This window comes from Myotis myotis, unplaced genomic scaffold (assembly GCF_014108235.1).
Source record: "Myotis myotis isolate mMyoMyo1 unplaced genomic scaffold, mMyoMyo1.p scaffold_m19_p_28, whole genome shotgun sequence".
Taxonomy (NCBI): domain Eukaryota; kingdom Metazoa; phylum Chordata; class Mammalia; order Chiroptera; family Vespertilionidae; genus Myotis; species Myotis myotis.
The window spans coordinates 3,248,078-3,369,033 of NW_023416333.1; the positions used below are offsets into that span (position 1 = coordinate 3,248,078).

The 120,956-nt window shown below is 53.0% G+C and overlaps 8 protein-coding genes, 2 long non-coding RNA genes, 7 other non-coding genes and 1 pseudogene across 21 annotated transcripts; 14 read left to right on the forward strand and 4 right to left on the reverse strand.

Annotated features, from left to right (window-relative positions):
- Positions 1–14,058: 14,058 nt before the first annotated feature.
- LOC118649271 lies at positions 14,059–17,221 on the reverse strand. Its single transcript, XR_004965586.1, has 3 exons — positions 16,400–17,221; positions 14,763–14,877; positions 14,059–14,625 (listed from the first exon to the last, which is right to left on the reverse strand). It is a non-coding gene; the product is annotated as an uncharacterized LOC118649271 (long non-coding RNA).
- A 2,013-nt stretch (positions 17,222–19,234) lies between these two features.
- On the forward strand, positions 19,235–26,981 carry KLK15 (kallikrein related peptidase 15). Its single transcript, XM_036296163.1, has 6 exons — positions 19,235–19,274; positions 20,827–20,897; positions 25,041–25,194; positions 25,529–25,812; positions 25,911–26,047; positions 26,658–26,981. The coding sequence occupies exons 2-6, from the start codon at positions 20,858–20,860 to the stop codon at positions 26,808–26,810; spliced, it is 768 nt and encodes a 255-aa protein (XP_036152056.1). The 5' UTR covers positions 19,235–19,274; positions 20,827–20,857; the 3' UTR covers positions 26,811–26,981.
- Positions 26,982–29,862: 2,881 nt separating this feature from the next.
- Positions 29,863–34,151, forward strand: KLK1 (kallikrein 1). Its single transcript, XM_036296156.1, has 5 exons — positions 29,863–29,993; positions 31,657–31,813; positions 32,868–33,154; positions 33,291–33,427; positions 33,949–34,151. Exons 1-5 carry the CDS (start codon positions 29,948–29,950, stop codon positions 34,102–34,104), a joined length of 783 nt encoding a protein of 260 aa, XP_036152049.1. The 5' UTR covers positions 29,863–29,947; the 3' UTR covers positions 34,105–34,151.
- Positions 34,152–34,458: 307 nt separating this feature from the next.
- LOC118649266 lies at positions 34,459–74,339 on the reverse strand. Its single transcript, XM_036296162.1, has 10 exons — positions 74,233–74,339; positions 48,589–48,640; positions 45,334–45,546; positions 43,730–45,100; positions 42,912–43,031; positions 40,788–40,988; positions 38,402–38,443; positions 35,849–35,995; positions 35,452–35,580; positions 34,459–35,261 (listed from the first exon to the last, which is right to left on the reverse strand). The coding sequence occupies exons 5-10, from the start codon at positions 42,937–42,939 to the stop codon at positions 35,077–35,079; spliced, it is 732 nt and encodes a 243-aa protein (XP_036152055.1). The 5' UTR covers positions 42,940–43,031; positions 43,730–45,100; positions 45,334–45,546; positions 48,589–48,640; positions 74,233–74,339; the 3' UTR covers positions 34,459–35,076.
- LOC118649264 (Friend virus susceptibility protein 1-like) lies at positions 50,924–58,055 on the forward strand. 5 transcript variants are annotated; one of them, XM_036296159.1, is made up of 3 exons: positions 50,924–51,014; positions 56,254–56,291; positions 57,331–58,055. In XM_036296159.1, exon 3 carries the CDS (start codon positions 57,344–57,346, stop codon positions 57,902–57,904), a length of 561 nt encoding a protein of 186 aa, XP_036152052.1. In that variant the 5' UTR covers positions 50,924–51,014; positions 56,254–56,291; positions 57,331–57,343; the 3' UTR covers positions 57,905–58,055. The 5 variants fall into 5 exon arrangements, with proteins under 5 accessions (XP_036152052.1, XP_036152054.1, XP_036152051.1 ...); XM_036296161.1 differs by having other exon boundaries at positions 50,929–51,014; positions 57,336–58,055; XM_036296158.1 differs by lacking the exon at positions 50,924–51,014 and adding an exon at positions 52,344–52,870 and having other exon boundaries at positions 57,336–58,055.
- On the forward strand, positions 52,687–52,777 carry LOC118649320. Its single transcript, XR_004965601.1, has one exon. It is a non-coding gene; the product is annotated as a small nucleolar RNA SNORD88 (small nucleolar RNA).
- Positions 56,094–56,171, forward strand: LOC118649319. The gene has a single exon (XR_004965600.1). It is a non-coding gene; the product is annotated as a small nucleolar RNA SNORD88 (small nucleolar RNA).
- LOC118649314 lies at positions 57,128–57,218 on the forward strand. The gene has a single exon (XR_004965595.1). It is a non-coding gene; the product is annotated as a small nucleolar RNA SNORD88 (small nucleolar RNA).
- On the reverse strand, positions 60,443–70,526 carry LOC118649261. The gene is made up of 6 exons (XM_036296153.1): positions 70,309–70,526; positions 69,491–69,610; positions 67,364–67,564; positions 62,498–62,644; positions 61,067–61,348; positions 60,443–60,839 (listed from the first exon to the last, which is right to left on the reverse strand). Exons 1-6 carry the CDS (start codon positions 70,416–70,418, stop codon positions 60,614–60,616), a joined length of 1,086 nt encoding a protein of 361 aa, XP_036152046.1. The 5' UTR covers positions 70,419–70,526; the 3' UTR covers positions 60,443–60,613.
- LOC118649269 (outer dense fiber protein 4-like) lies at positions 70,648–75,093 on the forward strand. The gene is made up of 5 exons (XM_036296164.1): positions 70,648–70,995; positions 71,421–71,704; positions 71,959–72,105; positions 74,269–74,400; positions 74,902–75,093. The coding sequence occupies exons 1-5, from the start codon at positions 70,679–70,681 to the stop codon at positions 74,967–74,969; spliced, it is 948 nt and encodes a 315-aa protein (XP_036152057.1). The 5' UTR covers positions 70,648–70,678; the 3' UTR covers positions 74,970–75,093.
- A 1,953-nt stretch (positions 75,094–77,046) lies between these two features.
- LOC118649270 lies at positions 77,047–78,429 on the forward strand. The gene is made up of 2 exons (XR_004965585.1): positions 77,047–77,361; positions 78,191–78,429. It is a non-coding gene; the product is annotated as an uncharacterized LOC118649270 (long non-coding RNA).
- Positions 78,430–80,989: 2,560 nt separating this feature from the next.
- On the forward strand, positions 80,990–85,397 carry LOC118649161. The gene is given in 4 exon segments (XM_036295959.1): positions 80,990–81,056; positions 81,108–83,250; positions 83,252–84,920; positions 85,268–85,397. Coding segments are annotated over 4 exon segments (3,894 nt in total). The 3' UTR covers positions 85,283–85,397.
- A 6,003-nt stretch (positions 85,398–91,400) lies between these two features.
- LOC118649321 lies at positions 91,401–91,485 on the forward strand. Its single transcript, XR_004965602.1, has one exon. It is a non-coding gene; the product is annotated as a small nucleolar RNA SNORD88 (small nucleolar RNA).
- Positions 91,486–95,762: 4,277 nt separating this feature from the next.
- On the forward strand, positions 95,763–95,853 carry LOC118649316. The gene has a single exon (XR_004965597.1). It is a non-coding gene; the product is annotated as a small nucleolar RNA SNORD88 (small nucleolar RNA).
- Positions 95,854–98,226: 2,373 nt separating this feature from the next.
- Positions 98,227–98,317, forward strand: LOC118649313. Its single transcript, XR_004965594.1, has one exon. It is a non-coding gene; the product is annotated as a small nucleolar RNA SNORD88 (small nucleolar RNA).
- Positions 98,318–104,840: 6,523 nt separating this feature from the next.
- On the forward strand, positions 104,841–106,802 carry LOC118649265 (annotated as a pseudogene).
- On the forward strand, positions 105,169–105,258 carry LOC118649318. The gene has a single exon (XR_004965599.1). It is a non-coding gene; the product is annotated as a small nucleolar RNA SNORD88 (small nucleolar RNA).
- Positions 106,803–108,296: 1,494 nt separating the features above from the next.
- ACP4 (acid phosphatase 4) lies at positions 108,297–113,134 on the reverse strand. Its single transcript, XM_036296155.1, has 11 exons — positions 113,030–113,134; positions 112,846–112,950; positions 112,686–112,772; positions 111,737–111,883; positions 111,383–111,481; positions 111,212–111,307; positions 110,143–110,275; positions 109,988–110,070; positions 108,981–109,114; positions 108,590–108,768; positions 108,297–108,515 (listed from the first exon to the last, which is right to left on the reverse strand). Exons 1-11 carry the CDS (start codon positions 113,132–113,134, stop codon positions 108,400–108,402), a joined length of 1,284 nt encoding a protein of 427 aa, XP_036152048.1. The 3' UTR covers positions 108,297–108,399.
- Between the last annotated feature and the right edge of the window lie 7,822 nt (positions 113,135–120,956).

Sequence of the window (120,956 nt, forward strand, 5' to 3'; positions counted from 1 at the left end):
AAAAAGACGGTACCCTTTTATGTAATGATGTTTACTTTGAATTTATATTAGTTCACACAAACACTCCATCCATGCTTTTGTTCCGGCCCTCCGGTTCAGTTTAAGAACCCATTGTGGCCCTCGAGTCAAAAAGTTTGCCCATCCCTGGGTTAGAGCATCCGCCCATGCCCTGAAGGGTCTCTAATTGGATTCCCGGTCAAGGGCATGTACCTGGGTTGCAGGTTCCATCCCAAACCCCAGTCAGGGCACATGCTCCCTTCTCTCTCTCTCTCTCTCTCTCTCTCTCTCTCTCTCTCTCTCTCCCTCTCTCTCCATTCCTCCCTCCCTCCCTTCCATTCTCTCTAAAAATCAATGGGAAAAAATATCCTCAGGTGAGGATTAACAACAACAACAGAAAGGAATCCTATATAATAAAAGTCTAATATGCTAAGTGTCTGGTCGTCCGGTCGGCCGTTCGACCAATCAAAGTGTAATACGCTAGTGATATGCGAAGGCCACTCAACCACTCGCTATGATGTACACTGACCACCAGGTGGCAGACATTCTGATTCATACGTCAGCTTGCTGCTGGGGTCTGGCTGATCGGGACTGACTGAGATGGGCCAGACACGGCCTGGAGCCCTCCCTCGGTCTCTCCCCGCTGGCCAACCTCCCGCATCCCTCCCCAGCACCAGTCATGCACCAGTGGGGTCCCCCGGCCTGGTCTGCGCCCTCTCGCAATCCGGGACCCCTCGGGGGATGGTGGAGAGCCGGTTTCAGCCCCATCCTGCAGGCCAGGCCGAGGGACCCCACCGGTGCACGAATTCGTGCACTGGGCCTCTAGTGTTTAAGGATGTTTATGTGCTGCCCAGATGAGTGTGCTGCCTCCAGTTCCGAGGAAGGATCTGGCACTATTTCATCAACTTAAATGATGACTCACACCCTGTGACTCAGTCTCTCTCCTGGCTCTACATCCCAAGGAGCCTCTGCCACACCCACAAGGAAACGTGTTGGGGGATGTGCCTGGCCTGTGCTTTGTGGAGGCTGGGAGCTGCCAGCCCTCCCGCTCGGTCCCCGTGGGGCTTGCTGGGTAAGCGTGTGGGCGTCACCGTGGGGTTCGGTGCAGTGGGGCAGGTCCATGATCATAGCAACATGGATGGGTCTTAAACACACGGCACTGTGTGCAAAGAGACTTAGCCCTGGCCGGTTTGGCTCAGTGGATAGAGCATCGGCCTTCAGACTGAAGGGTCCTGGGTTCGATTCCGGCCAAGGGCACATGCTCTTGTTGCAGGCTTGGCCCCCAGTAGGGGGCGTGCAGGAGGCAGCCGAGCAATGAGGCTTCTCTCTCTCTCTCCCTCTTCCTTCTCTCTGAAATCAATAAAAATATATTTTAAAAAATGTTGCTACTGGAAAACTTAAAATTGCAGGCATGCCTCACACTATTATATTCCTATGGGCAGTGCTGGAGCATCCTCCGTGCCCCAGGAGGTCGTGGGTTCAATTCCTGGTCAGAGCACATAGCTGGGTTTCAGCTCTATCCCTAGTCGGTGCATGCAGGAGGCAACCAATCGATGTATCTCTCACATCTGTTTCTCTCTCTCTCTCTCTCTCTCTCTCTCTCTCTCTCTCTTTCTCTCTCTCTCTCTCTCCTTCTCTAAAATCAATTTTAAAAAAAGAAAAAAAGCCATAAGATTGTAAAATTGTCAAGCCACACTTTGCAAGGACTGTGGGCCCCCATGCAGGGTTAGGGAAGCTGTGTGTGTGTGTGTGTGTGTGTGTGTGTGTGTGTGTGTGTGTGTGTGTGTGCTGTGCCTTGCCGGTCCCTGTGGCCACCTTCTGACACTGTTTTATGTCCCTGACTTATTCAATGAACACTTACTCCAACCCAGCGTTGGTGGATTCTCACTTGATTTCGAACCCCGCTCCCCAGCCCCCTGACCCCCTGCCCTGAAATGCACAGAATTGGCTCTGAGATCTGAGAGAGGCCACGGCTGAGGGTGGTAAATGTCACGCCTGGGGTGTGACTCAGAAAACTGGGTGTCCTCCACCCCGTGTCCTGGCTGTTGGGGTGGTTGGTCCCAGCCAGAAACCCGGGTCAGGGAGTGGCCCGGTTTTGTGCGTGGGCGTATTGCCCACATGCATTCCACACGCCAGATAAGCATCTAATTGTTGGCTGCAGGGCGGCCGGCTCTGGGTCCCCTTGTATTAGCAATCGGGACAATAAGGAGGACGGCTACCGAGACTGAGGGCCAGACACCTCCCGCAGCCAGCTCCCAGGCCCCCCGACTCAACCAGCAGGCTCTCGGCCAGTGGGGAGGCGGGGGGCAGCGAGGTCGGGTGGATTTGACTCCATTTCTGCAGGAAAGCTGGCACAGGGCAGAGCCAGGATGTGAATCCAGAGAGCAGATGTCCTGCCCAGCCGGGGTGCTCAGTGGTTAAGTGTCAACCTGTGAACCAGGAGGTCACAGTTCAATTCCCGGTCAGGGCACAGGCCCAGGTTGTGGGCTCGACCCTCAGTGGGGGGCGTGCAGGAGGCAGCCCATCAATGATTCTCCCTCATCATTAATGTCTCTCTCTCTCTCTCTCTCTCTCTCTCTCTCTCTCTCTCTCTCCCTCTCTGAAATAAATAAAAATATTTTTTTTAAAGAGAGAGAGTAGGAGTCCTGCCCGGCCAGTATTGCTCAGTGGTTGAGCGTGGTTCCATGCACCAATAGGTCACGGGTTTGATTCCCGGTCAGGGCACATGCCCAGGTTGTGGGATCGATCCCCTACGGGGGCTGAGCAGGAGGCAGCTGATCAACGATTCTCTCTCATTGATGGTTCTATTTCTCTCCCTCCCTTCCTTTCTCGAAAAAAAAATCAATAAAAACATATATTTTTTAAACATGAGTAGGAGTCCTGAGCCGGTGCCGGATACCACAATGCACTGGGGCCAACAGAAGCGCATGAGGACCCAGGGCGAAGGGAGAGAGGGCGGTGGCAGTTGGAGGGAGAGAGGGAGGACAGGGAGGGGGACAGGGACGGGGGCTGGAGGAGGGAAGAGAGAGACAGAGCATTACAGGAAGAGAGACTAGGAGTGGTTTGAAGGCAGACTCCGATTTAAAAGGAGGGAGGCAGAGAGAGAACTTGCACTTTGGGGAGCTTTAAAAAGAGTGAGTGAGCGAGTCCGGCCGCCTGGCTCTGTGGTTGAGCATCAACCTATGAACCAGGAGGTCACGGTTTGATTCCTGGTCAGGACACACGCCCGGGGTTCTGGGCTGGATCCCCAGTGGTGGGCGTGCAGGAGGCAGCCCATTGGTGATTCTCTCTCATGATTGATGTTTCTCTCCCTCTTCCCTTCTCTCTGAAATCAATTTAAAAAGTATATTTTTTAAAATATATTTTATTGATTTTTTTACAGAGAGGAAGGGAGAGGAATAGAGAGTTAGAAACATCGATGAGAGAGAAACCTCGATCAGCTGCCTCCTGCACACTCCCCACTGGGGATGTGCCCGCAACCAAGGTACATGCCCTTGACCGGAATCGAACCTGGGACCCTTCAGTCCGCCGGCCGACACTCTATCCACTGAGCCAAACCGGTCACGGCAAGATACTTATTTTTTAAAAAAAGATAAAAAGAGTGAGATACTGAAACAGAACCATAGAAAAAGGTTCTGAAGAAGGACTTGGGAAGATGGAGAGGAAGAGGGAGAGAGAGAGGGAGAGGTAGGGGGAGGGGGAGGGAGAGAGAGAGAGAGAGAGAGAGAGAGAGAGAGAGAGAGAGAGAGAGAGAGATCCTGTGGTGACAGATGTAAGGGGGGCAGTCCAGGATGAAGAAGGGTTCTTAACCTCACCCTTCCCACACTTCCAGAGTCTCGCTTCTCCCCAGCCCCCCACCCCCAGGCCCTAGCCCGGGGCCCCTCTGGGAACTTGTTAAAAGCGAACATTTTCGGCTCCTCCTCAAACCCACTGAGTCAGGAGTTGCATTTTAACAAGAGACGCCTGTGGTTTGTGTGCACTTTCAGTGTGTGTGTGTGTGTGTGTGATCGTGTGTGCACTTTCTTTTTTTCTTTTTTTTTTTTAAATATATTTCTTTATTGGTTTCAGAGAGGAAGGGAGAAGGAGAGACAGATAGAAACTTCAACGATGAGAGAGAATCATTGATCGGTTGCCTCCGCAACTCAGGCATGTGCCCTTGGCCGGAATCGAACCCGGGACCCTTCAGTCCGCAGGCCGACGCTCTATCCACTGAGCCAAACCAGCCAGGGCCGTGTGTGTGCACTTGCAACGTTGCGAGGCGCCCCCCTGCAGAGGGCAACGTTGAAAGCCAGGCGCTGAAATCCAGCCTTTGCTCTCGGGCGCCCCCGTGAGGCCCGGGGGAGAACTGCCCTGGGAAAGCCGTGGGCGGGGCGAGCCGCGCGGAGTGGCCGCCGGTTCCCAGGCTCCCTTTGGGCGCGTTTCCTGGCCTCTCTGCCCGTGGAAATGGCAATTCCCCCTCGTGCACGGCACCTGCCCCGGGGGTGGTGCTGAGAGACGTCCTACCGCCTTCAGGAGGAGCCTGGGCATAATGTAGGGGGCGGGCTGTGTCCCCCAAAAAGGGATGTTGAGGTCCAAACCCCACCACCCCGACCTCAGAATGTGACCTTATTTGGAAATAGAGTCCTTGCAGATGGAATTAGGTGCAAAGAGGTCGCCCTGGAGTAGGGTGGGCCCTGAATCTAGTATGCCTGGTGATTTGTAAGAAGAGGGAAGAGCATTGGCTGGTTTGGCTCAGTGGATAGAGCATCAGCCTGCGGACTGAAGGGTCCCAGGTTCGATTCCGGTCAAGGGCATGTACCTTGGTTGCGGGCACATCCCCAGTAGGGGGCGTGCAGGAGGCAGCTGATGGATGTTTCTCTCTCATCATGTTTCTCTCTATCCCTCTCCCTTCCTCTCTGTAAAAAATCAATAAAATATATTTTTAAAAATAAAATCTCAGTTCCCAAGCTCCGAAAGGCAGCAGGGGTGTAGAGCCCCCAGCGTTCCCACACGGTGCCGGCGGGAGCACCGCATGGCATAGCCACTTCGGGAAACGGTCGCTTGGAACACTGAACAGAATCCGTGCCCGGCAGCCCCGCCTGTAGGTGTTTCTCCGAGAGACATGGACAGACCTTCACACAGATGTCCGTAGCAGCTTCACCTGCAGCCGCCCCGGCATCCACCGACAGGAGACAGGATACACAGAAGGTGCTGTATCCAAATGAGGCCGAGTCCTCGGCAGTTAAAAGGAACAAACTGTGCCCTGGCCAGTGTGGCTCAGTCGGTTGTGCGTCGTCCTGTACACACACGCACACACACACACACACACACACACACACACACACAAGTTGTGGGTTCAATTCCCGGTCAGGGCACGTGCCCAGAGATGCGGAGTCCATAGGCAGGAGACAGTGGTCGATATTTCTCTCTCTCTCTCTCTCTTCCTCTCTCTCTCTCTGAAAATATATTCTTGGGTGAGGAATAAATACTAATAATAAGATGGATGGAAGGAAGGATAAAGCAAGTATCTATCATAACAAACGCGTAATGTGCTAATTAGACCGGTCAGCCAAATGACCTTCCGAACGTCATTCTGGACGTCCTTGTAGACGGAGCCGTGGCAGCAGGGGCCAAGGCAGAGTGGTTAGGGGCAATCAGGCAGGTGAGTGGTTAGGAGCCAGCGTCCCGGATTGCGAGAGGGATGTCCGACTGCCGGTTTAGGCCCGTCCCGAAGTCAGACATCCCCCAAGGGGTCCCGGATTGAGAGAGGGTGCAGGCTGGGCTGAGGGACCACCCCTCGCCCCCATGCATGAATTTCGTGCACCGGGCCTCTAGCAGAAAAATATTAATGGTGGAATCTAAGCAGTGGCTATCTGGGTGCTCACTCTGTATGTCTTTGGAGTAGACCAGGTGTTTGCAAATGTTCATGGTAAAGGGAGGGAAGTCAGACCTGTGACTGGTTGAGTCCCAATGGCCAAGTTCCTCATCTTTATTGCCACCAGCTTAGCCCAAGCTGCTCTCCTCTTTCCCCTGGATGTTGGTTCATTCATTCATTCATTCATTCATTCAACAACTACTGAGTTAGCCCTTACGATGAGCCACATTCCGAATGAGGTTCCCAGCATTGAACAAGTCACAGGACGTCTGTTCTCATGCGGCCATTTCCCTTCCTAGAGGAGGGAGACAACAAACACACCTAATGCACGTTGAATAATCTTACAGGGCGGCTGCATGATCTTGTGATGAAGGGGAAGAGGACAGGGAGTGCTGGGGAGCGGTTTTCTTTTCCATTGGCCTCTCTGGGGCGGTAACTCAGGTCACAGACCTGAAACGGCAGCGGCGGAGAGGGAGAGAGTCAGGGAGGTGATGGCGAGAAGAAAGAGCATCCAGGATGCCACAGGCACGCTGGACCCCTGCAAACGCTCTCTGCTGTCCACCGGTTCCCCTGCTCTGCCCTCACTTCTCTGCCCTGCGAACAGGAGGGCGAGCACGGGGTGGGGGGTGGGGGGGGCGGGGGGGCGGGGGGAGGGCTGGAAGGGGGGGAATGCCTGCATTCTGAGGATCACAGCAGAGGAAGTTGGGCTGAGAAGGGCTCGCTGTGGGGTTTGGAGGTGAGGACGGAAAATGGGAAGAAACCCAGGACCTTGGACCCCTCACCTTCCTCATTAAAACGCCTTCGTGCCCGGCCGGTGTGGTTCAGTGGTTGAGCATCAACCTGTGAACCAGGAGGTCACGGTCCGATTCCTGGTCAGGGCACATGCCTGGGGGGTGGGCTCGATCCCCAGCAGGGGGTGTGCAGGGGGCAGCCCATCAATGATTCCTTCTCATCATGGATGTTTCTCTCTCCCTCTCCCTTCCTCTATGAAATCAATAAAAATATATATATTTTTTAAATGCCTTCATGAATTCTTGTTGGGACCTTTACACCTGGCAACTGTGGGGATCCCAGTAAAGGGAGGACTGAGGGGGGTGGGGGCGCGGAGGGACAGGGTGGTGGGTAGAGGTGAGCGGGGCCTGAGTCCCCAACCGCAGGGGAGGAGGGTGTGGGGCAATGCCTCTCGGGCCCTTCCCTCTGCCCTGAGTCTGTGCAATCAGGGTGGGGCGCATTATTCTCAGAAATGCTTTCATGACGTTTAAGTCCACTAGTCAGTTTAGAGGAGGGAGTGGTGGGGCGGCTACTTGCTGGACGGGAGGCCGCTCGCTTGCTGTCCAGGCTAGAATTTGGTCTCTGACTATCTGGCTGAAGCTGGCTTGTTTTGGTTTTTTTAAAAAATATATTTCTATTGATTTCAGAGAGGAAAGGAGAGGGAGAGAGAGATAGAAACATTAATGATGAGAGAGAATCATTGATCGGCTGCCTCCTGCACACCCCCTATTGGGGATTGAGCCTGCAACCTGGGCATGTGCCTTGACAGGAATGGAACCTGGGACCCTACAGTCTGCAGGCCGATGCTCTCTCTATCCACTGAGCCAAACCAGCCAGGGCGAAGGTGGGTTTTTCAATGCATGTTCACACACTCACACACAGACACATGCTCAAACATGGACCATAAGACTCACATACACACTCTAACAACATGCACACACACACACACACACACAGACTCACGTATGTCCTCACACTCCCGCAGGTCTCGTACATCCCCAGATCACACACTAACCCGGCTGGGGTGAGGAGGACAGGGGGGTTAAGGGCGCTGAGGCTGGGACCCTGCGTATCGCCTAAGTCAGGAAGGAAGAGCGGAGAGACAACATCGGATGGCATTTGGCGCCAGCGGCGTTGTCCAAAAAGTTGGTGCCATCTTCAACCGGTGGGTACTGGCAATATGGGGTGCAGGGGAGGGGGGAACACTGGGTAAAGTATATGATTGCCTGACCACTATACTGTACACCTGATTTAATATCCTATATAATAAAAGCCTAATATGCAAATTGTCCCCTTGAATGGGGGAATTCGACCACTCACTATGATGTGCGCTGACCACCAGGGGGCGGCGTGGAACATGGCCGCGTCAGCGATGCGGTGCTGGCAGCAGGCGGCAGTGGAGGCACTGCCGGCCCTGATGGGCCCCCAATGAGAGCGGGACCACGGTGGGAAGGTGGAGCAGGTGAGTGGGCGGCACCAGGCCAAGGTGGGGGCAGGCAGGTGCAGGCCAGGCTGAGGGATGCCCCCCCCCCCAGTGCACGAATGTCGTGCACCGGGCCTCTAGTGACATATAGTATCCAACAGAGCTCTGTGTTTGGACTTGGGTTTCAGAAAACCACTCTCCCCAAACACCAGTCCGGGGCAGGCGGCGAAGGAGAGTGTGAAACTGCGTGACTTCACAAGGAGACTTTTGTGCCGAGTGTATGTAGCGTTTTAAAACAATGCACCTTGAGACATCGGCCAGAGAAAGCTTCGGGGCTGTGCCGTGTCTCGTCTCTGTCTCTGCGGATAACAATTAGGCGAGTCATCGGTTAGTTTTCACACTTAGTCATTGTCCCATGACTTTCGCAATTGACTGAAGGCTGTTTCACACGCTGGGTGAACAACTCGAGCATCAGGGAGCCTTTTTCTTAGCATTTTACTTTTTAATTGTGGTAAATATAGATATATACATATCCTATATAATAAAAGCATAGTATGCAAATTGTCCCCTCGACTGGGAGTTCATCCGGGAGTTCAACCAGGGGTGGGGCCGGCCAGGGGAAGGGAGGGAGGCCCCAGCCAGCAGCCAGCAGCTGCTAGAGACCCTGCCAGTGCACGAATTTTGTGCACTGGGCCTCTAGTATATATATATATTATAAACATTACCTTCTATCCATTTGGAAATGTGCAGTTCCGGGGTGTTAAGTACGTTTACATTGTTGTGCAACAGAATCCCAGAACTTTCTCATCTTGTAAAACTAAACCTTGTTCTTGTGAAATATTAAATCCCCATTCCCCTTCCCCCAGCCCCGGGCAACCATCATTCTAACTTTCCGTCCCTATGAATTTCACTATGTTTTTGTTTTGTTTTGTTGATTTAATAGAGAGAAAGGAGGAGAGAGAGGGAGAGAGAGAGAGAGAGAGAGAGAGAGAGAGAGAGAGAGAGATTAAAATAAGATCATCTGAGTTCTCAGCATTGTAACGACATCAGTTTTCTAGTTTTGACCATGCACTGGGGCTGTGAAAGATGTTATCACTGGAGGAACTGTATGAGCAACTTTTTGTGAGTCTGGAACTATTTCAAAATAAAAAGTTATAATAAATTTTTTTTAAAAAACGTGCCCTGGCTGGTTTGGCTCAGTGGGTAGAGCGCCAGCCCACTGACCCAAGGGTCCCCAGTTCGATTCCGGTCAAGGGCACATGCCTCGCTTGCAGGCCCCTTCCCTGGCCCTGGTTGGGGTGCGTGCGAGAGGCATGATGTTTCTCTCTCTGCCTCTCCCCCTCCCTTCCACGCTCTCTGAAAATCAACGGGAAAATATTCTCAGTGAGAATTAACAGCAACAAAAACAAAAAATGTGCCTGGCCCATTTTTCATTCCATCTTACTTGCTCAATTTTCAGTGTTCTTTTTCTGGCCAGCTCTAATCCCCTCAAAACGCGTAACAAGTCTCCTTTCGGGGTGTGGGGGGCAGGGGGGGGGAGCTTCCCACTGAGTTCTCGGGGAGTGAAAGACTTCCCAGACGCAAGCTCTGCGGCTGCAAACATCCTTATGAATCACCTGTCATTTTCACGCCAACCATTGTCTTACGCCGTGTGTCATTATCTACGCGCTGTTTCCCAAACCTGGAAACGCGCCAGCATGGCAGGCCTCTGATGCTGAAAAGAGGGAAAAGGATTTTAGAGAATTAACCAAGTCTTCTGAACCCCAGCGGACGCGTTGCTTTGCGAGGAGCCCAGCCTGGCGGCTGGTGGGGGGAGAAAGATAAGACTGCCTCTTCGCAGCTGCTTTTTATGTGCAACAAAACCCTTGGGGATGACCAAGACGCATGGTCTAGTTTTATGGGGGTTTTTTTTATAATTTTTTATATATATATTTTATTGATTTTTCACAGAGAGGAAGGGAGGGGGATAGAGAGTTAGAAACATCGACGAGAGAGAAACATCGATCAGCTGCCTCCTGCACATCTCCTACTGGGGATGTGCCCGCAACCCAGGTACATGCCCTTGGCCAGAACCGAACCCGGGACCCTTCAGTCCGCAGGCCGACGCTCTATCCACTGAGCCAAACCGCTTTCGGCATAGTTGTTATGTTTTTAAGAGATGACGGCAGTGGGTTGCAGGTTCAATCCCCAGTGGGGGGCGTGCAGGAGGCAGCCAATAATGATTCTCTCTCATCATTGATGTTTCTATCTCTCTCTCTCTCCCTCTCCCTTCCTCTTTAAAATCAATGAAAATTTTTTTTTTATTAAAAAAAAGAGGGAGATGATGGCAGGATAAACGAGGCTACAATGGAGTCTTATCACACTATACCGTTTTTTAAAATAAACATGTTCTGTTTGTGTGTGTGTGTTAATCCTCACTCAAGGATATCTTTTCCCGTCGATGTTTCAGAGAGTGGGAGAGAGAGACACATGGATTGGTTGCCTCCCACATGCACCCCAACCTGGGGATCCATCCCGGGGGTGGCCTACAACCCAGGTACGTGCCCTTGACCTGGAATCGATCCCGCGACCCTACAGTGCGCAGGCCGACGCTCTAACCGCTGAGCCCCGCCGGCCAAGGTCACGTGCCCTACTTTTTGTACCATGTGGAAATCATACCCATTCACAACATTAACGAGAGGCCCTGGCCAGGTAGCTTAGCTGGTTAGAGCATTGTCCTGATACGCCAAGGTGATGGGTTCGACCCCCAGGCAGGGCACATGCAAGGAGCACCCAATGAATGCATAACTACATGGAACAACAAATCGATGTTTCTCCCTCTCTCAAATCAATAAATAAAAGCTCTAAAGTTTTTTTAATTAACTAGGAATACACACAGACGCTCGTGCAAGTCTCGCTGGGTTCACACTTGGCCCCTTCTTGCTGTGTGGCCTTGGGAACCGCCCGTAGCCTCTCTGTGCCTCATGTTTTCCTCTGTAACGTGGGAGTGACGGTAGTTTCGGTTTCATCAGCTCTCAAGGAGGTTAAGTAAGTTGACATTCGTGAGGAACATGGACTAGCTCCCGAAGCAAAATAATTACTCTGTGTGATGATGGCGGTCCCCCATGTGGCTGTGACTGTGGTTGTTATGTGTGACTTGCTTGCCCTCGGATCTCTTCGTGGCCATGTCATGGTGTCCACATCTCCCCTTTTTCTCTCCACCGGGGTCGGGAACTCTTCTGCCTCCTGGGCCAGGCAGGCCGCGTAAAGCAGGAGAGCAGACTGGACATGGGCCCCAGAACGTCACGGAACGGTCCCAGGGCAGTGGCCATCCGGAGCTTGCTGGTGGTGGACTGTGGCCACGTGGGAATACATGTATGAGGTCGCCGGATGTCTGATGTCACCGCCTTTTCCAGGGAAGCCTGAACTCTCCTGACCTTTCAGTGCTGGTGGCTGCGTTTTCTAAATGCCTAGGACAGAGAGCCCAAGAGTAAACACGTGCAGATAAGGTCAGCTGGTCATGAACAAGGGCCCCAAGAATACCCAGCAGCGGGGGTGTTTGGGGAGGGAGAGGATGGTTTCTTTAGCAAATTGTATGGGGAAAACTGGACATTTGGATGTTTGAATGAAACTGGACATTTATCTTACACAGAAAAATCAACTCAAAATAGATTGAAGACTTGTACAGAAGACCTGAAATAGTGAAATTCCTAGAAGAAAACATGGAGGGGAAGTTTTGTGACATGGGTCTTGGCATATGCCCGGGTTAAGGGCTCAGTCCCCAGTTGGAGGGGGGCATGCAGGAGGCAGCCGGTCAATAGTTCTCTCTCATCATTGATGTTTCTATCTCTCTCTCCCTCTCCCTTTCTCTCAGAAATCAATAAAAATATTTTTTTTAAAAAAAGAATGACAACAAAAGCAAACACTGTGCTCCAGCAACAGCTTCCACTGCTTTATCCTATATAATAAAAGCCTAATATACAAATCGACCAAACAGCAGAACGACCGGTCGCTATGGCATGCACTGACCACCAGGGGGCAGACAACGCAGGAGCTGCCCCCAGCCCAAAGGCCCCAGGCCAGCCAAGGCGGGTACCAGTGCCCCCCCTCCAACCCCTATCGCCCTGCCGGTTGTCCCACTGATCAGCCCTGATCGTTGGCCAGGCCTAGGGACCCTACCCATGCATGAATTTCGTGCACCAGGCCTCTAGTATGTAATAACTCCTTCCATTTTTCCAACATTGTAGGAGAAAAGTGCTCTAATTATTCCTGTTTCACTGATGAGACACTGAGGCACAGAGAGTCTTGGTAATTTGCCCAAGATCCCCCAGTTAGCACGTGACAGAGCAAGGATTTAAACTCTTAATAGCCTGGGTTCCAGAGTCTGTCTCTTAATTCGTGTCAAATGCAACTGGCAGTTTCACAACTGTTTGTCATGGTAAATGGATGGTTAGTAAGGGCATTCATTCTTCCCTCCTTGGGGGCATTGGTCCATTCAGTGAATATTAACTAATCACCTACTATGTGCTAGGCATGGTTGACCTTGATATGGATGCTTTGTGCTCACTGAGGAGCATGTATTCCAGTCGAGGAGACAGACAGAACGAACAAGCAAAGCATTACATGTGTCCTGCGATTTTGTGGTGGATAAAGGTGTGCCCACCAGCAAAGGTGTCCTGTGAATCTCTGATCTTCCTTGGAGACTTTGAAGATGTGATTAAATAAAAGATTTTTAGGTCCTGCGTCGGAAGCTACCCATTGTCTTCACTATCAGAAAAGCGTAAATGAGGAGCCCGGAATGCTGGTGAACCTTGAGCTCTGGCAAGGGCCAAAGCTATGCACCAATTGTTTAGTCGAGACAATGGTGGCTCAATCAATTTCCTGACCGAATAGTCTCAAAGTAAATCTTCACTAATATTTACTGACCTTTAAGATAGTCTGTCTGTTACCGGAATTGCCTGCCTGACTAAGGGCAATATGTGTATCCAAAACCAAATAAAAGGTTGGCAAGGCCTGGGCGCCAGTGAAGTCCTTTCCCCTGCGTTGGACTCTCCGCCTGGCCCCCAATTTCTAAATTATTATTTCTCGTCCTGTCTCGTCATTTGCCCACAGCCCTTCTCCAGATCCCGAACCCTAAGCCACGCGGGATGTGGCTTCTGGATTATCTCAGTGGCCCCATAAAACCACGAGGGTCCTTGGAAGAGAGAGGCAAGAGCATCCGAGTTAGACGGGGCCATAGGACCGTGGGAGCAGAGGGTGGGGCGATGCCACTGCTGGCTGTGATGCTGGAGGAAGGGACCACCCTCCGGCCAAGACGGCAAGGAATGGGTTCTCCCTGAGAGCTTCCCGGATGGACTGAGCCCCCTGAGGCTAACTTTTTTTTAATAGCAAGGTGTTGGGACCTGCTCCATCAGGTAACCAAAATCTATTTTATTGATTTTCTTCTAATATATTTATTTATTTATTTTTTGTAGAGAGAGAGGGAGAGGGAGAGAGAGAGAGAAACATCAATGAGAGAGAAACATCAGCATCGATCTCTGTTACTTCCTGTACACCTCCCCTCCGGAGGCCGCACCGAGGACTGAGCCTGCAACCCAGGCTTGTGCCCTGACGGGGAATCAAACCCGTGACCTCTTGGTTCATGGATTGACACTCAACCACTGAGCCACACTGCCTCGGCCCAGTGAGACTAACTTTATGTGTGTTTTTTTGTTTGTTTTTGAGACTAACTTTTGACTTTGACTTCCAGAAGAGAATAGCTATATGTTGTTTTAAGCTAGTAAATTTGTGGTCATTTCACAAAGCAGCAATAGGAAATGAATACAGATGTTTATACTGGTAAATTTTACACTGAGGAGAGTATATGTGAGGTTATATAGCTTACCTATGTAATAAATATATAAGGGTACATATAATCAGAGTGCATATACTGATAATAAGGGTAAAGAAAGCCACCGTACGTAAATGGGGAGGAGGGAGCCAGGGAAAGCTACTCTGAGGGGGGGGGGGGGACACTTTATTTCATTTATCCTTTTTTATTTTTATTTTTTTCAATTACAATTGCCATTCAATAGTATTTGTAATACATTTCTTTCAGGTGTACAGCATAGTGTTAGATGATTACATAATTTACGAAGTGATCCCTGGAGATGACACATTTTATTTTATTTTTATTTTTTGAGAGGGAGGGAAGAAGAGAGACAGAAACATCCATGTGAGAGAGAAACTCGATTGGTTGCCTCCCATACACCCGCAATCCAGGCATGTGTCCTGACCAGGAATCAAACCCATGACCTTCCGGTGCCCTGGCCAACGAACGCTCCAACCGACTGAGCCACACCGGCTAGGCAAAGAGCATTCTGGGTAGGAGAAACAGCCAGTGCAAATGTCCTGAGGTGGACTGCGCTTCACAAGTCTTAAGCAGCAGCACTGGGCAGGTGGGGCAGGTGCGAGAGACGGGGAGAGGCTGTGAGATGAGGTCCAAGCAGGGACACATGAAGATCCTAACTTCTACTCCGGTGTCGTCAAAGTCTTCCAGGTCAGGCCTGTAGGTCTATCCCGTGGCTGCGGGCTATGGCACAGCAGCCCGGACGAAGGCCTGCTATTGAGAGCAAGGTTACAGATGAGAGACATTCCTGGCACCACGTCAGCAGGAAAAAGAAAGAACTCCCACCGGCCCCCTGCCACCACCCGTTTACAACATGCTTCCGGCCGTCTCCCCTTAAGACCACTCAATACCCCGTAAGCGTCTTCTGTTTTGTTCATCTTTGATTCCTAATTCCTCCAAAGCCACGCTGTCCAATCAAAATACAGTGGGAGCCGCCTATGTCATTTTACATTTCCCAGTAGCCACCTTAAAAGAATGAGAAAGACGTAAGTGAAATTTCTGTTTTAATTTCGGTAGAATCTGTTATTTAAGCCAGGATAGCCAAATGAGGGCCATTGCCACAGGGAGTCAATATAACGTTTTTAATAAGAGAGTTTACTTCTGTTTTTTTTTAATCCTCACCGAGGATACACTCTTGTTATTTTTTCACTCTTTATTGTGGGTTTTTTGTTTTAATCCTCACCCAAGAATATGTTTTTCATTAATTTTTAGAGAGAGAGAGATGAAAAAAAACATTGACCAGTTGCCTTCAGCATGCAACCTGGGTATGTGCTCTGATGGGGAAATCAAACCTGGGGCCCTATGGTGCACAGGACGACACTCTAACCAACTGAGCCACATCGGCTGGGGCTCAAGGGGCTGTTTGAAGTTCAATCTGGAGGCTCCTCATGACAAATTCCAGCAAAGAAGCTTTAATACTGAATGCAGCCCCAGCCAGTTTGGCTCAGTGGATAGAGTATTGGTCTGCGGACCAAAGGGTCCCGGGTTTGATTCCAGTCGAGTGCATGTACCTCGGTTGCAGGCTGCTCCCCGGGCCCGGGCCCTGGCCAGGGCTCCTGCAGGAGGCAACCAATCAATGTGTTTCTCTCACATCAAAGTTTCTCTCTCGTCTTTCCCTCTCTCTTCCACTCTCTCTGAAAATCAATGGGAAAATATCCTCGGGTGAGGATTGACAACAACAAATAAATGAATAAAGGTGATTAAATGTGAAGAAGAAGGAGGTGGAGGTGGAGGTGGAGGAGAGGAAGAAGAGGGAGGCTACCATGAGAGTTTGCTAGGAGCAAAGCTTAACCTGGGGCTGGAGCAGGGGATGGAGGGGACCCCAGTGGGAGTCAGGGCACAGGAGGCACCAGGTGTGGGAAGGGTTGATGAGGGAGAGTAGAGGGAAGCTAAGTGTCTGGAGGACTGGGGACCCCGGGGGTGGAAGAGGAGCAGGTCAGTGAACACCCTGGGCTCAAGTGGCCTTGGTGGGGATGGAGCGGGGGCACCCCTGTGCGTGGGTGGGGTAGGGCTGGGTAGAGTATAGCTGCACAGCTACTCAGGTCAAAACAGGATCACCCTTGACTCCTCGCTGCTTCTCACGCCCGCCTGTGCTCCGTCAGCAAGTCCTGCCGGCTTATTTAAAGCAGCGGTTCTCAACCTGTGGGTCGCGACCCCTTTGGGGGTCAAACGACCCTTTCACAGGGGTCGCCTAAGGCCATCGGAAAACACATATATAATTACATATGGTTTTCGTGATGAATCACTATGCTTTCATTATGTTCCATTTGTCACAATGAAAAGACACCCTGCATATCAGATATTTACATGACGATTCGTAACAGTAGCAACATGACAGTGATGAAGTAGCAACGAACACAATTTTATGGCTGGGGGTCCCCACCACATGAGGAGCTGTATGAAAGGGTCGCGGCATTGGGAAGGTTGAGAACCGCTGCTCTAAAGGAATGAGAAGGAGACCCCCTTTTCCCTGCCCTCTGCCACCAACCTGGTTACTGTAACCTCGCCTCTGCAGTCTGCCGCACGGACGCCAGAGGGAGCCGGTGAGCAGACCAGCCAGACCCTGTCCTGCTTCTGCCCAGCACTGCCCGGGCTCCCAGGCCCCTCAGGACCCCGCCAGCAAAGAGCATGCCGTCTTTGCTCTTTAATCACTCGGTTCCGACACACACGACGTTGGGCAGGAGTCCCAGGTCCACGCACCAGAGGCAGTCGGATACCAGACCCGCCTGGAAACCGGGCAGGAGAGGTTCCTCACGGCTCCTCCCGCTGACCCCGGAGTCTGGGGCCCCCAGTCCCCCTGCAGGAACTCTCTCCCTGGGGGGGGGGGGGGGGCGGGTTTTACGATAAGACTTGTCCTGGCAGGCGGATCTCAAAGGACCTCCAGCGCAGGCTGACGGTGGGGACCTGTCCAAGGGCAGCGAGGAGCTGGAGGGGCTGTGAGCAGGGAGGGGCAGGGCGGGTCTGAGCATAGACAGCCCTCGGAGGCCACCTGGTGATGGACGGAGGGAATGAACTGGCCGGTGGGAGGTCGGGGAGGAGGCTGGGGTGAGGGGCCAGGGGCAGAGGAGGACACCTGAGCTGCAGCCAGGCCCAGGGCACAGAGAGGAGAGAACGAGGCAGAGAGAGGCAGGGACAGGAAGGAGCCAGACCGGGGACCTTGGGGCTGTAAGGGACAGGAGCAGAGGTCGCCACATGGCGAGGTGGACGGTGGGGCTGTCCCTCAGATGGGAAACATGGGAGGAGGCCAGTTTGGGGAAAAAGAGAGAGAGATGAGTCAGGACACACGGAGTGAGAGGGGCCTCCCAGGACCAGGTGGCCGCCCTAGGCAGGAGCTCAGGGTCAAATGGAGGAGATCTACGTGGTTGGTGGTTGAACCACGAGAGTTGATGAAAGACTCCAGGGAGGAGGAGGAGGAGGAGGAGGAGCAGGGTACAGGGCGGGACTCGGGCTGTGGTTAAGGTGAAGGACGTGTGGGGAGATGCCCAGGAAGGCACCCATCACCCAGGTCTGACTTGCCAGGATGGGAGGGAGGGGGACGCAGATGTCACCGTGCTGGGAGCAGGGCAGGTTGCCCACCCGGTGAGCCCGCCCTCGGACTCTGCTTATGGGGGGTTAGATGCCACCCTTCTCCCATATTATCTGTGGGGAAATCAACATTGGCCACTGGTCTTCTACACACCCAGCCCCCATATTGGCTCCCCTTCCCATAAAGGGGCTGGCTTTCCAGACTTGGGGAGGGGCCATGCTTATCATTTCAGCGCGTGATCTGAGGCCAGTCCTCCGGCTCTGTCTGCCTCCTCCTTAGTCAAACCAGCCAGGAGAGACTCAGCAATTGCCCAGGGCCCTCTCGCGTTCTGAGGCGTTGTAAGACAGCTTCAAATTCCCAGAGCTTTGGGTCATCTTAGTGATGATCACCAAGCCTCCAGAAAGCAGAATCCAGACTTCAAGCCTCAAAACCAGAATCAAGACTGTAGAATCCAGAGTAAAGGCTCCAGGCACTAAATTTATACTCCAGAGTCAAGATTCTAGGAGTCTAGTAATCATGGCAACCAGGTCCATGTCCGGATTCTTTTTTTTTCGGCCTCTTAAATATACCATGCAGATTTGAAACTCCAGACCATGCTCCAAAGTCAGCCCAGGAAATCTCAGAATCTAGAAGACCTAGACTCTAGAACAGCCGTGGGCAAACTATGGCCCGCGGACCGGATCCGGCCCGTTTGAAATGAATAAAACTAAAAAAAAAAAAGACCGTACCCTTTTATGTAATGATGTTTACTTTGAATTTATATTCGTTCACACAAACACTCCATCCATGCTTTTGTTCCGGCCCTCCGATCCAGTTTAAGAACCCAGTGTGGCCCTCGAGTCAAAAAGTTTGCCCACCCCTGCTCTAGAATCCAGGCTCCAACATTCAAAATCTACCATTCATACTCCAGGTTCCAGCTGTGTGACGATTTCTGACCTCAAGTCTTAGGTTGCAAATACTAGATTCCAAACTCACAGATTGGATGCTGGGTTCAAAGGCCCAGGATCTAGAATCCAACTCTGAGATGTCGCTCAAAGATCAGACCCAAATTCCAGAATGGAGACTCCGACAAAAGTCACACTCTAGAATTCAGGCCATGAATCCCCAGCTCTAGACCCCCAAATCCAGAATCCAGAACTGGAGAGCCAGAATCAGAGATCCACAACCAGAGATCTGGATCCAGAATCCAGGACCAGAGGTCCAGAATCCAAGATTCCGAACCCAGAATTGAGATGTCTAGACTTCAAGATCTAGAATCGGGTGTCTGGATCCAAAACCCAAGGTCCAGCATTGGAGATACTAGATACGGAACCCGACATCAGAAAAAGCAAAGACCCAGAGTCCAGAATCGGGGGGTCCAGAATTCAGAATCAGAGACCCAGAGTTGGGACTCTAGACCCAAGTCCAGAATTCAAGATCCAGAACCCTACTCCAGGCACAGGAAGCGTGGCTCTAGAACCCAGTTTCTACGCCCCAGACCCCACTTCCAGGTCACGGGCTCCAGAATCCAGGCTCTGTATTGCGACCCCCAGTTTTCAACTCTGGCCATCCTGCCTCTCCCCCGCCCTCCCCGCCTTGAGGAACGGCCCCCCGGAGGGGAAATTCCTCATTGTCGACTCAGACAAAAGTTTCAGCCCAATAAATGTTTACGAGGCCTCATCTCCCACCCCACCAGCCACCTAGGCGTCCAGCTTGTAAAGCCGCCTCCCACCCCACCCTACCCAACCTCCCCAGGCCCGGGTGGGGCGGCTAGCTTATAAATTCAAGCATTCCAGTGCCCTCTCCCCTTCTCCTGGCATCCAAGCTGCCCCAGATGCTGCTGGAGAATCTGAAGGGGGTAAGATGGTTGGGACAGGAGTAGGGGAGATGGGGGGGACGGTCTGCCCTTAGAGAGACACGTACACCACCCTGTGGAAGCCGAGAGTCCAGGTCACCCGGGTAGGCCCATGTGCCCTTTGCTGGTGGTCTACGCTGAACTTGAACCAAGAAAATGTCCTGGAGAGAAACAAGAAGGAGCTGTGTGTGTGGGGGGGTGGGGGAGGGGGGGGGATAGAGATGGGGATGCAGGGAGGGGGCTGGAGTGACTCTGGAGGATGTCCCTGAAATCACTTGTACCAAAGCCAAGAACAGGGTCAGGAGTTGTCACGGGTTCAAGCCAGCGCAGCCCAACTCCCTGAGGTGCGTCCCGTGCCAGGCCCCAGGCTGGGCAGGGCAGGGGACACGGAGAGAACCCAACCTGAGCACCCCTGGGGATCTGTGCTGTGACGGAGGCAGAACAGACACCGTGGGACCCAGGAGAGATACCTGTTAGGAATCAAGGCCTCCCAGACGTGGGGGCGGAGCCTCAGGGAGAAATATAAGTTTGGAGGAGGAGTTGGGGAGGCTGCCGGGCAGTGCTGGGGACCCCCCCAGCCCCAGGGAGTTCTGTCTGGCGGGGGAGGCAGACACCATGGCCTGGGAGAGCTCAGAAAAGGCCTCCAGGAGGCAGCGGACCTTGAAGGGAACGGCATAGCCGGAAGGAGGAACAGCCCAAGCAGAGGCGTGGAGGCATGAAATTGCAGGAGGGAAAGCGGAAGAATCCACTGTGTCTAGAAGGTTATGTCATGGGAGACCCAGCCAGCAAGGCCAGAAGGGGAGAAGCCATCCGGTCCTCGAAAGTGAGGCCGGGGGGGCTGGGACTTTCCCCTGGGGGCAGTGAGATTCATTCGAGCTGTGAGCACCAATCGGACGTGATCAACTCCAGGTGTAGAAAGACCCTGTGGGAACTTGAGTGGAAGAACCGACTCAGGGAGGGTGCGGAAGACCCAAGAGGCGGGATAGGAACCTGGCATAGGGTCTGGGGAGAGAATGTTTCCTGAGCCAGGACCTTGGAGATGGAGTGAGGTCGAACCTTCTGAGCTCGGCGTGTCAGCATTTTGAAAAACCCTAACTTAACTCTGGTGCCGTGTCACATATAGAAATGTTTTTGATCTTTGCAACCATAGTAAAAAAAGACTTATATTTTTGATATTTATTTTATATATTTAAATGCCATTTAACAAAGAAAAATCAACCAAAGAAATGAGTTCGCGTGTCCCCTCTGACACGCGTGTCATAGGCTCGCCATCACTGGTCTGGGGGCAGGTAGAACGGTGCTGGGCTCTGCCAGGCCGTGCGGGCACCTGGGAGTCTACTCCAGTGCCTGGAGGAATGGCAGACCCATCGCAGACGGGATTCCCGGGAGGAAGAGCAGGCTGCGGCTGGGGCTGGGGAACGAGGACGGTGAGAAGAAGTGTCTGAAGCAGCAGGCAGGATATGTCTGTGTCCTGAGGATACGTTTGTGTCCCGAGGGGTCCCGATGGGGGCAGGAGGAGCCAGCCTCACCCCGTTCACTCTCTCCTCTCCCCCAGACATCAGCAGAGCCCCAGTCCCTCCTCTACGATGTGGCTTCTCGTCTTTTCCTTCCTGCTGATTTCTGCAGGTGAGGGGGGCCCGGGCCAGGTGGGGACCCGTCTGTGGGAGTGGGGTGCTCCCTACACTCCCCCATCCTGAGCATATCCAGGTCCTGCAATCTGCCAGCCCCTCCTTTTCCCAGAAACCAACTGACGATTGGCTTCCTCCCTCACCCCTGCCCCACCTCGGCCACCTGCCGATATCTTTTGAGTCCTCACTCCATCATAACAGCTGTCAGGCGCACGGGGGGGGGGGGGGGGGGGGGGGGGGACCGCTGTGCAGTCCCCATGCCACGTGAGGCCCATGACAACAGACACAGCCACCCTGGGGTGGCACAGACCCGGGTTTCAGTTCTGGGGGCTGCTCCTCTCTTGACCCTGCCCCTTTCTGGTCAGGTTCCCCCACTGGCCCCTGGAGAGAGCAACAGATGTGGGAGGCACCAGGAAGGCCCTGTAAGAATGCGCTGGCCTTGCTGAGCGCTCAGTACCTGCCAGGCGCCGAGCTCGGCGCTAGGGAGGGTCACCTGATCCAAGCAGCATCCCCGTGGGGTGGGCCACGGGCCTCCTTTGGCAGAAGAGGGGCCTGTGACTCAGAGAGGGGAGGCCACCAGGTCAAGGTGACCCCAGGTGGCAGGAGCACTCCTGCCCACACTCACCTACCACCCGTGAAGAAGTTAACTGTAACCTGATGCCTCTACCCTGGGGGAGTCGAGGGGGGACTTTCATGAACTCCCTCACACACATGACCCTCTCCGCCCCAGGGGGAGCCTCCAACCTCCCCTCCTTCCCCTTCCCCCATCCGCTGCCAGCATCCCCTTGGGCTCTGTCCGTGCTCTCTCCTCCCCGCCTCCCAGCCTGCCTGCTGCGCCCTGCTGCCCCCCACCCCCCACCCTCCTCCGGCTGGGACTGGCCAGGTGCGGCCTCGGTGCCCAGCTGTTCAGCCAGCACCCTCTGCCCTTCTCCGAAGGACGAGCCACCCTTCCCTTGTTAAGTCCCTTGTCCACCTCATCCCAGTTCTCCCTGCCTTTGCCAGGGCTCTTGGCCCAGCTCCCAACCCTAGAGGGCCAAGAGCATGGGCATTTGATCTTGGCGGTGAAATCCTGCCCCAGGGTGGGTGGCATTGTGTGCCTGGCTGTGACCTTGAGGGGACATATGCATGTCGCCCAGTGTAGGGAGTCACGGTCCTATGACCTTGAAACATCCCCGTGGGTGTCCTTGTGTGTGGTGCTGTTGGAGGGAGGGGGAGTGCAGGTCCTGCTCATATATGTGTGAGCCAGGTACCCACATATGTGATGAGTGACGCTCTCCCCCAGCCCCCAGCCCCCAACCCCAGCCCCCAGCCCCCCCACGGCTCCTTCTTGTACATCCAGGACTTTTTCTTGGTTCAGGTTCAACTTGAACACCAAGCAACTGGCTTGGAGGCTGATCTAGAGATGGATAAATATGTCTCCAGCGAAACATATGTCCTTGACCTTGGAGGGCCAGACCCTGCATCCAGATATGGCCCTTTGAGTCCCCACAGAGTGGCTTGGGCCTGAGTCACAGTTTTGACCTGGACTATCTTGATCTGGGCCTGGTCATACATCTGACTGACTTTGGCTTAAATTTCTGTCCACAGCCTGGACATCCACACGTTCTCTCTGCATCAATAAATCCATGAGTCCTTTGTTTAAAATAACTAACACTTATTAAGCTGTCACCGTATGTCAGGCATCGCACACACACACCTCTCCCATCCTTACCACAATCCCATCTTACCGATGAGGAGACAGAGACACAGAGAGGTCAAATAATTTGCTCAGAGACTCACAGATAACATGTTTGGAGGCGGGGCAGGGGTTGAGGGGGTATAACTCTATCCCTCCAAATTTAACCACCATACTACAGAGCCATGCCTGTGCACAAGTTCTGGGGGGTCAGTGTCTCTCCACATGTACCTTTTAAAATATATATATTTTTTTTTGATTTTTTAAAAATATATATTTTATTGATTTTTTTTTTATTTTTTTTTACAGAGAGAAAGGGAGAGAGATAGAGAGTTAGAAACATCGATGAGAGAGAAACATCGATCAGCTGCCTCCTGCACATCTCCCACTGGGAAGTGCCCGAAACCCAGGTACATGCCCTTGACCAGAATCGAACCTGGGACCCTTGAGTCCGCAGGCCAACGCTCTATCCACTGAGCCAAACCGGTTAGGGCTCCACATGTACCTTTATTAAAGACCCCACCTTATCTGTCCACACCCCCATGTGCAAGTGTGAGCACCTGTGACCTGATGTGTGCGGACCCACGCTGTGTCTTCTGTTTGCAAGCTTGTCTGTGAGAGTGTGTGTGTGTGTGTGTGTGTGTGTGTGTGAGTGTGTGTGTGCATGCTGGCACACACGCCCATATCTTAACTGTCTACATTCCTACACACATATGAACCCCTGTGCTGTGAATATTTTTTTAAGATTTATTTATTATTATTTTGTTGTGGTTGTTAATCCTCACCCAAGGACATTTTTCCATTGATTTTTTTAAAATACATTTTTATTGATTTCAGAGAGGAAGGGAGAGGGAGAGACAGATAGAAACATCCATGATGAGAGAGAATCACCAATCAGCCGCCTCCCACATGGCTCCCCCGCCCCCCCACTGGGGATCAAGCCCACAATCCAGGCCCCTGCCCTTGGCCAGAACCGAACCCGGGACCCTTCAGTCCACAGTCCAACGCTCTATCCACTGAGCCAAACCAGCCAGGGCTCCATTGACTTTTCGAGTCTGCAACCGAGGTACGTGCCCTTGACCAGAATGAAACCCAGACACCTTTAGTCTGACAACCGATGCTCTATCCACTGAGCTAAACCGCGGGGCCCTGTAAGGTCTATGCTGTGATTCCTTTTTTTTTTTTTAATATATTTTATTGATTTTTTACAGAGAGGAAGGGAGAGAGATAGAGAGTTAGAAACATCGATGAGAGAGAAACATCGATCAGCTGCCTCCTGCACATCTCCCACTGGGGATGTGCCCGCAACCAAGGTACATGCCCTTGACGGGAATCGAACCTGGGACCCTTCAGTCCGCAGGCCGACGCTCTATCCACTGAGCCAAACCGGTTTCGGCTATGCTGTGATTCCTGAAGCTGCAACTCATGTAGGTGCAAGTGAGTTTCAGCTTCAAGCACTGCCCATATCAGTTCCCGCGTGTGGAAGACCCGTGGCGCCCGCCCCCTTGCCCATGACCTTGTGTGGTCTTGCCTGTGTCCTTGTACGTATGACACACTGCATTTGGCCGGGGTGCCCAGGCTCCGGAGCCAAGACTGTGTGTCATCCGTATTGAGTGGCCACATCCAGTTGATGCCTGTGACAGCTCAGTGACCTTGAACGGCTGGCTCCAAGTGGCCATCTGCCTGCGCGATACCCATTGTCCTTGTCTCTGCTCCCAATGACGGAACACTTCTCCTCCTCTGGCCCCTTCCCTGTCCCCTCCCTCCCAGAGCCCTTTGGCAAATGGCTGGGGGCCAGGGACAGGGGCACCGTTGTTGGGAAAATAAGCAGGAGTTGTAAAAGCTGGAGAGAGGGCGGTGCCTAAAAATCAAGACAATGTTTGGGGCAAGAACAGGTGAAAAATACATAGTGAGGGCAGGGTGCAAGGAAAAGAACCCTGACACAGCCCGGCCAGCCTGGCTCAGTGGGTGAGCATCGACCTATGAACCAGGAGGCCAGGGTTCAATTCCTGGAGGGGGCACATGCCCAGGTTGCAGGCTTCATCCTCAGTGTGGGACATGCAGGAGGCAGCCCATCAATGATTCTCTCTCATCTTTGATGTTTCTCTCTCTCTCCCTCTCTCTCTCTTCCTCTCTGAGATCAATAAAAAATATATTTTAAGAAAGAAAGAAGCCCTAACCGATTTGGCTCAGTGGACAGAGTGTCAGCCTGCGGACTGAAGGGTCCCAGGTTCGATTCCGGTCAAGGGCATGTACCTGGGTTTCGGGCACATCCCCAGTGGGAGGTGTGCAGGAGGCGGCTGGTCGATGTTTCTCTCTCATCAATGTTTCTAACTCTCTATCCCTCTCCCTTCCTCTCTGTAAAAAAATCAATAAAATATATTTTTAAAAAAGAAAGAAAAAAAGAAAAAGACTCTGACACCCCACCCCCCCACCCCCCACCCCTACCCCCCGCCCGCCCAGCAGCCCAGGACAACAGCGGCAAGGTGATGAAGGGCGAGGTGTGCGTGCCCCACTCCCAGCCTTGGCAAGTGGCCCTCTTCGATCGCAGCCGCTTTAACTGCGGGGCTTCCCTCGTCTCCCCATACTGGGTGCTGTCTGCAGCTCACTGCCAAACCCGGTAGGAAGGCGGGGCTCAGGGTCCTGAGGACCTTGGCGGGGAGGGTCTAGGGGTCTGAGAACCTTGACTCTGCAGAAGAGCCAGCTGGAGCCTGAGGACTGAGTTCCAGGCGTGCGCATGCCTGTGGGCGCTTTGGTCCCTGGGGGTGGGAAGGGGGTGTGTGTGGGGGGGGGAGGGCAGGGGCTGGACCGATCGGCTTTGGGGCTTTGCGGGGAGGGCAATAGGATGTCTAGATTCCAAAGGGGTCGGGGCGCCCCAGGTTGCCCGCTCTTTTATGTTTCTGTCTACTCCTCCCCTGCCCCCGCGGGTAATCGCTCGCCCGCCGCCTGCACAGCCACATGAGAGTCCGCCTGGGCGAGCACAACCTGCGCAAGCACGACGGCACCGAACAGCTGCGGGCTGTGAGCCGCATCATCCCGCACCCCGGCTACGTGGCGCGCACCCACCGCGACGACCTCATGCTGGTGCGCCTAGCCCGGCCCGCGCGCCTCTCCCCGCAAGTGCGCCCCGTGTCACTGCCCACGCGTTGCCCCCAAGCCGGCGAGCCCTGCGTGGTGTCCGGCTGGGGCCTGGTGTCCGCCTACGAGACTGAGACCACGGGGAGCCAAAAGTCACCAGGTGCGTGGGGACCCTGTCCCCCGGGGAGGGCTCTTGGGCGGGAGAGAACACGGGCCCGAAAAATGGATGGAGTCACTCAAGGCTCGCTGTCCTCCCAGTGGATCTCCCAGACACCTTGCACTGTGCCAACATCAGCATCATCTCCGACTCGTCCTGTAGCAAGGACTACCCAGGGCACCTGATGAGCACCATGGTGTGTGCAGGGGTGGAAGGCGGAGGCACCGACTCCTGTGAGGTCAGAGCCAAGGGGGGGGCACGCCCCGAGGAGAGGAAGGGACCCGAGTTTGGGAGTAGGGGCGGGGGGCGGGAGTGGGGGTCGGATTTTGCTTGCTTGGGGCCAGAGAAGGTACTAGGGGTGGGTTCGGGGATGGAGAAGGAAGGGCAGTTAGAATGCGGGTGAGGTTGGAGTTAGAGACCGTGGTGGGTTTGGGGTGGCGGATGTGGTGGTGGGTTTGGGGTGGCGGATGTGGTGGTGGGTTTGGGGTTGCGGATGTGGTGGTGGGTTTGGGGTGGCGGATGTGGTGGTGGGTTTGGGGTGGCGGATGTGGTGGTGGGTTTGGGGTGGCATGGGCTGGAGTTAGGATGCCAGTGACAGGGCCATGGGTGTGGATCTGTTTCCGTTTTGAATGGGAACGGTGTCGGGGTTGGGGTGGGCGGGCGTGGGGCTGGACATGGGTTGGCTGAGTGGGGTTGGGTCGGGGTCTGGTTGGTTGGGTTCACCTGGGTTGTCTTGGGTTAAGATGGGGTGGGGTTGGATGTGGATTGAGATTGTGAATGGTGGTTCGGAGGAGGCTGGGAACACAAGACCCGAAGCTTCTCACTCCAGCTTCCCCTTCTCCCCGCAGGGTGACTCCGGGGGACCCCTGGTCTGTGGGGGCATCCTGCAGGGCATTGTCTCCTGGGGGGACGTCCCCTGCGACACCACCACCAAGCCTGGGGTCTACACCAAAGTGTGCAAATACTTGGACTGGATCCGGGACACCATGAGGAGGAACTGACTGTTTTGGACCTACCCACCCACCCCGACCCCCACCCCTCGTGTCTCTGACTGAGCACACACTCCCATGGCCGCTCATCCTGACCTGGGACAGAATCAGCCACCACCCGCCCCCCCCACCCCCTCCAAAAAACCCCATTTGTCCAAGGCCCCGTGTTAGCCAAGGGCTTGTCCGGTCTAATGTTGGTGCTCACAGTCACCTGTTTAACACCAAGATAACAGCACGGGTGCAAGTTTCTCTGCAAACGTTTCTGTGACTTTCTTCTGGGGATGAGGGGACATGGGAACCAGAGACCGGGCGGGGAACCCAGACCCGATGTACGTGGTTCCTTTCCACCCACTGTCCTGACCCCTAGGTGAGGAGAAATGGCCTGAAAGCAGGGGCTCTGTTCCCTCCACGCATGCGATCGGCTGTGTGACCCTGAGAAAGAGGCTCAACCTCAGTTTCCACGGCTGTGAAGCAAGGGCCCTCATATGGCTTCACTCATAGGGTTAAGGGAGGAAATTCATATGAACGGACTCAAACAGGACCTGGCACGGGGGGGGAGTGCGCTGTATCTCCGCACACGTGACTACATGGTCAAGAATGAGTACATTTTTCTTTTCAAGGTTTGGTTCCCGGCTTCCTGGTAGCCATGGCAAAAAGGCAAATACTCTCCTGTCCTGGCCTAAAGCAGAGACTGGGACCCGGTGAGCTGTCTCGATTTTACCAAAGAGCCAGGAGAGCCCCAACCGGTGTGGCTCAGTGGATAGAGCGTCGGCCTGCGGACTAAAGGGTCCCAGGTTCGATTCCGGTCAAGGGCATGTACCTTGGTTGCGGGCACATCCCCAGTAAGGGGTGTGCAAGAGGCAGCTGATCGATGTTTCTAACTCTCCCTTCCTCTCTGTAAAAAATCAATAAAATATATTTTAAACAAACAAGCAAAAACAAAGAGCCAGGAGAACAGGGTGTACCATGGAGGCTGCAGGAATCTAGTCTTTTATTCTCATCAGAGATAAGAAAATAAAAATAAAGTGATTTTCAAGGTCACTGGATGTTGAGGTACATAAATCTGGCCCCTGAGGACTCTCTATTCCAGCGGCTCTCAACCTGTGGGTCGAGACCCCTTTGGGGGTCGAACGATCCTTTCACAGGGGTCGCCAAAGACCATCGGAAAACACAGAGATAATTACATATTGTTTTTGTGATGAATCACTCTGCTTTCATTATGTTCAATTTGTAACAATAAAGTTGGGGGTCCCCACAACATGAGGAACTGTATGAAAGGGTCGCGGCATTAGGAAGGCTGGGAACCACTGCTCTATTCTATTGGGAGAGGAGAGACTGCAATTGGAGGAGGTGATGCTCTTGACCTTGGAAGGCAATGGATTCCTGAGACTTGAGGACATGACCTTGAGCATCGAGATCTGGGGAACCAGGAGGTGGGGAGGGGAAGGGGATCCCAACACTGCTTGGGGGAACAATGGTTTTTGAAACTCCAGGGAACATATGCAGGGGGACCACTGAAACTTTCTATTTCTGGATCTGGGGAGGGGCCTAGAATTGAAATGGGCACCCCAAGATTTTATTATGAGAGGAACAATAGATTCGAGGACCTAGGCGATCGGAAAGCCAAAGCTTCTACTTCAGGGGCATCGAGAAGCCGAGAAGTTGGCATCTCGGCTCCGAGCAGTGCAGGGAGCAGGGAATTGGAGCCCCACTGTCGGTATTTGAGGGGACACGGGGGCTTCCTTGGGGTTCAGGAATTTGGAGCTTTGTATTCAGGGGGAGCCTGTGATTCCTCCACCTCCTGTTTCTGTTCCCACTCACTCCCCCACCTACCCTTGTTCCCTGCAAGACGACGAGACCTCGGTGCTCATCTTGAAGGAATGATTTCAGTCAAGAGACGAAGTGCAGCCCTAACCGGGTTGGCTCAGTGGATAGAGCGTCGGCCTGTGGACTCAAGGGTCCCAGGTTCGATTCCGGTCAAGGGCGTGTACCTTGGCTTCGGGCACATCCCCAGTGGGGGGTGTGTAGGGGGCAGCTGATTGATGTTCCTCTCTCATCGATGTTTCTAACTCTCTGTCCCTCTCCCTTCCTCTCTGTAAAAAAATCAATAAAATATATTTTTTTAAAAAAGAGAGAAAGAGAGAGATGAAGTGCAGCAAAGCAAGCAGGAATGTCTTGGCCGCAGCAAATGCCCTTCGTGAAACAAGGAAGGGCTTAGCATAGAAGCAGCAACCCAGGTGGGGCCGCTCTGGCTCACTAAGAAGTCAGACAGAAGGGGGCCTCGTAGACGGGCTCAGGGGTGAGCCCAGGACGAGGTGCCGCTGCCCACTGCTCCCCTGGTTGCAAGTTCCATGGGGTCCCTTAGAGGTTAGGAGATGCCTGCCTGGGGGGGAGGGGGGAGGGGAGGCAGGGAAAGGCGCAGGGGTGCGCCCCAGAGGGCGAGCATGAGCTGGGCCCTCTGTCTTAAGGGCTTTTCTTTCTCTCCTGCAGGTGAGCAATCTCAGGGGAGGCCTCAGGGAAGGGTTTCGGCAGCGCATGCGTCCGTTTCCCAGGTGTGCCCTTTCAGGGTCCCGGTCTCCACTGCTTGGCTGGCCCCGGGGTCAGGGGTCCTTAGTTATTGCAGCTGGTCCTGACGGGCAGCCATGGCCTCACTTCTCTGGTGCTGCTGCTTTGCTGGGCCCGGAGCTGAAACACGGCTGAGGCCTCGGTGTGGGGGTCGAAACAGCAGGACCAGGGAGCGATGCGATAGGGGAGGAAAGTTTACCGGGGAAGGGGGGGTGAGGGGGAGAGGTAGGCACCCGGGCTTTCCGCCCTGTGACCTGCTGTACCTGGCCCATCGTCCTTGCTCTGCTCGGATTTGTCTAACTGCCAATGACATCCTCACTGGCTCTGTCCCCAGGATCAACACCCCAGGAGCTCAGGGCCCTGCCCCGGCTGCCCCCCTCCACCCCCCCACCCCCCACCCCCACGCTTCCAGGCCCTTCAGAGCAGCAGCTGCTGGTTCTCCCGTCCCTTCACAGGCCGGGTGGGGGGAGGTGTCCAGGATCGGAGTGCCAGCAGGGCAGGGGCGGGGCCCTAGGGGCTTTTAAAGGCTCCTCAGGGTGGCCCTCCTGGTTCACCACCTGCCTGCCCCCGACACCTCTGCCACCATGTGGTTCCTGGGCCTGGGCCTTGCTCTGTCCCTGGCCAGTACCGGTAAGCCAGCGGGGGAAGATGTGGGAGGGGAGCCGGCCCTGCCTCTCACGCCGCCTTCCTTCCCTCCCAATATAATATAAGTCCTTTCCCTCCCCACCCAGCTCCCCAGCCTGCACCCCTCCAGCCCACAGTCCTTCCCCCACCAGGGCCCAGGCTCTTTCCTCTCTCTCCCAGCCTCTCCTCCTTCTTACCTTTTCCACAGTCCTCACTCCCAGGAACCCCCAGAACTTTCTACTCTTCCCCCCTCAGATCCCGCCCCAGCCCCTCTATGAAGGGGGCATCCTGGGCCACCTCAGGCTCGCTCTTTGGGGGACTCCAACTCTTCCGAGGACCCCTCCCAATCCCAACAGACCCTAGGACCCTGATCACCCCCTCTCACCCCTCCAGATCTCTACGGCCCAACGATCTGGCTCCCGAGTCCCCCAATCCTACCACTCCAGCTGTCAGCTCTCACACAGGTCCTCCAGTCCCTGGCATCCGGTCCCCCAACCCTCCCAGGACCCCCCAAATGCCATGAGACACCTCCGACGGGGGTTCTGTGACCGTCTCTTTCTTCCCTCACGCTTTGCCCCGAGACCCGCATCCAGCACCCCGGCCTTGTCCTCCAGGAGAAACATCGCACCCCCAACCACCTGCTCCTTCCCTGTGGACTCTGCATCCTTCCTCCAGCTGAGCCTTCTCCCCCTGCACCCCCTGCACAGCTCTGGTTTTCTGGGACAACCCCCGCTCCCCAGGATCCCATATGCCTTCCCGGCCCAGCTGTCCTGCCCCTCCCGCCCCAAAGTACCCAACATCACGTGGGTCCTCCCTGCATTCCCACAGCTGCTTGGCCCCTGGTATGCCTCTGTCTCCATTCCTGTCCTAACATCACTCCCAAGGGACCCCCCTTTCTTTCCGGCCCGCCCCCCTCGACTGTGACCCAGCTCCATAGACTCCCCACCATCCCAGAATGACTATCACCGGCTCTCCCGCCTTTCGAGCCCAGTCTTGACCCCAGCCCTGTCCCGGGGCTCCCACCCCCCTTGGAATGCCATGGCCTGGTCACAGGACCCCAAACCCTACAGGAGCCCTCTCCCAGCCAGACCCTGTTGGCCACTCTTTGGCCTGGAACCCCGAATTCTCTCAACCAGGAGCCCCAGTCATCCCACATTCCCCAGGTGCTTCTTCTTGACCTGATTCCCCAAATCCATACCCTTTCCAGAAGCCCCGAAAACCCAACCTCCCCCCGCCAAAAAAAAGGTCCCTAATCATTTCATCAGCCTGGAAACCCCTTAACCCTCCAAATCCTCTCACCCAGCCTCTGAGCCTCTCTCTTGAGGCCTTTAACCTTGGTCTCCCCTCTCAGAACCCACAGCCTCTTGTCCTACAGGCCAAGACCCCCCCCATCACCCCACAAAGCCCACCCCGTACCTGATGGGGTCAGCTCTGCTCTCAGCAAAACATCCTCCCACCCAGGTCCAGCCACCACCCCCTTCCCCCTCCACCCCCAAAGTCTCAGAGCCTTCAGATTCCTGAGCCCTTCCCATCACTCCTGCCGATGTCCTCAGATCTGGGCCCTCTACCCCTGCGTCCCTGCGTGTCCATAGCCCGGCCCCATGTCCCAGTCCAGTCCCCTGGCCCCGCGGCCACCTCCACCCGCCCTGACTCAGCACCCCCTCTGCAGGCGCCGTGCCCCCCATCCAGTCCCGGATCGTCGGAGGCTGGGAGTGCAAGAAACCCCAGCCCTGGCAGGCGGCCCTGTACCATTACAACCGCTTCGAGTGCGGGGGCGTCCTGGTGGACCCCCAGTGGGTGCTCACCGCTGCCCACTGCATCAGCGAGTGAGTAAGGGGGAGGGATCGGGGCGGGGTTGGGGGTATCTGTGCTACCACAGGACTGGGCAGCCAGCACTGACCCTTCAGATGACCTCAGGGGACGCAGAAAGGACAGGTCGTGGTCTGGGGTCACAAGGAGAGAGACAGGGCTGGAACTGGTTGACCAGAAAGCCCTCCCACAGCCGCCTCAGTCTGCCTCTGTCCCTCCCCTAGATCTCTCTCCTCTCTCTCTCTCTCTCTCTCTCTCTCTCTGAGTTTCTGCCTCACTCCCTCTCCCCATCACTACTGTGCGCACACCCCCAGCATGGGACTGAAGGGGACTCCCAGAAAAAAAGGGAGGGTCGCCCCCAACATTTTGGGGGAGGGAGCTTCTCACACCGCCCAGCCCCGCCCTCCAGGAGCCCCACGGGGAAGGGCTGGTCTCCGGTGGGGCTGCGTGAGGGCCTTGAGGGCCACGGGGGAAGGAGAAGGAATGAGAAGGGAAGGTGCTGGGGAGGGAAGGAGGACGCTGACCTTGGGCTCAGGGCCAGGCCACCCGCCTGCTGGGGAACCAGCCCCGAAGGCCCAGCTGCTGCTGCCCTGGGCGCAGGCCCCTCCTCCCATCTGCTCCCCCAACTCCTGCCCTCCCCCCCTGGTCTCTCACTCCCTGTCACTCCCTGGCCTCCTCGGCTCCCACCTCTCTCTCTCTCTGCTTCTCCCTCTGCTCCCTCATTCTGTTCTTTCCTGCTGCTTCCTTCTGTCTGTCTCTCACCTTCTCCTGCTCTTCCTCATCCCGCCCCCTTTCTGCTCCCACCTACTCTGTTCTCCCTCCCGCTCTCCCATTCCCCCGCATCTGCTTCAAGCCCTTTTCCTCACTCCCCTTGTCCCCGGATCAGCCTTGAATCATAGTCTCCACCAGTTTGGAATCTTTCATGCTCTCTCCCTTTTCCTCCTTCTCTCTCTCTCTCTCTCTCTCTCTCTCTCTCTCTCTTGACCCAGCCCCATGCTGCCCTGCCCCTTCCCCCCCCCCTTCTCTCCCCCTCCTCCCTCCTCATGCCCTGCGTTCCCCGTCTCCCCCCAGCAATTACCAGCTCTGGCTGGGTCGCCACAACCTGTTTGAAGAGGAAGACGGGGCGCAGTACGTCCAGGTCAGTAAGAGCTTCCCGCACCCTCAGTTCAACCTGAGCCTCCTGAAGAACCACACCACCCACCCCGGGGAGGACTACAGCTACGACCTCATGCTGCTCCGCCTGGCCGAGCCCGTGCAGCTCACGGACTCCGTGAAGACCCTGGCCCTGCCCACCCAAGCCCCCAAGCTGGGGAGCACCTGCTACGCCTCTGGCTGGGGCAGCACCAACCCATACCCATGTAGGTCAGCCTGGAACCCAGGCACCGGGGGTCGGGAGGGGGTGGGGGACTGGGGACCTGGACTCCGGGGTCTGAGGGAGGAGGGCCGAGGAGCCAGGAGGGGCCGGCCACAGCCATGCTTCCCCCTGGCCCGCAGTCCAGTACCCAGATGAGCTGCAGTGCGTGGACCTCACACTCCTGCCCAACAAGGTGTGTGCCAACGCCCACCCCGAGAAGGTGACGGACGTCATGATGTGTGTTGGACACCTGGAGGGTGGCAAGGACACCTGTGCGGTGAGCTGACCTGCTCCCCCCTGGGCCTCAGCATGCTGGGGGGCAGGGGGGGGGGGGCAAGGGGCAGGGGACTCAGGTTCTGGCCTGGGGCTGAGAGCTATCCAGGCATCTGTCTCCAAGGCTGCCCAGATACTGCCCCCCTCCCCAGTGCTCCAGCTCCCTCCTCTGCCCCTTTCCTCCTCACACCCCCAATCAGGTGGCCCATGCGTCGTCCTCCTCCCTCTAACGCGCCCGGGGCAGAGAGAGCTAGCTGGGAGAGGTGACATCTGAGATGAGCCCTGAGGTGGGAGGGTCCTGTGGATGGATGCCCCCTCCTCCTCCCCCCTGCAGGGACTGTCCTCCAGGGCCCTGTGTGCCCACCCCCATTGGCTAGAACTCCACGCGCTGTCCCCCTATTGGAACCCTGCCACCTCCTTCTGGGAGTGGACCCCGGAGACAAGTGTGTCCCTCCCCACAGCTGGACTCGGGTCTGCAGGCAGAGCCCCCAGCCTCACTGACCTCACTCTCTCCCCCTCCTGTAGGGTGACTCCGGGGGCCCGCTGATCTGCAACGGGGTCCTTCAAGGAATCACATCCTGGGGCCAAACCCCCTGCGCCCGACCCAACACGCCCGGGGTCTTCACCAGAATTCTGCCCCTCGTGGGTTGGATCAAGAAGACCATGGCAGCCAATGCCTGAATGCCTCTGCCCTATCCCTGACCCCCGCACCGTCCCTCCCCCCCAATTAAAACCAAATATGCATCCAATTTGCATGGAGTTCTGGTGTCATCTGGCCTCCCAGACACCCCTTCCCCCACACACACCCCCTCCCGCCCCATCTCCAGGGCCAGGGCCGGAGTCTCCGGCCCTCCCTGTGTTGGGGCGGGAGGCATGCAGCAATGGACAGGGGAAAGGACGGGGCAGAGGCAGGTGTAGACAAACAGGCAGAGAAGGAGGCCGGGACTCCAGGCCGGTTCTCGCACACGCCGGCCCGACCCTGCCCCGAGGGAGAGGGCGCAATGGAGGATCGGACTCTGAGAGCGGGGTGGTGCCCACATTTTATTGTGGCGCAGAAGCCAGGAAGGTGGGCAAGGGACGCTGTGGCAAGCCATGCCTTCCTGGGGAGGGGCGACAGCAAAAGCTGGGTGGGTGTTGTGTCCGCCCAGGGGCAAGATGAGGCATCCAGGGGCGGGGCTGGCCCTCGGAGAGGGAGGAGTTCCGAGGATGAAGGGTGGCTTTGGGGTGTGGCCTATCTCAATGGGGGCGGGGCCTAGCTAGGATGGGGGCGTGGCCTATCTGGGATTGAAGCGGGCCTAGCTAGGATAGGGCGTGGCCTGGCTAGGATTGGGGGGGGCCTAGGTAGGATCTGGGCGTGGCCTATCTGGGATTGGGGCGGGGCCACGCTAGGATGGGAACAGATCCACACCCACTGGCCCCTTGGCGGGAGCTGCGTGCAGAGCGGAAGGGGGCGGTGTCTGACTTCTGGGATGGGGACCAGGGGAGGACTCTGGACGGGAACAGAGCAGCAAAGGGTGGGCCCAAGCTGGAGGGTCCCGGCGTTGTCAGCAGCCCTCGGAGGGCGAGGCATGTTCTTAGGGAGGCGGGCCTCAGTGGAGGTCTGATCCCCGCCCCCGGGCCCAGGTACCCGTCCGTGTCCTGAGCAACCATGGCTTAGGGAGGCTTGGCGGGGATCCCCTGGCCTGGGAGCGAACTGGACTTGCGGTCTGAGCCTGACTGTCTGGACATGTGCCTCATAGGACTGAGCCGCGAGGCCCACCGCCAGTAGCTCACCCGCCGATCCCAGGTGAACGAGGCCTGGCTCCACATGCCCGCGTAGTTTAAGTAGCTCAGGACTCCTGGGCAGGAGGAGCTGGGTGGGCGGCTGGAAGCCCAGTTCCGCAGAGGCCCCGCCCCCTTTCCCTAGGCCCCGCCTCCTTGGGTTCACCACCATCTGGGCCCCAGGCCCAGCACAGGTTTCTCCCCGAGGCCCCGCCCCTTCTCCCCGAGGCCCCGCCCCTTCTTCCCGAGGCGCCGGCCCGCTCTCACCTGTCCACAGTATCAAGGCGCCGCTGCCCCAGCATAGGTAGGAGGTAAACAGGTACGAAATACGAGGCTTTGGTCTCAGGGACTGGCAGTTGGCTACAAAGAGCGTCATGCTGAGGATAACCAGGAACCCTGCGCTTGGGTGGGGCCAGAGATGGACACTAGGCTAAGCAGGTAGCCCGGAACCTCCAGACACACGGACACACACAGACGCTCTCGACAGTCAGAGACGCCCCCCACACTACTCACCCCAACTGAGAAAGACAGAGGAAGGAGAACTGTGAGAGAAAGTGTCAAAGACGGACCCAGGTGACCCTGGGACAGAAAAGTCTGAGATCCGCCTCCCAGGGCACAGATGCTGGGGTTGGGAGGGCACCCCATCCCCCAGGCCCACACTTACCAATGCTGAAGCTGAGTAAACTGAAGATAAGGTCGGTCTTGTTCAGGCGGCGGAAGACCGGCCAGAAGGAGAGGACCATGGTGGTGACAAGGATGAGGCAAATGGCCAAGGCCAGCATCATGAAGCCCATGCTCATGTGGATGAGAACTGGGGGGAATGGGGGAAGTGGGGGGAGGGAGGATTGTCCCAGAGTCACCCCCAGATGCTCTCCAAGGTCAACCTCTAAGCTCATGTCAATGACACCCCTGAGCAGTACCCCCAAAGGCCCCCCAGAGTTTGACTACAGACGTCCTCAAAGTCACTCCCATTCCCATCACCAAAGTCACCTCCTAGAAACCCCAAAATATGACTCTGACAAAATCACCCCCCGGGGAACCTGTAAACTGCAAGTCATCCCCACTCACACCCTCAGAGTTCTCCCAAATCAACCCCCATTCGCCCTAAACATAAGCCCCAGACACCCTCCTAATCAACTACGCATACCAGGGTCACCCCACAGATGACCCCTGAGTCACCCCCACTCACATTCTTGAGGTCACGCCACAGAATCATCTCAATCATTTCTAGAGTCACCCCCACAGTTACTCCCAAAGTCGCCCCACTCACACTCCCAAAAGATGTCCCACAGCAACTCACAGTATCCTCACTATCACTCCCAGACATGCCCAAACACACGTGCATAGTTATCCAAGACACTGAAGTCTCTTCAGTGATGAAGAGGGGTTCCGGGGTGTGGAAGCCAGGAAGGTGGGTGTCTCTCTACTCCTCTCCCCTCACACTCCTAGGTCCCCTAGTGACCCCTTTCACACCCCAAAACCTCTTCCAATGTCACCTCCATTCACACCATAGAACGCCCCCCAACACAGACATTCTCCACATCCCCCATACATCTCCCAGAGCACACACACAGATGTACACATGCAAAAAAACAACAAACAAAAACAAAAAAACTTACAAATATCTAAAATCAGGGTACCTAAAAGATGTCATTGCATTCACTATCCTATATAATAAAAGGGTAATATGCAAATTGACCCTAATGGTGGAACAACTGGCCACTATGATGCGCACTGACCACCAGAGAGCAGATGCTCAATGCAGGAGCTGCCCCCTGCTGGTCAGTACGCTCACACAGGGGAAGCTCCACTCAGCCACAAGCTGGGCTGATGGCTGCAAGCGCAGCAGGGATGGCGGGAGCCTCTCCCACCTCTTCAGCAGTGCTAAGGATGTCTGAATGCGGCTTAGGTCTGCTCCCTGAGGGGCCTAAGCTGCAGTCGGACATCCCCTGAGGGCTCCTGGGCTGCCAGAGGGATGTCTGACTACCAGCTTAGGCCCAATCCCCCACAGAGCAGGCCTAAGCCAGAGGTGGACATCCCCCAAGGGCTCCCAAACTGCGAGAGGGTGCAGGCCAGGCTGAGGGACCCCCAACCCCTGAGTGCACAACACTCAGGACATCCGGGCCTCTAGTAGAACTGATATTTATCCAGTTTACACTGCAGTGTGACAAGACTTGCAGCTCCTTCGAAGAACAAGCCCCTTCCTACTTTGCCTGCTTTTGAACAGTTTCAGCCAAATGAGCTAAGACTTCATCTGCTATGCTTCTGGCAAACTGCACACCTCTAACACCTAACCAGCAAGCAAAAGGTTCATCCTATATACACAATAGCAATGGCGCTCTCTGGTGATTACAAAACCCTGATGGAAGGCTTCTCCAGGCACATCTTTATGCTCTGGGGCCACAGAGATACACATGTGACTCTGGTTGAGCCAATCACGGTGTCCCATGCCCCAGACCATGGTGATGGGCCATAAGGTGGGCACATGATCAAAGCCTTCAGTTAGACTTTTTCTAACTGAAGTTTTTGGGACAGCTGTCCCTCCTCTGGTCCATAAGACCAGGAGCCTGGAGCTGCCTGAGCCTTGCTCCCAGCCTCCTGGGGGCTGGGAGACCTGAGGGAGTAAAACTAAAAAAGGAAAGCAGACAAGAGAAGGAGAGTTGAGGCGACACTGGCTGTTGGGCTGTTGTCATCCCAGAGACCAGCCCATCCTGTGGCTTGGTCAGAAAAGAGTGGATGTTTACAGGCTTACCTCCACACCATGCATGTCACCCTCCTACCTGTTCCCCACTCTCAGCCCCAGTTATAAGCCAATCAGTGCATTGCATTGCTCTGGCCACCAGGCTTGGTTGGCGGTACTGATGTGACCCAGCCAGGGCTTTGACGGGAACGTTCGGGGAGGGGGGGCAGCATGCAGAAGGCAACCAATCAATGATTCTCTCTCATCATTGATGTTTCTATCTCTCTCCCTATCCTCTCTTATACATATAATATATAATTATATTATATATATAATTTTTAAAAGGGCATGGCTCCTCCTCTGCCCAGGCCCTGGTCCGGGCGCATGCAGGAGGCAACCAATCAATGTGTTTCTCTCACATTGATATTTTTCTGTCTTTCCCTCTCTCTTCCACTCTCTCTACAAATCAATGGAAAAGTATCTTCAGGTGAGGATTTAAAATAATAATAATTTTTAAAATAAAATAAAGGTAGTTACCCTGGCCAGTGTGGCTCAGTCGGTTGGGCGTTGTCCTGTGCACTGAAAGAAAGGTCATGGTTCTATTCTAGGTCAGAGCACATGCCCAGGTTTCAGGCTCAATTCCCAGTAGGGGGCGTGCAGGAGGCAGTCGATCAATATTTTGCTCTCACAAATAAGTTTCTCTCTCTCTCAAAATCAATAAAAATATATTTTAAAAATACAAATAATAAAATGATGGTAGGTGCAGCAGCTGGTAAAAGAAAAGTGTTTTTATAAAGCTTATTAGAGGCCCGATGCACGAAATTCGTGCAAGAGTAGGCCTTCCTTCCCCTGGCTGCCAGCACCAGCTTCCTTCTGGCACCAGGGACCCAGGCTTCCCTTGCAGCCCTGGCTTCTTCATCTGGAAGGTCATCCGGTAGGACATCCGGTAGGACATCCGGGAGGACATCTGGTCTAATTAGCATATTCTGCTTTTATTATTATAGACTAGAGGCCCAGTGCATGAAAATTCATGCACTGGAGGGGAGGTCCCTCAGCCTGGTCTGCTCACAGTCCAGGTGCCCTCAGGGGCATGAGGCAACCCGGCCACCATGGGAAGGTGACGCCCCCATCACACCTCTGCTGCTGCCACTGCCGGCAGCGCAAGCCTCGGCCGGCCCTGGTTACCTGAGCCTTGGGTGACCCTGGGCAGCTGGGCAGCCAACATCTGAGGCTTGCCTGCACCTTGGGCCATCCCTGGGCAGCTGGGGGCCTGAGGGCGGATCCGGCCTCACTGCGAGCCTGCCACCCCCGGTGGGTTTGAAAGGACTGGGGCCTCCGGGGAGGCTGAGGGAACTAGGCGTCGCCATCTTGTGACTATGGGCGCCGCCATCTTTGTAACGGTGGGACAGTGAATTTGCATATTCCGTCTTTATTAGATAGGATAGCTAAACTTGGTGTAGCACTTAATATGTGCCAGGCAGTGTTCTCATTCCTTTATGTGTTTTAGCTCACACATTAACAGCTCACAAATTGGTACTGCTATTACTGCCATTTTTAGAAATGTGGAAACTGAGGCACAGAGAGGTGAAAAAATGTATCCAAGATCACCCAGCTACCAAGTGGTTGGACTAGGATTCGAACTAGGCACTCTGGCGCCAGGCTCCGGGCTGTCTCCTGTTGCAATGCTCAAAAGCAATGAAGAGCCCTAGCCAGCTTGGCTCAGTGGATAGAGCCTGCAGACTGAAGGGTCCCAGGTTTGATTCCAGTCAAGGGCACATGCCTGGGCTGTGAGCTCGATCCCCAGTGGGGGGCGTGCAGGAGGCAGTCGATCAAGGATTCTCTCTCATCATTGATGTTTCTCTCCCTTCCTCTCCCTCTCTGAAATCAGTAATAATGTATTTTAAAATATATTTTTGAAAAAGCAATGAAGAGACCAACAAGGAGGCAAAATGTTCCTGCTGAAACCTCTTGTCATCTTTTTTGGAAAAACAAAATGTTAAGTGAGAGAGAGAGAGAAAGTGATGGTGTTTTCAGCCACCTAGTGATGAGGCAGGCGGGCTTTCGGTCAAGTATAGTGCTCACTTTCCAAAGCATATGTCAGTCCCATTTCCTTATGAGCCAGAAAGAACTCCAGGAGCCCTGGCCGGTGTGGCTCGGTTGGCTGAGCGTTGTCCCAGGCACCAAAAGGTCACAGGTTGCACCAAAAGGTCACAGGTTGCACCAAAAGGTCACAGGTTGGAGTCCCGATCAGGGCACATGACCAGGTTGCTGGTTTGCTCTCCAGTGAGGGCCGTGCAGGGGGCAGCCAATTGGTGGTTCTCTCTCATCGATGTTTCTCTCTCTCTCTCTCTCTCTCAAATCAATTTAAAAAAAAAAACATATTTAAGCCTAACGGGTTTTGCTCAGTGGTTAGAGCATCAGCCTGCAGACTGAAAGGTCCCAGGTTCGATTCCAGTCAAGGGCATGTGCCTTGGTTGCAGTCACATCCCCAAGACGGGGGCGTGCAGGAGGCAGCTGATCGATGTGTCTCTCTCATCGATGTTTCTAACTCTCTATCCCTCTCCCTTCCTCTCTGTAAAAAATCAATAAAATATATATTTAAAAAACATATTTTAAAAGAAAAAATACTTTTTAAAAAAATATCAGTTCTCTTCTCACTTCAGTGGTGATTTTGTTTTCTTTCTTCGGTGGTGTTTTTTAAAAAAAAAAAAAAAAAAGAAAAAAGAAAGAAAGAAAGAAAGAAAGAAAGAAAGAAAAGTACCCCAGAAGACCCCCTCACAAGGCCTTCAGAGAATCTCCAGAAACCCTTTCTCAAAGGCTCTGAAAAGATTTCCCCCCAAGGACACCTAAAGATCCCTGCCCCTGATCAGCTCCAAGGATCCCCCTGCACAGTGCCCCAGAGCCCGTCCATGGCCCCACTGACCAGTGACTTGGCCCACGTCGGAGCATTTGTACTTCTTGCAGTTGATCCAGAAGCCCATGTAGCCAGAGTAGGAGCCCTCCAGGTAGACCATCCGCCCGTCCACCGCGCTGAGCACCATCAGGGTCGTGAGGGTGCTGAAGACCAGGGCCCAGCCCCGCAGGATGTACTTTCTGTCCTCCTCCCAGGAGTAGTTTGGGTCCGCTGGGAAAGAATCGAGGACTGGGGGGTCAGGATGGGCCTGCATCCTCCTGCGGTCCGTCCCTGAGCACAGCCGTGTCTCCGTCCCCACCCGAGCCTCCCCTTCCACCCCGTTCTCAATCCCCTTCCACCCCAACCCCGATGCCAACCTCATCCCCATCTCCGTTCCTGTCTCATCCCCCGTTTTAACTTTGTCTCCAGCACCATTCACAGCCCCACGCCACCCACAATAGTCTCGGTCCTCAACCCCAAACACATCCCCCTGCCCATCTCCAACCCTCATGCCCAACTCATCCCCCATCCTCAACCCTATTCCAAGCTCAAGCCCATCCTCCTGTCCCCATTCCCCAAGCCCTCGCTAGAACCAGCCCCTCTCTGGACCTCATCCCCTTATCTCCTTCGACGTCACAAATCCCAACCCAGGACGCGCACAACAACGACACAGATTCCAGAGGGTGCTCACGAGGCCATGACCCATGGTGTCAAAAGAGTAAATGCAGGGGATACACCCAATATTCACCAAGCCCCTGTGGTCCCGCCAACCTTCCCAGCTGGCAAGGGCCCCCCGGGTCCCACTGTTCACTAACTAGACTTCACAGGGTCTTTCCCACCTGGTTACCTCCACGCAGTCCCGCCTACTCCTCCAACCTGGGCACTCCGCTTCCACCTTTGCCCAGACTGCCTTAATCACCCTCACCGCTAATGTCACTTCTTCCGCATCTCCTTTCTGACACCCCCACCCCCGGCAACTGACCCCCACAGCCTCAGTTCTTAGTCAGGTTGCTCATTAAATGCTCCTAGAGTACAATGTGCAATTCCTCACGGACTTGTCAGTCGTTATTCCACTGACTTTTTTTTTTTTTTTTTAAATCTTGACCCAGGGATAGTTTTCTATTGATTTTTTAGGGAGAGTGGGAGAGAGAGGGAAAGAGAGAGAGAAATATCGATGTGAGAGAAGCACGTCGATTGGTTGCCTTCTTCAGGAGCCCAGACCAGGGCCCAGGTGGGGGAGGAGCCTGCAACCAAGGTACCTGCCCTTGACTGGAATCGAACCCGGGATCCTTCAGTCTGCAGGCCAACGTTCTATCCACTGAGCCAAATCAGCTAAGGCTTCACTGATTTTTTTTTTCCTTAACCAGTTTTCCAGGACAGACCCCCATTAGGATAGAGGACAAATCTGCACCCCTATCGCCTGCTGCACCCCTATTGCCTGGCACACAGCCTTTGCTATCCTATATAATAAAACCCTAAAATGCCAACAGCAGAATGACCGGTCACTATGACGTACACTGACCACCAGGAGGCAGAAGCTCAATGCAGGAGCTGCCCCCTGGTGGTCATTGCGGAGCTCCCACAGGGGAAGCACAGCAGGAGCCTCTCCCACCTCCACTGCAGGCAGGCGGTAAGGAGCAAAGGGTCCTGGACGGCGAGAACCCCAGACTGCAAGAGGGATGTCTGACCGCTGGCTTAGGCCCAATCCCAAGCCAGGAGGTGGACATCCCCCAAAGGCTCCCAGACTGCAAGAGAGTGCAGGCTGGGCTGAGGGACAACCCCCCTCCAGTGCACAAATTTGTGCACTGAGCCTCTAGTAATAAATAAAGGGGTGAAATGGATTCAGAGAGGGCCATGGAAGGGGTGTGGAGTGAGGCAGGTAGGAAGAGGGAATTATAACTTCAGGACCTCCGGAAACTGTAAGAACTAATCTCAGAGACACTGGTGACTCAACCCTACCTAGTCCTGACCCCGCTCTGGCCCCTCTCTAACCCTGTCTCCACTCTGAGATTGCTCCCTACCCCCCAATCCACCCCTTGCCCTGTCCTGACACCTCTCTGACCCAGCTATGACCTCTTCTTGTCCCAATCCCGACCCTGCCCAGACCCCACACTGAATGCACCCAGACCCAGTCCCAACCCCCATGTCACTCACACAGGTCCACTGTGCAGGATGCGTCCATGGCCAACGTCCCAACTTCCTGGAACCTCTCCAACTGTCACGGAATCTCCCCGCAGCCCGAACTTCAGGCCAGCCTGGAGCCCTGAGGCCTGCCTGAGGACAGTAGGAGAGACCAAGAAACACTGAAGAAAGGACAAAGAGGTCAAAAGGCCAAGGGACAGAGCCTGAACCCCGGAGAGAGACCAGCAGACTTCCAGTGGCCACTGAGGTGCCGGGAAAGAAGGTCTGAGGCAGTTGGCAGACTGTTGAGTGCACCCAGGGACTGGCTTGGCCCTCTACCGCCACATGTCCCGCAAGTCCCCATCTGGCCAACAGAGCAACCAGGCAGATGTCCTTACAGAAGATCCCGAAAGTGACACCCAAGATGAGACTTCAGACCCTTTGCCCAACACCTCCAGGCTAAGTGCCCAGGACCCTCCACCCATTCTCCACTCTAGCCGTGTCAGCACCCAAGAACCGCCACCCGTGACCCACTCTCGCCGGGTCAGCATCCAAGAGCCGCCACCCGTGACCCACTCTCGCCGGGTCAGCATCCAAGAGCCGCCACCCATTCTCCACACTCGCCGGGTCAGCATCCAAGAACACCCACCCACTGTCCACACTCGCCGGGTCAGCATCCAAGAACCACCACCCATTCTCCACACGCGCCGGGTCAGCATCCAAGAACATCCACCCACGGTCCACACTCGCCGGGTTAGCATCCAGGAACACCCATCTGTCATCCAAGAGACACTGCCCGTCACCCACACTCGCCGGGTCAGCATCCAAGAACCTTCACCCATCTTGCGCACCCGCCGGGCCAGCGTCCAAGAACCTCCGTCCATCTTGCGCACTCGCCGGGCCAGCATCCAAGAGCCTTCGTCCATCTTGCGCACTCGCCAGGCCAGCGTCCAAGAGCCATCGCCCATTGACGAGAGTCTCCGGGGCAGTATCAGAGAGGCACCATCCCTGGGTAACATTAGCCAAAAGAGTATCCAAGAGACACCATCCACTGTTAACATTAGCCAAACGAGTATCCAAGAGACACCCTCCGTGAGCAGCGTTCACCAAGCCGGCCCCCAAGACACAGCGCCAGTGACCCCTCTCAACACCCTGACCGTTCCGCCAAGTGGCCAAACGAGTTTCCAAATTCGTAGGTTCAGTATCCCCAGGCCTTCGCCGATGCCCCACATCCCCCTGGCCTGCGTAGAATCAGTTGCCTACACCAATCAAACCAGTTTGGGAGACAACTTGACAAGCACCCAGAGTCAAAGTTTAAGGGTTCCAGGCGTCAAGTTCCCAAACCGGGCCAGTGTGGACGTCCCCCCTTCAATTACCGAGAGCCCTGAGGCCAGCATGGAAAGCATGGAACAAATTCTCTGGACCTCCCAGGAGGACTTCAAAGAATCTTTGTACAACCTCCAATTAAGCAAAAATACTCCAGATAGCGATGTCCAAAGCATCCCGCTACACAGCTCCACGGACACCAGCTCTTCCAGGTGAGAGGCAGAGGTCCAGGCAAAAAGGCCAGGTTCTGGGTGAGAATTGGGGGGGTAGGGGATGGGGGTGGAGGGAGACAGCAGTCAAAGGACAGGGACCAGAACATGCCTGGCATAGCAGAGATTAGAGGTTGGACCTAGGTGTGGCAGGTCTTGGAAGCTGGTCCTGCAGGCTGGCCATGGGTAGGACATAACACAGAATCTGGAGAGGGGATTTTAGGATGGCAGGGCCTGGAAGCTAGATCTGGAGGCAAGGGGACCTGGAGGGCAGGACCTGGGGGAGACAGGGTATAGAGGATGGACATAGAGAAGATAAGAGTCTGAAGGGTAGACTGGGTGGGACCGGGTCTGGCAGCCGGACCTGGGATGGTTGGGCTGGGGAGCTGGACGCGGCGCTGACACTGGCGGTGGGCTCTCTGCAGCAGGTTTTCGGTCAGGGCTAAACGCAGACATTCACAGCTGCCCGTGGGCACGCGGCTGCTGCACCAGGCCAAGAAGCTCAGCCGCCAGCTGAGCCTGGTGCTGAGCCTGGTGGGCGTGGTGATCATCGGTCTCATCACTCTGGGCCAGCCCTGGGTCCACTTCCAGGTGCCACTGACACTCCCTGGGGGTCCTGCTGACCCCCCGCCCCAAACCATCCCCATCAACACCATCTTCGTTGTGCGGTGTTCTGACGTCTCCTGCCTGCATGAGCAAGACCACAATGCTTGTAAGGCCTGCCCTAGACTCCCCATTCCCACGGTGCGTTTCTCCTCTGTCCTAAGGACCCCTTTCTGCCTTCCCTGGGATGACCCCACTGCCCCGGGTGTGTCCCCTCTTCTCTGCAACGGTCCTCACTACCTCCGGACCAACCTCCCTTCCCCAGGGTGGGGCTCCCTGCTGCAAGACCACCCTCGCTGCCGAGTGTTCGTCCTCACCTACATGACCCTGATCCTGGTGTTCCTGGTTCTCTTCCTTCCCTAGACTTGCTGGACTCTGCCTGGGCCTTCTTCTTCATTTCCGCCTTCACCAGCTTCTGCCTCTGCCTCATACTCATAGACATCACCTTCTTCACCAAGTCCAACGTGCCCGTGCTGGACTTCTCCAACATCGTCCTCAGCAACCTGGCAGGCATGGCGCTGAGATCCTTCCTTTAGGGACACCAAGGCGAGGCGAACCTTGCCGGGTGCCTACCATGACACCCAACCCGCTCCCTCCAAACTCCAACCGCATCCCCTTCCCATCCTCACCTTCTGTCCCAATTCAAATCCTATCTCTTAACCCAGTGGTCGGCAAACTGCGGCTCGCGAGCCACATGCGGCTCTTTGGCCCCTTGAGTGTGGCTCTTCCACAAAATACCATGTGCGGGCACGCATGTAGTGTGCGATTGAAACTTTGTGGCCCGTGCGCAGAAGTCGGTATTTTGTAGAAGGGCCACACTCAAGGGGCCAAAGAGCCGCATGTGGCTCGCGAGCCGCAGTTTGCCGACCACTGTCTTAACCCATCCCAATAATATATATATATATATATATATATATATATATATATATATATATAAAAAATATATAAATTTTCAACCTAACCCCATCTCCAGCCCCAATACCAGCCCCCACTTCACTTCCCAGCTCCATCACCAACACATCTCAAACGCATCCCCCGCCCCTTCCACGCTGTCCAGGCCCATCCCCACCCCCATGCCAATTCAATCTTCTCTCCAGAATCCAAGCCATCCCCCACCCCTTTACCAACGTCAGCACCCAATTGCAACCCCATCGCCCTATCGCCTGTGAACCTCACTCTGAAACTCAACCTAACTCATTCCCAGCTCCATCCTCTTATCCATCTCCAGTCCATCCTTTCCCCCAACCACGACCCAACACCAACCTCCACCTCCACCTCCACCTCCACCTCCACCTCCTCCATCCTTATCTCTCAAACTTCAACCTCTACCAAGATCCCATCTCTATTTCCAGTTCCAGCCCCACCCCCAACCCCTGCCTCCTCGCCACCACCAGTGATTTTGTTCAAGCTACTTCATCTTTCTGAGCCAACTTCCTACCACGTGGAGATGTCGTGAGGACTGAACTGGGAAATGTCATCACCCGGTGTAGATATTGTACATGTCCTTATCTCCATACTCCCACCCAAGTAACTCAACATTTATATTCCGATGAGAATAGTTTAGTTCCATTTGGATGTCAAATCACACTTTTTAGAAAAAGGGGCCGTGGGGAGCACTTTAATTTGGAAATGAAGGATATTGTCTTCTCTTGGGGTAATTGACCACAACTTTCAGTTGCATCAAGAGAGCATTTTTGGAGAGTGACGGTGACATTTCCGTGTTAGCAAATGTTATGTGTCCAGTCTGTCTGTTAGCTCTCCTTGATTGTTTAACTCTAAGGGATATGGGGTGGAAAACGCCTCACTTTTATGTCCTCTAAACTAGGACGTTTTCCTATAAGAAAATAATTTCTGCCCAGTCTCCCTTTTAATCAAAGGGAAAACACTTCCTATACTATGAACATAAAGAAAAAATTACCCTACCCAGGCCCTAGCTGGGTAGCTCAGTTGGTTAGAGCTTCGTCCCGATACACCAAGGTTGTGAGTTTTATCCTCAATCAGTGCACATACATGAATCAACCAATGAATGTATAAATAAGAGGAACAACAAATCGATGTTTCTCTCTCTCAAAAATGTATAAATAAAAATTACCCAGTACTCCATTCACTACCTGAAAAAACAAAAACTTTTCCTTTTCACAAATCATCTTTAATTCATGTCATTCAAAAATACAGCTAAAATATCCAGAATGACAGAGTTCCTTATCCACTACCTCAGAAACCCCAAAGTAAAGACCCAGTACAGTGATGGTAATCTGGCTTGATTCTTGAGGGCTCCCTGTGTGCCAGGAAATGGGCCAACCTCAATAACTCTTCGCCTGACAACCAAGGAGATGGTGTCTGCAATTATGCCCACTTTACAGATGGGGGAAATGAGGCTCAGAGAGATGGAGTGTGTCCCGACGGTGGGAGGCCGAGGCCAGACAAGCGTTCCAGTCAGTTGGCCCCAAAGCCTGTGGTTTTAGACACCCCCGTGGCCCACAGAAAGACCAAGACTTGCACTTCCAATGCCCTCTGCTATGACATTGTCAGGAGCCTCTTATCCTGCTTGTGAGCAGAGAGACAGGGGGGCAAAGGAATTGGGGAAATAATGGGCAAGAGTCACGCAGTTACACAGCCAGGGCCACGGGTCTTCACACACCTGCTGTCCAGCCTCCTAACACCTGTACTCCTGCAGGGACCAGCATGGTATTGGGTATCCTGTTCTACCTGCTGCAGGCCCATGAGTTCCTGCAGGAAGGCATGACGTACAGTCTGGGGCGTAGCTTCTACCTGGCGTGGACTGGCATCTTCTGCTTCCTGGCGATTGGTCTGAGCTGGGATGGGGTTGGGTTTGGACAGGGTTCAGTGATACCGATGGGGGACAGCCCGGGAAAGAGTTGGGGATGAGGATGGTGTTGGGTTTGGGTTAGGAAATGGATTATTGGGGGCAGGGTAGGGGATGGGTTAGGTTTGGGTTTGAAGGTGGAGGGTTGAGGAAAATGCAGGTGAAGGGGTTGGGGACAGGGTAGGGGATGAGATGGAACTGGGGACGGGGTTGAATTTGGAAATGGACTCGGACAGTGCAGGGAATGGGGTTGAGGTTGGGTGTAGGGATGTATATGGGGACAGGGTAGGGGATGAGATGGAACTGGGGACGGGATTGAATATGGAAATGGATTCGGACAGTGCAGGGAATGGGGTTGAGGTTGGGTGTAAGGATGTGTATGGGGACAGGGTAGGGGGTATCATTGGGCATGGGGAGAGGACTGGGGTCCAGGTGGGGCTGGTGAACTCTACACCTCACCCCCTCTGCTTTCTTCCTCCCTCAGGTTTCATTTCCTACATGAACTACGTGAATTTCTGGTTCATCCTGGCACCCCAGGCCATCTGGACTTAGGACATGGGAATGGCCCTCCTTCCTTCCTGCTCCCACAGCTCCCTGCCACGGGGCTGACGACCCTGCTCTCCGGCCCTCACAACCACCACGACTCTTGTCCCTTTTCAGTCCCCTCTGAGTCTCCCCCACTCAAATTACTAATCAGTATTTTTAAATCTGTGCTTTTGCCCAGAATATGCTTTTGGCTTAGTACCTTGTCAGTGTTCTGTGGAACTGTCATCCCTCCTGAGGTCGTCCCTTGGGCCCTGTGGGGTAGAAGGATGGGACTTAAGGGTAGAAGTGAGGGGAGGGAATCATGACAAAGACACTTGAGGCACAAGGCCAACCAAGAATTAGGCCAACAAGGATATTTTTTCCATTACTTTTCAGAGAGAGAAAGTGGAAGGGAGGTGAAGGAGAGAGAGAGAGAGAAAGAGAGAGGGGGGGGGGGGATTTGTTGTTCCACTTATTTTTTTTTTAAATATATTTTATTTATTTTTTACAGAGAGGAAGGGAGAGAGATAGAGAGTTAGAAACGTCGATGAGAGAGAAACATCGATCAGCTGCCTCCTGCACATCTCCTACTGGGGATGTGCCCGCAACCCAGGTACATGCCCTTGACCGGAATCGAACCTGGGACCCTTCAGTCCACAAGCCAATGCTCTATCCACTGAGCCAAACCGGTTTTGGCTTGTTCCACTTATTTATGCATTCATTGGTTGCTGCTTGTATGTGCCCTGACCAGGGATTGAACCTGCAACCTTTCGGTGTACAGGACAATGCTCCAATCAACTGAGCTACCCGGCCAGCTGTTTTTGTTTTTAACGCAGGCTGATTTGTAACTATGTGCCAGACACCGGATCTATAGCGGGGATCACATTGGACACAAATCCTTGTCTTTACGGAACTGACATTTCATCTGGGAGGCAAAATAATAGGACCACTAACGAAGAGTTGGGTGTGTTAGGGGGTCCGTGCTATGAAGAGAAACAAAGGAGTGCAAGGGAGACCGGTCTGTTCTGTAAAGAGAAGGGGGGTTGGGGGGGCCTCTCTGCTAAAGTGACACCTGAGCGGAATCATGGCTCAAGAGAGGAAGAGAGCAAATGGAGTCAGATTGCGGGAAAGAGTTCCAGGCAGAGGGAACAGCAAATGCAAAGGTCCTGGGGCGCAACTGTGTGCTTGGCAGGTCCTAAGAAGGCCCGGGAATCAGCGTGCCCGTGGGGCCCCGGCAAGGGAGGGGAGGGAGGAGGATTAGGGGACCGCGGCACCTCACTCCCAGCCTCGGGGGCACGCCACTCCCAGCCTCGGGGCCACAGCGAAGCCCTGGCTTCACTCGGGGGTGGCGTGTGGTCCGGGTAGGAAACGCCTCGTTTTTCCTAAGAGAGGAGTTCGCATCTCTTCCATTCATTTCGGACTACAGACTTCACGAGAGGAATCTCCCAGCCAGAAGGAAGGAAAAAACCCCAGAAAACGAGGGGAACCAGCTAAACAACGTGTGTTCTGCTCACGTGTGTGTGTGTGCGCGCGCGCACGTATGTGTATGTGTGTGCATGTGTGGTGTGTGTGCCTATGCGCGCGCTCACGTGTGTGTATGTGTATGCATGTGTGGTGTGTGTGCGTGCGTGTGTGTGTGTGTGTGTGTGTGTGTCATAAAGAGTCCGCACCAAACTGTTGACCACGGCGACCTCCGGTGTGTGGGTTGACATAGAAAAGTTTCCTTTTTCATCTTTGAAAAAAAAAAACATACCTGGGTTGCGGGCACATCCGCAGTAGGGGGTGTGCAGGAGGCAGCTGATTGATGTTTCTCTCTCATCCATGTTTCTAACTCTCTATTCCTCTCCCTTCCTCTCTGTAAAAAATCAATAAAATATAAGAAGAAAAAAAAACCGTTTTACCATCACGTCTGTTGAAACACACGCCTTAGGTCGCCAACTTACCATGAAACCCAGCCCCCAGGTCTTTGGCGATCTAAAAGCCGGGGAACGAGCACCAAACGCGGTCCTGCCTCAGCTCGAGTCCTGTCCCCGTCCTCCTCCCTCGGACCCGGGAGTCCAGGACCCCAGCCCGCCCCCCTCTCCCCGCCTCCCGCCCCCCGCACCTCCCCGCCCCGAACCAGAGTCCAGGCTAAGCCTCTACTCCTCGGCACCTGAGCGCCCTCCCAGAACTCCCCCTGTCAATCTCAGCTCTGGCCCCGCCTCCCACTCTGCCTCTGGGATTACGTCGGGGGTCGGCCCCGCCTCTTCCGCCAGGGCTGTGGCGCGGACACCGCCAGTTTTCCCTTTCCGGCCTTGCCCCCACTCGGGGTCCTTCCTTTTCCGGATCCTCCTTTGGGGCCGTCCACCGAAGTGCCTGACGAACCTGACAGGACAAAAGGCGGCGATATTTCCTCGATTTGTGTTCTCCACCTACGGGGGCAACGTATTATGTCCCGACGTTCAGGAGGATACTAACGGGGACAGACACTGTCCTTCCTCAAGCACGGAAGCGGGGGGCTCTGACACCGGCGCCGACAATAGACACCTCGGGGCGGAGCCCAGACTAGCCGGGGGGGGGGGGGAGGGCCCTGCGAGCGGCGCGCTCTATAAAGTGGGACGCGAGAGCGAGCCCTACCCTGTTCATTGAGGAGAAAGTCGGACTCTGGTGAGTGTTTCCTTCGTCTTCGGTTTCTTTCCGTCTGCGCGGCAGGGCTTGGGGATCTGGGCCGCGCGTGCAATGAGGTGCCCGGGGCTGTGGCGGGATGGCCACGCTGTCGCGTGGTCGGGACCACGGCCTTCTCCCCGCATCTTGGGGCGTCTGGAGCGGGTCGGGGTCGCGCGCAGTAGGGAGGACTCTCACCGCCGAAGCGCGGCCTGGCGTCCGCCTTTTTGTCCGTCTTCCTGGGGGGCGGGGTACGTGAGGCGGCGAGTTCTCCTGAGATTTGCCGCCCGTACTTCCCTTCCAACCTCGCTGCTGTGTGTCCCACCCCAGGCGGCTGCGCATGTTTTGCCGCCTCGAACAGAGACTGAGGCGAGTTCGGACCCCAGAGGCCGCGAAGGGGAACGTGGGAGTGGGGTCTCCACGCGAATGGCTGGTGTTCCGAGAAGCGGATAGGAATGGCCTCAGGAGAAGACAAACGAGGCCTCTGTCCGCCGTCAGGAATCCTGTTGACCCCGTCACGCTGCACAGTCGGTTAAACATTAGTTCTGGGCTAGTCAGACCTTAATGCCTTGGACTTGGGCTTCCTGGCTGCTGGGCAATGGCTCGCCCTAGGCTACCGGCTGTGAAGCTCATTTCCCGTCTCCCCCGCCAAACACCACCGTGTCCCAAGTGGGAAGATTTTTTCATTCATTCATCATTGGCATTGCCGTCTTTTTGCCACTGCCCCGTGCGTTTCTTTTTTTTCCGTGCCCCTTTTTACTTTTTTTTCCAGAGAGGAAGGGTGAGGGAGAGATCGAAATATCAATGCCTCCTGAGCGCCCCCTAAAGGGGATCTAGTCTGCAACCCGGGCATGTGCCCTTGAACGGTGACCTGGTTCATTAGTCCATGCTCCACTACTGAGCAACACTTTTTCTTTTTTTAAATGTTTTATTGATTTTTTTTTACAGAGAGGAAAGGAGAGGGATAGCGTGTTAGAAACATGGATGAGGGGAAAACATTGATCAGCTGTCTCCTGCACACCCCCCACTGGGGATGTGCCTGCAACCAAGGTACATGCCCTTGACCAGAATCGAACCTGGGACCCTTCAGTCTGCAGGCAGCAGCTCTATCCACTGAGCAAAACTGGTTAGGGCTGAGCAACAACACTTTTTACTTTTTTTTTTTTTTTTTTTTTTTTTTTTAATATATTATATTGATTTTTTACAGAGAGGAAGGGAGAGAGATAGAGTTAGAAACATCGATCAGCTGCCTCCTGCACATCTCCTACTGGGGATATGCCCGCAACCCAGGTACGTGCCCTTGACCGGAATCGAACCTGGGACCTTTCAGTCCGCAGGCCGATGCTCTATCCACTGAGCCAAACCGGTTTCGGCACACTTTACTTTTTATTAGTGAAATATTCAAACATACAGGAAATACACATAATCTTGATATTTGAAACAAGTCACATGTTTGTGTTATTTGCACTTAAGTGTTATTTTTTTCAGCACTTAGTGTTTCGAAAGTAAATTGATTTCATCCAAAGTAGTTTCCACTTAATGTTCCTGAAATAATATTTTCTACTTAATGACAATGCCGTTGTCACCCCTAATGTTTCCCAGTTTCTTAAGTGCTGTTGGCGTGGTCTCAATCCCTGAAGGAGAGTGGCCTTGGGGCCCGGTTGCCAAGGGACTGGGGCTCCCATGATGTTCAGCATTGGGCTCCGATCACCCCTGAGGACACAGTCCCTCCTGGGACCTTTAACACACGGGGGTCCAAGTGGTCCCCCCAGACTGTTTCTTTACATACTCTCACTAAGTCCTTCCCTGTTTCGGGTGTCTCTTCAAGCTGAGGGGCCACCCACCACCACCCCATCTTGGTAAGAATCCTTGCTCCCACTCCCTGACCCACCCAGGTCTAAAACACCTGCATTTTGAGTGACTTCACAGCAGATATCCCTGGGACCTAATTTATATGTGAACAGTCATGCTCAGTATTTACATACAAATCCCAGCTCTGCTATTGGTGGGTTTGAGGTATCAGTCAAGTGATTGTACTCCTTAGCCTCAGTCTCAGTTTCTGTGTCTAGCATCTGACACAACATATCAAGAGCAGAGAGGTTGTTGTCTCATAGTTGTGGGGGAGGGAGGTGGAGGCAGGGCACGATATATCCTGCCTTTGAAAGGAAGGGTTGAATATAGTGAAATGCACAGGCTGTGAAAGGAAGAAATATACATATATTTTTGGGTTTGGGGGGACTAATCAAAAGTCCAATTTTCAGACTTAGCAGAAGAAAAGAAACAGTGGCTAGCAGTTAATACTGTCACTGGTTTCTAGGCTGCATATAGTATATTAGCCAAGTTGAGACAGCTTTCCATAAATTGTGTGCATATAAACTTATAGTTAATAAAGTTACCCTCTACTGACACACAGCTGTTAAAATGACAGTGCACCATGGCAGATATTTCGCAAGTGTTTCAAAGATCTAAGTCATAAAATGGGCCTGGATACAGGTTACCCAAAGAGGAGCAAGTGTTCTAGGCTCTAAGAGGGATTTCCCTCTGTTCCCTGTTCTTGGATCTTACAACACTTGCTGGCAGGCCCTTTAGGGAGGAGATAATGAGAGAAAATCATTGATCATTGATTGCACGCGCACCCCCACCCCCCACACATACACACACTGGGTTTCAAGCCCACAAACCAGGCATGTGTCTATGATCAGGAATCCAACTGTGACCTCCTGGTTCATAGGTTGACACTCAACCACTGAGCCACACCAGCTGGGCCCAAATTGTCTTTTGAGGGGCTGGTGCTCTTCACCCTAAGTGCCCACTGAGAGGGAATTTCTGGGAAAGTGTGGAGGGAGGGAGGTGCCAGCTTGACAGAGGTATTGGGGGGGCAGGGGAGATAGTGTCTGTCTTTTTTATTATTGTTGTTGAAAGTATTACATACAGTGTACCGGTTAATGTGGATTTTTTTTCAATAGATGGAGTTACACATAGGTTAATATATGTACAATTTGATACATATGCTATTTTGCATTCACAGCAAGCTTCAAAACTTCATGTCAAATTTTCTGAAGGTGTTAACATCGTAGATATTTTTACACTTAAAATGTCGAATTTCATGCCAAAAAAAAAACATTTGCAGGAAGTTTTAATTCATTACTTTATTTTGAAGAAAAGTGCTGCTGAAAGTTATCATATACTTTGGGAAGCTTATGGTGAACATGCTCCATCTCAAGATACTTGTGAATGCTGGTTTAAACGCTTTAAGTGATGATTTCGATGTGAGAGACAAAAGAACATCCAGGTCAACCAAAAGTTTGAAGACCAGCACTTACAAGCCTTATTAGATGAAGATGTGAGTCAAACTCAGAAACAACTTGGAGAAAGATTAGATGTTGCTCAGCAAACAATTTCCGATTGTTTACAAGCAATGGGAAAGAATTTAAAGGAAGGAAAATGGGTGCCACATCAACCGAACAAAAGACAAATGCAAAACCGAAAAGTCATCAGTAAAATGTTGCTTCAGTGGCAAGAAAGAAAGTCTTTTGCATCGAATTGTGACCAACAGTGAAAAGTGGATTTATTTTGAGAATCCCAAATGCACAAAATCATGGGTTGATGCAGGTCAACCATCAACATCGATGCAAGGCCAAATCGCTTCATAAAGAAGACAATGATCTGTGTTTGGTGGTATCGGAAAGGTGTGGTGTATTATGAGCTGCTAGAACCAGGTGAAACTGTTAATATTGATCACTACCGGCAACAAATAATTTGAACCATGCTTTGATCATAAAATGACCAGAATGGGCCAGAAGATACGGCAAAGTCATTTTATCATGATGACACACCGTCACACACTTTAAAACCAGTTAAAGACACGTTAAAAGATCTTGCCTAGGAAGTATTAACCCACCCGCCGTATTCACCAGATCTTGCTCCTTCAGATTACCACTTGTTCCAATCAATGGCACACGCACTTTCTGAGCAGCACTTCAAAACATGAAGAAGTGGAAAATTGGGTCTCTGAATGGTTTGTCTCAAAACAAGAAAAGTTCTATTGGGACGATATCCACAAATTGTCGGAAAGATGGGTAGCTAGCAATGGACATTAAATTGCCGTGTTTTGATTATAAAATCCGCATTATTAACCAGTACACCTGTTCCCTATTTTTCCCCCATTGATCCTCTCCAGCCTGTCCTGTGTCCTGTCTGTCCCCCAGACCCTCACCACTCCATTGTCTGTGTTCATGGACCATGCATCTATGCCAGCCGTGGGCAAACTATGCCCCGCGGGCCAGATTCGGCCCGTTTGAAATGAAGAAAACTAAAAAAAAAAAAAAAGACTGTAAATTTATATTAGTTCACACAAACACTCCATCCATGCTTTTGTTCCGGCCCTCCGGTCCAGTTTAAGAACCCATTGTGGCCCTCGAGTCAAAAAGTTTGCCCACCCCTGATCTATGCATACAAGTGGACAGCATATTTCTACAAAAAACTTGGATTTAAGGGTTTCCTTTTGCTAAAGTAGCTCACAATAGGGAGTGCTTGCCCTGTTTGAGTACTTTCGAGAACTCATCAGATCCTCCCAGATCCTGATGGCAGGCATTTAACTTTTCTCTGATTCAGAAGGTTCTGGTATAGCTGCTTCCCCAGGTTAAGAAGCAAGGAATGGTGATGCAGGCCTGGCCCAGAGCTGGATGCTTTGGGGAGCTGGGTGGGAAAGCAGGCCTGAGGTGTGGGCAGAGCACGTGCAGGGATGTGCTCATCGGACCCACCTTGGAGCTGAGCCAAGGGGACACCTTTATCTCATTGGATTCTGCCAACAGCCTGTCTGCAAGGCGAATCTATCCCCATTTTCAACAGTGGGGCTTAGGTCAGGTGCTGCAGGTCATACAAGTAGTGTGACACCCAGGGATAAGCCACTGAGGTGTCAATGAGATACAGTGTCAGAAGGCAGGCGATGGGGGTTCTGTTGTTGCAGCTCAGGGCCATGTATTAGTCGTTTTTCCTGCCTGGATCTTTGCGTTCTTGTCTGTGTTGTCCCCTTAGGACTGTAGGCAAGTAGCTCTGGGGCCTGGGTGAAGAGGGAGACTAGGGTCCCCATGATGTCCAGCACTGGGCTCTGACCTCACCTGAGGACATGGTGCCCCCTGGGATCTTTGACAGGGGCCCTGGCTCTGGGGAGGGATGCATGGGGGACTATGGTTGCCCTGCACCCCCGCTAACTGCTTTCCCTCCCTACTCCTTTCTGCAGGTGGTTCCTCCAGGAGTCAACAGCCCCTCCCATCCTTGGTAAGAACAGAAGTATTCTTATTGACTCCATAATAATCATGTTTCTAATGTTACAAATTTCTAGTTAAAAAGACCTAAATTGTGGTGATGTTGGTATAATGAGAGGTACTGAGCACCCACTCTGAGCATGCACAGTGCTCTGCACTTGGTCCGTCAGACCTCAGGAGCCCAATGAGCTGGGTGCTTTGTTCCTGTTCCACAGCTGAGGACCTGCATGTACAGAGACTGATTTCCCCGCGCCATCTCCTTTTTGAAAAGGGGAAAGGGCCTTATTTCTGCAATCTCCATGCACATTGAGGTGATGGTTGTGCTCTCTGTTTGCCTCTTCCCTGTAGCTAAGTCGGCAGAACCAACGAGGTTGGCTTTTGCTGTTGTTAATCCTCACCCAAGGGTATTTTTCCTTTGGTTTGGTTTTTTTTTTTTTTTTAGAGGAAGAGGGAGAGACACATCAATTGGTTGTCTCCCACACGCACCGTGACCAGGACTGGGGATTGAGCTTGCAGCCAAGGTACATGCCCTCGACCAGACTCAAATCCAGGACTCTTCAGTCCATGGGCCAACACTCTAACCACTGAGCCAGACCTGCTAGGGCTAAAGAGGTTGGTTTTGATCCCCACTAATGACCCATCTGTGACTTGCCTGCCTGGCTGAGGTGGAGGTTCCTGTGTGGATGCTGTGGCCTGGACTTACAGCGGAGCCCCCCAGAGAGGGCAGCCCCCAAAACTGCCACACCACTCCTGAATCATGTGACCACCACTGTGCAGAGATGGGATGGGTGGGTGGGGATGTGTAAGGAGGTAGATGCATGAGCAGTGGGATTAGATGGGCTGTGCTTGGGGCCCCTATGATGTCCAGCACTGGGCTCTGACTTCTCATGAGGACACTGTGCCCCCTGGAACCTTTGACACCCAGGGGTCTGAGGGGCCCCAGCTCCAGGGAGGTGTTGCAGCTGTAATTGTTTGCCACACCTGGTGCCCCTGTGTCCCTACCTGCAGCTCCTTTAGTAGCACCCCTTGTGCTTCCTGCTGTTTCCCTCCAGGGCAGCTGTGACCATGGCCGAGAACAATATGGGGCCAGCACACCGCTACTACACATTCACTGAGCTCCTGGCCATTGCACAGCACTTCAAGCAGAAGCCTGAGGAGCACATGATCGCCTGGATCCTGCGGGTGTATGACCAAGGCGGCTTGGCCCTGGCCCTAAATTCCCAGGAGCTGGCACTGCTGGGTAACCTGACCAGCGACACCATCTTCAACTGCCTCTGCAAGGGTTTGCAGGGCAGCCGCAAGGCGCTACTCACCTGGCTGCTGCAGGCCTGGCGCCAGTACTGGCCGTCCATCCTACACATTGGGATGCCCTTTTTATCCTGTGTCATCATGGAGCATTGCATCCTGCTGGTGCGCCTGATGGGCATGCTGGAGTGGATATACCATGAGCCTGCATCTGAGCAGGCACCAAAGCCTACACCTGAGGACATGCCCTTCACACAGAACCTGCATCAGCACCTGCTGGCCCAGGCCGTGCCCCATTTGCAGCAGTCGCTGGTCAACCTGCCACTCAAGGACATGACAGTGCTGAAGGTGGTGATGGCGATTTCACGGCTGAAACCTTAGGGCTGATTTCAGGGCTGGCTCCTGAGCCATGGCGTGTCCAAGGAGAAGGTGGGCAAGCAGTCCATCAAGGAGGCCACACGTAGCTGCAGCCTCCCAACCTCAAGGCTGGAGGAAAAGCAGCACTGGCCCTTCCCCCCACACACACACACAACCCCCCGTCCCCCTTCCCCCCTACTCCATCAAGACCTGAGGGTAGGAGCTGGGCCCTCGGGGAGGGGGGGAGATGAAAAGTCCCCTGAGGGACTGCCCTTTTGTTTTTAAGATGTAAGAGTTGAGTATTTTTTTTATATATGTATATAGGGTGTCCCAAAATTCACACAAGATGTGCAATTGAATTGAATTGCAAATCTTGCGTGAATTTTGGAACACCAGGGGTGGGCAAACTTTTTGACTCAAGGGCCACAATGGGTTCTTAGACTGGACCGGAGGGCAGGAACAAAAGCATGGATAGAGTATTTGTGTGACCTAATATGAATTCAAAGTAAACATCATTACATAAAAGGGTACGGTCTTTTTTTTTTTTCTTTTTTAGTTCATTTCAAGCGGGCCGTAGTTTGCCCACGGCTGCCCTATACAGTGGCGCCTTGACTTACGAGTTTAATTCGATCCAAGACCGAGTTCGTTAAGGAGCTCCTTAATTCAAATTACTCTGTCAACTCAAAGCAAAAAATCGGCCAAGAGACTCGTTAGTCGGGACACTTGTAAGTCAAGGCCCCACTGCATATGTATTGATTGAGATAGAAACATCAATGATGAGAATCATTGATTGGCTGCCTCCTGCATGCCCCTTACTGGGGATTGAGCCTGCAAGCCGGGCATGTGCCCTTGATCAGAATCAAACCAGGGACCCTTTGGTCCGCAGGCTCTATAAATTGAGCCAAACTGGCTAAGGCTGTTGTGTTCTTTATGGGCAGGCCACCCTCACCTAGTTTTGAGGAGCCCAGAAGAATAAGGTGTCCTTGCCCCTGGTAGCTACTTCATTAGTGTCACTGGCTGGCCACAGTGATTCTGTAAAGAACCCAGGAGGCCTCTTATATTTCAGCTGAAATAGCATGTTGGGTGGGCCCCCCTCAGGCTCCCAAAGCACTACAGGCCCAGCGGGAAGACCCCATGGCCTACATAAAGTTTGCACTGTTTTTATTTGCTAATTCATTGTTTTCACTTACAACATTTACAGCACTTTGGTTTTAAGCACACTCTTCTCTGTTGTCTTGGTTTTTCTCTCTTAAGACTTTTGTTTGTAACACCTTTTCCCTCTGAAGCCAGCCTGCTGTTTGCTCACCTGGGGAAGGGACTGCCAGTCACAGTGTCTCTTGCTGCATGTGTGGTTTCTGGCCAGTGTCTGGGTTAAGTGTTGACCAGGAATCCCGCTGGGGGTGGGGAGTGAGGGCTTAAATAGTGAGCATCGCTGCATATGAACTGTGGTGCTTGACGCGGCCCCCATGCAGAGCCATTTCCAGAACCCTCATGGGGCAGGGTTCTGGACACGCCTGTCTCCATGGGCCCTACTGAGAGAGACCTATGTTCCATCAAGCCCTAGCAGCCGGGCAGGGAAACCTGAGAACTCAGTTGGGCCTTCCCTGCATGAGAAGAAGCTGGGTCCCTCCCAGGACCCAGTACAGAGGGCATCTGGCGTGGCAGCCTCACTCCTAAGGCCTGTCCAGCATCAACAATGGGTGTGATGGTGGGGTGACTAGGCTACATTCAGAGCCCAGGGCATGATCCCCTGCCCACAGTGCTGGGAGTTGGGTAGATCCAGCTTTCTCCTCTCACAGTCTGGGGGGCTCTGCACCCCGTTTCCCCCAGGGGAGGGTTAGAGGGTCCTGGTAGCTGGGATTGACTTTTAGCCACATCCTCTCCCCCAATCCACCTTCGATTCTCCAACTCTGCCATTTGTAGTGGGCACTGAGTGAGTGGCTGCCTGCTACACACCAACACCCCCGCCCCCAGTGCTCTGATCTGGGGTGTTCACACACTTCAGCCTGATGCCTGGCTGGTGGGGAGTTCAGTGGCTGCAGGAGCGTAACTGCTGTCTGGGCGCTACACCCACTGAGCCCAACAGCCACGTGCGGCCTGTGAGCCATTGAGATGTGGCTGGGACCTGAATCTAACATTTTATTTAAATGGCCGGATGACAGTCCTGAGAATGGTCCAGCTGCACCTGCTCTGCTGGTCCTAGGAGGTTCATTTCGTAGGTGCTGAGGTCTGACTCTTGACTCACCCTGAGATGGGAGAACAGAGGCCTGTGGCTTCCCAAGTCACGCAGCCTTGGGACCTGGCTTAGCTCTCTGGATACTAGACAGATTGCACGTGTGTATAGGGGCTTATCAAACATGCACAGGTGTGCCATCACATGCAGAATGTTCAAATATCTACATGTGAGCTACATGCATGTGCACAAACCATGTACATGTGTGTGCACACAACCACTTGTGACTCCCAGGCCTGGGAGCTCTGTGTGTCTGTTCCCCCTACACAGGCGCACACAGTAAATCATGGAAGCTGGTACAAGAGGTGAACACACATGTTGGGGTCCAGGGTCAGCAGTGGGGAAGGGGTGCCCAGTTTCATGGCACTCACAGGGTCTCCCCAGGCCCGCATGCAGCCAGGCCAGCAAGCCCAGCCCTATGCAGAGCGCCGCCAGCATGGCCACAGCCCCAGCCAACAGGGGCACGACGGTGGCTGCAGGGAGAACAGGAGGGGTGAGTCTCAGGACTTGAACCCTCCTATTCCCACCCCAACACCAAGGGCCTCACCCGTGGGAGTGGGAGTCTCATGGGTGCCGTGGCAGGGGACCCCGTGAGCTGGAGGCCGGGCCGGGGCGGTCAGCTGGCGGAAGCGGCCTAGTGGGCAGGGGGCTGGGCACCCGGGGAGGCTGAGGCTCAGGGGCAGGCCGGCGGAGTCGTTGCGGTAGAAGAGGGAGATGGTGACGTTCCTGCAGAGAGAGAGGCGTGGCAGCAAGGCTCCTCACCTCCCCTGCCACTGACCTCAAATCTACAAGCATCTGAATGGAGGAGCTGGGCTCCTGGCCACCCGTCAACCTCCTGATGGCCTCCCTGGCCAACTCCCCCTCCAGGCCGGTGCCGGGGCGGCCCTCTGCCTGCCACCATCCCTCCTCTGGAGAGCTCTGCCCGCCCGTTCCCAGGCGCCACCTCTCCTCACCCTGCATCTTCGTCGTCGTCGAGGGCCCCCCGGCTCCTCCGGAACTCGAAGCCCAGGCAGGCAGCATAGGGCGGGGTGTGCCCGTCGTAGAGGCCCAGGGCCCCCTGGAGGGCCAGCAGGGTGCTGTCGTGCTGCCGGCAGATCAGGGCTGAGCCACCTCCTCTCTCCTCCCCTGACGACCTCTCTCTGCGCTCCAGGCTCCTGCATCCAGCTGCCTCCCAGATGTCCCCAGGCTCCTTAGGAACCCAGCCCCCAAAGCTGCTCACCCTGAAGGCAGTCCCACTGGGTACAGGGAATCATTCAATAAAGATTAGTCAAATGGCCCTGCTGGCGTGGCTCAGTGGTTGAGTGTCAACCTCTGAACCATGCAGTCGAGGTTCAATTCCCAGTCAGGGCACATGCCCAGATTGTGGGCTTGATCCCCAGTGTGGGGCGTGCAGGAGGCAGCCAATCAATGATTTTCTCTCATCATTGACATTTCTATTCCTCCCTCTTCCTTCCTCTCTGAAATCAATAAAAATATATTTAAAAAAAAAAAATTGGTCAAATGGATGCAAAATATGATTGGACAGCTCAATTCAACAGCCTGTCCTCCCAGAGGAGCTGAATTCTTAGAACACCATCTCCTCCCTCCTTCCAGACGCTATACCTCTATTGATACCTCCATATCCTGAGAAACGCTGACTGAGTGAGGCTTGGCGGGGATCCCCTAGCATGGGAGCGAACTGGGTCAGGCCACGACTTGCTTGCGGTCTGCGTCCGACTGTCTGGACGTGTGCCTCACAGCTGAGAAGCCCGCCAGTAGCTCACCCAACGATCTCAGCTGATGGAGGCCTGGTTCCACATGCCCCCATAGTTTAAGTAGCTCAGGACTCCTGGGCAGGAGGAGCTGGGGAGGCTACTGGACTCCCAGCCTGGTGGAGGCCCCGCCCACTTCCCCTAGGCCCCGCCTCCTTGGGTTCACAACCATCCAGCAAAGCTCAGCCCAGGGTTCTCTCTGGGCCCGCCCCTTCTTCCCTATGGGGGCAGCTCTGACCAATCCACAGTATCAAGGCGCCTCTGCCCCAGCATAGGTAGTAGGTAAACAGGGAATCTATGGCTTTGGTCTCAGGGCCTGGCAGTTGGCTACAAAGAGCGTCATGCTGAGGATAACCAGGAACCCTGCGCTTGGGTGGGGCCAGAGATGGACACTAGGCTAAGCAGGTAGCCCAGAACCTCCAGACACACCTACACACACACACACGCTCTCGACAGTCAGAGACGCCCTCTACCCTACTCACCCCAACTGAGAAAGACAGAGGAAGGAGAACTGTGAGAGAAAGTGTCAAAGACGGACCCAGGTGACCCTGGGACAGAAAAGTCTGAGATCCGCCTCCCAGGGCACAGATGCTGGGGTTGGGAGGGCACCCCATCCCCCAGGCCCACACTTACCAATGCTGAAGCTGAGTAAACTGAAGATAAGGTCGGTCTTGTTCAGGCGGCGGAAGACCGGCCAGAAGGAGAGGACCATGGTGGTGACAAGGATGAGACAAGTGGCCAAGGCCAGCATCATGAAGCCCATGCTCATGTGGATGAGAACTGGGGGGAATGGGGGAAGTGGGGGGAGGGAGGATTGTCCCAGAGTCACCCCCAGATGCTCTCCAAGGTCAACCTCTAAGCTCATGTCAATGACACCCCTGAGCAGTACCCCCAAAGGCCCCCCAGAGTTTGACTACAGACGTCCTCAAAGTCACTCCCATTCCCATCACCAAAGTCACCTCCTAGAAACCCCAAAATATGACTCTGACAAAATCACCCCCCGGGGAACCTGTAAACTGCAAGTCATCCCCACTCACACCCTCAGAGTTCTCCCAAATCAACCCCCATTCGCCCTAAACATAAGCCCCAGACACCCTCCTAATCAACTACGCATACCAGGGTCACCCCACAGATGACCCCTGAGTCACCCCCACTCACATTCTTGAGGTCACGCCACAGAATCATCTCAATCATTTCTAGAGTCACCCCCACAGTTACTCCCAAAGTCGCCCCACTCACACTCCCAAAAGATGTCCCACAGCAACTCACAGTATCCTCACTATCACTCCCAGACATGCCCAAACACACGTGCAAAGTTATCCAAGACACTGTAGTCTCTTCAGTGATGAAGAGGGGTTCCGGGGTGTGGAAGCCAGGAAGGTGGGTGTCTCTCTACTCCTCTCCCCTCACACTCCTAGGTCCCCTAGTGACCCCTTTCACACCCCAAAACCTCTTCCAATGTCACCTCCATTCACACCATAGAACGCCCCCCAACACAGACATTCTCCACATCCCCCATACATCTCCCAGAGCACACACACAGATGTACACATGCAAAAAAACAACAAACAAAAACAAAAAAACTTACAAATATCTAAAATCAGGGTACCTAAAAGATGTCATTGCATTCACTATCCTATATAATAAAAGGGTAATATGCAAATTGACCCTAATGGTGGAACTGGCCACTATGATGCGCACTGACCACCAGAGGGCAGATGCTCAATGCAGGAGCTGCCCCCTGCTGTCAGTACGCTCACACGGGAAGCTCCACTCAGCCACAAGCTGGGCTGATGGCTGCAAGCGCAGCAGGGATGGCGGGAGCCTCTCCCACCTCTTCAGCAGCGCTAAGGATGTCTGAATGCGGCTTAGGTCTGCTCCCTGAGGGGGCCTAAGCTGCAGTCGGACATCCCCTAAGGGCTCCTGGGCTGCCAGAGGGATGTCTGACTACCAGCTTAGGCCCAATCCCCCACAGAGCAGGCCTAAGCCAGAGGTGGACATCCCCCAAGGGCTCCCAAACTGTGAGAGGGTGCAGGCCAGGCTGAGGGACCCCCCACCCCTGAGTGCACAACACTCAGGACATCCGGGCCTCTAGTAGAACTGATATTTATCCAGTTTACACTGCAGTGTGACAAGACTTGCAGCTCCTTCGAAGAACAGCCCCTTCCTACTTTGCCTGCTTTTGAACAGTTTCAGCCAAATGAGCTAAGACTTCATCTGCTATGCTTCTGGCAAACTGCACACCTCTAACACCTAACCAGCAAGCAAAAGGTTCATCCTATATACACAATAGCAATGGCGCTCTCTGGTGATTACAAAACCCTGATGGAAGGCTTCTCCAGGCACATCTTTGTGCTCTGGGGCCACAGAGATACATGTGACTCTGATTGAGCCAATCACAGTGTCCCATGCCCCAGACCATGGTGATGGGCCATAAGGTGGGCACATGATCAAAGCCTTCAGTTAGACTTTTTCTAACTGAAGTTTTTGGGACAGCTGTCCCTCCTCTGGTCCATAAGACCAGGAGCCTGGAGCTGCCTGAGCCTTGCTCCCAGCCTCCTGGGGGCTGGGAGACCTGAGGGAGTAAAACTAAAAAAGGAAAGCAGACAAGAGAAGGAGAGTTGAGGCGACACTGGCTGTTGGGCTGTTGTCATCCCAGAGACCAGCCCATCCTGTGGCTTGGTCAGAAAAGAGTGGATGTTTACGGCTTACCTCCACACCATGCATGTCACCCTCCTACCTGTTCCCCACTCTCAGCCCCAGTTATAAGCCAATCAGTGCATTGCATTGCTCTGGCCACCAGGCTTGGTTGGCGGTACTGATGTGACCCAGCCAGGGCTTTGACGGGAACGTTCAGGGAGGGGGGGCAGCATGCAGAAGGCAACCAATCAATGATTCTCTCTCATCATTGATGTTTCTATCTCTCTCCCTATCCTCTCTTATACATATAATATATAATTATATTATATATATAATTTTTAAAAGGGCATGGCTCCTCCTCTGCCCAGGCCCTGGTCCGGGCGCATGCAGGAGGCAACCAATCAATGTGTTTCTCTCACATTGATATTTTTCTGTCTTTCCCTCTCTCTTCCACTCTCTCTACAAATCAATGGAAAAGTATCTTCAGGTGAGGATTTAAAATAATAATAATTTTTAAAATAAAATAAAGGTAGTTACCCTGGCCAGTGTGGCTCAGTCAGTTGGGCGTTGTCCTGTGCACTGAAAGAAAGGTCATGGTTCTATTCTAGGTCAGAGCACATGCCCAGGTTTCAGGCTCAGTTCCCAGTAGGGGGCGTGTAGGAGGCAGTCGATCAATATTTTGCTCTCACAAATAAGTTTCTCTCTCTCTCAAAATCAATAAAAATATATTTTAAAAATACAAATAATAAAATGATGGTAGGTGCAGCAGCTGGTAAAAGAAAAGTGTTTTTATAAAACTTACTAGAGGCCCGATGCATGACATTCGTGCAAGAGTAGGCCTTCCTTCCCCTGGCTGCCAGCACCAGCTTCCTTCTGGCACCAGGGACCCAGGCTTCCCTTGCAGCCCTGGCTTCTTCATCTGGAAGGTCATCCGGTAGGACATCCGGGAGGACATCTGGTCTAATTAGCATACTCTGCTTTTATTATTATAGACTAGAGGCCCAGTGCATGAAAATTCATGCACTGGAGGGGAGGTCCCTCAGCCTGGTCTGCTCACAGTCCAGGTGCCCTCAGGGGCATGAGGCAACCCGGCCACCATGGGAAGGTGACGCCCCCATCACACCTCTGCTGCTGCCACTGCCGGCAGCGCAAGCCTCGGCCGGCCCTGGTTACCTGAGCCTTGGGTAACCCTGGGCAGCTGGGCAGCCAACATCTGAGGCTTGCCTGCACCTTGGGCCATCCCTGGGCAGCTGGGGGCCTGAGGGCGGATCCGGCCTCACTGCCACCCCCGGTGGGTTTGAAAGGACTGGGGCCTCCGGGGAGGCTGAGGGAACTAGGCGTCGCCATCTTGTGACTATGGGCGCCGCCATCTTTGTAACGGTGGGACAGTGAATTTGCATATTCCGTCTTTATTAGATAGGATAGCTAAACTTGGTGTAGCACTTAATATGTGCCAGGCAGTGTTCTCATTCCTTTATGTGTTTTAGCTCACACATTAACAGCTCACAAATTGGTACTGCTATTACTGCCATTTTTAGAAATGTGGAAACTGAGGCACAGAGAGGTGAAAAAATGTATCCAAGATCACCCAGCTACCAAGTGGTTGGACTAGGATTTGAACTAGGCACTCTGGCGCCAGGCTCCGGGCTGTCTCCTGTTGCAATGCTCAAAAGCAATGAAGAGCCCTAGCCAGCTTGGCTCAGTGGATAGAGCCTGCAGACTGAAGGGTCCCAGGTTTGATTCCAGTCAAGGGCACATGCCTGGGCTGTGAGCTCGATCCCCAGTAGGGGGCGTGCAGGAGGCAGTCGATCAAGGATTCTCTCTCATCATTGATGTTTCTCTCCCTTCCTCTCCCTCTCTGAAATCAGTAATAATGTATTTTAAAATATATTTTTGAAAAAGCAATGAAGAGACCAACAAGGAGGCAAAATGTTCCTGCTGAAACCTCTTGTCATCTTTTCTGGAAAAACAAAATGTTATATGAGAGAGAGAGAGAGAAAGTGATGGTGTTTCCAGCCACCTAGTGATGAGGCAGGCGGGCTTTCGGTCAAGTATAGTGCTCACTTTCCCATTTCCTTATGAGCCAGAAAGAACTCCAGGAGCCCTGGCCGGTGTGGCTCGGTTGGCTGAGCGTTGTCCCAGGCACCAAAAGGTCACAGGTTGCACCAAAAGGTCACAGGTTGGAGTCCCGATCAGGGCACATGACCAGGTTGCTGGTTTGCTCTCCAGTGAGGGCCGTGCAGGGGGCAGCCAATTGGTGGTTCTCTCTCATCGATGTTTCTCTCTCTCTCTCTCTCTCTCTCAAATCAATTAAAAAAACAAACATATTTAAGCCTAACGGGTTTGGCTCCGTGGTTAGAACATCAGCCTGCGGACTGAAAGGTCCCAGGTTCGATTCCAGTCAAGGGCATGTACCTTGGTTGCAGGCACATCCCCAAGACGGGGGCGTGCAGGAGGCAGCTGATCGATGTGTCTCTCTCATCGATGTTTCTAACTCTCTATCCCTCTCCCTTCCTCTCTGTAAAAAATCAATAAAATATATATTTAAAAAACATATTTTAAAAGAAAAAATACTTTTAAAAAAATATCAGTTCTCTTCTCACTTCAGTGGTGATTTTGTTTTCTTTCTTCGGTGGTGTTTTTTTTAAAAAAAAAAAAAAAAGAAAAGAAAAGAAAAGAAAGAAAGAAAAAAAAGTACCCCAGAAGACCCCCTCACAAGGCCTTCAGAGAATCTCCAGAAACCCTTTCTCAAAGGCTCTGAAAAGATTTCCCCCCAAGGACACCTAAAGATCCCTGCCCCTGATCAGCTCCAAGGATCCCCTGCAGAGTGCCCCAGAGCCCGTCCATGGCCCCACTGACCAGTGACTTGGCCCACGTCGGAGCATTTGTACTTCTTGCAGTTGATCCAGAAGCCCATGTAGCCAGAGTAGGAGCCCTCCAGGTAGACCATCCGCCCGTCCACCGCGCTGAGCACCATCAGGGTCGTGAGGGTGCTGAAGACCAGGGCCCAGCCCCGCAGGATGTACTTTCTGTCCTCCTCCCAGGAGTAGTTTGGGTCCGCTGGGAAAGAATCGAGGACTGGGGGGTCAGGATGGGCCTGCATCCTCCTGCGGTCCGTCCCTGAGCACAGCCGTGTCTCCGTCCCCACCCGAGCCTCCCCTTCCACCCCGTTCTCAATCCCCTTCCACCCCAACCCCGATGCCAACCACATCCCCATCTCCGTTCCTGTCTCATCCCCCGTTTTAACTTTGTCTCCAGCACCATTCACAGCCCCACGCCACCCACCATAGTCTCGGTCCTCAACCCCAAACACAGCCCCCTGCCCATCTCCAACCCTCATGCCCAACTCATCCCCCATCCTCAACCCTATTCCAAGCTCAAGCCCATCCTCCTGTCCCCATTCCCCAAGCCCTCGCTAGAACCAGCCCCTCTCTGGACCTCATCCCCTTATCTCCTTCGACGTCACAAATCCCAACCCAGGACGCGCACAACAACGACACAGATTCCAGAGGGTGCTCACGAGGCCATGACCCATGGTGTCAAAAGAGTAAATGCAGGGGATACACCCAATATTCACCAAGCCCCTGTGGTCCCGCCAACCTTCCCAGCTGGCAAGGGCCCCCCGGGTCCCACTGTTCACTAACTAGACTTCACAGGGTCTTTCCCACTTGGTTACCTCCACGCAGTCCCGCCTACTCCTCCAACCTGGGCACTCCGCTTCCACCTTTGCCCAGACTGCCTTAATCACCCTCACCGCTAATGTCACTTCTTCCGCATCTCCTTTCTGACACCCCCACCCCCGGCAACTGACCCCCACAGCCTCAGTTCTTAGTCAGGTTGCTCATTAAATGCTCCTAGAGTACAATGTGCAATTCCTCACGGACTTGTCAGTCGTTATTCCACTGACTTTTTTTTTTTTTTTTTTAAATCTTGACCCAGGGATAGTTTTCTATTGATTTTTTAGGGAGAGTGGGAGAGAGAGGGAAAGAGAGAGAGAAATATCGATGTGAGAGAAGCACGTCGATTGGTTGCCTTCTTCAGGAGCCCAGACCAGGGCCCAGGTGGGGGAGGAGCCTGCAACCAAGGTACCTGCCCTTGACTGGAATCGAACCCGGGATCCTTCAGTCTGCAGGCCAATGTTCTATCCACTGAGCCAAATCAGCTAAGGCTTCACTGATTTTTTTTTTTCCTTAACCAGTTTTCCAGGACAGACCCCCATTAGGATAGAGGACAAATCTGCACCCCTATCGCCTGCTGCACCCCTATTGCCTGGCACACAGCCTTTGCTATCCTATATAATAAAACCCTAAAATGCCAACAGCGGAATGACCGGTCACTATGACGCACACTGACCACCAGGAGGCAGAAGCTCAATGCAGGAGCTGCCCCCTGGTGGTCATTGTGGAGCTCCCACAGGGGAAGCACAGCAGGAGCCTCTCCCACCTCCACTGCAGGCAGGCGGTAAGGAGCAAAGGGTCCTGGACGGCGAGAACCCCAGACTGCAAGAGGGATGTCTGACCGCTGGCTTAGGCCCAATCCCAAGCCAGGAGGTGGACATCCCCCAAAGGTTCCCGGACTGCAAGAGAGTGCAGGCCGGGCTGAGGGACAACCCCCCTCCAGTGCACAAATTTTGTGCACTGAGCTTCTAGTAATAAATAAAGGGGTGAAATGGATTCAGAGAGGGCCCTGGAAGGGGTGTGGAGTGAGGCAGGTAGGAAGAGGGAATTATAACTTCAGGACCTCCGAAAACTGTAAGAACTAATCTCAGAGACACTGGTGACTCAACCCTACCTAGTCCTGACCCCGCTCTGGCCCCTCTCTAACCCTGTCTCCACTCTGAGATTGCTCCCTACCCCCCAATCCACCCCTTGCCCTGTCCTGACACCTCTCTGACCCAGCTACGACCTCTTCTTGTCCCAATCCCGACCCTGCCCAGACCCCACACTGAATGCACCCAGACCCAGTCCCAACCCCCATGTCACTCACACAGGTCCACTGTGCAGGATGCGTCCATGGCCAACATCCCAACTTCCTGGAACCTCTCCAACTGTCACGGAACCTCCCAGCAGCCCGAACTTCAGGCCAGCCTGGAGCCCTGAGGCCTGCCTGAGGACAGTAGGAGAGACCAAGAAACACTGAAGAAAGGACAAAGAGGTCAAAAGGCCAAGGGACAGAGCCTGAACCCCGGAGAGAGACAAGCAGACTTCCAGTGGCCACTGAGGTTCCGGGAAAGAAGGTCGGAGGCAGTTGGCAGACTGTTGAGTGCACCCAGGGACTGGCTTGGCCCTCTACCGCCACATGTCCCGCAAGTCCCCATCTGGCCAACAGAGCAACCAGGCAGATGTCCTTACAGAAGATCCCGAAAGTGACACCCAAGATGAGACTTCAGACCCTTTGCCCAACACCTCCAGGCTAAGTGCCCAGGACCCTCCACCCATTCTCCACTCTAGCCCGGTCAGCACCCAAGAACCGCCACCCGTGACCCACTCTCGCCGGGTCAGCATCCAAGAGCCGCCACCCGTGACCCACTCTCGCCGGGTCAGCATCCAAGAGCCGCCACCCATTCTCCACACTCGCCGGGTCAGCATCCAAGAACACCCACCCACTGTCCACACTCGCCGGGTCAGCATCCAAGAACCACCACCCATTCTCCACACGCGCCGGGTCAGCATCCAAGAACATCCACCCACGGTCCACACTCGCCGGGTTAGCATCCAGGAACACCCATCTGTCATCCAAGAGACACTGCCCGTCACCCACACTCGCCGGGTCAGCATCCAAGAACCTTCACCCATCTTGCGCACCCGCCGGGCCAGCGTCCAAGAACCTCCGTCCATCTTGCGCACTCGCCGGGCCAGCATCCAAGAGCCTTCGTCCATCTTGCGCACTCGCCAGGCCAGCGTCCAAGAGCCATCGCCCATTGACGAGAGTCTCTGGGGCAGTATCAGAGAGGCACCATCCCTGGGTAACATTAGCCAAAAGAGTATCCAAGAGACACCATCCACTGTTAACATTAGCCAAACGAGTATCCAAGAGACACCCTCCGTGAGCAGCGTTCACCAAGCCGGCCCCCAAGACACAGCGCCAGTGACCCCTCTCAACACTCTGACCGTTCCGCCAAGTGGCCAAACGAGTTTCCAAATTCGTAGGTTCAGTATCCCCAGGCCTTCGCCGATGCCCCACATCCCCCTGGCCTGCGTAGAATCAGTTGCCTACACCAATCAAACCAGTTTGGGAGACAACTTGACAAGCACCCAGAGTCAAAGTTTAAGGGTTCCAGGCATCAAGTTCCCAAACCGGGCCAGTGTGGACGTCCCCCCTTCAATTACCGAGAGCCCTGAGGCCAGCATGGAAAGCATGGAACAAATTCTCTGGACCTCCCAGGAGGACTTCAAAGAATCTTTGTACAACCTCCAATTAAGCAAAAATACTCCAGATAGCGATGTCCAAAGCATCCCGCTACACAGCTCCACGGACACCAGCTCTTCCAGGTGAGAGGCAGAGGTCCAGGCAAAAAGGCCAGGTTCTGGGTGAGAATTGGGGGGGTAGGGGATGGGGGTGGAGGGAGACAGCAGTCAAAGGACAGGGACCAGAACATGCCTGGCATAGCAGAGATTAGAGGTTGGACCTAGGTGTGGCAGGTCTTGGAAGCTGGTCCTGCAGGCTGGCCATGGGTAGGACATAACACAGAATCTGGAGAGGGGATTTTAGGATGGCAGGGCCTGGAAGCTAGATCTGGAGGCAAGGGGACCTGGAGGGCAGGACCTGGGGGAGACAGGGTATAGAGGATGGACATAGAGAAGATAAGAGTCTGAAGGGTAGACTGGGTGGGACCGGGTCTGGCAGCCGGACCTGGGATGGTTGGGCTGGGGAGCTGGACGCGGCGCTGACACTGGCGGTGGGCTCTCTGCAGCAGGTTTTTGGTCAGGGCTGAACGCAGACATTCACAGCTGCCCGTGGGCACGCGGCTGCTGCACCAGGCCAAGAAGCTCAGCCGCCAGCTGAGCCTGGTGCTGAGCCTGGTGGGCGCGGTGATCATCGGTCTCATCACTCTGGGCCAGCCCTGGGTCCACTTCCAGGTGCCACTGACACTCCCTGGGGGTCCTGCTGACCCCCCGCCCCAAACCATCCCCATCAACACCATCTTCGTTGTGCGGTGTTCTGACGTCTCCTGCCTGCATGAGCAAGACCACAATGCTTGTAAGGCCTGCCCTAGACTCCCCATTCCCAGGGCGCGTTTCTCCTCTGTCCTAAGGACCCCTTTCTGCCTTCCCTGGGATGACCCCACTGCCCCGGGTGTGTCCCCTCTTCTCTGCAACGGTCCTCACTACCTCCGGACCAACCTCCCTTCCCCAGGGTGGGGCTCCCTGCTGCAAGACCACCCTCGCTGCCGTGTGTTCGTCCTCACCTACATGACCCTGATCCTGGTGTTCCTGGTTCTCTTCCTTCCCTAGACTTGCTGGACTCTGCCTGGGCCTTCTTCTTCATTTCCGCCTTCACCAGCTTCTGCCTCTGCCTCATACTCATAGACATCACCTTCTTCACCAAGTCCAACGTGCCCGTGCTGGACTTCTCCAACATCGTCCTCAGCAACCTGGCAGGCATGGCGCTGAGATCCTTTCTTTAGGGACACCAAGGCGAGGCGAACCTTGCCGGGTGCCTACCATGACACCCAAACCGCTCCCTCCAAACTCCAACCGCATCCCCTTCCCATCCTCACCTTCTGTCCCAATTCAAATCCTATCTCTTAACCCAGTGGTCGGCAAACTGCGGCTCGTGAGCCACATGCGGCTCTTTGGCCCCTTGAGTGTGGCTCTTCCACAAAATACCATGTGCGGGCACGCATGTAGTGTGCGATTGAAACTTTGTGGCCCGTGCGCAGAAGTCGGTATTTTGTAGAAGGGCCACACTCAAGGGGCCAAAGAGCCGCATGTGGCTCGCGAGCCGCAGTTTGCCGACCACTGTCTTAACCCATCCCAATAATATATATATATATATAATATATATATAAATTTTCAACCTAACCCCATCTCCAGCCCCAATACCAGCCCCCACTTCACTTCCCAGCTCCATCACCAACACATCTCAAACACATCCCCCGCCCCTTCCACGCTGTCCAGGCCCATCCCCACCCCCATGCCAATTCAATCTTCTCTCCAGAATCCAAGCCATCCCCCACCCCTTTACCAACGTCAGCACCCAATTGCAACCCCATCGCCCTATCACCTGTGAACCTCACTCTGAAACTCAACCTAACTCACTCCCAGCTCCATCCTCTTATCCATCTCCAGTCCATCCTTTCCCCCAACCACGACCCAACACCAACCTCCACCTCCACCTCCACCTCCTCCATCCTTATCTCTCAAACTTCAACCTCTACCAAGATCCCATCTCTATTTCCAGTTCCAGCCCCACCCCCAAACCCTGCCTCCTCGCCACCACCAGTGATTTTGTTCAAGCTACTTCATCTTTCTGAGCCAACTTCCTACCACGTGGAGATGTCGTGAGGACTGAACTGGGAAATGTCATCACCCGGTGTAGATATTGGACCTGTCCTTATCTCCATACTCCCACCCAAGTAACTCAACATTTATATTCCGATGAGAATAGTTTAGTTCCATTTGGATGTCAAATCACACTTTTTAGAAAAAGGGGCCGTGGGGAGCACTTTAATTTGGAAATGAAGGATATTGTCTTCTCTTGGGGTAATTGACCACAACTTTCAGTTGCATCAAGAGAGCATTTTTGGAGAGTGACGGTGACATTTCCGTGTTAGCAAATGTTATGTGTCCAGTCTGTCTGTTAGCTCTCCTTGATTGTTTAACTCTAAGGGATATGGGGTGGAAAACGCCTCACTTTTATGTCTTCTAAACTAGGACGTTTTCCTATAAGAAAATAATTTCTGCCCAGTCTCCCTTTTAATCAAAGGGAAAACACTTCCTATACTATGAAAATAAAGAAAAAATTACCCTACCCAGGCCCTAGCTGGGTAGCTCAGTTGGTTAGAGCATCGTCCTGATACACCAAGGTTGTGAGTTTTATCCTCAATCAGTGCACATACATGAATCAACCAATGAATGTATAAATAAGAGGAACAACTAATCGATGTTCTCTCTCTGTCTTCCTCACTCTCCATTCTCTCTCTCTCTCTCTCTCAAAAATTTATAAATAAAAATTACCCAGTACTCCATTCACTACCTGAAAAAACAAAAACTTTTCCTTTTCACAAATCATCTTTAATTCATGTCATTTAAAAATACAGCTAAAATATCCAGAATGACAGAGTTCCTTATCCACTACCTCAGAAACCCCAAAGTAAAGACCCAGTACAGTGATGTTAATCTGGCTTGATTCTTGAGGGCTCCCTGTGTGCCAGGAAATGGGCCAACCTCAATAACTCTTCTCCTGACAACCAGGGAGATGGTTCCTGCAATTATGCCCACTTTACAGATGGGGGGAATGAGGCTCAGAGAGATGGAGTGTGTCCCGACGGTGGGAGGCCGAGGCCAGACAAGCGTTCCAGTCAGTTGGCCCCAAAGCCTGTGGTTTTAGACACCCCCGTGGCCCACAGAAAGACCAAGACTTGCACTTCCAATGCCCTCTGCTATGACATTGTCAGGAGCCTCTTATCCTGCTTGTGAGCAGAGATACAGGGGGGCAAAGGAATTGGGGAAATAATGGGCAAGAGCCACGCAGTTACACAGCCAGGGGCACGGGTCTTCACACACCTGCTGTCCAGCCTCCTAACACCTGTACTCCTGCAGGGACCAGCATGGTATTGGGTGTCCTGTTCTACCTGCTGCAGGCCCATGAGTTCCTGCAGGAAGGCATGACGTACAGTCTGGGGCGTAGCTTCTACCTGGCGTGGACTGGCATCTTCTGCTTCCTGGCGATTGGTCTGAGCTGGGATGGGGTTGGGTTTGGACAGGGTTCCGTGATACCGATGGGGGACGGCCCGGGAAAGAGTTGGGGATGAGGATGGGGTTGGGTTTGGGTTAGGAAATGGATTATTGGTGGCAGGGTAGGGGATGGGTTAGGTTTGGGTTTGAAGGTGGAGGGTTGAGGAAAATGCAGGTGAAGGGGTTGGGGACAGGGTAGGGGATGAGATGGAACTGGGGACAGGATTGAATTTGGAAATGGATTCAGACAGTGCAGGGAATGGGGTTGAGGTTGGGTGTAGGGATGTATATGGGGACAGGGTAGGGAATGAGATGGAACTGGGGACGGGATTGAATTTGGAAATGGATTCGGACAGTGCAGGGAATGGGGTTGAGGTTGGGTGTAGGGATGTATATGGGGACAAGGTAGGGGGTATCATTGGGCATGGGGAGAGGACTGGGGTCCAGGTGGGGCTGGTGAACTCTACACCTCACCCCTCTGCTTTCTTCCTCCCTCAGGTATCATTTCCTACATGAACTACGTGAATTTCTGGTTCATCCTGGCACCCCAGGCCATCTGGACTTAGGACATGGGAATGGCCCTCCTTCCTTCCTGCTCCCACAGCTCCCTGCCACGGGGCTGAGACCCTGCTCTCCAGCCCTCACACCCGCCACGACTCTTGTCCCTTTTCAGTCCCCTCTGAGTCTCCCCCACTCAAATTACTAATCAGTATTTTTAAATCTGTACTTTTGCCCAGAATATGCTTTTGGCTTAGTACCTTAGTCAGTGTTCTGTGGAACTGTCATCCCTCCTGAGGTCGTCCCTTGGGCCCTGTGGGGTAGAAGGATGGGACTTAAGGGTAGAAGTGAGGGGAGGGAATCATGACAAAGAGACTCGAGGCACAAGGCCAGCCAAGAATTAGGCCAACGAGGATTTTTTTCCCATTGCTTTTCAGAGAGAGAAAGTGGGAGGGAGGTGGAGGGAAGAGAGAGAGAGAGAAAGAGAGAAGAGAGAAAGAGAGAGAGAGAGAGAGAGAGAGAGAGAGAGAGAGAGAGAGAGATTTATTTGTTGTTCCACTTATTTATGCATTCATTGCTTGCTGCTTGTATGTGCCCTGACCAGGGATTGAACCTGCAACCTTTAGGTGTACAGGACAATGCTCCAATCAACTGAGCTACCCGGCCAGGGGTCACATTTGTTTTTGTTTTTGTTTTTAACGCAGGCTGATTTGTAACTATGTGCCAGACACCGGATCTATAGCGGTGATCAAATTGGACACAAATCCTTGTCTTTACGGAACTGACATTTCATCTGGGAGGCAAAATAATAGGACCACTAACGAAGAGTTGGGTGTGTTAGGGGATCCGTGCTATGAAGAGAAACAAAGGAGTGCAAGGGAGACCGGTCTGTTCGGTAAAGAGAAGGGGGGTTGGGGGGGCCTCTCTGCTAAGGTGACACCTGAGCGGAATCATGGCTCAAGAGAGGAAGAGAGCAAATGGAGTCAGATTGCGGGAAAGAGTTCCAGGCAGAGGGAACAGCAAATGCAAAGGTCCTGGGGCGCAACTGTGTGCTTGGCAGGTCCTAAGAAGGCCCGGGAACCAGCGTGCCCGTGGGGCCCGGGCAAGGGAGGGGAGGGAGGAGGATTAGGGGACCAGGCACCTCACTCCCAGCCTCGGGGCCACAGCGAAGCCCTGGCTTCACTCGGGGGTGGCCTGTGGTCCGGGTAGGAAACGCCTCGTTTTTCCTAAGAGAGGAGTTCGCATCTCTTCCTTTCACTTGGGACTACAGACTTCACGGGAGGACTCTCCCAGCCAGAAGGAAGGAAAAAACCCCAGAAAACGAGGGGACCCAGCTAAACAACGTGTGTTCTGCTCACGTGTGTGTGTGCGCGCGCGCGCACGTATGTGTATGTGTGTGCATGTGTGGTGTGTGTGCCTGTGCGCGCGCTCACGTGTGTGTATGTGTATGCATGTGCGGTGTGTGTGCGTGCGTGTGCGTGCGTGCGTGTGTGTGTGTGTGTCATAAAGAGTCCGCACCAAACTGTTGACCACGGCGACCTCTGGTGTGTGGGTTGACATAGAAAAGTTTCCTATTTCATCTTTGAAAAACAAAACTAAACAAAAAACAAAACATACCTGGGCTGCGGGCACATCCCCAGTAGGGGGTGCGCAGGAGGCGGCTGATGGATGTTTCTCTCTCATCGATGTTTCTAACTCTCTATTCCTCTCCCTTCCTCTCTGTAAAAAATCAATAAAATATAAAAAGAAAACAAAAAACCGTTTTACCATCACGTCTGTGGAAACACACGCCTTAGGTCGCCAACTTACCATGAAACCCAGCCCCCAGGTCTTTGGCGATCTAAAAGCCGGGGAACGAGCACCAAACGCGGTCCTGCCTCAGCTCGAGTCCTGTCCCCGTCCTCCTCCCTCGGACCCGGGAGTCCAGGACCCCAGCCCGCCCCCCTCTTCCCGCTTCCCCGCCCCCCGCACCTCCCCGCCCCGAACCAGAGTCCAGGCTAAGCCTCTACTCCTCGGCACCTGAGCGCCCTCCCAGAACTCCCCCCTGTCAATCTCAGCTCTGACCCCGCCTCCCACTCTGCGCGCCACACCGCCAGTTTTCCCTGCGGGCCCCGCCTCCACTCGGGGTCCTTCCCCTTCCCGGTCCTTCTTTGGGGCTGTCCACCGAAGTGCCTGACGCTCCTGACAGGACAACAGGCGGCGATGTTTCCTCGGTTTGTGTTGTCCGCCTACGGGGGCAACGTATTATGTCCCGACGTTCAGGAGGATTCTAACGGGGACAGACACTGTCCGTCCTCAAGCACCGAAGCGGGGTTTCTGGCACCGGCGCCGCCACTAGACGCCTCGGGGCGGGCCCCAGACTGGCCGTGGGGGGTCCTCGCGAGCGGCGCGCTCCCTAAAGTGGGACGCGAGCGCGAGCGCGAGCCCCGCCGCGTTTGTTGAGGAGAAAGTCGGAATCGGGTGAGTTTCCTTCGTGTTCGGTTTCTTTCCGTCTGCGCGGCGGGGCTTGGGGATCCGGGCCGCGCGTGCAATGAGGTGGCCGGGGCTGTGGCGGGATGGCCACGCTGTCGCGTCGTTAGGACCACGGCCTTCGCCCCGCATCTTGGGGCGTCTGGAGCGGGTGGGGGGCGCGCGCAGTGGGGAGGACTCTCGCCGCTGGCGCGCTCGGCCTGGGCGTCCGCCATTTTGTCCGTCTTCCTGGGGGGCGGGGGGCGTGAGGCGGCGAGTTCTCCTGAGGTTTACCGCGCGCGCTTCCCTTCGGACGTTGCTTCTGTGTTTCCCACCCCAGGCGGCTGCGCATGCTTTGCCGCTTCGAACAGAGACTGAGGGGAGTTCGGACCCCAGAGGCCACGAAGGGGAAGGTGGGAGTGGGGTCTCCGCGCGAATGCCTGGTGTTCTGAGAAGCGGATAGGAATGGCCTCAGGAGAAGACAAACGAGGCCTCTGTCCGCCGTCAGGAATCCTGTTGACCCCGTCGCTCCGAGCAGTCGGTTAAACGTTAGTTCTGGGCTAGTCGGGCCTTAATGCAGCGGTTCTCAACCTTGGCTGCACGTTAGAGTCACCTGGGAATCTTTTAAATCCTGATTTCCGGGCCTCATCCTCCGCAAATTCTGTTTCTTTGTGATGGGGTGGGCCCACAACATTAGTAACAAAGAGACAGAATTTGCGGAGGATGAGGCCCGGAAATCAGGATTTTAAAAAGATTCCCAGGTGACTCTAACTGAAAGAATAAAATTGTTTAAAAGCTGCCTGTGTTTAAACGCTGCCTGTTTTAATCTCAACTCCCCAAGGTCCCCCGCCAGTGATGGGAACAAAGCCCTTAAAGCTTTCCCAGGAAACAGCCCCGAGCAAAGAGCAAGCTGAGCAAACAGCGCTCTGACAGTTAAGAAAAACAGGATATGAGATTACCAGATGGGACTGTTAACTAAACTTAAGCCCTGTCATGAAACATGTTATTAACGAGCCCAGTTCCCCTTTGGAATTCTTTTGTTCCCCTCTTCCCCCTTCCGTGTGTAACCCCTCCCAATGTGTGGTTTTTGCCTATATATACTTGTAAGACTTTGCTCGGGGCTCGACTCCTCTGCTCCTGCCTGAGTTACGAGTTGAGCCCCAGCGCGCTGGAATAAAGCCTCTTTTTTTTTTTTAATTAAATCTTTATTGTTCAGATTATTACATTTGTTCCTCTTTTTTCCCCCCATAACTCCCCTCATCACAGTTCCCGCCCCATCCTCCGCCCTCACTCGCCACCCACTGTCCTCTTCCATAGGTGCACGATTTTTGTCCAGTCTCTTCCCGCATTTCCCACACCCCTTTCCCCCCCAAGAATAGTCAGTCCATTCCCTTTCTATGTCCCTGATTCTATTATGATCACCAGATTATTTATTCACTTGATTCTTAGATTCACTTGTTGATAGATGCATATTTGTTGTTCATAATTTGTATCTTTACCTTTTTCTTCTTCTTCCTCTTCTTAAAGGATACCTTTCAGCATTTCATATAATACTGGTTTGGTGGTGATGAGCTCCTTTAGCTTTTCCTTATCTGTGAAGCTCTTTATCTGACCTTCCGTTCTGAATGATAGCTTTGCTGGATAAAGTAATCTTGGTTGTAGGTTCTTGGTATTCATCACTTTGAATATTTCTTGCCATTCCCTTCTGGCCTGCAAAGTTTCTGTTGAGAAATCAGCTGACAGTTGTATGGGTATTCCCTTGTAGGTAACTGAGTTTCTTTCTCTTGCTGTTTTTAAGATTCTCTCTTTGTCTTTTGCTCTTGGCATTTTAATTATGATGTGTCTTGGTGTGGTCCTCTTTGGATTCCTTTTGTTTGGGATTCTCTGCGCTTCCTGGACCTGTAAGTCTATTTCTTTCACCAGGTGGGGGAAGTTTTCTGTCATTATTTCTTCAAATAGGTTTTCAATATCTTGCTCTCTCTCATCTTCTGGCACCCCTATAATGCTGATGTTGGTACGCTTGAAGCTGTCCCAGAGGTTCCTTACATTATCTTCGTATTTTCGGATTCTTTTTTCATTTTGCTTTTCCAGTTGGGTGTTTTTTGCTTCTTCGCGTTTTGAATCTTTGACTTGATTCTTGCGCTCCTCTGGTCTGCTGTTGGGTGTCTGTATAGTATTCTTTATTTCAGTCAGTGTATGCTTAATTTCTAGTTGGTTCTTTATCATAACATTGAGGGTCTCATTAGATTTCTTGAGGATCTCACTACATTTATCGGCGGTCTCACCAGTCTTTTCGAGGGCCTTACTAAGTTTATCGGCAGCTTCTAGACAGTTCTTGAGAGACCTTAAAAGTGTGGTTTTGAGCTCTATATCTTCCATTTCTGACATTTGCGTCCTGTTTCTTTGTCTCCGCATTTTTTATCTTTTCTTGGTGCACCCCCTAGTGGTCTTTGTGCGCAGTCTTGTAGTTAAGCCTTGATTGTTGTCGGTAATACCAGGGGTGATTTGACCTCCAGGCTAACTCGTGCTGGAATAAAGCCTCTTGCTGTTTGCATCAAGTGACGCCTCCTGCGGTTGATTGGGGTTGCCGTCGATCCGCGGGACAGAGTAAGGGTCTCCCTCTGGGGGGCCTTACATTTGGGGGCTCGTCCGGGATTTGACAACCACCCCTCACCCGCGGAGTCGACCTTGGAGGTAAGAAGGGGTACCCCGAGGTTGTCTGTCTTTGTCTTATGTTTTTTGGTCTGGTCCTGTGTGCGCGCTTTCGGTTTTGCAGCCGTTCGGCGACTCGTGAGAGTGGCTAAACAGTGGTCGGTAGATGTGCCTGGAGGGCCACAGGTTGCAGCCCTGGGGGACGCCCCAAGGGTGGAGGAGAGCCAGGGACGCTTGGTAGTCTCCTACTGTCAGGGCGCTGATCGGGTTCAACTGTTGGATCAGAGATTGTCTAGATCGCGCCCGTCTGATTCCGTTACGTGTTTGTGGCGGGCAAGGTGGGGTAAGTGGGTCCTCGTGTCTGTAACATTTTTGTTATTTGTGTTTCTAACGACGTACGAACTGACGATGGGACAGACTGTGACAACCCCTCTTAGTCTGACCTTAGACCATTGGACTGAAGTTAAGGGAAGAGGTCGCGACCTATCAGTTGAGATCAGGAAAGGTCCATGGCGGACCTTCTGCTCCTCAGAATGGCCTACTTTTAATGTAGGGTGGCCAACCAAGGGAACCTTTGACCTATCTGTTATTTTTGCTGTTAAGGAGATTGTTTTTCAGAAAGAACCTGGAGCCCATCCGAATCAGCAGCCCTACATCGTGGTCTGGCAGGACCTGGTGCAAAATCCACCCCCCTGGGTTCGACCTTGGGTTGCAAAACCCAAGCCCCGGCCGGACGCTCGAGTTCTAGCCGTCCAATCTCCCAGTTCGGGGGGGAAACCAGTCACTCGGACCCCCCCCCAAGAGGATTTATCCAGAAACCCAGGCTGACCTCCTTCTCCTTGACCCACCTCCCCCGTATCCTCCTGCCTTGGTTCCTGTAGGGGGTCGGGAAGAGCCAGAAGTACCGCCGGCCCCTGCAGTTGCCCCCTCTGCTCCCCCTAACGAGTCTCTGCCGGGGCCTGCGCAGGGCACCAGGAGCCGCCGCGGAATGACTCCCGACACCACCGTCGCCCTTCCCCTAAGGGCCTTTGGGCCCCCGCTGGTGGCGACGGAGGGTGGACCGGCTCCTCTTCAGCCCCTCCAGTACTGACCTTTTTCCTCCGCAGATTTGTATAACTGGAAGACTAATCATCCTCCCTTTTCAGAGGACCCCCAGCACTTAACCGGGCTGGTGGAGTCTTTAATGTTCTCTCATCAGCCCACATGGGATGATTGCCAGCAGCTACTACAGACTCTTTTCACTACTGAGGAGAGGGAGAGGATTCTATTGGAGGCAAGGAAGAATGTACCAGGAACAGATGGCCGTCCCACCCAGCTCCCCAACATCATTGAGACTGCCTTCCCCCTTTCCAGGCCTGACTGGGATTTCAACACGGCAGAAGGTAGGGAGCGACTGACAGTCTATCGCCAGTCTCTAGTGGCTGGCCTCCACAGGGCAGCGAGACGCCCCACTAATTTGGCTAAGGTAAGAGAGGTTATCCAGGGGGCCACGGAATCCCCGTCAGTATTTCTTGAGCGCTTAATGGAAGCTTTCGGGCGCTACACCCCGTTTGACCCTACCTTGGAGGGGCAAAGGGCTTCCGTGGCCATGGCTTTTATAGGGCAGTCAGCATTAGATATTAAGAGAAAATTGCAGAGAATAGAAGGGTTACAGGATTATACCCTACAGGATTTAGTCAAGGAGGCAGAGAAAGTGTATCATAAGAGGGAAACTGAGGAGGAAAAAGAGCAAAGAAAAGAAAAGGAAAGAGAGGAAAGAGAAAACAAAAGGGATCGTAAGCAGGAGAAGAATCTGACACGGATTTTGGCCGCAGTAGTAGGTGAGAGAGGCCAGGAACAAACCCAGAGCAGGGCTAAAAGGTCAGGTAACCTGGGCAACCGCACCCCATTAGACAAAGATCAGTGTGCATACTGCAAGGAAAAAGGTCACTGGGCTAGAGAGTGCCCTAAGAAGAAAAAGAACGGCTCCTCCAAGAAAGTGTTAGCCCTGGAGGAAGAAGAGGATTAGCGGGGACGGGGCTCGGAACCCCTCCCCAAGCCTAGGGTAACACTAGAGGTGGAGGGGAAGCCAGTTGAGTTCCTAGTAGACACTGGGGCTCAACACTCGGTCCTACTCGAACCAGCTGGACCTGTCTCCCACAAGAAATCGTGGGTCATAGGAGCCACAGGGCACCAGCAGTACTCATGGACTACCCGAAGAGCGGTAGACTTAGGAACGGGACGGGTAACCCACTCGTTTCTGGTCATCCCCGAGTGCCCTGCGCCTCTACCTGGGAGAGATCTCCTAACCAGAATGGGAGCCCAGATTACCTTCACCCCTGATGGCCCGGAGGTGACCCAAAGCAAGAGAATGGCTACTGCCCTGACCATACACCTAGATGATGAACATAGACTTTTTGAGGAACAGGGAGCAGAGATAAGTCACATAAATGACTGGTTGAACAGGTATCCGGGGGCGTGGACCGAGGCGGCTGGAACAGGACTAGCTGCAGAAAGGCCGCCCATAGCCATAGAGCTTAAGGCCACTTCTACTCCTGTGGCTGTACGCCAATATCCCATGACTAAGGAGGCCCGGGAAGGAATTAGGCCCCATATCCAGCGCCTCCTTCAACAGGGCATCCTAGTGAAGTGTCACTCGCCATGGAACACTCCCCTGTTACCTGTTAAGAAGCCCGGCACAGGAGATTATCGCCCGGTACAGGACTTAAGGGGAGTGAACAAGCGAGTACAGGATATCCACCCCACTGTGCCTAACCCTTACAACTTGTTGAGCTCTCTCCCCCCGGATCATATTTGGTATACTGTCTTGGATTTAAAGGACGCTTTCTTCTGCCTGCAACTGCACCCTTCCAGCCAGAACATCTTTGCATTCAAGTGGAGGGACCCTGACTCTGGGACTACAGGACAACTGACTTGGACCCGATTACCCCAGGGGTTCAAGAATTCCCCGACCCTCTTCGATGAAGCTCTTCACCAAGATTTAGCCCACTTCCGCGCCAGCCATCCCCAGGTAACACTTCTGCAGTATGTAGATGACTTACTACTAGCCACAGAGGAAGAGTGCCAACGGGGCACGGGACTACTGCCAGAAGAACTCGCCCGCTTAGGATATCGGGCCTCCGCCAAGAAGGCCCAGATCTGCCAAAAAGAGGTAACGTACCTGGGGTACGCCCTCAAAGGGTGGCAGAGATGGCTAACGGAGGCCAGGAAACAAACTGTGACTCAGATACCCGTTCCTCACTCACCCCGCCAGGGAATTTTTAGGGACTGCGGGGTTTTGGCGCTTATGGATCCCTGGGTTTGCTACCCTGGCCGCTCCCCTCTATCCTCTGACTAGAGAGGGTGCCCCGTTTGAGTGGGGTAACAGCCAACAGCAGACCTTTGATGACATCAAGAAGGCATTACTGTCAGCCCCGGCCCTGGCATTACCGGACGTAGCAAAGCCCTTCGTCCTATATGTGGACGAGAGAGGGGGAGTAGCCCAAGGGGTGCTGACCCAGCCTCTAGGGCCATGGAAGAGGCCGGTAGCCTACCTCTCCAAGAAGCTGGATCCTGTTGCTAGTGGTTGGCCTGCCTGCCTGAGGTCCATGGCGGCAGTGGCAGTGTTGGTGAAAGATGCTGACAAATTAACTATGGGACAAAAGCTAACGGTCATTGCCCCCCACTCCTTGGAGAGCATCATCAGGCAGCCCCCTGATCAGTGGCTGTCCAACGCCTGCATGACACACTACCAGAGTCTCCTACTGAATGGAGACAGGATTCAGTTTGGGCCGCCTGCCATCCTCAACCCGGCTACCCTACTACCCGACACGTCCACCCAGGAGAGTGTGCTGCACACCTGTCAAGAGATACTAGCAGAGGAAACGGGGACCCGAAGGGACCTCCGAGACCAGCCCTTGCCAGACGCTCAGCTGACCTGGCTCACTGATGGAAGCAGCTACATAATAGAAGGTAAAAGGGTGGCCGGGGCAGCTGTGGTGGACGATGAGCAAATTATCTGGGCAAGTAGCCTACCCGAGGGGACGTCAGCTCAGAAGGCCGAGTTACTAGCTCTGACTCAGGCCCTACGATTGGCAGAAGGAAAGAAGATTAACATCTACACTGATAGCAGGTATGCCTTTGCTACTGCCCATGTCCACGGGGCTATCTACCGGCAGCGGGGGCTACTAAGCTCGGCAGGGAAGGAAATCAAAAATAAAGAAGAAATTCTAAGCCTATTTGAGGCTGTTCACCTTCCTAAGAAAGTGGCAATTATTCACTGTCCCGGACATCAGAAAGGAGGGTCCAGGGTTGCCGGAGGGAATCAAAGGGCTGACAGAGAAGCCAAGCGGGCGGCTCAGGGACTCAACATCCTATCCTTGTCTGGGGAAAAACCGAGGTCTCACCCTGAGGATACGGTATACCCCTCTATCAGGAACTTTGATTATTCAGAACCAGACCTTGATAGAATGGACAGATTAGGATTTCGCCTGGAGACTCCAGAGGGGATCCGGGAAACCTCAGAAGGAAAAAGAATCCTCCCTGAAAAACAGGCTATCATTTTTCCCAGACACCTTCATAAGTTAACTCATCTGGGCCCAACACATTTAAAAACTATTGTCCAGTCATCACCGTATTATATCATGAAACTAGGGGAGCTCGCGGATACAACTGTAAAAGAATGCAAGCCTTGCCAGATGGTGAATGCCCAGCCCAGCAAGCTATCTCAGGGCAAACGGCTCCGAGGAGACCACCCTGGGAGTTACTGGGAGGTAGACTTTACTGAGGTAAAGCCAGCCAGGTATGGATACAGATACTTATTGGTATTCATAGATACATTTTCAAGATGGGTCGAAGCCTTCCCTACCAAGAAAGAGACTGCTCAGGTGGTGGCCAAGACAATACTAGAAGACATCTTCCCGAGATTCGGGGTGCCCAAGGTAATCGGGTCAGACAACGGCCCTGCGTTTGTTGCCCACGTAAGTCAGGGACTGGCCAAAATCCTGGGGCTTGATTGGAAATTACATTGTGCTTATAGGCCCCAAAGCTCAGGGCAAGTAGAAAGAATGAATAGAACTTTAAAAGAGGTCATGACTAAATTATCCTTAGAGACTGGCATAACAGACTGGACAGTCCTCCTTCCCTTTGCTTTGTTTCAGGTCCGCAATACCCCTGGCTCCCTCAAGCTAACTCCTTTTGAAATTCTTTATGGGACTCACCCCCCACTCATTACCATACAGCACCTTCCTTCCCCAGAATCTTACTCCTCTCAATCTCTGTACGCCAGATTAAAAGCCCTTGAGACTGTGCAGAGGGAAGTGTGGAATTGGTTGGCCGAGGCCTACAAGCCTGGAGACCTGCAAGTACCTCATCAGTTCCAGGTCGGAGACTCGGTGTACATTCGGCGCCACCGTGCGACCAGCTTGGAACCGAGGTGGAAAGGACCATACATAGTGCTGCTCACGACTCCGACCGCAGTAAAGGTCGATGGCATCGCCGCCTGGATCCACGCTTCACATGTCAAGCCCGCGCCACCACCAGACCCAGTGTAGAAAGTGGAAAAAATGGACAACCCCCTCAAGCTCCGCATTCGCCGTGTTCCTGCTCCTGCTGACGCACTTCCCACTGACAAGTAGCCCTAACCCTCATGCCTCCCAGCGATTAACATGGCAGGTCCTCTCCCAGACTGGAGATGTAATATGGAGCACCACCAAGGAGAACCCCCTTTGGGCCTGGTGGCCGTCCTTAACCCCAGGCATTTGCGCCTTAGTAGCTGGATTAGACAATTGGGATATCCCCGGTATAACCTATGAGGAGGTTCCATCAGAATCTGATCGCTACTTGGCAAAGCGCTCACTTACCCAAGGCTCCACATCCCGAGGCCAGTATATTGCAGACGCTCCTGGCTGTAGTAACTCGGCTGCCCAACGCCGGATGCGGCTAACGCAGTTTTACGTCTGTCCCCGGGATGGGAGATCAAGGAGCGAGGCCAAGAGATGCGGGGGGGTAGAAAATTTCTACTGTAAGCAATGGACATGTGAAACTACTGGAGAGGCCCACTGGCATCCCACCTCCTCCTGGGACTTAATAACCGTAAAAAGGAGCAGTATTGGGGCGGGGTCAAACCCCCTCAATATTTCCTTCACGGAGAGGGGGAGACAGGCCCGAGCTTGGATGCAAGGGAGAACATGGGGATTCCGTTTCTATATGTCAGGGTGGGACAAGGGTTTTACCTTCTCTATCAAGCTCAAGGTTGAAACCCCGACCGCCGTCTAAGTGGGGCCTAACCTGGTACTATCTGAACAGTGGTCACCAACCGCCCATGTCAGGCCGCCTGTTCCCCACAGGAGCTACAACAAATAAGTCCAATGATACGGCCCGGCTCAATCCAGTTACAACCCCCTTGGTCCCCGGCCTTGCAAATATGCCCGAGATACCGAGCACAGGGCAGAGGCTCCTTAATCTGATACAGGGAGCTTTCAGCGTTCTCAATGCTTCCAACCCTAACCTGACTGAGTCTTGCTGGTTATGTCTAGTATCAGGCCCTCCCTATTACGAGGGGATTGCCTTCTCAGGGACCTTTAATAATACCACCTCCCATGACTCCTGTAGCTGGGGGTCGAACAGTAAACTTACCCTTACAGAAGTCTCTGGGCATGGCACCTGCTTAGGCACAGTTCCTACAAACCATAAGCATCTGTGCAATCGGACCATAGGAAGCCCCCAAACAACTACCAACTACTATCTGGTCCCCCCTGTAGGTGGATGGTGGGCCTGCAGTACAGGACTGACCCCATGTGTTTCCTCATCGGTGTTCAACACCACCAAAGACTACTGTGTCCTTGTGCAGCTGGTACCTAGAGTTATCTACCACGAGGCAGGTTCTTTCGAGGCTGAGTTTGACCTACGGCCCCGTAGGCAGAAGAGGGAACCGATCTCGCTCACTTTAGCCGTCCTGCTGGGTCTGGGGGTAGCGGCCAGAGTAGGAACAGGGACGACCGCGCTCGTTCAGACTCTTCAGTATATCGAGGGGTTACGTACGGGCAGCTGTAAATGAAGATCTAAAAGCTGTAGAACAATCAATCACAAAATTAGAAGAGTCAATGACCTCTTTATCTGAGGTGGTACTGCAGAATAGGCGAGGCTTAGATCTCCTATTCCTCAAAGATGGTGGATTATGTGCTGCACTAAAAGAAGAATGTCGTTTTTACATAGATCACTCTGGTGTAATAAAAAATTCCATGTCCAAACTTAGAGAAAGATTAGAAACAAGACAACGAGATCAGGAAGCGAATCAAGGGTGGTTTGAGAGTTGGTACAGCCGGTCCCCTTGGTTCACCACCCTCATATCCACCCTGATGGGTCCCCTTATTATACTGCTTTTAATTCTCACTTTTGGGCCCTGCATCTTAAATCGCCTAGTCACCTTCATCAGGGAGAGAATAAGTGCTGTACAGGTACTAATGCTCAGGCAGCACTACCAGTCCCTCCGCCAGGGAGACAGCCTCGGAGAAGGATATATAAAGACAGAAGTTCCATGATTAGAACTTACCAAAAAGCAAATGGGGGAATGAAAGAATAAAAATGTTTAAAAGCTGCCTGTTTTATCTCAACTCCCCAAGGTCCCCCGCCAGTGATGGGGACAAAGCCCTTAAAGCTGTCCCAGGAAACAGCCCCGAGCAAAGAGCAAGCTGAGCAAATAGCGCTCTGACAGTTAAGAAAAACAGGATATGAGATTACCAGATGGGACTGTTGACTAAGTTTAAGCCCTGTCATGAAACATGTTATTAACGAGCCCAGTTCCCCTTTGGAATTCCTTTGTTCCCCTCTTCCCCCTTCCGTGTGTAACCCCTCCCAATGTGTGGTTTTTGCCTATATATACTAGTAAGACTTTCTGCTTGGGGCTCCTGCGTGAGTTACGAGTTGAGCCCCAGCGCGCTGGAATAAAGCCTCTTGCTGTTTGTATCAAGTGACGCCTCCTCCGGTTGATTGGGGTTGCCGTCGATCCGCGGGACAGAGTAAGGGTCTCCCTCTGGGGGTCTTACATAACGTGCAGCCAAGGTTCAGAACCGCTGCCTTATGGCCTTGGATTTGGGCTTCTTGGCTGCTGGGCAATGGCTCACCCCAGGCTACCGGCTGTGAAGCTCATTTCCCGTCTCCCCCACCAAACCACTATGTCCCAAGTGGGAAGATTTTTCTCATTCATTCATCATTGGCATTGCCATCTTTTCGCTACTGCCCCATAGGTTTCTTTTCTCTTTTTCTTTTTAAATATATTTTATTGATTTTTTACAGAGAGGATGAGAGAGAAACATCAATCAACTGCCTCCTGCACGCCCCCCACTGGGGATGTGCCCACAACCAAGGTACATGCCCATGGCCGGAATTGAACCTGGGACCCTTGGGTCCGAAGGCTGACTCTCTATCCACTGAGCCAAGCTGGTTAGGGCTGAGCAACAACACTTTTTACTTTTTATTAGTGAAATATCCAAACATACAGGAAATACACATAATCTTGATATTGGAAACAAGTCACATGTTTGTGTTATTTGTACTTAAAGTGTTTTTATTTATTTTTTTCTGCACTTAGTGGGGTTTTTTGTTTTTTGTTTGTTTTTTTAGTTTTATTGCTTAAACTATTACAAAGGGTATTACATATGTCTCCTTTTTCCCCCCACCCTTGACAATCCCCTGGCCTCCCCTACCCACTAGTTTTTTATGTCCATTGGTTATGCTTATATGCATGCATATAAGTCCTTCAGTTGATCTCTTACTCCCCCCACCCTCCCCGGCCTTCCCGCTGTAGTTTTACAGTCTGTTTGAGGCAACTCTGCCTCTGTATCAATTATTGTTCAAAAGTTTATAATGGTCTCTATTATCCATGAATGAGTGAGATCAAGTGGTATTTTTCCTTCATTGACTGGCTTATTTCACTTAGCATAATGCTCTCCAGTTCCATCCATGCCGTTGCAAATGGTAAGAGTTCCTTCTTTTTTAGAGCAGCATAGTATTCCATTGTGTAGATGTACCACAGTTTTCTAATCCATTCATCTACTGATGAGCACTTAGGCTGTTTCCAGATCTTAGCTATGGTGAATTGTGCTGCTATGAACATAGGGGTGCATATATCCTTTCTGATTAGTGTTTCTGGTTTCTTGGGATATATTCCTAGAAGTGGGATCACAGGGTCAAATGGGAGTTCCATTTGTAGTTTTTTGAGGAAACTCCATACTGTCTTCCACAGTGGCTGCACCAGTCTGCATTCCCACCAGCAGTGCACGAGTATTCCTTTTTCTCCACATCCTCTCCAGCACTTGTCGTTTGTGGATTTGTTGATGATAGCCATTCTGACAGGTGTGAGATGGTACCTCATTGTTGTTTTGATTTGCATCTCTCGGATGATTAGTGACTTTGAGCATGTTTTCATATATCTCTTGGCTTTCTGAATGTCCTCTTTTGAAAAGTGTTTATTTAGATCCTTTGCCCATTTTTTTGATTGGATTGTTTATCTTCCTTTTGTTAAGTTGTATGTGTTCCCTATAAATTTTGGAGATTAGGCCCTTATCAGATATGACATTGGCAAATATGTTTTCCCACGCAGTGGGCTTTCTTGTTGTTTTGTTAATGGTTTCTTTTGCTGTTCAGAAGCTTTTTATTTTGAAGTAGTCCCATTTGTTCATTTTCTCTTTAGTTTCAAGTGCCCTAGGAACTGTATCAGTGAAGAAATTGCTTCGGCATATGTCTGAGATTTTGTTGCCTTTGGATTCTTCTAGAATTTTTATGGTTTCTGGTCGTACATTTAAGTCCTTTATCCATTTTGAGTTTATTTTTGTGTATGGTGTATGTTGGTGGTCTAGTTTCATTTTCTTGCATGTATCTGTCCAATTTTCCCAACACCATTTATTGAAGAGACTATCTTGACTCCATTGTATGTTTTTGCCTCCTTTGTCAAATATTAATTGAGCATATTGGTTCGGGCCGATTTCTGGGCTCTCTATTCTATTCCATTGATCTATATGTCTGTTCTAGTGCCAGTACCAGGCAGTTTTGAGAACAGTGGCTTTGTAATACAGCTTGATATCTGGTATTGAGATCCCACCAACTTTGTTCTTTCTCAAGATTGCTGCAGCTATTCGGGGTCTTTTTTTATTCCAGATGAATTTTTGGAGAGTTCGTTCTAGATCTGTGAAATATGTCGTTGGTATTTTAATGGGAAGTGTGTTGAATTTATAGATTGCTTTGGGTAGTATGGACATTTTAATGATGTTGATTCTACCAATCCATGAACACGGTATGTTCTTCCATCTCTTTATGTCTTCCTCTATCTCTTTTTTCAACGTCCTGTAGTTTTCTGAGTAGAGGTCTTTTACCTCTTTAGTTAAGTTTATTCCTAGGTAGCTTAATTTTTTTGGTGCGATGGTAAATGGGATTGTTTTTTTAGTCTCTCTTTCTGAAATTTCACTATTGGTGTATAGAAATGCCATAGATTTCTTGGGGTTAATTTTGTATCCTGCTACATTGCCAAATTCATGTACTAAGTCTAGTAGTTTTTTGATGGAGTCTTTAGGGTTTTGTATGTATATCATGTTGTCTGCAAATAAGGACATTTTTACTTCCTCTTTTCCAATTTGGATGCCCTTTATTTCTTCTTGTCTAATTGCAATGGCTAATACTTCCAGTACTATGTTGAACAGAAGTGGTGAGAGTGGGCATCCCTGTCTTGTTCCTGTTCTTAGGGGAAATGGTGTTAGTTTTTGTCCATTGAGTATGATGTTGGCTGTGGGCTTGTCATATATGGCTTTTATTATGTTGAGGTATGATCCTTCTATTCCCACCTTGCTGAGAGTTTTTATCAAAAATGGGTGTTGGATTTTGTCAAATGCTTTTTCTGCATCAATTGATATGACTATGTGGTTTTTTCCTTTCAGTTTGTTAACGTGCTGTATCAAGTTTATTGATTTGCGAATATTGTACCATCCTTGCATCCCTGGGTTGAATCCTATTTGGTCACGGTGTATGATCTTTCTGATGTACTGCTGGATCCGATTTACTAAAATTTTGTTGAGGATTTTGGCATCTGTGTTCATGAGGGATATTGGCCTGTAATTCTCTTTCATTGTGTTGTCTTTACCTGGTTTTGGTATTAGGGTGATGCTGGCTTCATAGAATGAACTTGGAAGTGTTCCTTCCTTTTGAATTTTTTGTAGTAGTCTGAGGAGGATAGGTTTTAGTTTGCACTTAGTGTTTTGAAAGTAAATTCATTTCATCCAAAGTAGTTGCCACTTACATTCCTGAAATAATATTTTCTACTTAATGACAATGCTGTTGTCACCCCTAATGTTTCCCAGTCTCTTAAGTGCTGTTGGCGTGGTCTCAATCCCTGAAGGTGAGTGGCCTTGGGCCTGGTTGCCGAGGGACTGGGACTCCCATGATGTTCAGCAGTGGGCTCCGATCACCCCTGAGGACACTTCTGGGACCTTTGGCACATGGGAGTCCAAGGGGGGCTCCCCCCAGACTATTTCTTTCCACACCCTCACTAAGTCCTTCCTGTGTTACAGGTGTCTCTTCAAGCTGAGGAGCCACCCACCACCACCCCATCTTGGTAAGAATCCTTGCTCCCACTCCCTGACCTACCCAGGTCTAAAACACCTGCATTTTGGGTGACTTCACATCAGATATCCCTGGGACCTAATTTATATGTGAACAGTCATGCTAAGTATTTACATACAATTCCCAGCTCTGCTATTGGTGGGATTGAGGTGTTAGTCAAGTGATTGTACTCCTTAGCCTCAGTCTCAGTTTCTGTGTCTAGAATCTGACACATGTCAAGAACAGGGAGGTTGTCCTCTCATATTTAGGGGGTGGGAGGGCAGGAGGCAGGGCATGATATATCCTGCTTTTGAAAGGAAGAGTTGAATAAAATGAAATGCACAGGCTGTGAAAGGAAGAAATATACTTACATTTTTGGTTTGGGGACTAATCAAAAGTCCAATTTTCAGACTTAGTAGAAGAAAAGAAACGGCTAGCAGTTAATACTGTCACTGGTTTCTAGACTGGATATAGTTTATCAGCCAAGTTGAGAGCTTTCCATGAATTGTGCGCATATAAACTTATAGTTAATAACGTTACCCTCTACTGACATATAGCTGTTAAAATGACAGTGCACCATGGCAGATATTTCACAAGTGTTTCAAAGACCTAAGTCGTAAAATGGGCCTGGATACAGGTTACCCAAAGAGGAGCAAGTGTTCTAGGCTCTAGGAGGGCTTTCCTTCTGTTCCCTGTTCTTGGATCTTCCAACACTTGCTGGCAGGCCCTTTAGGGAGGAGAAGCTGCTTTTTGTGGTCAGCTCAAGTTTTGGATCATCTGATTGTCACATTTACCTTTTTTAATTTCAGAGGAAGGGGGCGGAGAGAGAGAGATTGAGAGAGAAACATCCTATCTAATAAAAGAGAAACATGGTAATTAGCCGTATGTCCGCTACCCTTCCCATTGGCTAACCAGGGTGATATGCAAATTAACTGCCAGCCAAGATGGCGGCCGGCAGCCAGGCAGCTTGAAACTAACATGAGGCTTGCTTGCTTCAGTGATGGAGGACTCCAACGTTCCCCGCCTGCCGCTGCCGGCCTCTGAGCTTGCAGTTTGAAACATTGTTACAAATATAGAAGCTAAGCAAAACCCCAGAAACCTGCTTTCAGCCAGCCGGGATATCAAAGCTGGAGTTGAAACAGTGTTTCGATTATAGAACCCAAACAAACCAGATACCTGCTTTCAGCAGTGGAGGCCTAAGAGCTGGAGCCAAGCCTCACAGCTAAAGCTGGCCCAGAATAAAAAAAAGGAAAAAAGGAGCGGTTGGGAGCTTCAGTCACCCGCCAGCCTGAAAACAGCCCTCAGCCCCTCACCCAGACTGGCCAGGCACCCCAGTGGGGACCCCCACCCTGAAGGGTGTGTGACCAGCTGCAAACAGCCATCATCCCCTCATCCAGGCTGGCCAGGCACCCCAGTGGGGACCCTCACCCTGATCCATGACCCCCTTCAGGGCAAACCAGCCAGCCCCCACCCATGCACCAGGCTTCTATCCTATATAGTAAAAGGGTAATATGCCTCCCAGCACCGGGATCAGTGGAGCCACAAGGCCTCCTGGCACCGGGATCAGTGTGACGGGGCAGCGCCCAAACCCCGATTGCCCTGTGGCTCTGTGTGTGCCAGCGGGCGAGGCCACAACCTCCCTATCCGCCCTGCTCTGTTCGTGACAGGGGAAGGCGCCCCAACCCCCTGATAAGCCCTGCTCTGTTCTGTGCCTTATAGGGGGGAGCTCCCCAACCCCCGATCGCCCTGTGGCTCTGTGTGTGACAGGCTGCGGTGCCCCAACCCCCTGATCGGCCCTGCTCTGTGTGTGACAGGGTGTGGTGCCCCAACCCCCCAATCGGCCCTACCCTGAGCGTGACTGGGGGTGGCATCGCAACCTCCCGATCCGCCCTGCTCTGTGCATGACGGGGCAGCGCCCCAACTCCCCAGTTGGCCCTGCTCTGACCCCGACCAGGGGCTGCACCTAGGGATTGGGCCTGCCCTCTGCCACCCAGGAGCAGGCCTAACCCAGCAGGTCGTTATCTCCCGAGGGGTCCCAGACTGCGAGAGGGCACAGGCCGGGCTGAGGGACGCCCCCTCCCCACCCCCACCCCCGAGTGCACAAATTTTTGTGCACTGGGCCTCTAGTCAATAATAAGAGAAAATCATTGATTGGCTGCCTCCTGCACGCCCCCCCCAAACTGGGGTTCTAGCCCACAATCGAAGCATGTGTCTATGACCAGGAATCCAACTGACCTCCTGGTTCATAGGTACACTCAAGCACTGAGCCACACCGGCCAGGCCCTAATTGTCTTGAGGGGCTGATGCTCTTCACCCTAAGTGCCCTTTGAGACGGAATTTCTGGGAAAGCATGGAGGGAGGGAGGTGCCAGCTGGACGTGGGTATGGGGGGCAGGGGAGATAGTGTCTCTGTCTTTTTTTGTTGTTGAAAGTGTTACATACAGGTGTACTGGTTAACCGGATTTTTTTCAGTAGATGGAGTTACACACGGGTTGATATATATGCAGTTAGATACGTATGCTATTTTGCATTGTCAGCAAGCTTCAAAACTTCATGTGTCAAATTTTCTGAAGGTGTTAGCATGATAGATTGTTTATACTTAAAAATGTCGAATTTCGCGCCAAAGAAACAGCATTTGCAAGAAGTTTTAATTCATTACTTTATATTGAAGAAAAGTGCTGCTGAAAGTTGTATACTTTGGGAAGCTTATGGTGAACATGCTCCATCTCAAGATATTTGTGAATGCTGGTTTAAACGCTTTAAAAGTGATGATTTCGATGTGAAAGACAACAAACACTCAGGTCAACCAAAAAAGTTTGAAGACCAACAGTTACAAGCCTTATTAGATGAAGATGCGTGTCAAACTCAAAAACAACTTGGAGAAAGATTAGATGTTGCTCAGCAAACAATTTCCGATTGTTTACAAACAATGAGATTTTAAAGGAAGGAAAATGGGTGCCACATTAACTGAACGAAAGACAAATGGAAAACCGCAAAGTCATCAGTAAAATGCTGCTTCAGCGGCAAGAAAGAAAGTCTTTTTGCATTGAATTGTGACCGGCAGTGAAAAGTGGATTTATTTTGAGAATCCCAAATGCACAAAATCATGGGTTGATGCAGGTCAATCATCAGCATCAATGCAAGGCCAAATTGCTTTGGAAAGAAGACAATGCTCTGCATTTGGTGGGATCAGGAAGGTGTGGTGTATTATGAGCTTCTAAAACCAGGTGAAACTTAACACTGATCGCTGTCGACAACAAATAATCAATTTGAATAACGCTTTGATCATAAAACGACCAACGTGGGCCAGAACATACGGCAAAGTAATTTTGCTTCATGATGACCCACCATCACACACTTCAAAACCAGTTAAAGACACGTTAAAAGATCTTGCCTGATGTTTCTGTTGAAATTAGCGTGTTTTGATTACAAAATCTGTATTATTAACCAGTATGCCTGTTCCCTTTTTTCCCACATTGATCCTCTCCAGCCTGTCCCTTGTCTGTCCGTCCCCCCAAACCCTCACCACCCCATTGTCTGTGTTCATGGGCCATGCATATGTGCATTCAAGTGGACAGCATATTTCTATACAAAACTCGGATTTAAGGGTTTCTGCTTGATAAAGAGTAGCTCAAAATAGGAAGTGCTTGCCCTGTTTCAGTACTTTTGAGAACTCACCAGATCCTCCCAGATCCTGATGGCAGGCATTTAACTTTTTCTGATTCAGAAGGTTCTGGTATAGCTGCTTCCCCAGGTTAAGAAGCAAGGAATGGTGATGCAGGCCTGGCCCAGAGCTGGATGCTTTGGGGAGCTGGGTGGGAAAGCAGGCCTGAGGTGTGGGCAGAGCACGTGCAGGGATATGCTCATCAGACCCACCTTGGAGCTGAGTCAAGGGTCTCCTTCATCTCAGTGGATTCTGCCAACAACCTGTCTGCAAGGCGAATCTATCCCCATTTTCAACAGTGGGGCTTAGGTCAGGTGCTGCAGGTCATACAAGTAGTGTGACACCCAGGGATAAGCCACTGAGGTGTCAATGAGATACAGTGTCAGAAGGAAGGCGATGGGGGTTCCCTTGTTGCAGCTCAGGGCCATGTATTAGTCGTTTTTCCTGCCTGGAATTTTGAGTTCTTGTCTGTGTTGTCCCCTTAGGACTGTAGGCAAGTCGCTCTGGGGCCTGGGTGAAGAAGGAGACTAGGGTCCCCATGATGTCCAGCACTGGGCTCTGACCTCACCTGAGGACATGGTGCCCCCTGGGATCTTTGACACCCAGGAGTCTGAGGGGCCCTGGCTCTGGGGAGGGATGCATGGGGGTCTATGATTGCCCTGCACCCCGCTAACTGCTTTCCCTCCCTACTCCTTTCTGCAGGTGGTTCCTCCAGGAGTCAACAGCCCCCTCATCCTTCTTGGTAAGAAGTATCTTATTAACTCCATAATCATGTTAAGTTTCTAATGTTACAAATTTTTAGTTAAAAAGACCTAAATTGTGATGATGTTGGTATAATGAGACTTGCTGAGCACCCACTCTGAGCATGCACAGTGCTCTGCACTTATTCCTTCAGACCTCAGGAGCCCAGTGAGCTGGCTCGTTTGTTCCTGTTCCACAGCTGAGGACCTGCATGTACAGACACTCTGATTTTCCCATGCCCCTCTCCTTTTTGGAAAGGGGAAAGGGCTTTATTTCTGCAAACTCCATGCACATTGGGGTGCTGCAGGGTGATGGGGGTGCTCTCTGTTTCCCTCTTCCCTGCAGCTAAGGTGGCAGAACCAAGGAGGTTGGCTTTTGCTGCTGTTAATCCTCACCCAAGGATATTTTTCCCTTTTTTTTTTTTTTTTTTTTCTAGAGAGAGAGAGAGTGTAAGGTAGAGGGAGAGACACATCAATAGGTTGCCTCCCATGTGCATCCTGAGCAGGACTGGGGATTGAGCTTGCAACCAACATACATGCCCTCGACCAGAGTCAAATCCAGGACTCTTCAGTCCATGGGCCAACACTGTAACCACTTAGCCGAACCGGATAGGGCTAAAGAGGTTTGTTTTGATCCCCACTAATGCCACTTTGACCTGAGGGGTCATCTGTGACTTGCCTGCTTGGGTGCGGTGGAGGTTCCTGTGTGGGTGCTGTGGCCTGGACTTACAGCAGAGTCACCAGGGAGCAGCCCCCAAAACTGCCAGTCCATCCCTAAATCATGTGACTGCCACTGTGCAGAGATGGGACAGGTAAGGATGTGTAAAGAGGTAGATGTAGGATAGGGGTGAGCAACCTTTTTGTGAGTGCGTGCCAAAACCAGCAAAATCTCTGACTCAAATTTCTGCGTGCCAACCCTAATTTTTTGAGAACATGTTATGCCTACTTGATATCTCTTAAGGTGTATGTATGTGAAGAACCTTGAAATAATAAAACTCATTCGAGCGACAAAAACACAGTATATGATGATGAAAAATACATTTATTTTTTAACGTATACATGTACACTGCTAGTCCAACAGAAAACTTTATGACCCTATTTGATATTATCAGTGGGACTTTTGCTGCTGCATCACTGATGACAGAGATTTTACATCAGGCTTATATTTCGTGACCTTCAGAGATATGCACGAGCTACTACTATCATCCGTCAGGCTACTCCTATTACGAGACTTAACAAAATTCATCACTGAGAACAAAGATTCACAAGCGTATGTGGATGAAAACATGGAGAGTAACGCTGTCGCCAAGTTTTTTAAACAGAAAAAAATTTCTGGAATGGCATTCCAAGTCCTCAATAGTTCATTTTCGACACTTCTCTCTGGCACTCCTGTCTCTAATCGATTTTTTTCAATGTTTTCCAAGTCAACTCTAAGGTCAATAAACTTCTGCTTCCAAATTGAGCTACTCTGAAATTCAATCAACTGCATTTCAAAGTCAGCCATGTCTATCCATGAAAACATTTTTAAGTTTAGTTCCTCCAGTTTCATGCTGTCTGGAAACCTCATGAATTTTGCTGTCTCTTCCAGCTCTCTGAATTTCGCAAATGTTGAGAAGAGCTGCTCAATAGTTGACTCGATGATGTTTAAAAACAGCTTTTGAAGGCTTTGACAGTCTGTTCTGTCATCTTTTGGGAGGTCTTTGATGTGCTTCTTGAGGTTTGGGAAATATCTAAATCTCTCACCATCCACATCCCTCTTAAAGACTTCCAGTTTCTTTTCAAAAGCCTTTATGTAACCACATATAACATCAAGTGCCTTGCCGGTTCCTTGTAATTTAACATTTTTTTTTTAAATATATTTTATTGATTTTTTACAGAGAGGAAGGGAGAGAGATAGAGAGTTAGAAACATCGATGAGAGAGAAACATCGATCAGCTGCCTCCTGCACATCTCCCACTGGGGATGTGCCCGCAACCCAGGCACATGCCCTTGACCGGAATCGAACCCGGGACCCCTCAGTCCGCAGGCCGACGCTCCATCCACTGAGCCAAACCGGTTTTGGCCCTTGTAATTTAACATTTAAGTCATTCAAATGTTCACAAAAATTGTAAATGGAAAATGATTATAAGAGAGGGTTTCGAGTGCCAGCAAAAGTTATTGGTGTGCCATGTTTGGCATGCATGCCAGGGGTTGCCCACCCCTGACATAGGAGCACTTGGGATTAGATTAGAAACACGCTGATGGGGGGTGCTTTGGGCCCTTATGATGTTCAGCACTGGGCTCTGACTTCACTTGAAGACACGGTGCCCCCCAGGACCTTTGACACCTGGGGGTCTGAGGGGCCCTGGCTCTTGGGAGGTGTGGATAGGGGACCATGGTTGCCCTGTGCCTCACTGATCTCCCCTCCCCCACTCCTTCCTGCCGGTGTTTCCTCTAGGGCAGGGTTGGGCAACCCCTGGTACGCTTGCCAAACATGGCAAGCCAGTAACTTGCTGGCACGCAAAACCCTCTCTTATAAACTTCCATTTACAATGTTTTTCTTAATACAGTGGGGCCTTGACTTATGAGTTTCCCGACTAACGAGTTTTTTGAAAAACCAGCTATCTCTCGGCGGACTTTTTGCATTGAGTTGATAAAGTAATTTGAGTTAACGAGCTCAGTCTCGGAACAAATTAAAGACCATAGACATGGATTGACGAGAGAGGGGAAGAGCAATTTCTATGCCTCTGCCTTAACTCTCCCTGCCTTCCTAGATCCGACCAGTGTTTTGGTTTCAGCCTCAGACTCAATGGGTTTTCGTTGACAAGACAACTGCCTCACCTACTTATTCAAAATTTCACTCTATAAAAATGAATCCTCCTCTCTCGCTTTGCCCACCGGTACTAACGAAAGGGGAATAAATTTCTATGTTTCTCTTCGATGCGCGCTACAGCAGTAACTGGTGACGTCATCATCACACCGTGTCCGTCTGCGCTGAAAAGTAAGTTCATAATTACCATACTTCTATTACATTATGCTGTATGTGTCTATGTTTTCTTTATTCTGTTATTTTCCTTACGAAATATTTTCAGTTTGTCACCTTTTTGTTGTTATCCATAAACCAAATCTTATAAATAAAAATAATGACAACTGATATGCATACAATGTATTATGATTTATAAATAAAGGTTCTACATTTTGTGATTTTTTTACATGCTTTATCTTTACTGCATCGCGCCCGTCTTCCCATTTTGTAGGGATAGCAAACTATTTTTCTTTCTATTTACTTTAACCCTTGGAGTGCCAACCAATATCGTAGGAACTATGCTAAAATTGCCAAGGCATTTTTGCTGATTTTACAGCAGTTTTGGGGGGAAAAACTTCATAAAATTGTAGTACCTGTAAAAAATTAGGCAGATAAATGCCAGTGGTGAATTTTAGAACTACAAACATTCGGCATCATAAGTAATCTGCACTTAGGTGCCATCTGTCAATAAAGAGTGAACTACTAGCATCTAATAGTGACACTGCAAGAGGAGCCTGATCGCGCTCCCCGGTACTCTAGGGGTTAATTAAAAAAAGTTATAGCAGTACAGTAGTTTGATCAAGCTAATTAATCACTTACTGACATTTTACTTTTCTTCTTTTACCTTTTTCACATATACCATCATCTCATGTATTTTTTCTGTCCTTCTAGATTGTGTAGGATGTCAGGACCACCAGCTAAAAAACGATCTAGTTCAGCTGAAAAGGATGTTAGAGAATTTCAAAAATACTGGACAGAAAAGTTTGGTGTGATTAAGAAAGACAACAAAGCCTTATGTGTTTTCTGTTCTGAAACTGTTGTTTGTAGAACATCTTCTGTAACAAGGCATTTTGTAAGTGTTCATAAGAACATAAGCAATAAAACCGAAGAGGAACAAAGAGAATTAATTTCTCGTGAACTCAGCAAAACAAAAAAACAGCCTGATAATTTTATGAACTTCATCTCAGGCAGGTCCAGTTTCAACTTAGTTGCTGCTAGTTTTGAAGTTTCAAAAGTCATTGCCCAACATGGAAAACCACTCAGTGATGGACAGTATATTAAAGAAGCTTGGCTAGAATGTGCACCTTTCCTTTTTGATGATTTCTCAGAAAAAGAAAAGATTATTCAGCGCATTAAAGATTTGTCTGTGAGCAGGAAAACAGTTAAGGATAGGATACTTAAGTTGGCGAGTAATACTGCTGAACAGTTAACAAAAGATTTGTCTTCATGTCAATTTTTTTCTATTTGTATTGATGAAAGTATAGACATTACATCGTCATCTAGGCTGGCCATTTTTTCTCGACTTTGTAAAGGTGATGAAATATGTGAAGAGATGGTTGCCCTTCTAACTCTACCTGAGCGTACTACTGGGGCTGAAATATGTAAAGCAGTTACGAACGAATTCTCTTCTCGACAAATTGACATTTCAAAAATAGTGTCTGTCACCACTGATGGTGCTCCTTGCATGACTGATGAGAAGGCAGGTTTTGTAAATCTGTTTGCAAAAGAAGTTGGTCATACACTGATAGGTTTTCATTGCATCATACACGAGGAGGCTTTATGTGCAAAAGCTGGCCTGAAGGAACTGCAGGAAGTGATGCAAACAGTTACCAAAGTTGTTAATTACATTTCTGCTCGGGCTTTAAATAAAAGACAATTTCAAGTATTACTGAATGAGGTAGAATCTGTGTATAAAGGACTGAAAATGTACAACAACATTCGATGGCTTAGCCGGGGTTTGGTTCTAAAACGATTCGTTGAATGCTTAAACGAGATAACGCTCTTCTTGAATAACCAACATGTTTCTTACCAAGAATTGTCTGATGCCACGTGGGTTTCTAAACTGATGTTCTTTGCAGATTTTTGTGAACATTTGAATGACTTAAGTGTTAAATTACAAGGAACCGGCAAGACACTTGATGTTATATGTGGTTACATAAAGGCTTTTGAAAAGAAACTGGAAGTCTTTAAGAGGGATGTGGATGGTGAGAGATTTAGATATTTCCCAAATCTCAAGAGGCACATCAAAGACCTCCCAAAAGATGACAGAACAGACTGTCAAAGCCTTCAAAAGCTGTTTTTAAACATCATCGAGTCAACTATTGAGCAGCTCTTCTCAACATTTGCGAAATTCAGAGAGCTGGAAGAGACAGCAAAATTCATGAGGTTTCCAGACAGCATGAAACTGGAGGAACTAAACTTAAAAATGTTTTCATGGATAGACATGGCTGACTTTGAAATGCAGTTGATTGAATTTCAGAGTAGCTCAATTTGGAAGCAGAAGTTTATTGACCTTAGAGTTGACTTGGAAAACATTGAAAAAAATCGATTAGAGACAGGAGTGCCAGAGAGAAGTGTCGAAAATGAACTATTGAGGACTTGGAATGCCATTCCAGAAATTTTTTTCTGTTTAAAAAACTTGGCGACAGCGTTACTCTCCATGTTTTCATCCACATACGCTTGTGAATCTTTGTTCTCAGTGATGAATTTTGTTAAGTCTCGTAATAGGAGTAGCCTGACGGATGAAAGTAGTAGCTCGTGCATATCTCTGAAGGTCACGAAATATAAACCTGATGTAAAATCTCTGTCATCAGTGATGCAGCAGCAAAAGTCCCACTGATAGCCGAAACCGGTTTGGCTCAGTGGATAGAGCATCAGCCTGCGGACTGAAAGGTCCCAGGTTCGATTCCGGTCAAGGGCATGTACCTGGGTTGCGGGCACATCCCCAGTGGGGAGTATGCAGGAGGCGGCTGATCGATGTTTCTCTCTCATCGATGTTTCTGATTCTCTATCTCTCTCCCTTCCTCTCTGTAAGGAATCAATAAAATATATTGAAAAAAAAAAAAAAAAGTCCCACTGATAATATCAAACAGGGTCATAAAGTTTTCTGTCGGACTAGCAGTGTACATGTATACATTAAAAAATAAATGCATTTTTCATCATATGCTGTGTTTTTGTCGCTCGAATGAGTTTTATTATTTCTTCAAGGTTCTTCACATACGTACACCTTAAGAGATATCAAGTAGGCGTAACATGTTCTCAAAAAATTAGGGTTGGCACGCAGAAATTTGAGTCAGAGATTTTGCTGGTTTTGGCACGCACTCACAAAAAGGTTGCCCACCCCTGCTCTAGGGCAGCAGTTCTCAACCTGTGGGTTGTGACCCCTTTGGGGGTTGGAACACCCTTTCACAGGGGTCGCCTAAGACCATCGGATAACACATTTTCGATGATCTTAGGAACTGAGACACTGCTCCTCTATCCGTCTCCAGGCGGGTCCACCCACATGCAGATATGCCGACATTCAGATACACCCACATACGAGTACCCGGAGTGATGACATCGCGCCAACCCCATCTCATACACCCCGTACAAATACAGCTGTATGTGACAGGGTTGGTGCCATAATGTACTTATGCGGACCAGTCACATGTGTAGAGAGCAGCTACTGTGTAGAAAGCAGCTGTTTTGTTGAAAGCAGCAGTATTGGAGGTAAAACGACACTTCATGAATTATAATTACTGGGTTAATGTAAAATCATATACTGTAAAATCAAGTACTGCAAAGAAAAATATCTGTATCATGGGAACTTAATCTGGATGCTGATCGGTCTTTTTACATTCAGCTGTGGTTGCTGTGAATACTGCCCCCTTGTGATAGTAACAGGTATGTAAAAAAAACAAAACAGAATGGTAAATTATAGGATACAGGATACTTTAATGAACTGTATTGACTGAACTATGCCATGTATCATCTTTTGTGTCATTAAAGCTGTTGTTATATATTATTTTCATTAGCAAACCATCCCATGACAATGGATCGTGTAGAGAAGAATATTAAGAAAAGAAAATATAGTGAGGATTTTTTACAGTATGGTTTTACCTCAATAATTACAGCAGGAATTGAGAAACCGCAATGTGTTATTTGTTGTAAAGTTCTATCAGCCGAATCTATGGAGCTGAACAAACTAAAACGCCATTTTGATAGCAAGCATCTAAGCTTTGCCGGCAAGGATACCAACTATTTTAGAAGCAAAGCTGATGGACTCAAGAAAGCCAGATTTGACACTGGTGGCAGGTGCCACAAACAAAACGTAGCAGCCGTTGAAGCTTCATATTTGGTGGCACTCAGAATCGCCAGAGCTATGAAACCTCACACCATTGCTGAGGATTTACTATTGCCAGCGGCCAAAGACATTGTTCGAGTTATGATCGGAGATGAATTTGTTACAAAATTGAGTGCAGTTTCCTTGTCTAATGACACTGTCCGCAGAAGAATAGATGACATGTCTGCTGATATTCTTGATCAGGTAATCCAGGAAATTAAATCTGCTCCACTTCCAATATTTAGTATCCAGCTTGATGAATCTACAGACGTTGCAAACTGTTCACAGTTACTGGTTTACGTGAGGTATATTAATGATGGCGACTTTAAAGATGAGTTTCTTTTTTGCAAACCTCTTGAAACAACAACTACTGCACGTGATGTATTTGACACAGTTGATTCATTTCTGAAAGAGCATAAGATCACTTGGGAAAAGGTTTGTGGTGTTTGCACAGATGGTGCTCCAGCTATGCTAGGATGTCGATCTGGATTTCAACGTTTGGTACTGAATGAGTCACCAAAAGTCATCGGAACTCACTGTATGATTCATTGGCAAATATTGGCAACGAAGACGCTGCCACAAGAGTTACAAGAAGTAATGGAAAGTGTAATAAGTTGTGTCAATTTTGTAAAGGCGAGCACTTCAAACAGTCCACTGTTTTCGCAACTGTGCAACGAGTTGGATGCGCCGAACAATGCTCTGCTATTTCACACTGAAGTGAGATGGTTGTCAAGAGGAAAAATTTTAAAACGTGTTTTTGAGCTTCGTGATGAACTCAAAACATTTTTTAATCAGAAAGCAAGACCACAGTTCGAAGCACTTTTCAGCAATAAAAGTGAACTGCAGAAAATAGCTTACTTGGTTGACATCTTTGCCATCTTGAATGAGTTAAATTTATCACTGCAAGGACCAAATGCAACATGCCTCGATTTGTCTGAAAAGATCCGATCATTCCAAATGAAACTTCAGCTTTGGCAAAAAAAATTGGATAAAAATAACATTTACATGTTGCCTACCTTATCTGCTTTCTTTGAGGAACATGACATTGAACTAGACAAAAGGATTACGATGATAATTTCTGTGAAAGAACACTTGCACATGCTTGCAGACGAAATTTCATTGTACTTTCCAAATCTGCCTGACACCCCATTCGCACTTGCCAGAAGCCCATTCACAGTCAAAGTTGAAGATGTTCCTGAGACAGCACAAGAGGAGTTCATTGAACTTATTAACAACGATGCAGCGAGAACTGATTTCTCTACAATGCCAGTTACAAAATTCTGGATCAAGTGTTTGCAGTCATATCCTGTTCTGTCTGAGACTGTGTTGCGCCTTCTTCTTCCATTTCCAACAACATATCTTTGTGAAACAGGATTTTCCAGCTTGTTGGTTATCAAGTCTAAATACAGAAGTAGACTTGTTGTGGAAGATGTTCTTCGTTGTGCTCTTGCAAAGACTGCCCCGAGAATTTCTGATCTGGTGAGAAAGGAGCAATCTCAACCTTCGCACTGACGTTGGCTTTTTACGCATACTGTCGCAAAATGTGGTATTGTAGTTTACTGTTGTTAAGACTGTTACCTGTGCTACACCATGCTTCAAGACAAAATTTCATTTACTTGTAATTAGAAATAAATATTTAACAATATATAATTACATATTGTTTTTCCGATTAATCACTATGCTTTAATTATGTTTAATTTGTGACAATGAAAATGCTTCCTGCATATCAGATATTTACATTACGATTCATAACAGTAGCAAAATTACAATTATGAAGTAGTAACGAAAATAATTTTATGGTGGGGGGTCACCACAACATGAACTATATTAAAGGGTCACAGCATTAGGAAGGTTGAGAACCACTGCTCTAGGGGTTGAAGGGTCATTGCTCTAGGTAAGAACAGAAGAGGCTCCCTCATTCATAGATTGTGTGAATTATGCTAAGGTCAAGGCAAAGGCTGAGCAGTTAGCTGAGCCAGGCCTGCTTCTCAATTGGTTGAATCTTCACAGTAATACTATTGGGTAAGGGGAGGTTTATAAAGGAGGGGCTGGGGCACTGCAGAGAGACATTCTGTGTTGGGCTGTGCTTGGGGCCCCTATGATGTCCAGCACTGGGCTCTGACCTCTCATGAGGACACTGTGCCTCCTGGGACCTTTGACACCCAGGGGTCTAGGGGCCCCAGCTCCAGGGAGGTGTTGCAGCTGTAACTGTTTGCCACACCTGGTGGCCCTGTGTCCCTGCCTGCAGCTCCTTTAGTAGCACTCCTTGGGCTTTCTGCTGTTTCCCTCCAGAGCAGTTGTGACCATGGCCGAGAGCATGACGGTGCCGGCGCACCACTACTACATATACACTGAGTTCCTGGCCATTGCACAGCACTTCAAGCAGAAGCCCAACGAGCACATGATCACCTGGATCCTGTGGGTGTGTGACCAAGGCGGCTTGGCCCTGGCCCTGAATTCCCAGGAGCTGGCACTGCTGGGTGACCTGACCAGCAACACCATCTTCAACTGCCTCTACAAGTGTTTGCGGGGCAGCCGCAAGGCACTACTCACCTGGCCACTGCAGGCCTGGCTCCAGCGCTGGCAATCCTTCCTGCACTTGGAGGTCACCGAGATGCCCTTCGGGTCCTGGACCACCATGTAGCAGTGCATCCAGCTGGCGCACCAGCTGAGCATACTGGAGTGGATCTACCGTGAGCCTGCATCTGAGCAGGCACCATGGCCTACACCTGAGGACATGCCCTTCACACAGGGCCGCCGTGGGCGCCTGCTGGCACTGGCCAGGTCCTCCAAGATGCAGCTGTCGCTGGTCGGCCTGCCATTCAAGAGCATGACAGTGCTGGAGGTGATGATGGAGGTCCAGGGCAGAGACCAGCTCAGGGACCACCTGAGCTGGCTCCTGAGCCATGACATGTCCAAGGAGAGGGTGGACAAGCAGTCCACCAAGGTCCTCCTGGACCTGTACGTCAAGGAAGCCACACGTAGCCGCAGCCTCCCAGCCTACATGCTGGAGGAGGAGCAGCCCCTGCCTCCACCCTACTCCATCAGGGCCTGTGGGTAGGAGCCCGTGGCTCCTTAACTGCCTCTGGGCCCTATCTAGGAGCCCTAGTTTCCAGGGCAGGGAGATGCAGAGTCCCCTGAGGGACCGCCCACCTGTTTTCTTTTTAAGATGTAAGAGTTGAGTATATATATATATATATAGAGAGAGAGAGAGAGAGAGAGAGAGAGAGAGAGAGAGAGAAACATCGATGATGAAAATCATTGATTGGTTGCCTCCTGCATGCCCCCTACTGGGGATCCAGCCTGCAAGCCCGGCATGTGCCCTTGATCAGAATCGAACCAGGGACCCTTCGGTCCACAGGCTGTATTCACTGAGCCAAACTGGCTAAGGCTGACCTTGAGTTTTTTACGGGCAGGCCACCCTCACCTAGTTTTGAGGAGCCCAGAAGAATAAGGTGTCCTTGCCCCAGTAGCTACCTCATGGGTGTCACTGGCTGGCCACAGTGGTTCTGTAGAGAACCCAGCAGGCCTCTTACATGTCAGCTGAAATAGCATGTTGGGTGGGCACCCCTCGGGCCCCCAAAGCACTACAGGCCCAGCGGGGAGACCCCATGGCCTACAACATTAAGTTTGCACTGTTTTTGTTACTTGTTAATGCATTGTTTTAATACTTGAAGCATATACAGCACTTTGGTTTTAAGCACACTCTTCTCTGTTGTCTTGACTTTTCTCTTAAGACTATTTTGTTTGTAACGCCTTTCCCTTCTGAAGCCAGCCTGCTGTTTGCTCACCTGGGGAAGGGACTGCCAGGCCAGTCCCAGTGTCTCTAGCTGCATGTGTGGTTTCTGGCCAGCGTCTGGGTTAAATGTTGGGACCAGGAATCCCGCTGAGGGTGGGGAGTGAGGGCTTAAATAGTGAGCATCACTGCATATGAACTGTGGTGCTTGACGCGGCCCCCCTGCAAAGCCATTTCCAGAACCCTCATGGGGCAGGGTTCTGGACACGCCTGTCTCCATGGGCCCTACTTAGAGAGCTATGCTCCGTCAAGCCCTGGGAGCCGCCCCCAGCAGCAGGGCAGGGAAACCTAAGGACTCAGGCCTTCCCTGGGTGAGAAGTAAGAAGCTGTGTCCCTCCCAGGACCAAGTACAGAGGGCATCTGGGTGTGGCTGCCTCGCTTCTAAGGCCTGTTCTAAGACGACGGGTGTGATGGGGTGACAAGGCTACCTTCAGAGTCCAGGGCATGGTCCCCTGCCCACAGTGCTGGGAATTGGGTAGACCCGGCTTTCTCCTCTCGGTCTAGGGGGCTCTGCACCCTGTTTTCCCCCGTTGGAAGGTCCTGGTAGCTGGGATCGACTTCTAGCCACAACCTCTCCCCCCACCCCACCTCCAGTTCTCCAACTCTCCCATTTGTAATGGCACTGAGTGAGTGGCTGCCTGCTACACACCAACACCCCCGCCCCCAGTGCTCTGATCTGGGGTGTTCACACACTTGAGCCTGATGCCTGGCTGGTGGGAAGGGCAGTGGCTGCAGGAACGTAAGTGCTGTCTGGGTCCTAGATCCACTGGGCCCACCAGCCACGTGTGGCCGTGAGCCATTGAGATGTGGCTGGGACCTGAATCTTACATTTTATTCAAATGGCCGGATGGCAGTCCTGAGAACGGTCCAGCCGCACCTAACTCTGCTGGTCCTGGGAGGTTCATTTCAGAGGTGCTACGGTCTGAGTCTTGACGCGCCCTGAGATGGGAGCACAGAGGCCAGCGGCTTCCCGAATCACACAGCCTCAGGCTTGGTACTGAGCAGCCTTGGGGCCGGGCTTAGCTCTCCAGATAGAAGACGGGCCTGACCCCACCCCAGGAGCTTAGAGGGCTGGAGGTGCCGCTTGTCCCCTGGGTACCGAGGCTAAGAAAGCTCAGCCTTGTTTCTCACACCACATGTGCCGTACCTACTAATGCCATCCCGACAGAACCACTACATGCCATCATGCAGGTAGAGAAACGCATCAGCACGCCCCTAGAGGCACCCGCACACACCAATACAGATTGCACGTGTGCATAGGGGCCTGTCAAACATGCAGATATGTGCCATCACATGCAAAATGTTCAAATCTCTACACATGAACTGCATGTGTGCACAAGCCATGTACGTGTGTGCACACAACCACTTGTGACTGCCAAGCCTGGGAGCCCGGTGTGTCCGTTTCTCCCCCACCTCCCTCCCCACGCACAGGCGCACACAGAAGTCACGGAAGCTGGTACAGCGGGTGAGCACACATGTTGGGGTCCAGGGTCAGCAGTGGGGAGGGGGTGCCCGGTTTCGCGGCTCACACGGGGTCTCCCCAGGCCCGCAGGCAGCCGGGTCTCCAGGCCAGCAAGCCCAGCCCTATGCAGAGCGCCGCCAGCATGGCCACAGCCCCAGCCAACAGGGGCACGATGGTGGCTGCAGGGAGAACAGGAGGGGTGAGTCTCAGGACTTGAACCCTCCTATTCCCACCCCAACACCAAGGGCCTCACCCGTGGGAGTGGGAGTCTCATGGGTGCCGTGGCAGGGGACCCCGTGAGCTGGAGGCCGGGCCGGGGCGGTCAGCTGGTGGAAGCGGCCTAGTGGGCAGGGGGCTGGACACCCGGGGAGGCTGAGGCTCAGGGGCAGGCCGGTGGAGTCGTTGCGGTAGAAGAGGGAGATGGTGACGTTCCTGCAGAGAGAGCAGGCGTGGCAGCAAGGCTCCTCACCTCCCCTGCCACTGACCTCAAATCTACAAGCATCTGAATGGAGGAGCTGGGCTCCTGGCCACCCGTCAACCTCCTGATGGCCTCCCTGGCCAACTCCCCCTCCAGGCCGGTGCCTGCCACCATCCCTCCTCTGGAGAGCTCTGCCCGCCCGTTCCCAGGCGCCATCCCTCCTCACCCTGCATCTTCATCGTTGTCGTCGAGGTCCCCCAGGCTCCTCCGGAACTCGAAGCCCAGGCAGGCAGCATAGGGCGGGGTGTGCCCGTCGTAGAGGCCCAGGGCCCCCTGGAGGGCCAGCAGGGTGCTGTCGTGCTGCCGGCAGATCAGGGCTGAGCCGGCTCCTCTCTCCTCCCCTGACGACCTCTTTCCCTGCGCTCTAGGCTCCTGCATCCAGCTGCCTCCCAGACGTCCCCAGGCCCCTTAGGAACCCAGCCCCCAAAGCTGCTCACCCTGAAGGCAGTCCCACCCGGTACAGGGAATCATTTAATAAAGATTAGTCAAATGGCCCTGCCGGCGTGGCTCAGTGGTTGAGCGTCGATCTGTGAACCACGCAGTCGAGGTTCAATTCCCAGTCAGGACACATGCCCAGGCTGTGGGCTTGATCACCAGTGTGGGGCCTGCAGGAGGCAGCCGATCAATGATTCTCTCTCATCATTGATGTTTCTATCCCTCCCTCTTACTTCCTCTCTGAAATCAATAAAAATGTATTTTTTTAAAAAAAAAACATTGGTCATGGCCCTAACCAGTTTGGCTCAGTGGATAGAGCGTCGGCCTGCGGACTCAAGGGTCCCAGGTTCAATTCCAGTCAAGGGCATGTACCTTGGTTGCAGGCACATCCCCAGTTAGGGGGTGTGCAGGAGACAGCTGATCGATGTTTCTCTCTCATCGATGTTTCTGACTCTATCCCTCTCCCTTCCTCTCTATAAAAAATCAATAAAATATATTTTTAAAAAACCAAAACAAACATTGGTCATGGACGCAAAACATGATTGGGCAGCTCAATTCAACAGCCTGTCCTCCTAGAGGAGCTGAATTCTTTCTCAGAACACCATCTCCTCCCTCCTTCCAGACGCTATACCTCTAGTGATATGTCTGCAGCTATGAGTTACCCACTGGCTCTTCCTCACCCCAGCGGCCACCCCCCTCATCCCTGTGCCCTTGCCGCCTCCCTTGCCAAAGACTCACAGCCGAGTACATCACCATCTTGAGGGGCAGCCCCAGGCGCTGGACCCGAGAGAAGTTAGCAAGGATGGCATCCAGCAGGATCCCTGAGGGGGCAAGACCAGGGTGCTGAGAACCCCCAGAGGGAAGTGCCCACCCTCCCCCACCCCAAACCTCACCCCCTGTCAGCTGGGCCTTCTCTGCTGCCCGGGGTGGGCCCACGTGGGCCCCAATATCCAAAGCCGAGATCTGGGCTAGTGTCTTCAGGACATCCGGGGAGGCCCAGGACGGGAGGGGGAGACCGTGGGCTCGCTGGGGAGAGACAGGGAGAGAGGACAATGTGACCGGATGTCCTGAGCTCTTCGTGGTCCCCTCGCCCTCCCAATGTCGGTACTTGTTCCTGCGATCCTCTCTCCGCCCCCATCAGAACCCTGCTCAGCTGGGGCTGGCCAGGTCAGGAAGTGGTGGCTTGGGCAGCAGCGATTATTTACATTAATCACCATCACCCCACAGTCCAGCAGCTCTTCCCTGAGAGCCTTGGGGCCAGAGGTGTTTCAGAATTCAGCCATTTGGGATTTTGGCCCCGTTCCAGGCTGCCAGTACCACATACCTCCTAGCATCCCGTAGGGTCTGGGCAGCCCCCCAATCACACACATTGCTAGTCCCACCGTGCGGTTGGGAACATTCCCAGCAAGTGGGGGAAGCCCAGCCTATGAAGAGCATCAGGCCGTGCCAGGGGCGCTGGGTTGGGGCGCTCTTTGGACGATAGAACCACAAAGAGGAATTGCAAACACGTAGCCTCGGGCCTGAGCGCCGGCACATGGCGTGGATTAACCCATTTCGATCTTCACAGCAACCCCAGGTGGTGGTCCCTCGGTGTCCCCAGCCCCATGGTGCACATGGAGAAACTGAGGCCCTAAGGCAGCGGTTCTCAACCTGTGGGTCGCGACCCCTTTGGGGGTCGAACGACCCTTTCACAGGGGTCGCCTAAGACCATCGGAAAACACATATATCATTACCTATTGTTTTTGTGATGAATCACTATGCTTTAATGATGTTCAATTTGTCACAATGAAATTGGGGGTCACCACAACATGAGGAACTGTATGAAAGGGTCGCGGCGTTAGGGAGGTTGAGAACCGCTGCCCTAAGGGTTAAGGGACTGGCCTGCGGGAGCATGGCTGTTGAGCTGCAAAGCTGGGATTTGAACTCAGCTTGCCTTAGCCACCTGACTGGGCGGAACCTCACCTGGCACATCAGTGTGTCCAGAACCTTCCACGCCCTGCGGAGCGGCTCCCCAACCAGGGACAGCCCTGTGCAGTTCTCCAGGTGAGCCAGGAAGTCCTGGTTGGACAGGGCCAGGTGAGTGCGGAGGACCGCCGCGCCCGCTCCCCGCCCCGTCCCGCCCGCCCGGCTCACCGTCCAGCCCTCCAGCGCCGTCTGGTACTCGGCGGCCTCCGTGGCCTCCCGCAGCAGCTCGTGGTATCGGGGACAACTGCGCATGGGGAACCTCAGCAGCTGGGGGAAACTGAGGCTCAGAGAGGACAGCAGCACGACTGGGGGTGGGGGAGTCGGGGCTGTGGCCCGTCTCTCCCAGGCCTGGCTGCCCAGCAGGGGGACAGGGCTCACCCGTCCGGACCGCTCTGCCCCAGGAGCTCCTGCTGCTCCGACTCGGGCTCCCGGGAGCCGCCCGCCAAGCCCTGTACCTCCTCTCCTCCGGGCCTCTGCCTCTCTCCGTGCCGCCCACCCCCGGCCCTGCCCACACCCCCTGACCTTGTCCTCAGTGACCGGCACCGTGTGCACAGGAATGGGCCTCCAGGCGGCCTCAGGGCGCCCCGGGCCGGCCTCGGGGAACAGCCCCGCGAGGTTGGCCTGAGCGCTCTCCAGGGTCCGGTCGAAGTCCGTGCTGCGGACATACACCTGGGGTGGGAGGGGCGGGCGAGGGGGCGACGGTCACAAGGGACCCACAGTCGGGGTCAGAGGTTAGCTGCAAAGCTTTGGATTCACTTTGGAGTTGAAAGGGGTCAGGCGTCAAAACGTCAGGTCCGATTGGAATGTCTGAGCTTCAGGGTTGGAAGCTGGAATCAGAGGTCCATGGCAGGAGCAGCCGGGTTGGAGGTCAGAGATGGGGTGGGTGTGTAGGATTAAGGGGTCGGCTGAGTCATCGAAAGTCAAAAAGGAAGATCAGAATGGATGCTGGCTGGAAGCTGGAGGTCAAGATTAGGAGAGCGGGATGGAGGACATGGGGTCAGAGTTCAGTACATATCAGAGGTCAGGGGTCAGGAGGAACGATCCTAATTAGGGGATGTCAGACGACAGAAGAGGAGATAGGAAAGGAAAGATTTGGTGAAGGGCAGAGGTCAAAGGTTTGAGGTCAGGAGGGCAAGTTGATTCCGTGAAGGTTAAAGACAGACTCGGTCAAGTTTTGGAGTGCGAGGGTGGAGGTCAGAAGGTCTGGCTGGTGCTGGCGAGAGCGAGAAGACAGAGGTGAAGGCCAGAAAATAAAGCTGGAATTGATGGAGGTCAGGGGTCAGAGGTCCAGGTGTGACTCAGATTGGGATGAGGTCAGAAGCGGACGCTTCGAGATCAGAGATCAGACACAGGAGCAGATCAAATTGATGGGGATCAAAGGCCAGAGGTGGAGGCCCAAGGAGAGCATGGGAGTCAGCAGGGGGCAGAGGTGGGAGGTCAGGGGGCCAGGTGAAGGTCGACATGGCAGTACCTCCTCCCGCCGGTACTCGGGGCTCAGAAAGTCCTCATAGCGGCTCCTCAGGAAGCGGCCCAGCTCCAGCTGCTGGCGGACGCCCTCCTGGGGACAGAGCAGGCTCAGCAGACCCCTCCCCGCCCGGCCTCACCACTCAAACCCACCCCCAGCTCCTCACCGAGGTCAGCTGGCCCAGGCCTCGCGGCCACAGCATGGACACGGCCTCCTTGTGTGGGTCGGTGGGGTAGGAGGCCAGCGGGGCCCGGTCCCCATGGCGGAACACCTGGGGAGGGGACCCACCCGGTCAGGGCCGGCCTGGGGGAGGGGAGGGGAGGGGCCCGGCCGGGGTGGGGGCGCCTCACCACAGCCACGAACACCAGGGGTCCTTCCACCAGGGCCTGGGGCAGGAGCAGCAGCAGGAGCAGGAGAGGTCCGATGGCGTGGCCCCGGAACCCTGACCCGGCCATGTCCACGCAGCCAGACGCTGAGCTCAGCCGGCCGTCTGTGCCACAGCCCCACCTGCCCATTACCTCCCAGCACCGCACGAGAGCAGGTCCCAGCACGTTCCCCAGCCACCGGCTCCCCCGGGCCTTTGCCAGCCTCGGGATTAACCCGTGGACTAATCCATTTCATCGTCATCACAACCCCAGGAGGTGCTAGTATGATTATCCCCAGCCCCCGTTGTGCAGATGGGGAAACTGAGGCACGGGAGGGTTAAGTAACTTGACTGAAGGAATACAGCTGAGTGGCAGGCAAAGCTGGGATTGGAACCCAGGTGCCTGTAAGCTGGGCCCAGGAGCAAGGAGACCCCCGTTCAGGTCGCCCGTTCTGGTCATGCGTCTCTTAGGGGTTTTTGTAAAATAGAAAGTCCACTTGCCTTCAGGGGCTCTTCCTGTCTGCTCTGTGTACGGCTCGCCCTGTGGGATGCCTCACTTCCTGGAATTTTCCGGTTGGCGCTCTGACGCGTAGGTTCCCAGCCGAGCCTGGCCTTGCCAGCGGCTGTGCTGAGGGAACCCGCTGGGGACACTGAATTGGCAAGTGCTGATCGCTGCTTCGAGGGGAAAAGCATCATGGCATTTACACCTATGTGCAGGGCGTCCCACAAACGTATCCCACTGGAACAGCTGATCGCTCCGTGCGGACAATTTGTAATGATTTTGAAATGTGTTTTAATAACCACTGCCTTTAGAACTCTTCAAAGTGGTTGTATACATTTTGGGGTGACACCATATATATATATTTGATGTAGATGTAGAGATATATAGATATAGATAATATAGATAGAGATAGAGATAGAGATAGAGCCCTAGCTGATTTGGCTCAGTGGGTACAGCATTTATGGGCCTGCAGACTGAAGGGTCCCAGGTTCGATTCCAGTCAAGGGCATATGCCTGGTTGCAGGCTCAATCCCCAGTAAGGGGCTTGCAGAGGCAGCTGATCAATGATTCTCATCATTAATGTTTCTATCTCTCTTACTCTCTCCATTCCTCTCTGAAATTGATAAAAACATATTTTTTAAAAGATATAGATATATAAATACAGATACAGATACAGATGTAGATATGGAGATAGAGATAGAGATAGAGATAGAGATAGAGATAGAGATAGAGATAGAGATAGAGATGATACAGATAGAGATAGAGATAGAGATAGAGATATATAGATAGATGTGGATGTGATTGTGGATGTGGACATGGACGTGGACATAGACGTAGATGTAGGTGTAGATGTGGATATATCTCCACAAATGCCCTGACAGCGCCATGGCATTCATTCGGGGCTTGGAAATAGCTTTGTGAGCAGACGGATTCGCAGACGCGGGCCCGTGGGTAGGAGGTGGACTGCCCAGGTTTCTCCCTCCTCTGTGTTTCCGGTCACCTGGAGGTCCGTTCTAAGGGCATGAGGGACACAAAGAGAGTTAGGTGTCTGCAAAACAGCAGGAGGAGGCAGAGTGGAAGTCGGCGGCGATGACCGGGGAGGAAGAGGGGCTGTGGGAGCCGCGGCTCGTCCCTGTGGCCAGAGCTGAGGAAGCCGCCGCCACGGCTGGTTTCTGCCCTTGTGACGGCCGCTCCAGCCCCTAAACGCCACCGGGCTCTGAAGTCCAGCCCAGGCCTCTGTGGCACCTCCCGACCTGCGATCTGCGTCTGGCAGACACGCTGGAGAAAGCAGCATGGCCCCTCACTGCTCAGGCCACAGCGCCTGCCGGACCCACAGCGCCTGCCGGACCCACAGCGCCTACCGCCTGCCGGACCCACAGCGCCTACTGCCTACCGGACCCAAAGCTCCTCCTGCGCCCACAGCTCCTCCCAGACCTACAGCTCCTCCTGCGCCCACAGCTCCTCCCGCGCCCACAGCTACTCCCGGGCCCACAGCTCCTCCCGCGCCCACAGCTCCTCCCGTGCCCACAGCCCCTCCTGTGCCCACAGCTCCTCCTCCTGTGCCCGCCCTTGGCCTGCCCCCCTCAGCCCTCTGTGGCTCCCCAGCCCCCTCCAGTGAATTGGGACAAAGTCCTCAGTGTGGTGTTGGGTTTGGACTCCCTTATCTCAAATGTCCTGGTCCCAAGCTCAGCTACCCCATGGGGCATTTTATTTTCAATATTCTTGCTTGATATCAGAGAGGAAGGGAGAGGGAGAGAGAGATAGAAGCATCAATGATGAGAGTCATTGACCCGCTGCCTCCTGCACACCCCACACCGGGGATCGAGCCCGCAATCCCGGGCGTGTGCTCTTGACCGGGAATCAAACCGCGACCTCCGGGTTCATAGGTTGACACTCAACCACTGAGCCACACCGGCCGGGCCCCCATAGGACATTCCTGGCCCCCAGGCCTCTGCCCCAGTGTCCCCTCTACCCAGAATGCCCTTCCCTATCACCACGGCTACCATTCTGGTCTCCTGGACAACCCCCTCAGATTCCGGTGACTGGCTGGCCTCCCCTCTCTGACACAGAGGCCCAAGAGCAGCAGAGGGAGAAGGAGGTCAAGTGACCTTGCCCAGAGGGCTCATGGCCATGAACTTTCAAGAAGTGAGGGCGGGTCAGGTGGGACAGGGAGGGCGGGCAGGGGCAGGGGCAGGAGGGGCTGGGTCCTGACCTCCCCCTCCCCTTCTCCCGTCCCCACAGAACGTGACACTGGCCATCGCCGTGTTCACCATCCTGGCCTCCATCTACTTTTTCAACAAGGTGAGTGCGGGGAGGAGGCGGCGGGTGGGCGGCTCTGTCAGCGGTCCCCGTGCCAGTGTCCTGGCCTCCCCTCTCCCACATCCCTGCATGTCTGTGTCTTCTCCCCTCTTAGGCTCAGCGATGAGGAAGCGAAGAAACAGGGCAGCTTAATCCAAGAGCCCGGCCTCTGCCCCGACCATGACTCTGGCCTCTGAGACTTAATAAATGAATCAGCATAGCCAGCTCTGTGCCAACACTGCGGGGGACTCTGTCCCAGGGCCAGGCCTCTGGGTCTGAGGGAAGAGGGAATGAGGGAGGAAGGGCTGGGGGCCTGGACACCTGGGTCTGAGGGAAGAGGGGCTGGGGACCTGAACTCCTGGGTCTGAGGGAGGAGGGGCTGGGGACCTGGACCCCTGGGTCTGAGGGAGGATGGGCTGGGGCCTGGAGTCCTGGGTCTGAGGGAGGAGGGGCTGGGGGCCTGGACCCCTGGGTCTGAGGGAAGAGGGGCTGGGGCCTGGAGTCCTGGGTATGAGGGAGGAGGGGCTGGGGACCTGGACTCCTGGGTCTGAGGGAGGAGGGGCTGGGGGCCTGGAGTCCTGGGTCTGAGGGAGGAGGAGCTGGGGGTCTGGACTCCTGGGTCTGAGGGAGGAGGGGCTGGGGGCCTGGAGACCTGGGTCTGAGGGAGGAGGGGCTGGGGGCCTGGAGTCCTGGGTCTGAGGGAGGAGGGGCTGGGGGCCTGGAGTCCTGGGTCTGAGGGAGGAGGGGCTGGGGGCCTGGACTCCTGGGTCTGAGGGAGGAGGGGCTGGGGGCCTGGACTCCTGGGTCTGAGGGAGGAGGGGCTGGGGGCCTGGAGTCCTGGGTCTGAGGGAGGAGGGGCTGGGAGCCTGGACCCCTGGGTCTGAGGGAAGAGGGGCTGGGGGCCTGGACCCCTGGGTCTGAGGGAGGAGGGGCTGGGGGCCTGGAGTCCTGGGTCTGAGGGAGGAGGGGCGGGGGGCCTGGACTCCTGGGTCTGAGGGAGGAGGGGCTGGGGGCATGGACCCCTGGGTCTGAGGGAGGAGGATCTGGGGGCCTGGACCCCTGGGTCTGAGGGAAGAGGGGCTGGGGGCCTGGAGTCCTGGGTCTGAGGGAGGAGGGGCTGGGGGCCTGGACCCCTGGGTCTGAGGGAGGAGGGGCTGGGGGCCTGGACCCCTGGGTCTGAGGGAGGAGGGGCTGGGGGCCTGGAGTCCTGGGTCTGAGGGAGGAGGGGCTGGGGGCCTGGACTCCTGGGTCTGAGGGAGGAGGGGCTGGGAGCCTGGACCCCTGGGTCTGAGGGAGGAGGGGCTGGGGGCCTGGACCCCTGGGTCTGAGGGAGGAGGGGCTGGGAGCCTGGACCCCTGGGTCTGAGGGAGGAGGGGCTGGGGGCCTGGACTCCTGGGTCTGAGGGAGGAGGGGCTGGGGGCCTGGAGTCCTGGGTCTGAGGGAAGAGGGGCTGGGGGCCTGGAGTCCTGGGTCTGAGGGAGGAGGGGCTGGGGGCCTGGACTCCTGGGTCTGAGGGAGGAGGGGTTGGGGGCCTGGACCCCTGGGTCTGAGGGAGGAGGTGCTGGGGACCTGGGCTCCTGGGTCTGAGGGAGGAGGGGCTGGGGGCCTGGACTCCTGGGTCTGAGAGAGGAGGGGCTGGGGCCTGGACTCCTGGGTCTGAGGGAGGAGGGGTTGGGGCCCTGGACCCCTGGGTCTGAGGGAGGAGGTGCTGGGGGCCTGGACTGCAGGGTCTGAGGGAGGAGGGGCTGGGGGCCTGGGCTCCTGGGTCTGAGGGAGGAAGGGCTGGGGCCTGGACTCCTGGGTCTGAGAGAGGAGGGGCTGGGGCCTGGACTCCTGGGTCTGAGGGAGGAGGGGTTGGGGCCTGGACTCCTGGGTCTGAGGGAGGAGGGGCTGGGGCCTGGACTCCTGGGTCTGAGGGAGGAGGGGTTGGGGCCCTGGACCCCTGGGTCTGAGGGAGGAGGTGCTGGGGGCCTGGACTGCAGGGTCTGAGAGAGGAGGGGCTGGGGGCCTGGGCTCCTGGGTCAGAGGGAGGAGGGGCTGGGGCCTGGACTCCTGGGTCTGAGGGAGGAGGGGCTGGGGCCTGGACTCCTGGGTCTGAGGGAGGAGGGGTTGGGGCCCTGGACCCCTGGGTCTGAGGGAGGAGGTGCTGGGGGCCTGGACTGCAGGGTCTGAGGGAGGAGGGGCTGGGGGCCTGGGCTCCTGGGTCTGAGGGAGGAGGGGCTGGGGCCTGGACTCCTGGGTCTGAGGGAGGAGGGGCTGGGGGCCTGGACCCCTGGGTCTGAGGGAAGAGGGGCTGGGGGCCTGGAGTCCTGGGTCTGAGGGAGGAGGGGCTGGGGGCCTGGACCCCTGGGTCTGAGGGAGGAGGTGCTGGGGCCTGGACCCCTGGGTCTGAGGGAGGAGGGGTGGGGGGCCTGGAATCCTGGTTCTGAGGGAGGAGGGGGTTGGGGCCTGGACTCCTGGGTCTGAGGGAGGAGGGGCTGGGGGCCTGGACTCCTGTGTCTGAGGGAGGAGGGGCTGGGGGCCTGGACTCCTGGGTCTGAGGGAGGAGGAGTTGGGGGCCCACATTCTCAGATTTCAGGGTAGGGGCCCAGAATTTGAGCTGGGTTTTGAGGGATGAGTAGGAGTTTGTCAGGAGTGTTTAGAGAGGAAGAAGTAATTCCAACTTTGGGTGCAAGAGCACAGAGGAGAGAAAGAGCAGGGCTGATTCACCACTTGGCCCCAACTCAGACCGCTCTGCACAGCAGATTTCATTGCTTCTCTCCGTGTCCCGGCTTTCTTATCAGACAAAGATCAAAACGTCTTTGTCCCCTGGGCCCAGAAGGCCACCGCAAGGACAGCCTGAAACCGAAGAGGAGTGTGGGCATCGTAAGCGTCTTTCTCTTCTCTTAGCAAACTTGTATTCAACCTTCAAAACCCACCGTCCATGCCCCTTCCTACAAAAGATTCCAGATGCCCAGGACAGAGTCAGTCCCGGGCTCCCGAGGTCGCGGGCTCCCCCACTCCCTGCCTCCGTCCCCAGGACCTGGCTTGCCCTGGGTGACCCCTCAGCCTCTGGTTGAGCTTCAGCCACTTTCTCACCCGAAAAGAAACCATTGCATTTCACCTGGAGATCCGAGAAGGCGGCTTCTTCACAGGATGAGCAAACATGCTGGGCTTCCCGGCAAAGGACCAGCAAATTCCAGTTCGGGGTGGAATCATGGTTCCGCTACCGTGTCGGCTAAAGATCGCCAACACTTGGGGCCAGTGGTTCCGCACACTGGGTACTTGCGCCCCCTTGAACGCTCGGGCGTCCTGGTTGGGACGGTCTGACTTATAGGAGCTTTGGTTGCAATGCTCCGAGTCACCACATGGGGGCGGTGTTGGGCCATTTTCCCAGACAGAGATGAGTCCGGCTCCCGGAGGGAAGTGGGGTTCCGCAAAACCAATACTTTGAGACTGGGGAAGTCTGTGTGTGTGTGTGTGTGTGTGTGTGTGTGTGTGTGTGTGTGTGTGTGTTGGGGGGCGGGGGACCCTCACTGCTCCCACCCCCGCACTTCCCTGGCTGGCCTACCTTGGACCCTCTCCCCAACCCCCTTTTTCTTCCTTCCTTCCTTCCTTCCTTCCTTCCTTTATTTTTTAAATATATTTTTATTGGTTTCAGAGAGGGAGGGAAAGGGGGAGAGAGATAGAAGCACCAATGATGAGAATCATTGATGGGCTGCCTCCTGCACGCCCCCCCGCCACCCCCACCCCCGGGGATGGAGCCCCCAACGCAGGCACGTGCCCTGACAGGGAATCGAACTGTGACCTCCTGGTTCATAGGTCAATGCTCAACCACGGAGCCCCCAATTTCTATTCTCTGCCCCATCACAGGGGTCTCTCTACACCCAAAGTTGACCCTCTCCCTCCCTGCTCACAGCCCTCCTATGGCTCCCCTGTCCCCCTGAGAGAATTTCTAGTCACAGCCCCGCGGCCTGCGTTGAAGGCTGTGTGCACTGGCTTCCTCCAGTCTTTCTCTTTAAAAAAAAAAATCCATCCAGCCGGGCCAGCGTGGCTCAGCCGTTGAGCGGCAACCTGTGAACCAGGTCATGGTTCAATTCAGGTCCAGGGCACATGCCCGGGTTGCAGGCTCGATCCCCAGTGGGGGGCGTGCAGGAGGCAGCCGATCAATGATTCTCTCTCATCATGGATGTTTCTCTCTCTCTCCCTCTCCCTTCCTCTCTGAAATCAATTAAAAATATATATATATTTAGAATTCATCCACCTCCTCAGCCCCCTCCATGGCACAGCCTTACCCACAGATAACTGAGAGATGGTTTTGCTTTTTTAAATGCCATGCCCCAGTGCCTTTGCACATGCTGTGCCCTCTGCCTGGAGTGTCCTTTCCCACCTCTGCTCTGTGTCAGCCCTTCCAGAGGCTTCCTGGGAAATCCCTCCCTATCAGATATACCTCCCACCCCCTCCCTCTACTACTCTCCCCTCCATCTTCAGTGGCTACAACTGGGAGGGGAGGCGCAACCGGAGTCGAATCAGACTCCTGCTGGACCCGCAGCGTGAATCTTGGCTGTCGTGTTTATAAAACGATTTATTGGCAAAGAGCTTGGTCTTGGCGTCCCCTGGGCCTTGCCAGCACTTAGTGCTGGGCCCCGGGGAGCTGGCGGCTGCATTTTCACAGCCGCAGGCCGTGGAGACCGATGGGGCTCAGCTGGCTGCGGGCTCCCTGGGGGGCTTTTCAAACTCCCAGCGCCCACCCCGCCCTGGCCACCACGAAAACCACAGGGCCCGGGGGTGGGGCCTGGGCACCCAGAACTGTAAAAACTCCCCAGAGATCCAGGTCCGAAGGAGCCGCAGGTCAAGGGCGTTGCGGCCACGCGTTTCCCACGACAGAGAGCGGCGGATGCCCCTGGCGGGCACTTCTGAGCTCACTCCCGGGACACATCGGAGACGCCAGAACGTGGAGCAAAAATTACCCTTTCATTTGGGACCATTTGGGAGTTTGAACTCGAAAGACAACAGAGTTCCCGGAGCAGGATGGTTAGGAGGCACCGATAAGCCAGGTGTGAGCTCAGGCCCTGGGGCCCCGGAGGCTGGAGGCCCTGGCGCTGCCCCGCGTTCCCCAGTCCCTGGGGCCGAG

What these genes read in the sequence shown, in the direction of transcription:
- KLK15 (XM_036296163.1), top strand. Translation starts at nt 20,858, where the DNA reads ATGTGGCTTCTCGTCTTTTCCTTCCTGCTGATTTCTGCAG. An exon ending in CTTCCTGCTGATTTCTGCAG is followed by an intron (nt 20,898 to 25,040) that starts GTGAGGGGGGCC and finishes CCCGCCCAGCAG; the next exon opens with CCCAGGACAACAGCGGCAAG. An exon ending in GGGGAGCCAAAAGTCACCAG is followed by an intron (nt 25,813 to 25,910) that starts GTGCGTGGGGAC and finishes CTGTCCTCCCAG; the next exon opens with TGGATCTCCCAGACACCTTG.
- KLK1 (XM_036296156.1), top strand. Translation starts at nt 29,948, where the DNA reads ATGTGGTTCCTGGGCCTGGGCCTTGCTCTGTCCCTGGCCAGTACCG. An exon ending in TCTGTCCCTGGCCAGTACCG is followed by an intron (nt 29,994 to 31,656) that starts GTAAGCCAGCGG and finishes CCCCCTCTGCAG; the next exon opens with GCGCCGTGCCCCCCATCCAG. An exon ending in GCTGCCCACTGCATCAGCGA is followed by an intron (nt 31,814 to 32,867) that starts GTGAGTAAGGGG and finishes GTCTCCCCCCAG; the next exon opens with CAATTACCAGCTCTGGCTGG.
- LOC118649266 (XM_036296162.1), bottom strand. Translation starts at nt 42,939, where the DNA reads ATGGACGCATCCTGCACAGTGGACCTGT. An exon ending in ATCCTGCACAGTGGACCTGT is followed by an intron (nt 40,989 to 42,911) that starts GTGAGTGACATG and finishes ATTCTTTCCCAG; the next exon opens with CGGACCCAAACTACTCCTGG. An exon ending in CGACGTGGGCCAAGTCACTG is followed by an intron (nt 38,444 to 40,787) that starts GTCAGTGGGGCC and finishes CCTTTCTTTCAG; the next exon opens with TGCACAGGACAACGCCCAAC.
- LOC118649264 (XM_036296158.1), top strand. Translation starts at nt 52,695, where the DNA reads ATGATGTTCAGCATTGGGCTCCGATCACCCCTGAGGACACAGTCCCTC. An exon ending in CCCACCACCACCCCATCTTG is followed by an intron (nt 52,871 to 56,253) that starts GTAAGAATCCTT and finishes TCCTTTCTGCAG; the next exon opens with GTGGTTCCTCCAGGAGTCAA. An exon ending in AACAGCCCCTCCCATCCTTG is followed by an intron (nt 56,292 to 57,335) that starts GTAAGAACAGAA and finishes CCTCCAGGGCAG; the next exon opens with CTGTGACCATGGCCGAGAAC.
- LOC118649261 (XM_036296153.1), bottom strand. Translation starts at nt 70,418, where the DNA reads ATGGCTCTTGGACGCTGGCCTGGCGAGTGCGCAAGATGGACGAAGGCT. An exon ending in ATCCTGCACAGTGGACCTGT is followed by an intron (nt 67,565 to 69,490) that starts GTGAGTGACATG and finishes ATTCTTTCCCAG; the next exon opens with CGGACCCAAACTACTCCTGG. An exon ending in GACGACGACGAAGATGCAGG is followed by an intron (nt 60,840 to 61,066) that starts GTGAGGAGAGGT and finishes CTCTCTCTGCAG; the next exon opens with GAACGTCACCATCTCCCTCT.
- LOC118649269 (XM_036296164.1), top strand. Translation starts at nt 70,679, where the DNA reads ATGCCCCACATCCCCCTGGCCTGCGTAGAATCAGTTGCCTACACCAAT. An exon ending in TGAGCAAGACCACAATGCTT is followed by an intron (nt 71,705 to 71,958) that starts GTAAGGCCTGCC and finishes TTCCTTCCCTAG; the next exon opens with ACTTGCTGGACTCTGCCTGG. An exon ending in CGTCCTCAGCAACCTGGCAG is followed by an intron (nt 72,106 to 74,268) that starts GCATGGCGCTGA and finishes GTACTCCTGCAG; the next exon opens with GGACCAGCATGGTATTGGGT.
- ACP4 (XM_036296155.1), bottom strand. Translation starts at nt 113,134, where the DNA reads ATGGCCGGGTCAGGGTTCCGGGGCCACGCCATCGGACCTCTCCTGCTC. An exon ending in CCCTGGTGTTCGTGGCTGTG is followed by an intron (nt 112,951 to 113,029) that starts GTGAGGCGCCCC and finishes TCCCCTCCCCAG; the next exon opens with GTGTTCCGCCATGGGGACCG. An exon ending in GCCTGGGCCAGCTGACCTCG is followed by an intron (nt 112,773 to 112,845) that starts GTGAGGAGCTGG and finishes CTCTGTCCCCAG; the next exon opens with GAGGGCGTCCGCCAGCAGCT.